This window comes from Heterocephalus glaber, unplaced genomic scaffold (genome assembly GCF_053883595.1).
Source record: "Heterocephalus glaber isolate CG9 unplaced genomic scaffold, H.glaber_assembly_v1.0 deba00001744, whole genome shotgun sequence".
Lineage (NCBI taxonomy): Eukaryota > Metazoa > Chordata > Mammalia > Rodentia > Bathyergidae > Heterocephalus > Heterocephalus glaber.
This window is the reverse complement of record NW_028258450.1, coordinates 5,217,250-5,334,432: the sequence shown is the minus strand read 5'-3', so window position 1 is coordinate 5,334,432 and position 117,183 is coordinate 5,217,250. Positions and strand designations below refer to the sequence as shown.

Genomic DNA, 117,183 nt, shown 5'->3' with positions numbered 1-117,183 from the left:
AAGGCAGGCGGCGGAACCACTGAGCTAAATCTCTGCCCCTAAAAATTTTTTCAGACAGGATCTCACTAAGTTGTTCAAGTGGGACTTGCATTTGCGATCCTCCGACCTCAGCCTCCTTCGGTGCTGGGATTACAGGTGTGCACCACCGCGCCCATCTTTGAGTCTACGTATTTTAAGTGCTGAAGTGACTCTGGTGGACAGCCACATTGGAAGACTCTGGCCCAGAAGTCTGTGTATTAGTTGGGCCTAAAATTTCCAAGTTAGACCAGAAAAGAAAGGGAAGACGCTTTAGTGTCTCTGTGTTTGCTTGTCCCTGTCACTCAGCATCCATTATGTCGGACAGGGCCGATGTGAGGTGGATGCTCTGGTGTTGAAGACTGGCACCATTCTGGGTGGTCAGGGATCACGCCCTGGCAGTTATTTCATATTCTGACATAAATCTCTGCTTGTAAGATAAGAAAGAAACTGAGTCTCCCAGAAACGGAATGATGGCCCCAAGTCAACCACTCATGGGGAGAAAGGGCAAGATTTAAACTCTGGCCCACACTTGTCCAAAAGCCTTGTCAGGAAGTTTTACAGCCCTAGTGTCTGAGACGTGTTCCATGAAGTCTGCTGTCCTTGGTGACCCCAAGATTTCCTCAGGAGTTAGTGGGCCTGGAAGAAGAACGCCATAGTGTCCGTCCCTCAAAGAATTATCCGAGGTGAGACATTAGGAGGCCTCTGAGACACCCCACTGAAGAGTTCCTGACCTGGAACCTCCAGAACAAGGAGATTTGGGCCATAAAGACCACGAACTGCCTAAGTGAGGCTAAAAAAATGGAGAACATCTTGGTCCAGTTGTTTGTCTCTGTTGGGCTTGGCAACCTGTGGCGTCTCCCTTACCTGTGTCACCAGAATGGAGGAGGTAAGGGCAGGGCCTGGGTGCTGGGGGAAGGAGCAGCCTGGACATCAGGTCCTGGGGAGAAGGGGGCTGGGCTGGGCCTGAGGCCTCCAAGAGGCCGGAAGGGAAGGCAGGCCTGGCTGTCTCCTCACGTGGCTTCATCCTGACCTGCATCCTCCTCCTGCTGCTCTTCTGAACTCTGTGTACCTGGAAATGATCTTAGGGCAGCAGCTGCGGCTGCAGGCCGACAACATCCAGGTCTGGAAGCAGCTCTTCCCCTGACTGGGTGGCATGGGCTATGCCAGCTGCTGGTAAAGAGGTGCCCCAGCTCACTCTAGTGGTCTTCAGGCTCTCAGACCCACCGCATCCACCTCCAGGTGGGCATGCTGGTGAGCGCATGTAAAGCGCCTGTGTCTCCTGGAGCCCTCTTCTAGCTGGGCAGCTCTTTTAAGCTACCCCTGCCCTGGGAGCACTGCCCCCTGGTGAAGAACATCTGGGTCACTGGTGAGGAGAGGGGGAGGGGCATCAGGGCACCAAGGGGCCCTTGCCAGGGAGCGAGAGGTGGGCCGAGTGCCTGGGTGCCCCAGATTTCTCGTGCCTCCAGACTGTGCCCCACCAGTATTTCCCGCACCGCACCACATGCCAAGCCTTGGGCCACACTGAGGAAGGGATCACCAGCCTCGGCCGAGCAGCTTCTCAACCTGGGTTGTCCTCTTCTTCAACTTGTTCTTAGAGATTTTGATTTCAGTGCTGGTAAACTGCCCTGCCCTGTGGCTCCCAAGACCTGCAGGCTTCCTGCCCTGACACCATCCACTTCCTTCCTGTCGGCTGCTCTTCCTTCCTGTTGGTGGCTGTTCCTTCCTGCTGGCAGCTCTTCTCCAATACTCACTACTCTCCCACCCACCCAGAGGGCAAGCTTGGGTATGGCCACCAGGGTCTCCAGCAGGGGTCCTGAGGAGGAGGCCACTGCCCGGAAGCTGTGTCTACCACTCTTGTCTCAAAGATCTGTGCTCCATGGACGGCATGAAGGGGCACCTCCTATCCATCCTGCTACCTCTTTACACACCATCCTCAAGCCAACATCACTGCTCATGGAGACCTGGAAGCACTGTAGTAGTCACTTTGCTGTCACTGGGACAAAATAACCAACACCCACAACTTAAAGAAGAAGAGGTTGATTTTGGCTCATGTTTCAAGGGGACTCAGTTCATGGTTAGCTGGCTCCTAGGTAGAAACAGAGTGGTGGAAGGGGCTGGCAGAGGAAAGCTGCTCACCTCATGGCAGCCAGGAAGCAGAGGGAGCAGTGAGGACCTGGGGGCAAAAACACCCCCTCAGGTCACACCCCACAGACCCACCTCCAACAAGACCCCACCTCCTATCCATACATTCAGCTATGACCCCATCAGTGGATGAATCCACTCATGATACAGTGGCCCCTGAGCCAAGCACCTCCCCCACAGGAGACTGGGGAGCCATTTTGGATCTAACCCATGACAGCCGCCTTTCAGATCAGACGCCAGCCTCCCTCTGAGCTCTGCCACCTCGGCCTTCCTGTGCTTTGACAGCCTGTGTGAACCCATAAAGGAGCTGATTGCCACCAATACCTTTCCATTTTCCCATTTAGAGTATTTTGTCAATGCACCTACTTCAACCCACTTTCCTGGCTCCTGAGTCATATTCTCCTTACACTGGAAATTAATTTCAGTGCATTTGTGAGATCATTTTGCTTAACTCTACCTTTATCAATTGGTCCTGGATCCATGCAGAAGTCAGCTTCACCTCACCACCTCTTCACAGCCCCCAAAATAAACCACTCCTGTAAAAAGAGTTTAGTGAAGGCTTAGTGGCACCCCTGGAAAACGGGGATATCTTACCAACTAGGGCAAAACCCTTCAAAATCCGTACTAATTATGTGGATTCTCCATTTCTTTTCCTGTCCCTTCACCTATGGAGATTTTCTAAAAAGTCTTTGCCCCCACAGGTCCTCTTGCCTTTCCCAGTCATGTCCCTAAGCTCACATTTGAGCCGTTAATCCAGGGCCAGAGAAGTAACAGTGTCTGACTTCTCCTAGCTTTAGTCCCCTGCTGACATTGGCCTCTGCCTTCCCTCCTCCCCACCTTTCCTCAGTGCTGGTCTCCATCCTGATCCACCTGTCCAGATACTGATTTCCTGGCTGCCCGTACTCTACATTCTCCTCCTCTTCCTGTTTGTCCGACGACTCTTCCTAAAGGCCCATTTACTAGCCTCAGTTATCTGGTGACTATAGAGGTGAGACCAGGGACTCCAACTCTTCTTCCTCCTTCCACTCCTAAGACTTTCACTGAATCTCCTTGCCCCCCATTTCCCTTCCCTCTGTCCCCAGCCTGCCTCTCTGCCAACTCACTGGCACTCCCACCCCCTGAGCCTTCTCCCAAACGCTTCTTACCCACCCCTGTTCCACAGTTCTCTATGGCGGCAGGCAGAAGGCCGTGTGCTCTATTCCCTGGGCCTAGGCATGGGCACCATCATCACCTTCTCCTACAATAGCGGAGGGGACAACTATGTCAAGATGGCCTCCTCTGTGGCCCTGCTCAACCTAGTGACCTCAGCGCTGACCACATCCATCATCTTTCTAGTGCTGGGGTTCTGGGCCACCACCAGTGACCACAGCTGTGTGAAGAAGTGAGTTTCCCCCTCTGTCCACCTTAGCACTGTGAACTTCAAGCTCAAGAACTCTCCACTGAGAGTAATAATTTCACATTTATTCTCAGAAAAACAACCAGGAAGGGAAAACTGATATCTTCTGCTTCATAGACAAGAAAAATAGCCTCAGAAGGCCAGGGATTTAGCTCAGTGGTTCTGGTGCCGGCCTCGCAAGCGAAAGGTCCCAAGTTCGGTCCCTGGTACCAAAAAAGAAAAAGAAAAATAGCCTCAGAGATCTGACTGTCCCAGGGTTTCCCTAATTGCAGATGGAAATCAATTATTTAACTCACAAAGCAGAGGCCATCACCGCATTCTGAGCCCTGGGCAGTGGTTATTGCCCTAGGATGCATATTTGAATCATGTGAGAAGACTCAGAGAACATTTGTGTCTGAGATATATCCACACCCTGAGATTCTGATTTATTTGGTCTTGGATGTAACCAGGCATTGGGAGGTTTATTTTTTGGTACCGGGGATCGAACTCAGGACCTCACACTTACAAGGCAGGCGGCGGAACCACTGAGCTAAATCCCCAGCCCAGGCATTGGGATTTTTAATAGCTCCAGTTGGAATTTTCCTCCACAGTGGGATTTTTCTTAAGATAAAGGATGCAAAAGTCCATGTTCCCATAGTGGTAGGAATTTTATTTTTTATTTTGGTACTGGGGATCCAACTCAGGACTTTGCACTTTCGAGGCAGGCATGGCACCACTGAGCTAAATCCCTGGCCTTTGTGTTGTTTTTTGAGTCAGGGTCTCGCTATGTAGCCCAGGCTGGCCTCAAACTCACAGCAATCCTCCTGCCTCCTGCCTCAGCCTCCAGAGTGCTGGAATTACAGGCTACCAAACCCAGCAGGAATTTTTTGACAGAGAAAAAAAAAATCATACTTTCCTATAAAGTTAGTCAAGAGGAATGGACACAGAGCTTTAACGAGCCAAATCCTAGGGTGAGGGCCTGACGTGGGTGATGTGGGCTTGCACCGGCCTCCACAGACGCACAGAATTTGCACAGAGGAGAAGAAAGCATCCGAGCAGTATGGGCTGCCAGTAGGTATCAGAATCTTGAGAAGCTCCCCGTGCACAGTGGATTGATGGATCCACCAATTCTCCTCACACTATTCCTAGGAATTGTGCTGAGGAAGTGGCAGGGGCTGCCACAGATACAAGGCTTGAGTTTTCTGTTCCTCAGACCCACGGGTCCCACTGGAGCTGATCACAGGATAAGTCAAAGGTGTCTAAAGCCACATCCAACCAACACAAATAATGACCAATATCCTGGGAGTTAGTGCCTGATGGGAGATGCAGAAATTTGGGAACTTAACTCAGCAGTGCTGTGAGCTCTCTACAATCCCATTTGCAGATAGAGGAAACTGAATTACAAGTGCCACTCAGGTGTAGCTGAACTCTTAGAAAAACCTAATAACTGACCCTCATTCTGGATGACTTTGAGGAAAAAAGGCTTGGATTCATTGAGACTAAACAAAATATGCAAGATATGTGCCTTTCTCCTTTGTTGTTTGACATACAATCTCCACCATAAAATTAAAAATCATGAGATATTAAAAATCCAGGGCCAGGGATTTAACTCAGTGGTTCTGCCACTTGCCTTGTAAGCGCAAAGACCCAAGTTCGATCCCTGGAACAAACAAACAAAAAAATCACACAAAAATCCAGAAAAATATAAACCATGGCCAAGAGAAAAAAAAAAGACCCAGATATTAGAATGAGCAGACAAGAACTTTAAAACCACCATTATGAATATGTTATGGAATTTAGAAGGAAAGATGAATAAAATGTGTGGAAAGATATCGAGACTTCAGGAAAGAACCCTTGGAATTTCTAGAACTATTTGCTGCCTGCTGCGCAAGTGCAAGGGCCCAATTTGATCCCCGGTACCAAAAAAAAAAAGGAATTTCTAGAACTAAAAATGTAAATTAAATGAAAGTTACACTGATTGAATTTGATATGGATTGGAAGCAGTAGAAGAAGGGATCAATAAACTTGAAGACAGTGAGATAGAAGTTATACAACATGAAGCTCACAGAGAGAGAAAAACTGAACATGGCTTCAACAACATATCCATAAGAGCAAAATATATATAATTGAGTTTAAGAAGAAGAGAAGAGGGAATTGGTGCAAAAAATTTAAATATTGGGAAAATATTTTTCAAATTTCATTAAAAACATCAGTCCATAGATACCAGAAGCTCAGAATAGCCCAAGCTGGGTAAATACAAAGACGAGCACAAGTTGGCATATCATAGTCAAATTTCTGAAAGTTAAATATAAATAGAACATTTCTAAAGTAATTAAAATAGTAAAGAGTACATTGCATACAATGATTCTGTGATAAAAATTATGGCTAACTTCTCCTCAGAAACAATGTAAGTCCGAGTAAAATGGAACAAAATATTGTAGAATTCTGAAAGGAAGGCACTGTCAATCAAGTTCCATATTCAGCAAAAATAGCCTTCAGAAGTGAAAGGGAAATAAAAGTATTTTCAGATAAAGATGAGATAATTCATCACAACAAAATCAGTTCCCAGGGATACTAGAAATTCTTGAGGCTGGAGGGAAATACTAAATTAATACTTAATTTAATGCTTATTTAGATGTCATTAAAGTTTACCACTGAAGAAGTCATTTCACATACTTAACTTGTTCTGAACATACTTAAAAGTCTCCCAGTAACTGAATAACCTACATTCTTTAAACTTAAAATTAAATATTCAGTGCCTCAGTCACATTAGCCACATTTCAGTACACATAACCACATCTTGTTCATGGCCACTGTACCAGACAGCATAAGGAATATAGTAATCACAAAAAAATAAAACAAAGAGACACACCTAAAAAGTGAGGAGAGAAGATAAAATGGAGACCAAAAAACATTTGACAGATACCCAAGAAAAGAAAGGAGGGAAAAGGAATAGATGAGACAAAGAAAGCAAACAGGAGGGCAGACAGCCATATCAGTAATTACATTAAATAAATGTCCCCCTTAAAAAGGAGGGAGCAGTTGAAGACTACATAAATTCAAAAAATCACATCTTATTTACAAGAGACTTTCTTTGTCAAGTGACAAATAGGTCTAAAGTCAAAGAATGGAAAAAAACATAACACACAAACAATCATAAGAAAGCTAATGTTGGGCCAGGAATTTAGCTCAGTGGTTCTGCCGCCTGCCCTGAGAATGCAAGGACCCGAGTTTGATCCCCGGTACCAAAAAACAAAAAAACTAAAACAAAATAAATAAATAAAATAAAATTAAATTAAATTTAAAAAAAAGAAAGCTAATGTTGGGGCCAGGGATTTAGCTCAGTGGTTCCAGTGCCTGCCTCACAAGCACAAGGTCCCAAGTTCGATCCCTGGTACCCCCAAAATTAAAATAAATAAATAAATAAATAATAAATAAAAAGAAAGCTAATGTGCCTAGATTAAGGTCAAAGTCAAGTAATAGAACCAGAGATGAAGACAGGCATTTCAAAATGATGAAAAGATCAATTCAGTAGGAAGTCTGAATTATCTAAATGTTTTTGTACCTGATAACAGAGTTTGAAGATCAACAGGAGCTGGGCGTGGTGGCAAACACCTGTAACCCCAGCACTCTAGGAGGCTGGAATGGGAGGATTGAAAGTTTAAACCCAATTTAGTGATTTAAGAAGACTCTGTCTTAAAAATAAAAAGGGGCTGGAGATGTGGCTCAGTGCAAAGCCTCTGGGTTCAATCCCCAGTATCACACACACACACACGCACACACACTTGATGGGGCTATGGATAGTTCAGTGGTAGAGCACACACTTAGCATGCCTGAGGCCCTGGATCCAGTCTCCAGCACAAGAAGAAGGAGGAGGGAAAGAGCAAGAGGAACAGAAAGAAAAAGAAGAAATTTTTCAGAACTGAAGAATCAGATAATTCCATACTCATAGAGACTCCACTAGAGATCTCAAACACTTCCTGCTCAGTAGTGATATGAAAGAAAGAAAATAAAATTTTTTAAAAATCACTATAGCCAAGCACTTGTAATCCAGCACTTGGGAGGCTGAGGCATGAGGACCCTGAGTTCAAGGCCAGCCTGGGCTTCAGAGAGAGTTTCAAGCCAGGCTGGAACGTGTAGCAAGGGCCTGTGTCCAAAACAAGCCACTAGAGATCCTGCCAACTTCAAAAGAATAGTAAGTAGTATGATCAAAGGTATAAAAATAAATCCAACAATTTAAAGGAAATAGACAAACTTCTTGAAAGGTACAAATTATCCAGACCAACACAAGAGGAAATAAAAAATCTAAATAGCATCATTCCTGAGTTTAAAACTTAAATGAATAATTTAAAATCTTTCACAAAGGAAACCCTTGGGCTTCACAACTTCACGGGAATTGGTCCAGGAAGACAGAACCCAATGACTCTTCCAGCTGCTAAAAGAGGGGAAATACTTCTCAGCTGTCTTTTTGAAGCCAGAATAACCCTGATACTCAGGCACCTACAGGGCATTCTAAGAAAAGAAAATTACACAGCAACACACAGATGAAAAACAATTATTAGCAAAGCATGAGCTGTGTACATTATGAGCAGGTGAGTTTGTCCAGAAATTAACCAGTTCATCTAATTTACTGCATTAACACATAAGAACCATTTGACAAAATTTGACCCCTATTTATAAGAATTAAAGGTCTTAACAAACTAGAAATATGTATAACAGAATTCCTCCATTTGCTCAGAATCTTTCTCTTTTTTTGGTACCAGGGATCAAACTTGAGACCCTGTGCCTGCAAGGCAGGAGACAGAACCACTGAGCTAAATCCCTGGCCCCCCTTTTTTTTTTAATCCAGCACAGAGCCTTTATTTTACATATTATTTCCAAAGAGGACATTGTTTAAGTGAGCAGCCAACAGAATTCGTTAAGAGAAAGTGACAGCAAAGGTAACTGGCTCAGGTCCCTCTGTGTACACCATGTACACTGCGTGTCTGAGCACCTCGCGTCTGGCTTAAGTGACGGGAAGGCAGTATAGATTGTGCAAACAAGAAATCTGCTCTGTGATCAGGAATGGCTACTACATGCGTCACACAAAATGCACAACCTGAGATGTTTCAATCTGCAAACGAAGTCTCCTCAAGCAAAGATGCACGAGAACGTTATGAACACATACAGAGCAACTTGGGCGGAGAAGCAAGTAACGCCGTGGGGCAGTGAGGTTGGCACACTGACCAAGAGCCTCGACAGGAGGAGCCGTCCCAGTGGAGAGCAGGCTGTAAGTGTGAGCCGCAGCCGCCTCCAGCCACCTCGAGTGCCTTCCTGCCTTCATTCTAAGTTGAGCAGCTCCACGTCACAGATGAGGGTGGCATTGGGAGGGATGACACCGGGGTGGCCCGGGGCTCCAGAGGCCACATCAGGGGTGCAGGTCAGCTTCGCCCTCTGCCCCAAGCTCATCTGGGCTGCACCCTCTTCAAATCCTTTGATGATTTCCTGTTTGCCAATTCTGAACTTGAAAGGTTTGTTTCTCTCTCTGGAAGAATCGAATTTCTTCCCTTTTTGGAGCATTTCTGTGTAGTGCAGCACGCACATCTGCCCTTCTTGGGGAATGTCCTTCCTCTCCCGGGGAGACGGTCTCCATCTCCACACCCATCGCAGTCCATGGGCCCCGCCTCCGGGGTCCCCCGTGGCTGCCCAACCCGGCTCTGCTCCCTGTTTTTGTTTTTGTTTTTTTTGAGGCAGGGTCTCCCTTTGTAGTTCAGGCTGGCCCTGAACTCACTATGTAGCCCAGGCTGGCCTCGAACTCACAGTGATCCTCCTGCCTCAGCCTCCCAAGTGCTGAGATTACAGGCGTGCACCACCATGCCTGGCTAAAATCTTTCTATCTTGACACTATTGGAAGTGTATCCAGATCACTGGGAAAACTTGGTGATCCTGCTGCCTCAGCCTCCCTAAATGCTGGGATTATAGGCATGTGCCACCATGCCTGGCAAGTTTTCAATTTTGTAAAGCTTGGTGGCAGGCATGGTGGCACACACCTGTAATCCCACCACTCAGGAGGCTGAAGCAGGGAGATCTCCATGAGTCTGAGACCAGCCTGAGCTACATAGTGAGTTCAAGGCTAGCCTGAACGACATAGCATGATCTTGTCTCAAAAATTTTTTTAAATCTAAATTTCAATAGCCATATGCATCTAATGAATGTCCTATTGAACAGTGTGCTGAAAGGTTTGGTTCCTTTTTTTTTTCTTTTGGTACAGAGGACCGAACTCCGGACCTTGCGCTTGCGAGGCAGGTGGCGGCACCACTGAGCTAAATCCTCGGCCCAGCTAAGGTTTGGTTCCTAATGAGAGAGAAGCTGTCCCAGGCCCCGCTAGCTTCTGGTGGTCTCCAGCAATCTGCAACATTCCTTGGCTTTGTACAAGTGTCACCTCACTCTCTGCCCTCATCTTCGCATGACACCCCCCTGAAACGTGCGTGTGTGTCCACACATCCCCTCCTGTGAGGACCCCAGCCGTGCTGGAGGAAGGCCCTCGCGCTCTTCGATGGCCTCATCTGAATTAACTACACATGCAGGGACCCTAGGCCATATTTTCAAGGTACTGGGAGTTAGGACTTCAACACAGAAACTGTGGGGGACATAATTTACCTCAAAACACTGAGAAATACTACCTCCAGAAAACAAAATCTGCCAGCATGGTGGTGCAGGCCTGTAATCCTAGCACTCTGGGAGGCTGAACCAGGGGCATCACAAGTTCAAGACCAGTCGGGCAGTTTAGTGCCTTTGTGAGCCCTGTCTCAAAATAAAAAACTGAAAAAAGAACTGGGGATGTAGCTCAGTACAAAGGCCCTGGATTTAATCCCCAGTGTTTCGAAAAAGAAAAAAAAAAGTAGGAAATATAAAATTCTCTGAGTGTTAGGTGGGCTCTGTTAGGTGGACGTTCCCCGGTCTCCCTTGATGGCCCTCCGGTCACTGTCCAGGTGGCCCTCATTCCTCAGCAGCAACTCACTTTGCCCCTCGCCTCAGTTTCCCTGGTGTGCAGATGGCAGAGAAGCCAGCCTGTTCCCCATCACTCCTCTTTCCCTCTGCTTCCCCTTCAGGGCAGTCTCGAATATGAAAAGGCTGATATCCAATGGGGTGCTGCCTCAGGAGGTCCAGCCCCCCAAAAGCATCCTACACATGCCCCCCAGGACTACCTGGACTGGATCAGCAGCCTCCCCAAGAAACTCCAGGGCGAGGTCATCCACTTTTCCCCTCCCCGCAGCCTCCTGGAGCAGAAGGAAGAGGTGTGTTTGGGGGAGAAGGAGGGTGCTCCCCAGAGGCTCCAGAGAATGATGGGAAATGTGTTTCCCAGCAGCCTCGTGGTCCACCTAAGCATCCCCTCGAGCAGGTAAGAGTCCTAATCATGGCCACTATTTCTATGTGCCAGAGCCTTTGACAAGTTCAACTCCAGGGTCCCTATTTTTTAGCAGAGGAAACTGAGGCCCTAGTAGGTAAACCTCACTCAGCTAACAAGAGCAAGGAGGGAAAATGTTACCATTCCTCCCCACCCCACCCCCCACACAACCTAGTGCCTCTGCCTCTGCCCCAGGCAGGCATTAATAATCAATCACTGCACCATCCCCCAATTCACTCCTCAGAACTCCCTCACCCGCAGTTCATGCAGGGCCCTGGCCTGGCATACGCAGCCTTCTCCCAAGCTGTCTCACTGTTCCCTGATTCGTCCTTCTGGGCCATCAGTTTCTTCCTGGCTATGCTCATCACTGGACTAGGCACCTTGATAAGAATCTTGGAGGATGTTGTCCCTTCCCTCCAAACCTCCATCTCGCTCTTCATCAGCCACCCCAGGCTGGTCCCTGGTATGGTGGATTCCCGCCCCATTAGAAACCCTGCCCTGCTGCCCCTGCACCCTGCTCCCCAGCTTGCCCCACATTTTCAGGATTGCCTTTGACCCCCACCCCGGCCCTCCTCAAAGACCTCAGCGTAGCCACCCTTGCCTCTGCCGTAGTGCCCGTGTGCCTGGGAGGCTTTCTGGGCAGCCTCATCTTCACGTCAGCCTGGCAGCTAGGTCCTCTCTTTGTTCGATGACACTTGGCCCCTCTGACCCTCATCATCATCGTGACATTCCAGAGCGGGGCTCTGCCCTGGACCTATGGAGCCAGCAGGGGATGTCTAAGCCCCAGGGCTGCCCACAGTGGGAAGGGGTCCTTGTGAGCTCAGGTGGTGCAGACCCAGTGAGTGAGGAGAGCCCCCTGGGGGACCCTAAGGGAGGGGCACTAGTGAGAAAACCAAGGGCTGCAAAGCCCACCCTTGCCCGGCCCACACCCCAGAGCTCCCTGACTGCCACTGGCCCAGGTTTGAGCAGGAGATATTTAGCCAACAGGTCGGCTTGCTGCAGCCCTCTTGTACCTTCCTTGTCGTTTCGTGACACTGCCCAGGCTCCTGGCCCTCCTCACTGTGTGCCTCCTGCATCTCCATTTCCGGCCGGCCGCCTACTACTTCCCCTGGAATAGCAGGGTGCTGAGGACCCCAGCCCACTCTGGAGGCTGGATCAGCTCTTCCACTGGACAGGTCTCCGGGTCTGGGCTCCCTCCTGCCTCAGGGACCCTTTACCCAGCTTCCCAGCCCGGGAAGTTCCCATTCCAGCAGCACATGGACTGAAACCCCGAACTCGTCTCTCTGCCCCCAGAGCCAGGATGTCAGGCAGCCAGGTCACCCTGGGCTGGGATGCCTGCCTCCCCATCCTCACCCCTCTGCCAATCCCAGCCTACCCGCTTCACCACTGGTGGCACTTGGAGAAGAGAAGGCCCACAGTGGTCTCCAAGGCCAGAGAGCAGCGTAGGCAGCCCATGAGGAAACTAACCTCAGTTCCCAGCCCAAAGCCAGGAAGACCTGGCTGCAGGGCTCGGCCTGCCCTGGCTCCGGCTGGCGCCTGTCCCTGAGGCGGGATAGCAAGAGCTCTTCCCCGTTCACCCTGCTGCAGATGAGCTACAGGCTCTCCATGAGCATCACCCCTCACAGCAGATGAGCTCCAGCTCTTTATCCGAGGACATCAGTGACAGCCACGAGAAGACAGAAGAAAAGCTGCCCAATAACTCTCGGAGGCAGCCAGCACCACCAGCTGTGTTCCAAGGCAGCAAGTCTGTCTGCTACCCGGCAGCCATGGTGCCCGCCTTGCTCTGCCGGAAGGAGGGGCAGGGTCCTCACCGCCGTGACATCACCGGCACCCCTAACTATCCCCATGGTGTCCCTAACTGCCTCACAGTGACCTAGCTGGAAATAGCACTGTGTAGAATCTTTTCACTTTTCATTTCCCCACCAGGTTCAGCGCTCCTTGACCCTCCTTCCTCCTGCTCCTGCCTTCTCCATCTCACCCCGGCTCTGCCCAGCCTCCTCCTCGCCCCTGCACCAGCAGGCCAAGCCTCCTCCCTGGCCGCCCAGCCTCCCCTCCCAGCCCTGTCCCTTCCCTGCTCCGGGGCCTCCCATGGGCCCCAGGACGGAGCCCAGCCTCTCCACGGTGACCCTGCCAGGTCTGGCCGGCTTCTCCCCACCATACGTGCTGGGTGTGGGACCGCCGGGGTGCGCTTGGGAAGCAAGGCCCTCCCTGGCCACAGCCACTTCCCGCCTTCCTCCATCTGCATCATTCCCAGCCCACCCTTGGATGAAATGTGATCTCTTCCCCCTCTCCCCCCAGAGCCTCCAAATACCATTTTGTTCATTCATTTATATAATGAAGAATGTTTATTTGTTTGTTTATTGATGTGGTTTTTTTTTTAGACAAAGTCTTTCTTTGTTTTTTCTTTTCTATGTAGCCCAGGCTGACCTCAAACTCACAGAGATCCTTCTGCCTCAGCCTCCTGAGTGCTGGAATCACAGGCGTGCACTACCACAGCCAGCAATGTAACTAAGAATATTTATCGAGTGCAAACTCAGAACCAGAAACAAAAGAGGCAAAGCCCCTGGCTCTCACAGAGGAGCTCACTTCCGGCTGTGTGGTCGGGGGTCAGGGAGAGGGAGCTATGGGGAAGCGAAAGGAGGGAGGTGCCTGGCTCCTGGGCCCCTCAGCTCTATGCTCTCCTCTCAGGCCGGATCCTGCTCTCAAAGGCAGAAGGGCCTTCACCCAAGCAATCTCACCCAGCACAGCGCAAACACCGGGAGAATGAGAGTCCCAGAACACTGTTCACCCACCAAAGCCCAGAAACGTGCCGGACTCTGTTGCCTCCTTAACCAGCCCCAGGGCCTCCCAGCCACAGCAAACACTCAAGTTCAGGTACAGTGATGGGGTGGGTGTGGGGCTGGAGAGATGAGAGGAGGATGAGAAACAGGAATGAGAGCTTTTAAAATCCAAATAGGGCTCTTGAGCAAAAAAGGATTGTTTTGCTGCTATTCTGCTTTGAAGTTAACACCCAATCTCTTAAAATTGTTTATTTCAGGGCCGGGGATTTAGCTCAGTGGTTCTGCTGCCGGCTGCGCAAGCGCAAATAGGGAAATCACTCTTTCCCTTCATCCTTTCTTGGTTCTTTTGTGCATGGGCCATCCCAGGGTGCCTAGGACTCAGAAAGGAGACATGTATTGGTCAGTTTTCTCATTGCTGGGAAAAAATACCTATAACTTGCAACTTAAAGAAAGAGATTCATTTTCGCTCACAGTTGCAGAGGATTCAGTCAATAGTTACCTGGCTCAATGCAGAAACATCATGGTGGAAGGGCCTGGTGGAAGGAAAGCTGCTCACCCCATGGGAGCCAAGAAACAGACAGAGAAGAGAGGAGCAAGGGAGGGAGATCTATCCTCTAAAGACACCTCCATTGACACACTCTTCCAACCAGGCCCCACCTCAAACAGCAGTCAACTATGAACTAATCAGTAGACTAATCCACAGATGAGTACAGTGCCCCCATGATCCACCTTCCCAAAGCCCCAACACTGAACACAAGACTTTTGGAAGACAGTTTAGATCTAAACAATAACATTCTGCCCCAACCACCAAAAGGCTCACATCCATCTCATTACACAAAATGGATTTAGTCCATCTCTAAGAGTCAACAAAGTGTTAACAGTTCCATCATTGCTAAAAAGTCCAAGTCCTGCCGGGCATAGTGGCACACACCTGTAATCTCAGCACTTAGGAGGCTGAAGCAGAAGGATCACTACATAGTAAGTTTAACACCAGCCTGGACTACATAACAAGACCTTGTTTCAAAAATAAATAGAAAAAAATAAATAGAAAAAATAAATAAATACTCCAAAGTCTCCTCTGAGACTCAAGGCAAACTCTTTTGCCTGTAAAAATAAAAAACAACTTGCACAACTCCAAGGACAATGATGCAGGGTAAACATTCCCATTCCAAAAGTGAGGAATGGGGGGGTAGAAGGAATAAGACCATAGCAATTTGTTTTTTAAAAACTAGCATACATTAAATCCTGTATAGCTCCATGTCAGTACCCAGGGCAGGTTATGGACAGATGTAAGTTTCAAAGGGCTTGGGTAGCCCCACTCCTATGGCCTTGGTGATTGCAGCCAACATGGTTTCTCTCTTGGCCTGGCCTCATTCACTCCTTGCAGTTTTCCTCAACAGACATTCCACCTCCCTGGCATTTCCAACTTCCTGGCATCTCCACTATACCTTCAGCTTTACTCTCACAGCTTCACACACTGCTCCCTCAGGGAACACTGCCTGGCCTCCCAGGGCTTCTTCTGAAATCTGGGTGTAAGCCTTCATGACCCCAGAACTCTTGCATTTTGCATGGTGATAAAACCAGCATCACATGAACAATGTCAAGTTCTGCCACCAGTGTGAGTAGCAACCAGGGCCCCTTGGGCCATGGCTGTCGTAGCCACTGAGTGTTAGGACGGCTGAGCATGGTAAAAAGAATTCTGGAGAACCAACTTCCTAGGTGGCCCTTCTCAAGAAGGGGGCCCAAAGAGTCTCTTCCCAAATGGAAGGTTTACACATCGGCACCTTCGAGCCTGTGATGGGGGGTGGGGGGTGGCTTGCTGATTCTTGAGATGCCCTTGAGTCATCTTCCTTCTTGTCTCTGTACAAAGTATGTGGTTCCTTTTTTTGCCAGAGCAGAACCCTGGTAGTGGTTCCTTTTTAATGGCAATAATCTCTTCAGTAACCCCACCTCTTTTTTTTTTTTTTGGCACCAGGGATCAAACTCAGGACCTTGTGCTTTCCAGGCAGGTGCCGGAACCACTGAGCTAAATCCCCAGCCCTAGTAACCCCACCTCTTTTGACTCCAACTTTACACATTGGTCCTTCTGGATCAAAATTTAAGTTTTCCAAAATTTTCTGCTCTGCCTTTTGCCTCGAATTATTACTATAAATCTGCTAAAAGAAGCCAACAATGCCCATGCCACAGTCTGAATGTTGAGCTGTCTTGAAATTTTCTTCACCACATTAATTATAGACCTTCTTCTTTGAATGACCTATCTATTTAATGCCTGTTGGAACTTACACTGAGGTGTGCTGTTTGAACTTACAACCCACTGCTCAGACTTATGACCCCCTTTTTTTGTTTTGGTACAATTTTATACATCTTGTTTATAGAGCCTCAATGTCTTTTTTTTTTACAATACACCTTATTTATACAGTACTGTAATTTTTGCTGACTGCACTGTACGGTACCATATTGTAGTTTTATGTTCTGTTGTATATTACAGTATTGCATGTGAGAGTTATGCAACTAAAAGCAAAGTCATCAAGTTGGAGTTTGACCATTTCTTTGTCCTGAATATTGTTAAGTATGTACTATACACAATTCCTCTTTCAGTGACCACTATGGATTGTAGCTAGATGTCCCCCCAAAGCCTCATGAAGTCATAGGTGAACCTTTTTGGAGGTGGCTGGATCTAGAGTGTGTGATGCTGGGACTGATTCATGCTGTGACGCTAGGATTAAGGGAGCCCTACCTGGGTGTGAGTGATACCCAGCCCAAGGGTAGGTAGCCTGGATGGAATATAAGGGACAGAAAGGGGGTGCTGTTGTCACTCCTTGTTGCTTGCTGCTGTTTGCTGCTGTGCTGTCTCCTGCCTGCTTGCCATGCAGTATTTCTCCTCTGTGGTGCCCCTCTGCCATGCCACCCTAACTTGGAGCCAGCCAATTATGAACTGAAACCTCTACAAACTGCGAGCTACAATAAACCTTTCTTGAAAGGCAACATTCAAGGCAGCTGGCAGCCAGGGATTGATGGAGAGTAAGAGAGAATTGGGAGTCACAGACTCCAGTGGCCCTGGGTTCAAGCCACAGTAACACACACACGCACACACATGCACACACACACACGCGCGTGCGCGCACACACACACGCACACACACGTGACTATCAACAGGACTCCAAGCAGCAAGATGAACCCAACCTTGATTACTGATCTCAAACATGACCCCAAGGGGCACATGCAGGAGACCAGCTTGAAACTGTGCTGAGCAGGCTATAAAATATTGAATTGCCAGGGATTCAGCTCAGTGGTGTTGTGCCTGCCTTTCAAGCGCAAGGTCCTGAGTTCGATCTCTGGTATCTATCTATCTATCTATCTAATTATTGAACTGGATTATGAATTAGCTAATGATTAACTTGTGAGTCTGTCCTAGGCCTATGTGACTTGCCCGACAAGCCTCTGGCTGGGATTCGGAAACAGTACTCCCTCTGCCAGTGGTCACAGTTGCAATCTCAATGATATAGTGGAATCTCTGATAGCAAGATGACACTGCAGCTGAGGATTTAGGACTCTTGTGCAGCCGTTCTCCCAGATCAAATGTTTGTTCCTCCCTTTTTACAAGCCTGGCTCTCACCAGCACCTTAGTCCCGCTGTTCCTTACATTTGCCCTTACGCCCCCTGCTAGCTTGTGTAATCAATAAACAAGTCTGGAGCCTCCTGGTCTTCGCTGGATAAGAGCTTAGGCCATCCTGGACCCCTGTTAAAACAATCCTTCCTCTTTGTCTTTGTCTTTCATCCTTCGGCCGCACCCTCAGTCAGGTGGTCAGGCAGCCCCTGTAGCCCCAAACTAGTTGGGAAAATGCCCCAGAAAGAAGCAGTAGATCTTACTTATTTTAGGTGACTAAGATATAATCTAGGGCTGCTCCGTTCTCTGTTATGACTTTCTTGTATTCACTTTTTTTTTTTGGTACCGGGGATCGAACTCGGGACCTTGAACTTTTGAGGCAGGTGCCAGAACCACTGAGCTAAATCCCCGGCCCTGTTATGACTTTCTTAAAGAAGTTTAGGCCTGCTGGTCTTTGATGTCATACAATGATTACAGGCTGACACAAGATGGGCCCAAAAGCCGCCCCCACCCACCGAGGACACACCATGGCTTAACTTTGCCGTGTACATACATATGCCCCAGAAAGACACAGCCACACCAGTTTTGTTGTTGGACTTGACTGGGATCCTCAGCACTTTGTCTTGGTTAAGATGTGTGTAGCATTAGCAAGTGGCTCCAGCTACGACAGGAATCAGACAACTCTATGAAGGACCAGATAATAAGTATTTTGGGTTTTGCAGGACATATGGTCTCTGTTGCATATTCATCATTTTATATATATAAATCTTGAAAAATACGAAGAACTTTCTTAGCTTGTGGGCCACACAAAAACGGGTCACGGTCTAGATTTATCCCACAGGCTGTAGTTTGTTGACGCTTGACCTAGGGCAAGGTCACTCCAGCAAGAAAGTTCTGGCGACTAACCCAGAATGGAGTTTGAACCCTCCACTTGGCCCAGAGAGTCAAGAGGCCAGGCTGTCCATGGGAAAGAAAGGCTCATCACTTCCAGGAACGGTCAGGAGCGGGGTCCTGCGTTTCCAGAATGGGTCTATAAAGCTCCCCCAAGAAACGAAGCCGCTCTACCAACCGTCACATTCGATGACCCAGTGGTCGGTGTGCGGACCAGGAGGGGGGGAGAAAAGTGGTTGTAGACATCCTTCTGAGCTGATTTTTAAAGAAGACTCTTCCAAAAAGTAGCACCAGGTGCCTGTGGGTAGTACGGAAACTGCAGGCCCTACAGAATCCCTTAAAAAGCAACTGCAATCGTCTGCAGAGCTGACGTTGGGCTCGGCTGGCTGCTGCCCCCTAGTGGACAGCGCCCACCTTTACCGTCGCCGGGCCAGCCCAGTGATTTTCGAGCAAACCAAGGGCCCCAGTGGGCCAGCGGCATTGCTTCGGGGACTGCCAGGGGTGGTGTGTGCGCGCGCGCGCGCGCGCGAGTGCGTGTGTGTGATGTGATGTTTTCTCCAAAGGAGTAGCTGCCACCAAGACCAACCAGCTGTGCCCTTGACTGTACCACTTGCATCTAACCATTGCCGACCTGTAGTCATCAAGTGGGAGTTGACCCATCCCACATGCAGGATGTGTGGCCAGGAGTCGAGGCCCCCACCGGGAAGGCGCTTCCGCGAACGGCTTGACTTCCTCACTTTCCCAGAGGGTGCGCTTGGCGGCTGCGTCCGGCAGGTGGTGCTGTGGTACCGGGAAATGGCCTCTGATTCCCCCCCTCAATTTATAGAGACCCTTTCTCAAAATTAACTACTTACGTTAAAAGAGCTGGAGATGGAACTCAGCGCTCCCTGGTTCGCCCTCCACTACAGACAGGAAAAAAGCTATCACCTCTTTTCCTCCTGGGATGCCAGTTGTTTGTGATACCCGACACACGCGAGAGCCCCTCACTAGAAGAATCCCGATACTTACGGAGCACTCGAGGTACAAGCATCCGAGAAACCAGCGTCCATGAACTTTGCATTCAATATCAGATGCACCCCCGTGAGCGGTGGTACACACTGTAATCCCAGCACCTGGGAGGCTGAAGCAGGGGAATCGCTGTCTGGCCTATATAATGAGTCCAAGGCCAGCGTGGACTACGTAGCGAGACCTTGTCCCAAAAAACAAAAACAAAAAACATAAAAGTCAACTATGCAAGAGCAAGGGGTGGGTTATCCTGGGTGGACAGCAAGGGCCGGGGTCTTGACCTTGCTGCCCTTGGCTCCTCCCCTCAGGCCAGGGTCCCCAGTTGCAGCACCTGGACCACCTAGTACCCTGCAGGTACTTAGGGTTAGAGGCTCTCCATGCCCCTCACACCCCAGCCTCCGCCCTCCAGTCCTCCTCACGTGGTCGCCCCTGCACCCAGCTGTGGGTCTGGCCCAAATTAGGGTGTAGCAGGGGTCCAGAGCAACCGCGGTGCCCTCTGCACTCTTTCTAGTCCACCCAAAGCTTCCTCCCCACCCCCTGGATTGAGTCCAGATTCTTTACACTGAGCTATATGCCCTGTCCTTCTTTTAATTTTTAAGACAGGGTCTCACTAAATTGCTAAATTGCTGAGGCTGGGCTCAAACTTGTGATCCTCCTACCTCATCCTTTCAGAGTGCACCATCAGCACCCAAAGCTCTATCTCCATTACCAAGGTCCTCATCGCTGACAGCACTTTTAGAGATTCTTCCCACTTAGGAGCCTTGTGATTGGGTCGCAGGACTTGCAGCCTCTCTCCCCTCCGCCTGCCCAGGGAGGCCCCCTTTGATCTGCTCCTTTTCATCCTACCTCTGGCCACTCAGCCCACCAGCAGATAGGACAGTGGAGATCCCTTTCTCTGGCCCCTCTGCTGGGCCCAGGGAGTCTTCTCATATCCTGAACCATCCTCTGGTTGTCCTTCCTATTCCAGAAAGCCCTGCCTCTGCCAAAGTCACATCCTTTTTGCCAGCACTGCCAGGTCTGCTCTGTGATTTTGCCTCCTTAACAAGTCAGCCCACTGCTGTTTCATAGATGTTGCCAGAAGCCAGGAGACTCCTGGGTTAGAGATAATTGATGTTATTATTCACGGCCCAGCAGGCAGCATGAGGATTGGGAAATTTCCTTCAGTTCCCCTGGATGCTACAGGGCTGTAACTCTGTGGGGCCTGGGGAGAGTGAGGAGCCCCAGGGCAGAGCTTGATTTAAAGGATTCCTGCTAAATAGACTCCACTCAAACTTGGGTGGAGTCTGGCCACTTGCTAGAGTGGTTCAAAACAACAGCCAAGCAAGCGAACCACCTTGGAAAGGCAACTACAACTGCAGTCACCCTTGACTAAGCCCACTGCAGTCCTTCTCCAAGGTCTACCTGCTTACAGAACAGGACATACAGCAGCGTGGAATTAACACACGTGACGACTGTCACACCTGTGTCCTCTCAGTGTACTTTTTGCTGGTGGAGAAAGTTCCAGGGACTTTCTCTTGGTCCTTACTGTCACGGCATCCCTCATCCCAGGGGCAATGAGCAAAATTGGGAATTTCCGCAGGTGGCAAATGTGTCTCACACAATTACAAACTATAAGGAGTGGGGTCTAGATCCATGGAACTCATGGTGATGATGTACTAGGGCCAAAATTTCACTTATTCCTAACCACCACATGATCTCACTTTGGTAAGTCGCAGTAGTAGCATTTGGCCCCATGGATATAGGTTCTAAGTCAGTGTCTAAGCCAGGCACTGCGGTGCACACCTGGAATCCCAGCAACTTGGGAGGCTAAGGCAGGAGGATCACAAGTTGAGTGCCAGCCTGGAAACTTAGCAAGACTTTGTTTCAAATTAAAATTAAAAGGGTGGGGGGCCGGGGATTTAGCTCAGTGGTTTCGCTGCCTGCTGCGCAAGCGCAAGGACCCGAGTTTGATCTCCGGTACCAAAAAAAAAAAAAAAATTAAAAGGGTGGGTCAAAAAAAGGGGTGGGAGATGCAGCTCCATGGTAGAGCACCCCTGGGTACCCCAGTACCAACAAAACAAACAGAGGGTCTAATCCCTGAAAAATCTGAATATCTTCTTTTCCACATTATACAGCTATGAAGGGAAGATTTAAAATAAAGTTTTAGGTGCTGGGTATTTAGCTCAGTGGTTCTGCTGCCTGCCTCACAAGCGCAAGGTCTTAAATTCAATCCCCAGTACCAAAAAATAAAAAATAAAATAGTTTTAGAATTCTTTAGTATTTGTGTGTACGTGGTTTTGTTTTGTTGGTTGTTATGGTTGTTGCTTGTATTGGAGTTTGAACCCAGGGCCTTTATGCTGAGCTACATTCCAGCCCTCTAAAAATTTTTTCTATCTTGAAACAGGGTCTTATTAAGTTGCTAAGTTGCCCAGGCTGGGCTCAAACTTGCCATTCTCCTGCCTCAGCCTCCCAGAGTGCTGAGATTACAATTGTGCCCCACCACGCCCAGCAGTATTTAGTATTTTCACAGACTCTTTTCAATTCAGGGACTTTTGGTCTCCAAATTGGTTTATGTTGTGAAATTTGCACAAGAGACTGTGATTCTTCATTTGGATGACTTGCATCAGATTTCTACCCACAGACTTGAGTTTTTGTGTTCTATAGATATTTCAACAGAGATAAACTAGTACATGGGTCTCACATAAATTAAACATGGCTCAGAAAACTGTGAAGCAAGTGAGAAGGAACACAGAGTTAGCACAGAAACTGTAACTCCATGACACCGGTGCCAACCCAGGTGTAGCATAGTTATCATAACCCAGAGTTTTGGCAAGGCAGCCCTGAGAGCAAAACCTAGCTAGAAAGAGGGTTGGCCAGGATGGTGCTTGTCAGGCAGTCAGACCCAAAAAACTGGCTCTGGAGACACCAACAAATAGAAGATGAGACCTGGAAGTGGCTGCTGCAGTCAGAGGAAGCCTTATACTAGGGTTCCCATCGAGAGATGGGAGCCATAAAAGAGCACATCCCTTTTTTCTCCCTGGAGTGCTGCTTTTAAGGCAGACCAACGAACTCAACTGGCAAAGCAGAGCAGACCCAGCTTTGCACAGCCTGGTTGACCAAGGTGGACTTGGAGTGAGACAGTAGCTTAAACACACCCACAGACTGAGCTCCTGTGACTTTGCAACATTAGACACTGCCAGCTGCTAAGTATATTACAAAGCCAGGCCTGGTGGTGCACACCTGTAATCCCAGCACTCTGGGAGGCTAAGACAGGAAGAGTGCAAGATCAAGCCCACCCTGGGCAACTTATCGACTTATCACGACCTGTTTCAAAATAAAAACATGTAAAAGGGCCAGGGATTTAGCTCAGTGGCACTGCACCTGCCTTACAAGCACAAGATCCTGAGTTTGATTCCCAGTACCGAAAAACAAAACAAAACAAAAATATGTAAAAGGGCTGGAGATGCAGCTCATTATGAATACTCTGGGTTCAATCCCTAGTAACATACACACACGTGCGATTTTTTTTTTATTTATTTAAAAAAAGGGCTAGAGATGTAGCTTGCTGTGAAGGCCCTGGGTTCAATTCCCAGTACTGGGGAAAAAAAAAAAAAAAAAGGAGGGGGAGGAGAGGAAGAAGAAAAAGAAGGATAGTAAGACTATTTTAGCATCTACTTCATATGGTCATCAGAAGGGTTCATTGAGTTCATACTCGTGGAGCACTTAATGCAGTGTCAGACACACACAGCCCTCCATGTGTCTCGAATTCACTGTGATCACCACCATCCTCATTACCATGATTGTTAGTGCTTGGGTTGGTGAGGCTGATTCAGCGTTTCCGGAGGAAGTCTGGGTATCACACAACACTTGGCAATGTTTCAAAGCTACTGTGAACCCAAAGAGGCAGCCAGTTGGAAAGCTTCCAATCTGGAGGATGTTTTGGTTTGGATTTGGGGATGTGTTGGCTGTTGGTGGCTTTCTTGCTATTTAACTAATAATTGCTGTCAGTTCAGCCTTGTCATTACCAGTTTAGTTTGTTATGGGTTATTTAGTTAAATTGCATGTATAATGATGCAACTGCCTCAACTCCATGTGTGCCTGGCCTACAATTTTCCACTAATTAGACTTTTTAAAGACACATATGCATTTATCCACTCAAATCTGCATCATGTTCGCCTATTGCCAAGCAGATGTACCCAGCACCCACCCATCCACTTCCCCCTCTCCAGGAAATAATCTGCCTATTATCAGTGAGTTATTTTTCCCCAGGGAAATAGAGACTAATGGGGCCCAAGATAGGTTCTTGCCTCCTGCAGTGAGGACCATCAGAAGAGCATAGATAAGAGGGGCTGAAGGAGGGACTGAAGCCCAGACATCTGAACCCAAGGCCCCAGAAGCCCCAGTTGAGCTCCAGCCCCTCCCAGAAGAACGGAGACACCAACCAGGTCCCCAGGGATCCAGCGGCCAGACACTACTTATCTCAAAGGCTTTATTTCCCCAGTGTGGGGAAGCTGGGGATAGGGTCAGTGGTCCCCATGGCCCCAAGGACCCGCCTGTGTGCCCCATGGGGCCAGCAGATCGGGTTGCACAGCCTCATCCCCCAGAGCCAGGCTGGTGCTGAGAGGATCTGGGCCTGCAGTGGTTGGCAAGGGCGACACTCCCCAAGGTGTCACCACTGGGGTCCAGGGGCCTGGGGCCCAGGTCAGAGACAAGGCCGTTGGGCACACAGGTGGGGCCACTTGGGCCTTGGTCTAGGAGCAGGATCCTCGGGGCCACTCCTTGAAGACCACCAGCAGCACTCAGTCTGCAGGGAAGAGAGAAGCCGTCTCTGTAGTAGGTGACAGGGAAGAGAAACAACAGGAGACTGGCAACCAGGAAACCCAGAGGAAGCAGCACAGAAGGCACGAATGAGGCGAGAGAGGGACCAGGACAAAGGAAGTGAGCGGAAGTACAGGTGCAGGAAAGCCGCTGACAGGCCCTGTACACTGACCTTTCGACCCAGGCCGGGAAGGGGGCGGTGGTCCGCCCGGTGGCAGCATGGCAGAGCGGCTCAGGGCCTCGGCCACCCAGTCCAGGACACGGCTACAGTGCTGGACCTGGGGAGCAGGAGGAGGGACACGGAAGCAGAAGGGGACCCTGCTGCCTCGGCCCCTGCCACAGCCCCCCAGCCAGGCCCCACGTCCTCACCTCCTGCTCCAGTCCTTTCAGGCGCCTATCATACTCCCGGATCTGTCCCAGCTGCTTCAACACCATATCCACCCTAGGGAAAGGATCTTCAGGTTGGCGGCCACCCCCACCCAAGAAGCCCCGCCCATCACGCTCCGCCTTCCCTCTACGATCTTCGCAAGCCCCGCCCCTACCCCCAGCTGGTCACGGATTCGCCCTTGAACACAAGCCCCGCCCCCTCGGGCCCCTCCCTCACTTCTGAGACGTGCGCTTCAGCCGCTCAGAGTCACTGTCCCGCTTATCCCGCTCGCGGGCCAGCAGGAAGCTCTCCTTGTGCACGGACTCCCATGTCAGTAGCTTCCGCTCGGCTTCCTTGGAGAGGTGGACACCTGGTGGGCGCATCCAATGAGTCAAAGGCCCCTTCCATCTCGGGTGCTCCCCACCCCACGCACAGCTCCCCCAAACCCTCGGAGCGCTCGGCGGACCCCGCCCCTTGGCGGTAGTAGATTACGCCACGCCCCGTATACCACGCCCACTTATCCTAAAGGGTCACCGCCTCCTCCTCCTCCTCCCACTCCAGGGCCTTTCCAGCTGATTTTTCTCCCCAAGCTCCGCCCACTGATGGCCAGGCGTCAGTGCTCACGGAAGTGCTGGAAGGCGGGAAAGGTAGGCTTGTTGGACCAGCTGCATCTGCGAAGGCGCCTGATGAGGAGTCGAACGTGGGAGACCACGATGAGGGGCGGGGCCAGTGCAGGCCGAGAGTGGAATTCCCGGATGAGGCTGTAGCGTTGTGCCTTCCAATAGAGGTCGCTGTTGCCCTGTACTTTGCCAAACGTGTAGCTGCAGAGGTCAGAGGTTAAAGGTCACCCCAGATCAAGGTCAGGTGGGGGGGTCAAGGTTGACATCAGGCAACATATCTTTGAAGTCCAAGCAGCTTTCAGGGCCAACAAAATCAAAATTATTACAGGACATGAATAGAAGTGGGGTTAGAAGAGCCGAAGGGTTAGATGTCAAAGGTCAAATTGGGGACAGTATGGTGGATTAATGTAGAGGTTGGAGGCAGAATTGGAATAGAGCTCAAAAGTCAACCTGAGGGGGCTGGAGATTTAACTCAATCCCACCCCGCCTGCCTTGCAAGCACAAGGTCCTGAGTTCAATTCCCGGTACCGGAAAAAAAAAAAAAAGCCTGAGGGCCGGGGATATGGCTCAGTGTTAGAGCACTTGCCTAGCATAAGTGAGGCCCTAGATTCCTTCCCCACCATCACAAAAATCAGAAATGAAAATGAGGACGTTACTATCCACATCGTAGAAATAAAAAGGATTGTATACTATCAACAAATTAAGGTAACTTAGACAAAATGGATAAATTCCTAGAAACAAATAAATTACACTGACACCAGAGGAAACAGAAAGTAAAAAAGACATTGAATCACCAATCAAAACACCTCCAATAAATAAAAAGCACAGGACCAGATGGCTTCAATAGTGAATTATACCAAACATTTAGAAAATGAAATCCTTTACAAATTCTTCCCAAAAAGTTGAAAAGGACAGAAAATGTCCTAATTTATTCCATGAGACCGGCATTACCATGATACCAAAGTCAAGTAAAGACATCACAAGGAAAGTATAGGCCAATATCCTTTATAAATATACATACAGGGCTGGGGAATTAGCTCAGTGTTTCAACTGCCTGCCTTGCAAGCACAAGGTCCTGAGTTCGATCCCAGGTACCAAAATAAATAAATAAATAAATAAACATACATACAAACAGCCTCAAAAATTACACCAAACCAAGTTCAGCCCCAGATTCAAAGGAGCATGTATCATGACCAAACGGGATTTATACTAGGAAAGTAATGGCAGTTCAGTATATGAAAATCAGTCAATGTCTTGGGCCTGGCGGTGTGTGCTTGTAATCCTAGTGAAATGAAACAAAACAAAAGACAAAGCAGAGACTGACAGTCTCAAAGCTTGACAGAAACTGAAGGTCTCAAGGCTTGCCCCTCCTGCTAGACTCACAAAGGTCACTGTGCTTAAAAGATGAACTGCTGAAACAACACCTGCCTATACTTCCCTACGTCTTTTTTTTTTCTTTTTTTGCAGAACAGGGCATCGAACTCAGAACCTTGCACTTGCCAGGCAAGTGCCGGTGCCACTGAGCTAAACTTCTGGCCTCTTCCCTATGTCTTAAAGATAAACTGTAAAAGCAACATTTGCCTCTACCTCCCTACCCTTTGCCTAATTTCTGCTTTTGTAAAATTCTACTTACTTCCCTCCCCTGCCTAAAGAGCAAGATAAAAATAAAAACAAACTTAAAATTGAGGCTCAGACTCTGGAAGGTGACTTGCACTGGGCCCACTAGCAAATAAACCTGCCTTTCCTTTCAGTTCTCTGAGTGCCGCTCTCTTCCTTGGTTTGCCTGCCCTCTGAGTGCCATAACACTAGCACTCAAGGAAACTGAGGTGGGAAGATCATAAGCTCAAGGCCAGCCTGAACAACTTAGTGACTTAGCAAGATTCTGTTTCCGAAAAAATTTTTTAAAGTGGGCCAGGGATTTAGTTCAGTGGTTCCACCACCTGCCTCCCAAGCACAAGGTCCTGAGTTCGAACCCCAGTACCAAAAAACATTTTTAAAGGTCCTGAGTTCAGGGCCCTCTAAATTAAAATAAAAATTAAAAGGCTCTCTAGTACACACACACACACACACACACACACACACAAAGCAATTAATTTGCAATAGCATTTACAAAAATTAAGCACTAGAAATAAAGTTAATGAAGAAAATGGGAAACTTGCGCATGGAAAATTACAAAACATTGCTGGAATACTCTCTTCAAATTGTATTAATACTAAATACTACCCAAAGCAATCTCCAGATTCAATGCAGTCACTGCAGAAATCTCAACAATCTTTTTTGCAGACATGGAAAATGCAATCCTTAATTATTATGTACTTCCAAGAGGCCCTGCATAGCCCAAATAGTCTCGAAAAATGACAAAGTTGAAGGGCTCACAATTCCCAATTTCCAATATGCTGCAAAGCTACAATAATCAAAACAGCTTGGTACTGGTGTAAGGATAGACATTCAGACTCATGGACTAAAAGCCCAGAAATAAACTCATTGATCTATGAGTGTTATAGGGCAAATTTTATCTCCCTTTAAAAGATATGCTTAACCAAAAAAAAAAAAAAAAAAAAAAAAGATATGCTTAACCGGATGTGGTGGTGAACCCCTGTAATCCCAGCACCCTGGAGGCTGAGGCAGGAGGATGGCCTTGAATTTGAGGCCAGCCAGACTACACAGTGAGTTCAAGGCCAGCCTGAACTACATAATGAGACCCTGTCTCAAAAAACAAAACGAACAGGGGCCAGGGATTTAGCTCAGTGGTTCCGCCACCTGCCTCCCAAGCTCAAGGACCTGAGTTTGATCCCAGTAACAAAAACAAACAAACAAACAAACAAACAAGACATGCTCAGGTCCTAACCCCTACTACCTCTGAATATGACTTTATTTGGAAATAGTCTTTGCAGAGTGATTAAGTTATAAGGAGGTCATTGGGGTGGTTGCTGCTGTCATTATAAAATGGGGAGATTTGAACACAGACTCACACAGAGAGACGAAAGCAGAGATTTCAATGGTGCATCTATAAGCCCAAGATGGCCACCACACCACCCAGAGCCGGGGAGAGGGGCACGAAACAGACTCTCCCGTAAACCCTCAGAAGGAACCAAGTCTGCAAACATCTTGATCTTGGATTTGTATCCAGAATTGTGAGACAGTGCATTCCTGTTATTTAAAGACATGCAGGTTTGGGAACTTTATTACAGCCGCCCTGGAAAACTAAAACAACAGCTGATTGATTTTAACAAGAATGCCAAGTCTGATCAAAGGGAAGGAACAGTTCCTGACACAAGTTAGCCTGGAATGAATGGATTTCCACACACACAAAGAATGAAATTGGGCCCTTACCTCCCATTATACACAAAAACTTAACTAAAACTGGAGCAACAACAACCTCCACACAAAGAACTAAAACCATAGAACTCTTAGGAAAAAAACAAGCAAATCCTCATGACTGGATTTGGCAATAGGTCCTTACATACAACATCAGAACTATAAGCAACCAAAGAAAAAAATAGACAAATTGAGTTTCACCAAAATCAAAAGCTTTTGTGCATCTTAAGACATTATCAAAAAAGGGGAAAGACAAAAGTGGGGGAGAGACAACTTGCTGAGTGGAAGAAAATGTTCACGAATCATAAATAGAAGTTTATAGAATGTATAAAAAAACCTTGGCAATCATAGAAAGACTGACAACCAATTTTAAAATGAGCAAAAGGTGTGGAAATGCTTTTCTCTCCAATAAGCAGAGGGAAAACTGTTCAACACTAACCGTCATTAAGGAAATGCAAACACACACCACAACAAGACACCACTCTACCAGCACCAGGCTGACTATGGTTTTTACAAAAGTTAAACAACAAAGACTGGCACAGACGTGGAGAAACAAGAAATCTCATCAAGCTGGTGGGACTGTAAAGTGACACAACTGCTATGGAAGAGAGCTGTGCGGATTTTCAAAAAGCTAAACATAGAATTACAACATAACCCAGCAATGCCACATCTAGGTACACAGCCCAAAGATATAAAACAGGGACTTGAACTGACATTTGCATGCTGACACTCACTGGAGCACTATTCACAATAGCCAAAAAGGTGGAAATAATCCAAGTTTCCATCTCAGATGAATAAGCAATCAACACACATGTATGACAGTGAAATATTATTCAGCCATGAAAAGACATTAAGTTCTGACACATTGCTATTATATAGCTGTAACCTTGAAAATGCCGTGCTAAGCGAAAGAAGCCAGACACAAAGGACAGGTATTGTATAACCCCACGGACAGGTGTATGAAACATCTAGAACAGGTCAATCCAGAGACAGAAAGCAGATTCAAGGTTACTGAGACCATCGAAGGGAAGCGGGAGTCATTAACATGGAAATGGACTGGGGGGATGGTTGCAGAGTACTATGAATGTAATTAATGTCACCGAATTGTACACTTACAAATGGTAAAAATGGCCAATTTTCTATTATATATTTGACTGCAATTAAACAAATTTTGGACTTGGCTGAGGGAGGTCAGAGTCCAAAGTCCAAGTGAGGAACAGTCTGGGCAGATTCAGGGACAACTCCGTGAGTCTTAGCTTGTTTTTCATGTTGGCTTTGGTTTACGGAGTCAGGGTCTCGCTTTGTAGCTCAGGCAGGCCTCAAACTCGAGACGATCCTCCTGCCTCAGCCTCCCACGTGCTGGGATTACAAGTGCTCACCACCACACAGGTGCATTAGAATGAGTTAGAGACAGAACTGATGAGCCTGGTTCAGCAATCTGGCTGGGGTGCAGGGTCACCTGGTGAGGGGAGGTCAGAGAGCACCAATGCCTCACCTGAACATGGCGATGAGCAAATTGAGCAGCAGGATGTTGGCCACGAGCAGGAAGACAATGAGGAGCAGCACCACCAGCCAGTTGGCGTAAAGCGAGACGCAGGAGCCTGCCTGGGGCCCCGGAGGCTGAGCCCAGGCACCCTCCTCAGACGAGCAGTTCATAGGCGTCATGAGGGCCACTGCGAAAGCAGACACTCAGGGACCTGGCAAAGGGCTGCCAGCGGTGGGGCGGAGACCCACAGAAGGGGAGAGAGGCCCAGAGAGAAAAGCACGGGCACCCAGAGAGAGGCGGGGGCGGAGACCCAGAGGGAGGACGCAGGTCACTGGCCCTACCGTCCATGTCCTCCTGGGGGATCTGCCCAAAGATCTGCAGGTAGGGCCGGTAGAAGACACGACGCAGGATACTGAGGAGGTCACGGTCGCGGGGCCTTAGCAGCCCCTCAGTGGCCACGCCATAGGCGACCAGCCAGACGCCCAGGAAGAAGAGGAAGAAGAAGACATCCTTCATCTGCAGAGGAGGAAGCCGCCGCTGAGCTGGCCCTGCCCCACCCTGACCCCACCCCTCACTCCGGCCCCACCCTCCAAGCCACACCTCCCTCTGGCTCCTCCCCTCCACCCCACCCGTTGCCAGTAAGACCCTCACCATCTTGCTCACGATGACGATCTTGGGCCCCAGCTGCTTGTTCACTGTAAAGATGTGCAGCAACCGCAGCGTGAAGATCATGAAGTCGAGGCACAGCACAGTGTGGCCCAGGTCATAGAGACCCGGGGTCAGCCTAGGGTCAGGGGACACCCAGCAGGCTCATTCAGAGGCCAGGGAGGAGCTGAGGCCTCCATGGGGCAGAACCAAGACCCCTGATTCACACGGGGTTTATTCAGTCACCAGTGCACACTGGGGTGCAGGGCACTGCACCTCTAAATAATGACTAAGTGAAAGGTTAAGGTTAGGTAAAAGCTGTGAGGTCCCTGTATGAATCAAGCTGGGAAAACTGCAGGAAGCAGGCCTGGCGGTCGGTAATGCCAGACCTGCAGAGGCTGAGGCTGGAGGATCAAGAGTTCAAGGCTAGCCTGGGCTGGAACGAGACTCTGTCTCAAAACTGCCGGAATAGCTGTCCAACCATTAAAAGCAAACTATATACAGATTGTGTGAATGATAAGAGTCTAACAGGAAACAGGATGAAGGATAAGACACACAATTCACAGAGGAAATTCAAAGGCCAGTAAACACCAGCAATATCCGCAGGAAAATAACAACTATATTCCTATTTTGTATCACCCTGCACTTAACTTGGGATGGACTGAACCTAGTGTAAAAGGTAAACATTAAAGTCTTCAGAAAAAAACACAGGCTTGCTTTATGAGCTTGGGTTGTATAGGATATCATAGGAAAAAAGTTGATCACCAGGAGTTCAAGGCCAGCCTGGGCTGCATAGTGAGACCCTGCCTCAAAAAACAAAAAACAAAAATCACAAGACATAAAATCATAATTCACAGACATAAAAATACAATAAGAAAAATGTTGATGAATTTGGCTGATTTGAAATATAAAATTCCTGTGCATGACATGGATATGGGACTGAGAAGGGGAAAACAACCTTTCTTTGGCATTTCTGCCCAAAATGCAGAGACTAAATTTGTTCACAAGGGAACATGGGCCAAACCCACATCAAAGGGATCCTGCCCAGCCACCGCTGGGCCCTCAACAGGGCGGACAGAGGTCACAACAGCAAAGGACGAGAAGACCTGACCAGAAAGGCAAATGGGCCCTCGTTGGCTCCAGGGCCATGGGAAGGATGTCAGTGGGACAGCTGGTGGGGTTTGGGTGTGGTTTCTGAGTTTAGATCACATCCTGTGTCGACATTTGGAGAACTCTTCGGGCTGTTTCTGCAACCTTTTTTAAGTCTCAGATTTTTTTCAATATAAAAAAATTAAAGAATAGAAGAATATTTAAGACAGCAGACAAAGTGAAAAGACAAATGGTCAGGCATGGTGGCACACATCTGTAATCCCAGCACTCAAGAGGCTGAGTTAGGAGAATCTCCATGAATTCGAGTCCAGCCTTGGCTTCATAGTGATTTCAAGGCTAGCCTGGAATACATAGCAAGAACTTGTCTCAAAAACAAAAACAAGAACAAAAAAACACAAAGACAAGCTACAAGTTGCATAAGATAGTTAAAAGAACAAAACTAAACAACTAGGATTCAGAATAGGACAGAGGGAAGGAAGGAGGGAGGGTGGGTGATCAATGAACTCCCATATAAAATTGGAAAGGGAGGACAAAATATGAAAATTACTGACATAAGTGTCCCACGTGGCCATTAAGTTTAAAAAAAGATGCCCAACCTACCTAGTGGGGTCACATGAACTAAAACAAGGGGAAGTCATCTTCACCCAAAGTATGGACAAAAATTGTGAAAGTCTGGGCTGGGGATTTAGCTCAGTGGTTCCGCTGCCTGCCTCACAAGCGCAAGGTCCCGAGTTTGATCCCTGGTACCAAAAAAAAAGTGAAAGTCAAATTGAGAGCTAGAAAATGTTATAGATGGACAGTACCAGGCATTACCAAGAGCATCCTCAAGGGGGCACTGTGGTACCCTGGTGGTGGCATTGTGGTACCCTGATGGGGGCCATGTGCATGGGCGAAGCTACATAACAGGAAATCTGGGTCAGTAATGTATATGCCCTTTGATCCACCTACTTTTATCTGGGATGAAAACTTTCATTGTTTTAGAATTGCAGGAATAGAAATAATCTAAATGTCCATCTAGAGAGGACTGGCAAAATAAAGTGGTTCAGCCAGGAATGATGGCACATGCCTGTGATCCCAGCAATAGGGAGGCTGAGGCAGGAGGATCCCTACAAGTTCAAGGCCAGCCTGGACTACACAGCAAGACACTGTCTCAAAATTTATTAATTCATTAACTAATAAAGTGATTCATTCATTCAGTCGGGGAAGTAAGTGGACACTTCTCCCTAAGGCCGAGTGCTTCTTATTTTTCCCATGCGATGATTCTTCTGCCACCTGGAAAGTGGTGGATTTGATAAACTATCCGAAGCAGGCCTGGCATTCCTAGAGCATGACACGAAGAGGCCTTGTTTTTTCACCTCAAAAGACGCTTTATACAAAAAAACAAGGGATGAGCAGAAGCATTAGTGTGCTGCAAGATCCCTTGCCTTGCTTGGTCTGGATTAACAACTCATGTCAGGTGACTTCATATCACTGTGACCCTGCGTGGTGGAAGCGGCCTCCTGCACCCACTGACAGCTTGAGCAGGGTCATTGCTGTCACTCAAGGTTTTTGCTTTTTTTTTTTTTTTCCCTCTGTAGTACTGAAGGTGGAGCCTAGAGCCTCATGCATGCTAGGCAAGCGCTCTACCACTGAAGGGCATCTTCAACCTTTTTGTGTGTGTGTGTGTTTTTTTGGTACCGGGGATCAAACTTGGGTCCTAAATCCCTGGCTTCAACCCTTTTTATTTATATTTTGAGACAAGGTCTCATTAAATTGCCCAGGTTGACCTCCAACTTGGGATCCTCCTGCCTCCGCCTCCTAAGTAATAGGGATTACAGGTGTGCACCATTCCACCTGGCACAGGGAGGAAGGTAAACAGAAAGAAGGAGGGAGGGAGGGAAGGAGGGAGGGAGCGGGAGACTTATTGGCAGAAGAAGAACCAAAGCAGTTACCCTCTGACTGTAACTTCATACTACCTTGAGTAGAAAATGAAAGAAACCTTGTTGAAGAAACAGGATGATTTTTCTCTCCTGAACTTCAGAACTTTTGTCTCACTACCTTATAAAAAGAACTGATTCACTCATTAAATTCTGGCAAAAAGCAATCTGTCGCAACTGATCTTTAGCCAATGATGGCCCTAATCCTGTCCTCTGGAATCCGATGGGACATTTTCAGAGAATAAGATCCATTTGCAAATATTGACAGTGAAAGAACTTCAGGATACATGGTTGAGAAAAAAAAAAGTTGCCAGAAGAATATATATCACATCATTTTTGTACAAATAATGTGCATCTGTCCATAGAAATGAACAGAAAAACAGCAGACAGGGTGTGCCCCAAACTGTCAGTGGAGGAACCTCTGAGAAAGGAAGGGTGTTTTCAACCCCTGAGGAAAACCTTCAGTTTCTGATCTGTCCTTTATTTTTTAAAATCTTGTTCAATAGGGATATATTTCTTTTTTAAATTTTTATTTTTGTTTATTTATTTTTTTGGTAAGAGACTATATTTAAAGGTGGTTTAAGGGGGCCAGGGATTTAGCTTGGTGGTGCCATGCCTTCCTCAAAAGCACAAGGTCCTGAGTTCTATGCCAGTACCAGGGGAAAAAAAAAGACATTTAAGGGCCAAATGTAATCCCAGCACTTGGGAGGCTGAGGCAGGAGGATTGCCATGAGTTCCAGGCTGCCTTGGCTACATAGTGAGAAGCGTGAACTATGTAGACCACCTCAAAAAAAAGAGGAAAGAAAACCCAGAAACAAATAAATAAATAAATCTGCTGGCCTGGTTTAAGCTGCTGGAGGATGAGACAGATGTCACGTGAGGAGTTTACAATTCCATGTGAGAGAAGGGCCAGGACAAGCCATGGTCAGTGCATCATTTGGGGGATCTCGGGAGACAGAAGGAATCCAGAGTCTGGAAGGACAAGGACCCTTTCAAAGGTGGGGACAGCTAGCTGAAGTTAAAGGAAGTGTGGGAGTTGGCCTGGTCATTGCTGGGCGGCAGTGATCCTAGCCACGTCAAGAGGCTGAGGCAGGAGCATCGAAAATTTGAGATCAGGGCCAGGGATTTAGCTCCGTGGTGCTGCTGTCTGCCTCGAAAGTGCAAGGTCCCAAGTTCAATCCCCGGTATAAAAAAAGAAAAAAAAAGAAAAAAGAAAATTTGAGACCAGACTGGGCAGCTTAGCAAGACCTCGGCTCAAAATAAAATTAAAAGGGTCTGGGATGTAGCTCAGTGCTCCTGGGTTCAATCCTCTTTTTGGGGAGGGGGGATACTGAGGGTGGGAGGGGGGTGATAGGTACCAAGACCCAAAGAAACCGTTTGTGCCTGAGGACATTTTGCCTGGTCCTTTCCCTTCCCGGGGGCACCATATGGGTAAGATCTGGAAGCATCATACAGCCCAGTCCTTGCAACAGAAAATATTAGAGAGGAATTCTCCACAATTCATATTTTATAAAAAATAAAAAGAAGCCGGGCATGGTGGTGCAGGGCTGTAATCTCAGCAATCAGGAGGCTGAGACAAGAGGATCACAAATTTGAGCCCAGGTAGGGCAATTTACGGAGACTAACGCAAAATAAAAAATACATAAAGACTGGGGATATAACGCGTGCAAAGGCCCTGGTTTCCCGGCCCAGTACTGGGAAAATAAAAACTGGGGAGACCCCTGAGCCTGGGTCCGGGCCCACTCACCGGCAGCCCACGCCCAACAGGAAGCAGGTGAGGGCCAGCAGGTCGCACTGGTTCCAGGCGTCGGCCACATAGAGCTGCAGGCGGTGGCGCAGCGCGATGTGCCCGGGCCGGGGTCCCCCGCTGACCAGACTCCCCCAGCCTCCGCTCAGGCCCTGGCGAAGCTCCTCACACAGCAGAGTGAAGGCCCAGAAGTACAGCAGCAGCTCCCAGGGCCGCGGTGCCCCTGGCTGGAAGTCGAGGAGCAGCACGCGCGCGAAGAGCAGCAGGAAGAGCAGGTAGCTGACCACGTTGCCCATGAAGGCTGTCACCGGCGACCCCCAGAAGCACGACCAGCGGCCCCGAAGGCCTAGCGGCTGCACCTTCACCAAAGAGTGGCTGGGTCTGTGGGAAGAAGGGGAGAAGAGGAGGCTTCAGCCTGAGCCTCACCTGCACCTGGGGCAACCTCTCCCCACCCCCCTATCCCCACCCCAGGCGTGTGGCGAATGCCCTGATCGGGCACTCAGAGGCTGAGGCAGGAGGATCAGTCGCCACCCCTGCATGGCCAGGGACCCAGTGGGACCTGAACATCTTCTTCTCTTTTCTCCCCCCATCCCCTTACTGAGGGTTGAACTAGGACTTCGTTCACACTGAGCTACATCCCCAGTCCTCTTTTAGTTTGAGACAGGGTCTTGCTAAGTTGCCCGGGTTGGTTTGGACCTTGCAGTCCTCCTGCCTCAGCCTCTACGGATGTATGCACCACCAACCCTGGCTCCCTATGGTCTTGACCCGGTATCTAACCTCTGATCTCTGAAATCTCCTGCATCAAGTTGCTGATTTTCCGCCTCCAGCTTCCCCCGCCCTTTTGAACTCTGATTTCTGACTCTTGTCTAGCTTTTGATTCCAAATCCCTCTTTTTTGCCTTCACAACCTCTGACTTGCGTCATCTGCTGACTCAGACCCCAAAATGACCTGTGACCTCCTCACTTCCATGATCAGGACTCCCAGGTTCCACATCCCTGTCCCCGAAGATTAACCCCTGACCCACAGATTCCAGCTAATCCAGCCCAGGCTGCTCACATACTTCCTTCCCCATATGTAACTGATGATCACAAAACCAAATTTGCCTTCTGAATTCTGGCCTGGGGAATCTGCTCAAATCTCTAACCCTTCTTGCTTGGGTGCTGATCCTCTGTCCTGATTTCTTCCTCTTACCTCTGACCTTAAATCTGAGACATCCAAATGAATGGGAGTACTTACTATTAATCAATTCGAAACCAACAGGAAAGCCGGGTGTGGTGGTGCACCTCTGTAATCCTAGCACTCAGGAGGCTGAGGCAGGAGGATTGCTGCAAATTTGAGGCCAGTTTGGGCTCCATAGTGAGCTCAAGCCCAGCCTGGACTACATACCAAAAGACTGTTTTAAAAACAAAGTAACAGGCCTTATTGCATGAGAGAATTAAATGGTCTGACTTTCAAAATAAAACAGCACAACGGCTCCCCACTGTGAGTATCCCATAACCTTAGCTACTATCGTTATCCTCATGGTCATCGCCATCATAGTGGAGAAAATGGGAAACCACTAGGCCATTCTTGATTTCTGACACTATGGCTTTTACCTAAACTTGCTCTGTGGCCCAAATATTTCTCTTGAGTTTTGTCTTCTATCTTGTTTTTATTTTTTCCAGCACTGGGAATCAAACTCAGAACCTTGCTCTTCCCAGGCAGGTGTGGCACTGCTGAGCTACATCCCGGCCCTTCACTTCTATCTTGAATGCTTGGTTTTTTTGGGGGGGGGAACCGGGGATTGCACTCGGGCCCTTGTGGTTTTGAGGCAGGCAGCAGAACCACTGAGTTAAAGGCCCTGTTTGGTATTTTTTGTATGTACACTGTCTCAAAAAACAACATATGCAAATTTATTAATTTTAAAAAACAATGTATACATATACAGTCATGCGTCACTTACCCAAAGGGACACAGTCTGGGAAATGCATCATGAGGCAATTTCGCCACTGCAAGTGCCACAGAGTGCACTCCCACAAACTAAGGTGGCTGGGTTTTTTTGGTGGTGCTGAGGATGGAACCCAGGACCTCACCCGTGCCAGGAAGGTGCTCTACTACTGAGTTGCACCTCAGCCTGGTTTTTTTGGGGGGAGGGGGGCAAAGGCTGAGATAGGATCTCGCTATGTAATTTAGGCTGGCCTTAAACTCAAAGTGATCCTCCTGCCTCAGCCTCCTGAGTGCTAGAGTAGTAGAGGCAAATCTCAAGCCAGGTTGTGAGCTTGGCCTTGCACCCAGTCCCTCCTGGGACGTGAAGGCCACACATGTACCAAAACTGCCCAGGTCACCCCACTTCACACAGTGCTGGGGGTGTCACTCACCCATTGGGACCCTCTCCCTTAATGTCCCTGTCCGTGTCAACGTCAGGGTTCTTCTGATGCTGCGTGCACTCCTCTTCTGGTTTCCTTGCATGGAGGGGAGCACAGAGTAAGAATCAGACAGTGGTCTCCAGACAGACGAAAAGGTCTTTACCCAGAGACACTGCAGAGAGACAGAAAGGTGGCTCCCAAAGTCACCCCAAAGGGACCTTCTCCTAGGTCCATGGCCAGAAAACCAGAGGGGCTGCCCCTGCAGACACGGCAGGGAGTACCCCAAAAGCTCACCTTCTAGAACGTTCCATCCCGGGGAGGGACGGAGAGGCCCTCTCTCAGGGAAGGGGTGCACCAGGCAGGCCAAGCAAGGAAGGCAGGTGGAAGTGAGCAGGAAGAGCAACTGGGCACCCCTCCTGCCAGTGTCACCCCAGGGGACTGACCTGAAGGTGATGAGGTTGGTGCAGATCAGTGGGGGACAGAAGAAGGCGAGAACCAGGGCCCAGGTGGGTGTGGTGCTGTCCATCTCCCCCCACCACTTCTGTGTCAGCAGCGACTGTGGGGCATGGGGAGCATCAGGAGCCTGAGTCGTCCCCCACCCCAGCCTCCCTCTAAGCCCCTGCTGGAGGCCTGGGCCAGGGCTCTGAGCACAGAGCAAGTGCCAGTGCAGGGGCCATGGCTGTGAGGGCTTGAGGAACCGTGGTCAGAGCAGACAACTTGCCCAGGATTTGGCAGCCAACATTTATGGACATCATGAGCCAGATATTGGGCTGAGCACTTTCCACAGATTAGCTCATTTCACCCTGGCTACACCCCAAGAGGATGGTACTAGTACTTTCTCCTTTTCACAGCCAAGGCAGAGATGTTAAAGAAACGACCCAAGGAAATCAGTAAATGGTAGAGCTGGAATCCGTGAGTTTCTCTACTAGGCAAAGCAAGTGACTCTGGGTAATTACTGAAATCCCAGCCAAATCATCCTAATAGGTGAGGATGGGACTTCTTGTTCGTATAAACAAGACTTCCTGCTGGGTGCACAGAACTTTCTGTGTTGAGGGTGGGAACTTCTGTGATCTGGTCAGATTTAAATGAGGGCTACTGAGGGAGACAGGAGGATCACCATGAGTCCAAGGCCAGCCTGAACTACAGAGACCGTATCTCAAAAAATAAGTGAGGCCTACTGAGAAAGTTTACAAAATGTCCAACTGTCAGGATGGAAGAGAATTTAGGGCATGCAGTACTGCCCATGGAAAAGAATTTCCTATAGGAAGGGTGGGATTTCCTAAACAAAAGTCTATCTATGTCCAAAACACTAGCTAATTATTTGTGAGGTCATTCTAATTGTTGAGAATCAGAACTAGGGACCTCGTAAATGCACAGGACTTCCTGTGGATGAAGCAGGGCTTCCTCTGAGGGGAATGGGAGTTCCTGCAACCATAGATGAGATGGGACTTCCGCTGGGAGGAGAGAGACTTCCAGTGGGTTTGGGAAGGACTTCGGTGCGAGAGGTAGAACTTCCTACTAGAAGTAACAGGAATTCCTGGACCCGGAGAGGAACTCTGTAAGGTAGTGGGCTTTGCTGTGGGAAGACTGGCAGGCGGTGGGGCTTCTTAATGAAAGGAGCCAGACTGTCCCAGGAGGGTGGCCTTCAGGGCAGGGTCCACTCTAGACCAAGGGGGGCCCCCAATGACAGGGGTTCATCCACACAGTCCCCAGAGTCAGACGCTCACCTGGACCCCATCCTGGGCAAAGAAGGCTCGAGCGTCAGCCTGCATGGCAAGCTGGAGACAGGTAGCATCGCCCCAGAGCGGGCAGCGACGGAGAAGTAGTCGGGAGGCCCTTTCCTCGCTGCTTCGGTAGCACTCTCCAAAGAGGTCTGGGGACAAGGCGCTCAGTGACAGAGAGGGAAGGAGCGGGCAGGGGGGACACATCCCGCTCCCACAGCAGCCCAGACCTGGCCCCAGCCTTCTGTCCACGCACCTACACCCATGCTCTCAAACTTGGCGGCCAGCTCTTTCCGCCGGGCCGCCTCCTCCGCCTCAGCTTCCAGGCGGGCCATCACTCGGAGGAGCAAACAGGCCCCAAGAGCAGAGGACACAGCGTTAGAGCCCTGGGGAGACAGAGAGTGGATGGGGTCAGTTTGGGGTGAGGGTCAGAAGTGGGGCAGAAATTAACTGGGGTCATCAGAGCCCAGGGTTAAGTAATCTTCACTGAGACAAACACTCCATGGTTCCACTGAGATGAAGTCTAGATGGGGCCGGGGATTTAGCTCAGTGGTTTCGCCGCCTGCTGTGCAAGCGGAAGGACCGGAGTTCGATTTCCGGTACCAAAAAAAAAAAAAAGAGAGAGAGAGATGAGGTCTAGAGGGCGGTGGTCACATTCAGTAACAGAGGAGGCTGGTGGCTGCCAGGAGCTTGAGTGAATGGGTAGAGAGTTCAGTTTGAAAAGAAGTTCTGGAAGTAAACAATGGCAGTGTTTGCACAACAATGCAAATGCTGCACAAATGTACACTTAAAAACTGCTAAAATGGTCATTTTCTTTTTTTGTGTGGAGACAGGCTCTCACTATATAGTGCAGGTTGGATTTGAACTCTTTTTTTTCTGGTACCAGGGATTGAACTCAGGACCCTGCACTTTCAAGGCAGGTGAGGCACCACTGAGCTAAATCCCTGGCCCTTGGACTTGAATTCTTGATCCTCCTTCCTCAGCCTTCCGAGTGCTGGAATTTCAGGTGTGCACCATTACACCTGGCTTAAAATGGTAAATTTTACATTATGTATATTTTACAATTTTTTGGTTTTGGATTTTTTTTTTGTACCAGGTATCGAACTCGATCCTTGCGCTTGTGCAGCAGGTGACAAAACCACTGAGCTAAATCCCCGGCCCTTTACAATTTTTTGAAAGCAGAAAATTTGTTGACAACATAGAGAAGATGAAACTGCTATATATTGCTGGTGAGAATGTAAAAAAATAGCGATCCTTGTTGGAAAGTGGGGAGGTTCTTCAAACAATTAAACACAAAGTGTCTTAGTTACTTTTCTCCTTGCTGAAACAAAATACCCGACGCCCAGAGTTAAAGGGGAAAAGGTTTATTTAGCTCACAGCTTGTAGAGGCCTCAGTCCACAATCGGCTGGCTCCAAGGCAGGGCAGCATGGCAGAGGGGGATTGCAGAGGAGAAACAGTTCATGGACAGCAGAAGGTAGCAAAGAAAAGCAATTGAGGGGCCTTAGCAGCTTTTTTCTGCCCCTTTTATAGTCTATCTAGGCTACCAGGATTAGGGTGGTACCAAACCAATCAGTGGACTGATTTAGAAATCACTCATACTTAACCCTAGCACCCTTAATCCCAGCATTGCACCATGAGTCACTCACACACTCTAGATTCAGCCACCCATGAAAAAGCCCCACCTATGATGCATCAGGCTTTGAGGGGACAGCTAGACACAAGCCATGACACAAGGTTTCTATACGACCCAGCAATTCCACTTCTAGATAAATGGCTAAAAGAGTTTTGAAACAAAACTTGTACGTGAATATTCACACCGCCCTTATTCACAATAGCCAAAAAGCAGAAGAACTCAAATGAATGGATGGATGGATAAAATGGGATCTGTTCACACAATGGACTATTATTCAGCTATAAAGAGGAACGGAGCACTGCTAGCTGCTATAATAGGGATGAACCTTGAAAACATTATGAAAAGGAAAGAAACCAGTCACAAAAGGCCGTATCATGTATGGTTGCATTTAGATGAAATGTCTGAAATAGGCAATGCATAGAGACAGGAAGCAGATTAGTGGTCACCAGAGGGTAGGGGGGATTGGAATGTGGACTGACTGCTTAGGAAGTAAAAGGTTTCTGTTTCCAGTGGTTTAAAGTTCTGGAAGCAGGCAGTGTGATGATTACACAACACAGTGAGTGTACTAAATGCTTCTCAATTGTATACTTCAAAAAGGGTTGAGTGGTGAAGCCAGGCGTGATAGTGCATGCCTGTAACTCCAGCTATGAGGAAGACTGAGGCAGGATACAAGTTGGAGCCCAGCCTGGGCAATCTAGAAAGATCTTGTCTCAAAATATAAAAAGGCTACAGATGTAGCAAAGAGGCCCTGGGTTCAATTCCCAGTTCAAATAAAAGTGTAAGTGGTGAATCTTATATGAATTTGTATCTCAATTTTTAAAAACCTCCATTAAAACAATTTGAATCTATGACCTGATGTGTTGAAACAGCCCATTGTTTTTGTTTGTTTGTTTTGCTTTGTTTTGTTTTTGAGACAAGGTCTTCCTCTGTAATTCAGGCTGACTTCAAACTCATGGCAATCCTCCTGTCTCAGCCTCCCCAAGAGCTAGGGAAACCAGCCCATTGTTTTCTTTTGTTTTTGGTACCTTGCCCTTGCAAGGCAGGCACGGTGCCACTGAGCTAAATCTCCAGCCCAAAACAGCCCATTGTCAAAAGGACCCTATCAGGATGGTTGTGTTTATTTGTTTGCTGTTTGTTTGAGACAGGGTCTCCCTATGTTGTTCAGGTTGGACTTGAACTTGCTACGTAGCCTAGGATAGCCTTGAACTCACAGCGATCCTTTTGCCTCAGCCTCCCAAGTACTGAGATTACAGGCGGGTTCTATGGAATAAAAGCGACTTCATTTTGGATCCTGTTTGAATCCCATGATTGTTTCTGCTCCTTTCAACTTCTCAGACCCCTCTCCCATGTGCTACACCTGCCCTGGGAGTGGGACTGTGTGGAAATGACTTCCTCTTACCTGCCGGCTCAGGTCCAACCTTCCACCGGAAACCACTGTAAAAGAATGGCTTTATCTGTGTGACCATGGGCAGATGCCCAAGATATAGCACTGTACATTGTTCATGGAAAAATCCGCTTATGAAAAATGCTTGCTATGGGGGAGAGAAAAAGAAGGCGAAGCCGTTGGTGTCCTATAACAAGGACTGAGGACGGAGTGTGGCCTGGGTTATGTCAGAGGTCAGGGCATCGTGCAGAGAGGTCCTTGGTGTCCCTTAGGCCACCCTAAGAAGTAGGATCCGAGGCAGACGTCACCACTCACCATCTCCCAGAAGTACATGGCCATCTGGGCTCTGTTGAGCAGCAGTGCCCAGAGGAAGAAGTCGCTCCAGGGAGCCTGCCCCAAGCTGGCTTCCAGAGCCGGTTCCGAGGCGGCCCAATCAGAGAGCAGAAAAACCTGCAGGCGCGGGAGGTGTGGCTAGGGCTGGCCGCTTCCGGCCAGGGGTCCTTGAGCCCCGCCCCCTCGGATTGCCCCGCCCCTCTGGATTGCCCACGCCCCTCCGCTGTGGTCCCGCCCCCGGTCCCTCCGAGCTCCCTGGCCTTAGCCGCCCGCTTACGGTCTCGCAGCAGCCCTTGCCGGTGTGGGGGTCCCGGGCTTTCACGGCTGGGTACCTCGGCGCGCACGTCTCCCCCAGCAGCGTCCTCAGCACTTGCCCCACCTGAGGCGGCCGGAGCTCCTCAGCGTCCCCTTTGGGCCCCGGGGCTTTGGTGGCCGCCCCGTGGGCCGCCTGGTCCAGAAGCGCGCGGATGAGCGAGTGCGCGGGCGCTGCACCGTAGAGCTGGGTCAGGCGCGCGGGCGTCAGGAAGTGGCCCAGGCTGAGGCCGTGGGAGATGAGCAGGCGCACGAACTCGGGTCGGTCGTTCAGCAGAGCGTCCATGAGCGACGCCTCCAAGTGGAAGGACTGCGGGGAGGAGTGGGGCACGGGATGAGCAGGGACAGAGGCCAGGGAGGCGCCGAGGTAAGGAAGGAGATGGGCCGCTATGAGTGACCGATGGACAGATGGATGAACGGATGGATAGATGGATGGATGGATGGATGGATGGAGAGAGGGAACAAGCTGGGGACAGATGAACAATGGAGATGGATGGACAATTCGGGGAAGGCTGGACAGGTCATAAAGGAAGGCAGGACCGGGTGTCCAAAGGCAGGGAGGGAGGGGAACCACCCTTTGGCCAGAGCCCCAAACCCCAGGCCCTGACCCCTCACCCGCCACTGGATGTCCCCCCGGAAGAGTTCACTCTGAGCGATGTCCACGCGGTTCCAAGCCACAGCCAAACGCAGCTCGTCCAGGTAGGCTGAGGCCTCAGAGCTCCTACAGGCTGCAGGGTGAGAGGGAGCAGGGTGGGGACATATGAGTGGAGCTACATCCTCGCCCTTTTATTTTGAGGCAAGGTCTCCTGCAGTCAGTAGCTGCTCAGCCTGGGCTGCCTCAGCCTCCCAAAGTCCCGGGATTATAGGCGTGTGCAGCCATGGCCAGGTGGAACAGGAGGTCAGTGGACTCAGGGCCAGCTCAGAGCACTGGATCAGAGCCACCAAGCTACCAAAGAGCATCACTTACTCATGTCACATCTCTCTGTTCAGGGAAACACAGGCTGTGATTAACCTGTGGAAAATCAGACACCTGTCTGTGTGTGGTGTCATTTGCCTGTGATCCCAGCACTTGGGAGGCTGAGGCAGGGGGATCACTGTAAATTTGAGGCCAGCCTGGGCTACATAGTGAGCTCAGAGCCAACGTGAGCTGCAAAGTGAGACCTTGTCTCAAAAAAAAAAAAAAAAAAAATCAGACACCTGAAAACCTCATGAAAAGAACGAGGCAACAATAGCAGAAAATGAAGCTGGAAAAAAATCTGAACAAAATAACTGCAGGAAGTTATTGAAAACAGCACCACAGGGCCGGGGATTTAGCTCAGTGGTTTCGCCCCCTGCTGCGCAAGTGCAAGGACCCGAGTTTGATCCCTGGTACCAAAAAAAAAAAAAGAAAGAAAAGAAAACAGCACCACAAACCAAGTGTGGTGGTGACACAGGCCTGCAATCCCTGCACTCTGGAAGGCTGAGGCAGGAGGAACACGAGTTGGAGCCCAGCTGGGTCAATTGAGCCACTTAGTGAGACCCTGTTTCAACATAAGTAAATAAAAAGGGCTGGGGATGTAGCTCAGTGCAAAGGCCCTGGGTTCAATCCCCAGTATGGGGGGAGGGGGGAAAGCAGCAGGGGAGAAGAGGTCTTAAATGCATCCAGATGCACAAGGCCCACAGGGATAAGAAAGGTCCAGGGGGCACATGCTGTTCACAGCTCTTGTCCTCCTTCTGCCTCTTCTGCTCCGTATTCATCTCCCATGCAGAGGCATCCCATGTCATTCTGCAAACTACTGTCACAAACCAGCTGACCAGTGTCATGGAGACAGCAGGCCCAGGAACGCCAGTTGAGTGGCTACAAAGGGGGCCGACCATGGCACCCTGCGGCATCGGTGTTCCCAGCAGCTGCAGGATGCGGTCGCAAACCACGAGGCACCTGCAGCTTGTCCAGCGCCCCCCTGAGGCTGAGGACATGGGGGTCCAGAGGGGCGCAGTGAGGGGTGGAGCCGTGACTTGGCCTTTATTCCTTTTTGTAAAACAGAGATGGATTCAGAGTGGGATTTTCTGAGATTCTATGAATCTCCCCTACTTTTCTCATGGTTTCAAGAGAAGAAAAGGCAATGTTTGGTTTGGAATTGCTTTGGTTTATGGGGGTAATGGGGATTGAACCCAGGGAGTTCTGAGCTGCCTTGACAGCCCTTTTTTGAAATGTTTAAAATACGCTGACACAAGGTCTCACTGGCTCCCAGGCTGGCCTCCAACTTACAGTCCTCCTGCCTCAGCCTCCTCAGTAGCTGGGATAACAGGCGTGCGCCACCTCACCTGGCAAGACAGTGGTGTTTAAGAGCATGCTTTATATTCTGACTTAACCTGGCACCACCGGTCACCAGGGCCTCCCGAGCCCTCTGTGCTCCCCCTGTCCCATACCAAGCTTGGGGGCCATACCCAAACCCCTCTTCCTAGGTCTGCCTAGTGAGCCAGCTGGACCCAGGAACTGTCCCTGTCCCTCCCCTCCCCTCCCCTCCCACAGCCCGTCAGTCCCCAAGCCCTATCTCCAGCCCTTGCCTCTTGAATGCTGTCTCTGTGTCCCCAGTCACAGCTCCAGCTTCAGCCTCCACAGTCCATTCCCATGCTCACGGGCTCCTCTCCCACGCCTGGGGTTCTCACACACAGAACTGACCTTTGCTGCTGTGCTCCCCCCAGGACTCTGTTCTAGGCCCAGCCTGGTATCATGGTCCCTGGTGGCCTTGCTGCCAGATGCTGCAGCCCTCAGGTGACCCTCTAACCCCTCCCAGTCATACAACGCCTCACCCTGTCAGTGGCTGGGTGACCTTGGGCAAGTCACTTGTCCCCTCTGAGCCTTCGTCCCTTCATCTTATAATGGGGGCGCTCCTTGCAGGTGGAGGCAGAGGACGAGGGCTGAGCATACATGCTCACTGCTCCACACAGCGCCTGGTGCACCCCAGAAGCCTAAGGAGTGAACCCCATCCATCCTCTGCTACCTGAAAGGCCATGTGGCCAGCGCCTGAGTCCCCAGAGACTCACAGCCCCACCCCTGAACCACAGCTTACAGAGCTGCTGCGCTTTCTCCTGGGAGCCTGCTGGGTTAACTTCTGAAAAGCAAACCGGATTTGCCCACTGGCTGTCACCCTCCGTTTGAAGATGTGTCCCCAAGGAGACAGAATCACACAAGAGCCCCCCTTCATGGGGTCCCCACTGAGGACCAGGCACTGCCACTGGGGCCCACGATGCTCCTGCTAGGTAAGATCTTCATCTTTCAGAGAGACAAACTGAGGCTCAGAGAGGGAAAGCCTCTTTCTTAAGGTCACACAGCCAGGAAGGAGCCCTGCTGGTGTTCAAATTCAGCATTGATTCCAAAGTCAAAAGCAATCACTGCTTTTTAGCACCCCACAAACATGACGGGTCCAGTTGGGGGGACCGGGGGCTCCTGGTATGGTGTGAATGCCACAGTATCTTAAATTTTATTTAACAATGTGTCGAGGGCTTTGGATGTAGCTCAGTGCTAGAGTGCTTGCCTAGCATGTATGAGGCCGTGGCTTCCATCCCCAGCACAGAGAGAAGGAGAGAGAGAATGACTCTAGCAAGATCTGGCTCCTTGAGATCAGGAAATGGCTGTTTGTTGAATGAATAAGTAAGCCCCATTCTTAGCCTCTGTCAGCCATCCGTGATGGCCCCTGCCTTGGTTTCCATACTCAGGCTAAGATGCCATCTCTAGTGAAATATCAGAGTTCTTCACTGAGCATGCTTTGGTTCCTATCTAGACAAGGTGTGTCCCACCTAAAGGAGGCACGTAGGAAAGGAAGAGTGGGTGGATAGATGGCTAGGTGGGAAAATGGATGGATGCATGGATGGAGAGTAGAAGAGTGAGTGGATAGAATTAATGGATTTGTGGATGAATAGGTAAAGGGATGATGGAAAAGTGAAGGATAAATAGATGAAAAGATTGGTGTACTTATGGGTGGACTGATGGAAAGATGAAAGAATGGATGCATGGATCCAACAGAGAAACACTCCAGAGGGGAAGAACTCAGAGACAAAAGGCACATGGTGCTCAGATGAGCGAGGGCAACACAGCGCCCAGGCCAGGAAAGGGGCCAAGGCTGAACTGGGAGAGAGAGCTCTCGGGAGCCCAACCACTACCTTTCACGAGGGCCTTCAAAACGATGGTCTCGAATTCCTCCGCGCCATCCTCCGATGAATAGACGGTCAGCAGCTCCTTCCGGGTCATGATCCTCTCCACCTGCAGATGTGGAATCCTGCACACCCAGCCCAGCACCTCCGGGGCCACTGCCCCCCAGGCCCCAGCCCCCCACCTCAGGATCAGAGGAGGCCCCAAAGTCATACCTGGGCCTGCAGGACCCCGGGGTCCCCTTTGGGGAAGAAACGCCTGATCCAGTCTTGGGCTTCACCTCGCCTGGTGCCCCCACTCCCTGGGGCCAGAGAGTCTTCCAGGATCTCGGCCAGGCAATCAGCAGCACCCCCAGAGCCGGCCACCAGGAGGCAGGGGAGCTGTGCCTGGGTGGCGTCCTCTACCCGCTAAGGATGCAGGGGACAGCAGGTCAGGGGAGGCAGGATGTTCACCTTCCAGTCCCTCCTCCACTAGGGAAAACTCAGGGCCAGGAGACCTGGCTCCCTCCACCTCCCCTATACCTTCAACATCTTCTCATCCCCACCGATCAGCAGGAGGAGGACGGGGATGTCAATTCCGGTCCCTGAGGGAAGAGAGCGGGAAGATGGTTACCACCCATCAGCCTCTGCGCCTATGGGAGACCACACTTTCAGTAGTCCCGGGAGCAAGAGGCTGGCCTCTTCCCAACCCTGTGCTTTGAGAATCATGGGACCTGTGCGTGCGTACATGCATGTGTGTGTGTGTGTGTGTGTGTGTGTGTGTGTACTACTAAGACTTGAATCCAAGGCTTTTGCCCTGAGCTACATACCCAGCCTTTTTTTTTTTGGTACTGGGGATCGAACTCAGGACTTTCCGCTTGCAAGGCAGGCAGCGGAACCACTGAGCTAAATCCCCGGCCCCCCCCCTTTTCTTTTAAATAATTACCTAGTAGCTAAGTTGCCCAGATTGGACTCAAAATTGCCATCCTGCTGTCTCAGGCTCCCAGAGTGGTTGGATCACAGGCATGCACCACCACACCTGTTTTGTTTTGTTTTGTTGAGACAGGGGCTTGCTATGTAGTACAGTCTGCCCTTGAAAAGTGTGTAGCCTAGGCTGGCCTGTAACTCACTCCAGTCTTCCTGCCTCAGCCTCCTTCGTGCTGAGATTAGAGGTGTGTGCCACCACGCCTGGCCCCAGCTGGGAGTTGTCATTTCTCTGTGCCCTTTGGGAGAAGGCCATACTGTTGAACCTCTCAGAAGAGAAGAGAGCTTGGGACGAGACAGGCCCCTGAGTGATCCAGGCATTTCTTACTTGAGTCAGTCCTTAACACTGATTAACCAATCAGAAGCCAGAGGAGGTAAAAGTTCACATAGGAAAAGAAGGAAATAGGAATACAAAGAACTATCCAAGTGTAATAAAGTTCTTTACCAAGGTCCAACAGCAAAATCCTGTAAGATGGTTTTACGCAACTTCCTTTTTTTTGGTACTGGGGATAGAATTTGGGACCTTGCGCTTGCAAGGCAGGTGGCAGAACCACTGAGCTAAATCTCCAGATGTAAGATGGTTTTATGCTAACTCTGGTCCCATTAAAATAAGACACGACCCAGGGACGTAGCTCAGCTTATTTTTTTTTTTTTATTAATAAAATAAAACACTGGGCTGGGTTAGCACTATTCACACTCCACTTAGCCTAGAGCTGTGACCTAATGTAGTAATGCAAGAAAATAGAATAACTGGAATTAAAACCAGTATTTGGGGGGTGGGAGGGGTACCAGGGATCAAACTCAGGACCTTCCACTTCCGAGGCAGGTGGCAGTACCACTGAGCTAAATCCCCGGCCAAAACCCAGTATTTTTCTAAAAAATTGGAAGAAGCAAAGTATCTATTTTAAGAAAATATGGAATTATATTCCTAGAAAATTAGAAGATTTGACCAAAAAATAAAATTTTTAAATATTTGTAAGAGAATTTGGATTAAGAAAAACACACAAAAATCAAAAATTTGTGTCCAGACTAATAATAATCTTTATCTTGCTGGGTGTAGTGGCGTGTGCCTGTAATCTCAGTACTCAGGAGGCTGAGGCAGGAGGATCACCACAAGTTTGAGGGCAACCTGGGCTACACAGAGAGACCCAGTCTCAAAAATCTAATCATGGGGCCGGGGACTTAGCTGGGTGGTTCCATTGCCTGCCTCGAAAGTGCAAGGTCCTGATACCAAAAAAAAAAAAAATCTAATCATAAGCATAACCTGTATCTTATTTATGTTTTAATAAAAACTATAAGATATCTGGGAATTTTTTCATCCAGGAAGATACAGCATTATTATGAGAAAATTTACAAATCTTAGTTAAGCTGGAAGCCTGAATAAATGGAAAAACTATCATTGATTCACCCATCTTAACACGTAAAGTGAATGTGACTGGGGAAAGAGGAGGGGCTAAGGATGTGTGAAGTGTGTACCCAGTTTTAAACAGAACAGATAATTTTAAAAAGCATAAATGTCAGAGAAGCGCCAGAAAATTTTTGAGACAGGACGGTGAGAAGGAATGTTCCCTCACACATCTTTAAACTGCTCTAATCAAAACATTGTTCTGGCACAAGAATAGATAAATATAGATGTGAGAAAGAGAAGGTTCCAAAACAGATCTCAACATATAAAAGAATTGCGTATTTAACTGTGGCTAAAGGATGGTTTTATTTATTAAACAGTCATGAAGAAAATATGATTCCCCAAGGAAGGAAAGAAATGTGCATTCCTTATTTCAAATATGTAAAAATCGTTTCCAGATGGATTAAAGGTTTAAATACTAAACTGTGAGATATTTTTTTTAAAAGACTCAGGACATTTCTCTTGGGGAGGGCTGTCCCTAAGACAGTATACCCTGACGATGAAGGAGACAGCAAATATCTAACCACATAAAAAAGGGACAGGGCCGAGGATTTAGCTCAGTGGTTCCGGCGCCTGCCTCGCAAACTCAAGGTCCCAAGTTCGATCCCCGGTACCAAAAAATAAGAAAAAACCGACAAAAATGGGACAGAGGGCGGGGACTTAGCTCAGTGGTTTTGCCGCCTGCTGTGCAAGCACAAGGACCCGAGTTTGATCCCTGGTACCAAAAAAAAAAAAGGGACAGAAATTTTATGGCAATAGACACCAATATTAAAAAAAAATTTTTTTTTGAGACAGGATCTTGCTATGTAGCCCAGGCTGGCTTTGGATTCACGGTGATTCTCCTGCCTCAGCCTCCCAAGTACTGGGACAAAAGGTGTGTGGCACCATGCTGGCTAAGGAATATCATCATCGTGTGTGTGTGTGTGTGTGTGTGTGTGTGTGTGTGTGTGTGTGTGTTGCTGGGAACAGAGCCCAGGCCTTCATACATGCAAGGCAAGGGCTCTTTCACTGAGCCACATCTGAGCCCCCCATCAATGATTAAAAGTGGCAGCGAGACAGAGAATTTGGACCTGAAGGTGCTTGTGAGGAAAGCAGCTCATGTATCCACATGGCACCAAAACCAGAAATATCACAGAAATGGGAATGTAATTCCACAGAATCCTACAACACAGAGAAGTGCGTGAAAGGGTACACTCCAAACAGCTGAACACCGATTACCCCAACTGGTGGAAAGTTGGAACCAGGAAAGAAAATAATTGACTTTTTATTCACCTTTTTATGATTTGACTTTTTTCCTGTGAGCACACTCTAAAGCCGGCCTCAGAAGGTTACAAAGCAAGGTACAGTTCAAGGACCTTCATTCCAAATGCCAAAATCCACAATGTTCTCAAATTAGAAATACATGAGTGCTGACATAATGCTCAAAAACTTGGGATTTTGGAGCATTTTGGGTTTCTCTAACTAGAGATGCTGAACTGCATACTATGCCTGAAATCCAGAAATCTCTGATACTGGAACCATTTCTGATCCAAGGATTTCAGACAAAGGCTACTCAACCTGTATTGCTCTTACAATACGACCTTCTCGCGAGACAAAACTATAGTGGTGGAAGCCGGGCATGGAGTCCCACGGCTTTGATCCCAACCCTCCAGAGGCTGAGGCAGGAGGATCCCAGGAAGTTTGAAGCCAGCTTAGGCTACATAATGAGACTTTGTCTCAAAAAATAAAACAAAGCAAGACCAAAAAAAACACTAGGAATGGAGACCAGATAGTGGTTGCCAGGGGATAGAGATACAAAGCCAGTCCTTTGCAGTAACAGAACTGACCTGCATCTTCCTTTGGTCCCAGATACACCAATCTATACGTGTACAAATCTTCACAGACATTCTACCCAAAAAAGCCCCTTTTAATACTATGTAGAGGGCCGGGGATTTAGCTCAGTGGTTTTGCTGCCTGTTGTGCAAGCGCAGGGACTCGAGTTCAATCTCCAGTACCAAAAAAAAAAATACTGTGTAGTGATTTTAAAATTAAAATTGAAGCTGAGCAGAGCTAAACAAAATTCAATTAACTCTGACAGAGTGTGGTGGGGCAAGCCTGTAAGCCCAGCTCCAGAGAGGCTGGGGCAGGAGAAGTCTAAATTGCAGCCCAGCCTGGGGCAATTTAGTGATTTAGTGAAATTCAGTTCAGAGAGCTGGAATATAACCGAGTGCTAAAGCCCTGGCTTCAATCCCCAGTGCCACACACAACATAGACCACTACTTTGTGAATACAGAAAATGTTTACAAAGAAGCTGCTTTTAGTTTTGTTTATTTTTCTCTGCTAAACATTTGTTTCTGTTTTATTGATTTCTGCCCTTCTGTTTATCATTTCCATAGTTCCTCAGATTTGATTTACTATTCTGTTTCTAGGGCTTGTTGCTGTTGTAAAGTTTGGAAGGTTAAATCACTGATGCTCCGGTTTTCTTTTCTGATCTATGCATTTAAATCTATACGCTTCCCCTCACGCATTATACCCTATCTGTATTAGGTTCAAAACATTTCCTAATTTTTGTTTCTTCTTTGGCCAGTGGGCTACTTACAAACTCAGCTCTTGCAATGACGTGAATGAAACTCATGGAATCCACACTAAATATAACAAGCCAGGCCCAAAAGTATACGCTGATTGTCTGTGTGAGGTATAAATGCGTCCAGAACTGCTCCCAGCTGGAGCTCGGGGCTTGGCCCAGGGGAAGCGCACCTACCTGCCAAGTGCAAGGTCCCGGGTTCCACCCCAGCCCCTGCTTGCTGGCAGGATGCATGGGGGGCGGGAGAGATGGTAAAACCCAAATTCTGGGCGCTGGGCTCCCGGGCACTGCACCCCAGGTCTGGGGGGCCTGGGGGCCCCAGAGCCACTCACCGCCCACGCCCGTCTTCTGCTGCGCCACATAGGACTCGAAGCGCAGGCGGAATCGGTCCTCGCCGCCCAGGCGGCCGTGCCTGCCGTCGTCCACCAGGAAGAAGGCCGAGTAGTTGTAGTCCAGGGGGAACTCGACCCCGTCCTCCGGGTCACCGCGCCACCACCGGTACTTCGCAGGGAACGAGCCCTGGGGACAAAGGAGCCAACCGAGTCCTTCAAGGAGGACAGAGGGAGAAGCTTCTCCTCCCTCAGACCCAGAACGGCCCCCGCCCCCTGCCTCCCCGACCTCGGTTCACCTTGGCGTTGGTGAGGGTGTCTCTGTTCCAGACCACACCCCAGGGCGCAACACCCATGGCCACCACCTTGCTGCCCCCGGTGCTAGCCATCTGGTGGTCCCGCACTGCCACACCCACATGCCTGCCGATGCCAGTGTGCAGCCCCCCGGTGACAATCCAGGCCCCTGCACAGAGGGACAGGTAAGGAAAAGCCACATGACAAGTGCAGGCAGCGTTCGAGGAGGCAGTGGGGCCTGGCCACCCGCCCTCGGTCACCTGTGCTCTGGGCTGCCCGCACCAGCCCACGTCGTAGCAGGTCCTGCAGCCAGGTCTGGAGGACGGAGCCCCCCGAACCCCCCAGGACCGACACCACAAGGTTTGGGGCTCGGAAACCCCATGTGCGGGTGACCAGACTATAAATGGTTGCTGGATCCGTGCGGTCAGACAGCCGGAGGAACTGTGGACACACAGGGAGGGGACACGGGGAAGGATGGAGACCAGAGACGTGGGGGACAGGGACAGAGACAGAGGGGCACAAGGACAGAGGCCCAGGGGGAGAGACAGGGGTCCACGTGGGGAGACATGTGCCCAGCCTTGACCCCCCCGCCCCGCCCACACTTGCAGCCTCACATTGCTGGGCCTGCGGCCGGCGCCCAGGAATTCCAGGTCCCCGTAGGCATCGGTGGGCTTCTCCGTGGTGTGCACATCACTATCCCACACAGTCACCACGGCCGCACCAAATGCATCCTCCACGGCCACCGAGGTGTGGGCACTCCAGGGGCGCCCACACTGGCACAAGGTCCCTCTGGGGGTGCAAAAGTGGAACATGAATCCCAGCAGCCCGTAGGAGCGTCTGTGTGGCCTCTGTCCCCAGAGGGAGTCAGAGTCCACACTGACCTGGCACTGACCCTGACACCTGGGAGACTAAGGCAAGGACAGATGCAGCCCCCCTTTCCCACCAGAAGGAAGCACATGTAAGCGGAGGGAGCGCACGGCTCCACCCCACTGTGGCCTGCAGGGTCAGCGGGGGAAAAGCAATGACAGCCCTCGGCCAGGAGGTGATGGTCACAAGGAGGTAAATTCAAAACAGAAAGAAAGAAGAAACATTTTGAGAAAAAAATCCATCAGGGCATAGTGATGCAGTGCATGCCTGTAATCCCAGCACTTCGGAGGCTGAGGCAGGAGGATCACCACAAGCTTGAGGCCAGCCTGGGCTACATAGTGAGTTTCAGGCCAGTCTCAACTACATAGTGAGACCCTGTCTCAAAACATAAATAAATAAGAGAAAAAACGATCCAGAGAATAACTCAGAGTTCATGTGCTGGAGGCTGAGGCAGCTCTGTGACTTTGAGCAAGTGCCTTAGCCTCTCTGATTCTAAATATTCTCCTCCAGGGAAAAGATGATAATAGCGGAGCTTCCTCCAGAGAACTCTGAGGAGCCATGGAAATAACACTGTTTCCTGAACCGAGCAGTGAGTGCCGGTCCCAGTTGGAGACAGGCTGTGTGAACTTCACATGAGCTTTAAATAATTTTGAATAACACAGCGAGAAAGTCATTTCTTTTTCAGTTCTGACTGCAGTCACAGAGCGGGCTCAGCTAGGTGTCTAAGTATCTTTCATACCTAACCCTTTGCTACTTTTTTTTTTTCAGCAGAAAAAAACAAGCCTTAAGCCCAGAAAAATTGGGCTGCCAAAGTGCCCAGCCGGAAGATAAATGCCTTTATTTGCTGTTCATTGTATTTGGCTCTCTGGCTCGTTTCTTGCCTTTGTGACAGATGGAACAGGGTTCCCATTTATGGTCACCGCATATAAATTTTTTTCCCTAAATAAATGCACAACACTCCCTGGCTGCTGTGATTGGCACCAGAGTTTCAAAGAGCAAGGATCAGGCATTTGGGGATGAGGGGCTGGCTTGAAAATATGTCTCAATCTCCTTGATCCCTGATTCCAGAAAGAATTCATGAAGCGAAGGTGACCTGGATTGATGTAAACAGGGTGAGCCCATTTAAGGACCAGTTTTGTGGAAATGATAATACAAGTGGCACAAAGGTTTGCCCAAAGCTGTGGGGTGGGCACAAAGGTTTGCCCAAAGCTCAGCTGGGAGGCTGAGCTAGGAGGATTGCAAGTTCAGGCCCAGCTTGGTCAACTTTGTGACTTAGCAAGACCCTGTCTCAAAATAAAAATGAGCCAGGAGCACACCTGTGGTCTCAGCACTTGAGAGGCTGAGGCAGGAGGACCCCCTCAAGTTCAAGGCCAGCCTGGGCTACATGGAGAGACCTGTCTCCAAAAAGAAAAAGTCAAAGCAGAAATTCAGTTCCTCATAAGTGCTGCTCGTGGCTGCCATATTGGATCTGGGCAGAGAACTCAGCCACCATGGTGGACCGTGCTAGGTAGCAGATTTCCCTTCTGTCCACCTCACCCCTGCCCTCTTTGCTCAGTATGATGCCACGACACAAGGGCCCCTATCCAGGTTTCGCCTGACTGCAACCTAAGGTGGCCTGGTCAGAGCTGAGAGGCTCTGATTCCAGAAAGCCCTTGCCATGGCAGGGTGGGCCCGCCCCTGGCCTCTCCCCTCCCAGCTGCTCTGTCCCAGACTTTTGTATGGCTTTCTCATCCTTGTCACCTCCCCAGAGTGAGGGCCACACCAGCCTCCCTTCCTGAGTCCTGAGCTTGATTCCCGAGGGCCCAGGCAAAGCGGTTACTGGAAAGGAGCACGGGGTAGAAAAGAAGAGGCCATGCCTGTCGGAGGCCACAGGGCTTTCACCACCCATGCGTCTTTCAGAGACAGTTTTGTGTTTGGTGCTGCGGGTGGAACCCGGAGTCTCATGCACACCGACTAAGCTCTCTGCCACTGAGCTACACCCCCAGCCCAGAGACAGATTTTTAAACTCTTTCCTGCAGAGTATAAAGAAAAAACAATGGCCGGGGATTTAGCTCATTGGTTTCAAACCTGTCTCCTAAGCACAAGGGCCTGAGTTCGATCCCTGGTACCGCAAACAAACACAACAACAACACCAAAAAAACAATGGCCAGGCACAGTGACACACACCTGTAATTCTGGTACTCTGGGAGGCTGAGGTGGGAAGACCACAGGTTCAAGCCTAGCTTGGGCAGCTTAATGATTTAGCAAGACTTTTTCTCAAAATAAAAAATAAAAGGGTAGGGAGTGGAGGGGGAGGTTTCAGTGGGAAGGCCCTGGGTTCAATCCTCAGCACCAAGAAAAAAAAAACAAAAGAGAGAGAAAGAAAACAAAAGAAAGGAAAGCAGTGGCCCCAGCCGGATCACTGGTTGCCAGCTCCCTGACTTGGGATTTTACCCGGCGACATCTCACTACCTCCATGGACAGTTACGACTCCTCAGACTCTGCTGGATGGCAGCCTCCCCCTGAACCCCAGCCCAGGCCCCACACATCCAGGCACCCCCAGGCCCCTAATATGCACAGTCCCACACTAACTCAGCAATATTTCCCAAACCTGCCCATCCTCATCCCATTCTGGGTGTGACCTCACTGCATCCGGCCACCACACTGCATATGCAGGGACCATTCTCCCCACATCTGTTGGTCCCCAAACTCCACCCTGTGTGCTCAAGTCTCCTCCCCATCCCTTCCTGCTGGTCCTGAAGTGCTCACCTGGCTCAGGCCTCTTCCTCTCTCTCTCCCTCAGACTCTGGACCACCTCCTTCCTGGCACTTCAAGCTCCTATTCATCCTGCCACAGCCTTCTCTTCAGAGCCCACCCCAGCACTGAAGAACAAGGTCCCAGCCACTCAGTGGCCTCTGAGGTCTCATGACACCTTCCTCTCCAGCCTCCTCTCTCGTGACAACACTCCTTGTCCCTTGAACATTGGTTTCCAAGCCACACCCCATCGCCACCAGGGGTGACTCTGCACATGTGGTCCCTATTCCCAGAGTGACTTTCCATGTGCCTCTGTCCTGCCTGTCTCCACCTATCAGATCCAACTCCTCCTTCACATGTCACCTGGCCCCTCCTCCTCCAGAAACCACTAGTGACACCTGTATCTTCTCCCATTTGAGCTAGACTCATATCACAGGGCCCAGGGGCAAGTCCTTGGGAGCTGTCACCTCCTGACCTTCGCTATCATCCTCTATCGTCTATCTGCTTGGCAACTTCATAACACTTCCTGTTAGCAAGACATTTCTGAGCACCACACCCCATGAATGTGTGCGTGTTTATACATAAGTGTCAAGCTACACTGACCAAGGTAATAGTTCCCTAATGAACTGGGCTGCAGCGGTGCACACCTTTAATCCCAGCTCTGTGAGAGGCTGAAGCAGGAGGATCACAAGTTCAAACCCAGGGCTGGGGATTTAGCTCAGTGTTTTCGACGCCTGCTTCACAAGCACAAGGACCCCAGTTCGATCTCCAGTACCCAAAAAAAAAAAAAAAAAAAAAGACAAGTTCAAGCCCAGCTCAGGCAACTTAGCTACTTGATGAGACTCTGTCTCAAAATTTTAAAAATTAAAAAAGAAAATTATATTTAAAAAATTCTAGGGCCAGGGATTTAGCTCAGTGGTTCCATCGCCTCCCTCGAAAGCACAAGAACCCGAGTTCGATCCCCAGTACCAAAAATAAACAAATAAAATAAATAAAAAATTTAAAAATTCTAAAAGTCCTGCAGATGTAATTGAGTATAAAGGCCCTGGGTTCAATCCCCAATTCCCCAGTAGCCCGCTCTAAAGCTAATACCTTCATAACAAAACACACCAGAAATCGGGGCGTGGAAGTTCCGCATACCTCATGTCTGGAGAACAACTAGAAAGCCCCAAGCTGCTGAGAAAGCATCCCTGGAGCCCTGGGGCCCCTCAGGGAAACACACCCCCTGTGGCACCGCGTCCCCTCGGGCAGTGTCCCTGGCCACCCGACCAAGTCACACACTGGCATAACTGCTGCCTTCCGAGCGGGAATTGCAGATGTTTCCCTGCTTCTTAGGTGCTGGCTCTTGGGCTCCTGTTCCAGAAATATCACCTCAGTAACTTGTTTAATTGTCACAGTAATCTTAGGAGGGATGGCTGACTGCGCTCAGGTGACTAAGGAGGCCCAGAGAAGTGAGCCCAAAGCCACAGAGCTTGAGTCTCCAGTGAAAGTTGAGCGCTGCCAGCAGGCAAATTCTGCTGAAAGCGGAGGGACGGACGAGGGGAGGACAGACGGGTGGATGGAGGGCTGGGCGGAGGCAGGACGGAACAGTCTATGGGGAAAGTCACAAGAGACACAGAGAACGCCACACAAAGCGGGAAGGACGGTGGGCTGGGGCCGCGGGGGTCCCCGAGGCCGGGTGGGGGCGGGGCCCGCGGTGGGCGTGGTCAGCGCCCCTGGGTCCCCGCCGGGTCCCCGCGAAGTCCTCACCCGGGATCCGAGAGGTCAGCTATGAACGTGGTGCAAATCTTCTTCCTGAAGATCTTGGGGATCCAGCTCTGGGGACCGAAAAAGGAGGTGGGATGAGGGACTCAGTACCGTCCCAGGGGACACGGAGCCCCGCCTGGTCCCCGACCCCAGACCGCAGTCCCGGCCCCTAGTCGCCGCCCCCACCCGCGCTGCGTCTGCGCCGTCCGGGCCCAGCGCCTCCTGCCGGCCTCTCCCCGCCCCCAGCCCGCCGTACCTGCTCCTTCTCGGGGGCCACCATGCTGGCACCGGGCTCCCCGCAGGCAGCCCAGCAGCCCCGCCAGCCCCGCCCTGAACCAAACCGGATCCGCCACTTCCCAGGCGGCGGGGCGGGGAGTCCCCGAGACGTCAGCGGGAGGCGGAGAGAGCGCCGCCGGGCTCGGATAAAGTGACAGAGTGGGCGCGGAGGCCGAGGATGGGGTGGGGGCACGGAGGGTGATTCAGGGGGCCAGGGACAGAGACTCAGAAAGGGAGGGGACACATGGACTGAAGAGAGAGATTTGGTGGAGTACAGAATCAGAGGGAAGACAGACCCAGAGAGAGGGGGCAGAAATGGGGCGGGGTGGGGCGGGGCCCACTGAGTGAGGGTAGGAGGGGACACAGATGCTGAAGGGGTGAGGGTCCACTGACTAGAAAGAGACAGAGAGACAAAGCCTGGGGACAGACACTCAGAGAGGGGACACAACCCAGGATGAGAAGGGCACAGAATCCTGTGGAAGGGGGAGAGGGACCCTGAGAAAAGCAAGTGACAAAGGTGGGTGACCCAGAGATCAAGGGCAGTCATGTCGGCTGAGGAGTGGGCGATGTTGAATCAGCCAGGCAGGGCCACGCTTCAGTCACGTGCCCGCTCTCTCATGGGGACAGCTGGGCCTCCGAAACCTGAGCCCCCTGAACCCTGCTCCCAGCTGTATTAATAGCCAGCCTGGCCAGGTCCCTGCCCCCAGACCTGAGTCCCAGGGACAGGAGGTCATGTGGATGTGCCCTGGGGGCAGGGTTCCTTCAGTCCTTCCAGGGCCTCCATGTTGGCAGCTGCTCTCTCACCGAAATGCCCCATCCTGCCTGGAAAGTTCCTATAATGCACCTCTGCCCTGCAATGCAGGGGTCTCTTGCCTATGTCCCCCTTCCACGGGTCCTAGGCTTCCCCAGCTCAACTCAGCTGTCCCTGCAGCTGCCAAACTTGAGTCTCTTGGTAGCCCAAAGTCAAATCCATCTGTGGCCACACCCAGCGGGGGGAGACCCTCATCCACCCCTCCCCAGCAGAGAGGGGAGGGAGGCGGAGGGGCCCAGAATAACTCGGGGCTGAGAGTAAATTTAGCCACACTGAGGGGAGGGGGGAGACCCTATTGGCCAGGGGATGGGGAGGGAGGGCCAGAGAGGGGGTCAGGGGCTCTGAGACAGCCTCAGAGGGGTGTCAGGACCAGTGGAGGGCAGACAGGCAACAACCAAGAGACAAGGTGCAGGCAGATAGCAGGACAGAGCCAGACACATTGGGGACAAGGACCCCAACATTCATCACAGAGCCCCAGAGGCAGCTGGAGCCTGCCCTGGGAGAAGCTCTGGTGCCAAACGTCCCCATGGGCCACCATGGGCCATGGCCACATGCTCTTCTCCTCTGGGCCGCAGTGGCCAGCCTGCTCCTCCCTCCTGCGGTGACCCAGCAGCTAAGAGGGACTGGGCTGGGCCACAGCAACTGGAACAACAATGCAGGTGTCTCTGAGCCCTCAGAGGACATGTCAGCTGAGTTTGGACATGGTATTCATGGCCATGGGGGCCGTCAAGATGAGCAGGAGGACATTTCCATGGAAAATGCACACCATTCCCAGAGACTGCAGCGAGACCACAGAGACAGTGGAGATGAGGACGAAGGCACCTCAAGCGAACATGGCCACCAGCACCAAGGCCACAGGTACCAAAGCCAAGAGGTGGGAAATGACAATGGCTCTGAGGAGGTCTTCACAGAGCACATCAGGCAGGCCCATGGGCACAGAGGCCAGGGCCTTGAAGACACCAGGGAATCGGCAGAGCCTGGGAACCCCTTCCCCAGCCACAGGAACCACAGTCATGAAGACGAGGATGAGGACGACATCATGTCTAGTGAGCATCACCGTCACGTCCCCAGGCACGCACACAGAAGCCACGAAGAGGAAGACGATGGTGAAGGAGAGGAGGAGGAGGAGAGGGAGAAGGAAGTGTCCTCTGAGTATGGACACCACGCCCACAGGCACCGAGGCCACAAAGAAGATGAGGAAACCTCAGATGAACACCACCATCATATTCCTGACCACGGGCATCAGGGCCACAGAGTCAGGGATGAGGAAGATGAGGATGTGTCCCCTGAACATTGGCACCAGCCTCCCAGACATGCCCACCATGGCCTTGGAGATAAGAAGGAGGAGGAGGAAGAAGAGGAGATCACAGTCGAGTTCAGCAGCCATGTTGCAAGCTACCCACCCCAAGGGCACCAGAGCGATGAGGAGGAAGACTCCACAGAGAAGTACAAAACAGAAGTCCCTGGTCATCACCACCACAGAGTCTCTGGGGAGAAAGATGAGGACGTCTCTGCCAAGTTTGGCTCCCAGTCCCCCAGCCACAGGCAACAGGACCACCAGGGTGACAGGACTGCCCATGGTCACCGAGGGTCCATCCTAGAGGATATCAGCCACCAGCCCCCAGAGCACATGAGGGTCAGGGGCAAAAGCCACTTGAGGGAGGACGATTCTGGAGAGGAGGAAGAGAAGAAGGAAGACCACAGCTCCCAAGAGAAGGATGGTGAAGGCTCAGAGCAGGAGGAGGAAGGGGCCCATCACGGCAGCCTGGACCAGGAAGATGAGGAAGATGAAGATGAAGGCCATGGCCTCAGCCTGAGCGAGGAAGAAGAGGAAGAGGAGGAAGAGAGGAAGGATGAGATCGCTGAGTCTCGGGCCCCACTGAGCCAAGATCATAGGGAAGAGGAGGAGGAGGAGGAGGAGGAGGAGGAGGGCGAGGAGGACGAGCTCCCGTTCATCATCATCCCTAACCCCCTGGCCGGGAGAGAAGTGCCTGATGATGGCTCTAGTGAGGAGGAGAGCAGTGAGGACACAGGTAAGTGGCCGGGATGGGTGGGGTGGGGAGGGGCAGAATTAGCCTAGGTCACTGCCACTTCCTGTCCCCACAGGTCCAAAGGATGCCCAGGAGTACGGGAACTACCAACCAGGGTCCCTGTGTGGCTACTGCACCTTCTGCGATGTATGTCTCCAGCTTGGACCTGCCCACCAAGCTGTCCCTGAGGATTTGTCCTGGGGACCCTGGGGTGCCGTGGGAGAGCTCTGAGCAGGGGAGTGATGGGGACAGGTCTGGGTGAATAAGATACTTCTGGAACCAACTGGAGCACCTGGGGGAGTAGAGACAGAGCCCCGGCCTGGGCGAGGAGTCAGGGTCAGGAGAGCCAGGACTATAGACTGCCAGGCAGAGGGGATGGCATGGGTCACTCGGGTCAACCTGAGATGGGCAGCCAGGGACAAGGGTGCAGACATTGCAGGGAAGATACTGAGCTCAGCGTTGGCAGTGAGGGCAGGAGTCTGGGGAAAGGTCAGGGTGGCGTGGAAGACCCCCTTGTCTCGTAGGGGGTTGGGGTTGCCATCTAACCAGCTCCTCCGTCCCCAGCGATGCACTGAATGTGAGAACTGTCACTGTGACGAGGAGAACATGGAAGAACACTGCGACCATTGCCAGGTGGAACTTCTCCCCAGCCTGAAGGCTCCAGCAGGCCTCAGGCTGGCCCGGGACCATCCTAAATCCTAAATCCCGGCCCGACCCCAGTCTAACCCATCCCCTAACCCCTAATGCATCCTTGGCTTCGCACCCCTCACGACTCTGCCCTTCACCGCCACCTGCACCCCAAGCCTGGCTCTCCCCTGACCAGGATCTTTCTCCGTCCCTCCCCTAGCACTGCCAGTTCTGCTACCTCTGCCCGCTGGTCTGCGAAACAGTTTGCACTCCAGGTGAGGGGTTGGGGCCAGGAAAGCCCAAAGGGCGCCCAAGGTGAACCCTGGTGCTGGCGGAACCAAACCCGAGGGCTGGTGCGCAAGGCTGATGGGGCGGGGATACGCGGGGGTGTGGCCAAGGGTGTGAGTCTATGGGTGGGCGGGGCCTGAGGCAAACCCACAGGATGAGTGATGGGTGGGGGGCGGGCCCTGAGGCGATTGGGCGGGACCAAAGCAAGCAGAATTCGAAGGTGCGGGGTTACTAGAGAACAGGACCGGGCTTAGCAAGAAAGGGCGCAGGTTTCAAAAAGTCCTCCTAGCGAGCTCAGTTTACGGCCGGAGCTAGAAACAGTTGGCAGGGCTAGCCCTATCCTCGCACTTATATTTAGTATCCCTTTAATGTCGCTTGTGGAATCCCCCTCAAACCTCCTCTCTCTACACCCCCACAGGAAGCTACGTCGACTATTTCTCCTCTTCCCTATATCAGTAAGTGTGCACGGGATGGGGCACTTCAAGGGCCCTGTTTAGATAAGCGCTGTCCCGAGTTATGGGGAGACCTTGAGGCTCCATATCCTCGTCCGTTAAAGGGACTAGGCAATCATCTCTAGACGTTCTAGGGCCACACTTGGGCTGTGTAACCTCTGCGTCCTCCTCTCCAGAGCCCTGGCAGACATGCTGGAGACCCCAGAACCCTGATCTGGCCCTTGGCTGTGACAGATGTCCTTCCCCCCGCCCTCCGACCCTTTACCACGAGCCATATTTATTTCTCTGAATAAACGTGCTCCCCGAAACCTCACAGTCCTTGCAGGGGCCAATTCTCCAGGTATCAGGGAATGGGGAAGGGGGCGCTGGGGACCTGACTCATACATCCCAGGGAGGAGGGTTGGATTGAGACACAAGGGGCCTGGGCTCCTGTGTCCCGGAGGAGGTGCTTTGCTTTCGTAGGGGCCTAGCCAAAAAATCAGTCGACACGGGAGCTTTTTGAAACAGTTCTCTTTACCCGTGATCACTGAGTGACGCCTGGGGCCAGGAGGCCGACCGAGAGCCGGGGGCGAGGGTTCCCCCACCATCCGCCCTCCTCCTACGCCACGTCGCTCGGTGGCATCGTGGAAAGAGGATTCTCCCATGCAAACCCCGGAGCCGGAGGGGATCCGGGAGCGCGCATCTGCGCCCCCTGCCCCTGGGGCACGGACACGGCCACAGCACGGGGAACGGGGAGGCCCCGGGGACACGAGACACGGGGGAGGGACAGGGGACCCCGCCTGCAAATGACCCCGGGGACTGGCGACCGGATTCGGCGGGGCGGGGCCAAGTGGCACAGGGGGCGAGGCTTGTAGCAGCGAGTCCCCCCTCCCCTCCTTTCCGAGGAAGAAGGAAGACTTGGGCCCCGCAACTGGGCAGGAGAAAGGGGAGGGAACAGCCTTTCCCCGCATGCGGCCCGGGAGGGAAGCCCGCCCCCTTTCCGCGGGTGGAGAGTACCCGTCTCCCGTTGGAAACTGATCAATAAATTACAAAGTAGAGAAAAGGGAGGCGGGAGTTTGGGGCGGGATAGCTACTTCCCTCTCCTGTCCCCCCCTCAGTTCGGTCCACATGGTTTGGTCCAGGCCCAGTCCACTGGGGAGGCGGGGACGCGCGCGGCCCCTGTCTGTACAGATGGTGCAGTCCGCGGCTGGAACTCCTGGCCGGCTCTCTAGGGTAAGCCCAGACTCTGGGCAGCAGGCGCGACGGCGCAGCCACTGGGAGAGTCCTCCATCCGAGTGAGGTCACCTGCAGGGACGCGGGGCAGTGCAGAGCGCAGGGAAGACCCACTGTGCTCCCCTGCGCCCCTAGAGCCCCTAGTACTGTCCTTATGTCCTCACCTGGAGGCCAACACTAGCAGGAGTAGGTCCGGACCGAAACGCCGTCTGCCCGGGAGCTCCCAGAAGTCTGGCCTGGAGGGAAACGAGCAGAGGTTCAGCTGGAGCGCCCGTGCCCTCACCCTAGTTTTCCGTCAGGGTTGCTGTGAGCTCATCCTCAGCCCCAGGACACCCTACCCCCTTGGGCTTCCTCTCCTGATATCTCAACTTCACATCAGGTTTCCTTCCTGGCAGCCTGGGACTTAAACAAGGGGCCCCAGGTGGCTTTGGGTGGATTCATTTGGGGTGTGTGCTTCATCCACCCCAAGGAGAGTCTGGAATATTGGAGCGGTCCGTTTGTCAGGAGAACCTGTAAGGGTAGAGTTGGCCCATTTCCCACTCTGGAGAAGGGGAGGGGCTGCGGCGTTTGAGGCCCCGCCACCAGCCACCCACCTTCAGGCTGCAGCTTTCGGAGAGGGAGCCCTGGTGAGCCCAGGGCTCCTGCTGCAGCCGAACGAAAGTTGGGGGGCAACATCTCAGCCGAGTCGGGGGTTACGCCTCGGAGGTCCTTCTCTCGGAACATCTTCCGCCAGGATGGGGAGCGGCTGAAGGACTTGGCGCTGTCCTGGGTAGAGGAGCAGGCAGAGGGTGAGGGTCCCAAACCACGCTCTGACTCCGCCCCTTCATTTGGACCAGCCCTCTCCGGGGGGGTCCGCACCTCTCCCCCGCACCTCCCTGCCCCGGCCTCCAATCAGCACTGGTCTGCACAGCCAAGCCCCACCCCCACCCCACCCCACCCCACCCGGATTCCGGAAGTGCTGCCAGGAGGGGTGGCTCGAGCTGCTTCTGCGCCCAGCCCACCTCGTCCAGCCGCCTGTCTGTGCCTAAGGAGATGAGGTTGCTGAATTCCTTCTCTAGGAGTTGCCGGGCCTGGAGAAGGAGGCGGGAGAGAAGTTGGTGTGTGCAATCTCCACTGGGAGAGCCCGGCCTACTCCAGGCCCAGGGACCGCTCACCTGCGCGTTCTGCGTGGGGATCTGCAGGAGCAAGGCCAGGTCGGAGTAGTCGAAGGTCTCGTCCAGGGCGAGCAGAGCCCCATGCACCCCGCTTTCCGTGAGATTCGTGGCGAATTCCTTCAGGCCCAGCCCGGACACCCAACCCATGACTCGCTCGTTGGACCACACCATGACGTCTGGGAACGGAAGGGACCCTCAGCAGCGCTCCCCTAGTGCTCAGGTCTTCCTCTTCCCTGGCCTCTCTTTCCCACCCATGCCTCTGCCGTTCCCCTCCACCTGGCCCACCCTCTTCTCCTCACCTCGGATCTGGGTCTGGCTCTCTTCCCTTCTCCGCTCCAGGTCCTTTCGGTCATAGTTCAGCCGTTTTAGGCACATAATCCCATAATGTAGACTCACCCTTCGCAGCAAGGGAACGGGAATCTCAGGGGAGCCTCGCAGCCCCTCCTCTGGCCCCTCTCCATTGGCTGTGCTATTCTGGACAGGTCGGGGAGCTCCAATGATCAGCCACACTGCTTGTAGGCCCTCCCAGGAGGCGGGGGATTTTCAACACACAGTTCCTACCGGCTAACCTGGCCCGGGTGTGGGGTTAACCAGCCAAGCTATCTCTGGATTTGAGCTTTTCCTACGGACCATCTTCTTGGTCCACAGAGCACCGAGCCTGGATTTCCTGACAAAGCCAGGCTGAAGGGCCAAAGATAATCCTAAAGATTTCCCATCACCAGCCCCACGGGCCATAGACTCTCTAGGGGTGGGGCTCCCCGCGTCCCCGCCAGCCAGGCAGCCCCACCTGTGGAAGCTGTCCACCATCTTGAGCTGGCCCCGGAGTTCCTTCTTGTTAAGGTGATCTAACATTCGGGCATCCACCAGCGACTCCATGAAGTAGCTGCGGTACTGGGGCAGCCCCAGGCTGGGCAGCCAGTCGTTTCCCACCCACTCGTGGTTCATGTCTCCATATGCCAGGATCTGGGGCCATGGGGAGGTGGGGAGGTCAGGCTCTCTGGGCCCTTCCCGTGTGTGTAGGAAAGGGGTACAGTCCAGCCCCTAACCCAAGGTTGTTCTTCCCCTACCCCAGAGCAGGACAATGACCAATCTCTGCTTTGGACAATGGGCCAATCCAAAATTATCTCCTACACCGTGACAGAACAGTCTCAGCCTGGTCCAAGGACCCTCAGCGAGCGTCACCATCATGCATGCGCTTGGCAGAACCCGAACCCACACCCAGCTTACTGAAGTCAGTATTTACATTTTCACAAGATCCCCAGAGACCTGAACTATGCATTAAATTTTGAAAAGCACTGGTCTAACTGTGTTCCAACTCAATCTGACATCACTACTCTCCCAAGGTAGGTGAGTGGATTCTCCTAGCATGGCTCCCCCCAACAGAGGAGCATCACTCCCACGGTGTCTTGAAGATACTCATCTAACGCTGCACCTGACCTAGGACCAAGTTCTGGGTCAGCCCAAAGCCCTTCACTCTCGTTAACGTAATCCACACTTCTGCTGGCTGGAAACCAAGACCATGGCCCAACATGGCTCCTCCGTCACAGCAGGGTCATGTCCCTCCCTTCTTGAGAACAAAGGGTAGCTTCCCTCCCCACTTCGAATTCTGCCTGGTCTGCTTCACCACCACCATAACCTGCAACCGCGCAGCATAGCCCTCTTGCCCTTAACCCTAGGGAAAGCAGGCGGCTAGCAATGTCCTCCAGTCACAGAAAAGGAACAGCCCCTGGAGCTCCCACAACCCTGCAAAGGCCTGGCCAGAACAGGGTGGCTTTCACTTGCCCCCCACCATGCTTCAATAAACCAGTCCAGAGCTGAGCTCGGCGCCGCGGCCCCAGCCCCGGCCCGCGGGACGATGGGACGTTCCAGGGAGGGAAAGGGAGGGGCTAAGAGGGGAGGGGCGAGCATGCCGCGTGCACAACCTGTTCATGCGCCCACGCCCCGCCCCGCGCCCCTACCTGCTCCCAGCTGATCTCCTTGGTCTCCTGACCCGTTAGTGGGAAGAGGGGAGAGAAGGGGTGGGTTAAGGGGCAGGCAGAGGAGGACGGAAGGGACGGAGAGACGGACAGCCACAGACTCGTCCCCGCCCCCGCCCCCGCGGAGGGTTAGTGTCATCCCCTAGGCCGCCGGCAGGGGCACTCACGGGCTTCGTTGCGGCCGTCAGGGACTCCATCTCCTCGTGTGTCATCCACACGTTTCCTGTGGGCTGAGGAGCAGGGGACCTTAGGGGACAGAGCGGATCTCGGACGGGGGCAGAGAATGTGGTCGAACACCGAGGCCCCTGGGACAAACGCTTCTGCACATCCTGCTTCCTTGGGGCCCCACAGGAACAGGGAAGAGGATGGATCCCCTACTGAGCACCTTCCTCGACCAGGCTGCGTGGCCTCCTGACATCGCCCAGGATTGAGCAGCAGGTGGCAGGCACAGCAAGGGGTGGGGTTTGCTCACACTGATTGAGTTACTGCTGCCGGCAACCCCACCAGTTAGGAATTCTTACTTGGACCCAAACGTTTGTGTGGGTCCTGGTGTCAGGCATGGTCCGGGGTCTGGGATATGGCAAGGAATTCAACAGGCAGGGAGGGCCCTCATCTCGGGGGAAACATGTTGACCAAGTTATAAATACGGCTGGGTTTGGTGGCACACTCCAGTGATTCCAGCATTTTGGGAGGCTGAGGCAGGAAGATCACAAGTTTGGACGCAGACCAAGCAATTTGGCAATTTGGCAAAAATTGTGTTTTATTTTAGCAAAAATAAAACACAATGTTAAAAGGGCCGGGATGTAGCTCAGTGTGCAGGTCCTGGTTCAATCCCCAGTACCACAAACAAGTAATCCACTCTTAGGTGTGATAAGGGAATGGTGGCTACAAAGGAGAAAGAGACGCCGCTGAAGTCATTTGGGGATCGACCTGTTGTGATGGCCTCAAATGACATCCAAGCACCTCAGACGTTCACTCCAGTGCGGAAACAGCAGGTATGGCAAAGGGTTAACGACTGGCGGGTTAGACTCGGGGCCACTTAACTACCGTACATTTGAAACCTTGCTCAGTAAAAAGTTGCAAGGAAAGGAGAAAATGATTAGAAGGCAGGAGAGGCGATAGGGAGAAATGAGTTGATATTGCTGTGCTAGAGGTGGAACCACAGTTCAGGTGTGGACCCAGGGAAGGTCCCCGGGAAGAGGCAACATCTGTGCTAAGACCGCAAGATGACAAAGGGCCAGTCGTGGGAAAAACCAGCAAAGGGAGTAGCAGGTGTCAGGGAGCAGAGTCGGGGACAGGGGCCTTTGGAGCGGGACCTGGTGCGACACGTGCTGGGCTAGGGTGGGGAGGAGGCCCGGAGATGGAACAATGACAGCCAATGGGAGCAGAGTCCGGAGGCCGAACGGGAGTGAGCAGGCTCAGGATTGGCTATGCCGAGGGCAAGGGGTGGGGCCTGGTGCAGAGAGGGCCGGCATTGGCCTCTGGCCACTCACCGTGCGGGAGGAGGCGGGCGCCGAAGGGGAGGTGAGCGAGACCATCTCCTGGATGGCGAGGCGCAGCTTGAGCCGGTGCAGCGGGTTGCTGATGCCGATCTCGCGCTGGATCTCCGTGTCCGACAAGTTGGCCATGATGGCACCGCTCTTGACGTTGGCCCGGCAGGCGGCCACATACCACGCGGGCATGCCTACCCACAGCTGGAGCAGAGGGGGACCGGGGGCGGGGGCATGGCGGGAGAGGAGACAGAAAGCAGGGATAAGGACAGATGGGAGAGGCGAGTGGGGCGAACCCCGGGGACCGGGGGAGAAGGGACAGATAGGACAAGTGGGGACAGAGAGCCGAGGGAGGGGGTGGGAGATAGGAGGGGAGTCCGGAGACCCCAAGAGTGACAGCGATTCAGTCGGAGCAGGGGAGAAATGCAGAAAACCAGACGGAGAATCCCACAGACAAAGACACGGGAGGACACAAAGAGACATCGGAAAAATGACAGAGCAAGACCAAGGTGGGTAGGACCAAGGGCAGGGGTGGAAGAGGAGAAAGAAGCTGTTTCTACTGACAGGAAGCTCCAGCCTCCACCCTGCCGAGGACCTGGCCTCCTACCAAACCCCACCCTGCCCGGAGCAGGGCAGCTCCGCCCCAGTACCTCCAGCCAGGAGACCACGGTGGGCCCGTCCCAAGCAGCGAAAGGCAGGCCCTGGCGACAGGCCTCTTCCAGGAGCTCGTGCCTGGGGAAGGGGCGACAGGAGCTGTCGGACAGAGCCCCCTTCTTCACACATGCACGCGCACACATACACGCACACGTAGAAGTATGGCTTATGAATGCACACAGCAGGTCACATTTACATGTGGATCATTGTAAATCCAACTCACCCACCCCCACAAACAAAAGATAAACCAGGTGTGGTGGCGGCGCACTTCTGTAATCCCGGCACTCTGGGAGGCTGAGGCAGGAGGACGGCAAGTTCAAACCCAGCCTGGGCAATTTAGTGGCTTAGAGAGACCCTTTCTCAAAATAAAAAATAAAAAGGGGCTAGAGATGGAGCTCAGAGTGAAGGCCCTAGGTTCAATCCTCCGTGTCACAGAGAGAGAGAGAGAGAGAGAGAGAGAGAGAGAGAGAGAGAGAGAGAGAGAGGAGAGAGAGAGAGGAGGACCTCTAAGAGTTTCCCTGTAAGCAAGTTCAGAATCCTGAAAAAGAAAAAAAGAGTTCAAAATCATGGACACCCAGGGCCGGGGATTTAGCTCAGTGGTTTCACCACCTGCTGTGCAATTTCAAGGACCTGAGTTCAATCCCTGGTACCAAAAAAAAGAAAGTTCTTTAAACTCAAAAAACTTTATGGGCTGGGGATTTGGCTCAGTGGTTCAGTCACCTGCCTCACAAGCTCAAGGACCCGAGTTTGATCCCCGGTACCAAAAAAAAAAAAAAAAAAAATCATGGACACCCAGTTCCGGCATCATTTGGTCTTACCTATATCCACCACCATCATCACCCTGCACACACATACATGCATGTGCACACACAGACACACACTCACTTCCGCTTGTTCCTCCGGTCCTTGTCTCCTGGGCCTGTCAGCTTGGCCAGCCCCAGAGGATCGGCAGCCAGTGTCTCCTCCGAGGGGGTTCCAGCTGGGTGCAGGCAGGGGACAAAATTGGGAAAGTCTCAGGGAGGAGCTAGGGGTGGGTGAAAGGGACACCCAGAGGCACAGGCCCTGAGGGAGGTGCGAGCGAGGCCACAGGGAGGGCGAAGTGGAGCCCAAGGGACCAGTGTCACCTCATGGCAAGGGACTGGAGATGCCCCCCAAAGAGGTGGGAGGATCACAATCTCATGCCCAGCCTGGGCAATTTAGCAAGACCCTGCCTCAAAATAAAAAATAAAAACAAAAAGGACTGGGGATGTAGCTCAGCATGAGGGCCCTGGGTTCAACTCTCAGTTGCACACATTTAAGAAAAAGATGAAATCAATTAATTTGCCCACCCAGGCAGGCCCTAGCACACCCTCTTTCTCCTTCCTCCTCTGTCTATCTCCACAGTCCTGCTGGTCCGCATTCTAACCAAATGAGCAAATGAGTGAATATATGAATGAATGTCCAAGACTGAGAAAAGATGGCGGGGGACACAGAGAGCAGGGCCGTGATCAGAGCACTCACCCAGGGAAGAGCTGTCCCGGCCTGGGGGTCCCATCCGCCCCTTCTCTTTCTTGCCAAAGAGGCGGCCTATGGATGACTTGATGCTCTTCTTTTTGGGGGCTTTGTGCAAGGAATCTGGGGTACCCTCACTGGGTGAGCAGGAGAGAGTAAGGGCAGACATCTTCCGAGGTACTCCTGCCCTCCCAAGTCCTTATTCACCCCCCTGCCTCAGCCTTCCAAGCAAGCTCCTCCCCATTCCCAGCCCTTGTCCCTGCTGACCTTCCCCTCGAGGGTCCCCCATCCTCCAAGGACCCTGCCTGCAGTGCTAAGGCCTGGGTCATTCTCTCAAGACGGGCAGAGCGAGGAGTGGGCGGTGGAGTGTCTCCTGGAATGGCTGGGCCCTCCCCTCGTGGAGCACAAACCTCCTCCCTGGGGACGTGATTCTGGGGGGAGAGAGAGGTGCAGTCACTGGATTGATTTGGAGGGGTCAGAATGGGGCTTTCCCTGAACTAGGGTGTCTGAGATGGCTCTGGCTTGGGACACCATATCTGAAAGCAGCCTAGATCAAGCCAGGTGTGGCTCACATCTGTAATCCCAGCACTCAGGAGGCTGAGTCAAGAGGCTTGCCATGAGGTCCAGGCCATCCTGAACCACACTGTGAGCCACATTGTGAGACCCTGGCCCAGGAGACGAAGATAAAGATGAAGGAGAGAGAAGAGGATGGGGAGGAAGAGAAGACAGAAGGGGGCTGTAGAGTCATAGACTGGGGTTCCCCAGCCCATTGACAAGCTCATAGTAGCTTTGCTTTTGGTGTCAGGAGTGGGATATGGTGGGCCTCAAAGCTAATGAGTTACAGATCCTGCAATCAGAAAAGCTGGGTTTAGGCAAATAATAATAAAAATATCTTTGCTTCTCTCTAAGTTCAATTCCAAGGATCTAATTGTAGTTCTCAAGTTCTAATTGTAGTTCTCAACATTTTGTTAAAGAAGAATTTTTTAAAATCCTGTGTAGCTGGATATGATAACACAGTCTTGTAGTCCCAGCTACTTGGGAGGCTGAGGCAAGAGGATTGCTCGAACTCACAAGTTTGAGACTAGCACTAGGCTGGGCAACACAAGACCCACATCTCAAAAAAAATCCTTTGCAGAATCTAGAGGGACGAGACAGGGAAAGTAGACCGGATATGACTGAAATGAAATTGGTGTGTCCAGAATCCAGTGTCTCAGCCTCCCCTTTGTCCTCTGGGTTGGAACTTCCAGGGAAAACTGAGCATGCCTTAGAAACACTGGCATTGGGGGTTGTTGCTGCTGTCTGTTGGGAATCCCTGCTTCCGACCTCTCCCTCTGCCCACCCTAGCTATGGAGACCATAGAGCACTCACGGCCTTGTCGGTGCCCTCTCGGGCAGGGCTGGGTGGTGCCAGACGAGGTGTGGAATGGCCAGAGCTGGGGGGGGAGGGGCTGGCGAGGGTGGAGGTGGTGAGGGAGGGGGGCAGGGAGCAGCTGCTGCGGTAGCGGCCCAGGGAGTCCAGGCCAGAGCTGGACACTCGGCTCTCCAGCTCCTCGGCTCTCTGTTCTGTTGTCTCCTTCTCTTCTTGGATTAACCTGGGGAGGGAAACAGGAGAGACCAGGTAGGAGGGAGCCTGGGATCACAATGGGGGTCAGGGGAACTCTGGCGAAGGTGTGTGAAGTCAGAGGGCTTTGGTGAATTCCCTAGGGCCTCCTGGGTTCAAGGGGAGCCAAGCAGTAATGACGGTCTCAGGAAGTCACAGGAAGGGCCGGCAATTTAGCTCAGTGGTCCTGTGCCTGCCTCGAAAGCACAAGGTCCTGAGTTTAATCCCTGGTACCAGAAAAAAATCCATACATATATATAGGAAGTCACAGAAGTATGAGAGTTTCCAGGGTGATCATGGCCATGACCATAACTACATACATAGTTCTATAAAATCATAAAGATAACCATGGGCAAGAGAGAATATTCCACCAGGGCATGGTGGCGCCCACCTGTAACCCCAGCACTCAGGAGGCTGAGGCAGGATTGCCACAAGTTTGTGGCCAGCCTGGGTTACATACTGAGTTCAAGGCCACCCTGAACCACATGGAGAGACTCTGTCTCAAATAAATAAATTAATTAATTACTTAAAATAGACAGGGAGAGAATGTTCCAAGAAGCTGCAAGAGCAAGGCTATTATAAGATCAGGGTGAGGGCTGGGGATTTAGCTCAGTGGTTTCGCCACCTGCTGCGCAAGTGCAAGGACCCGAGTTCGATCCCAGGTACCAAAAAAAGTCAGGGTGAGACCAGGAACACTGAGGTCAAACTGAAAAGGTCTCGAAGTCATTCAGTACATGAGGGTCGGTAAGTCAGAATTTGAAACGAAGGTGGTGCTCACGTTGGGCCACTTGCTGGAGGCCCATGTATTATACTAAAAGAACTGCCAAATAAGTAATTTCTGGGAAGTTGGGATAGCTATCCAGTGGGGGAGTCTTAAATAAAATGAGGGCTTTTTTCTATCAGGTAGAAAGTATTTGTATATGGAGTTGAGGTTCTTGATTAATGTGTTAGTGTGAGATTCTTGATGCTTCTGCTTGGGGACCTTCTTGTGTTGAGATTCTGGGGTTACTTGGAGATACTGGTTATTTGAAGCCATGAAGTTCATGGTGTACTGAAGATCTTGATGTATTGAGTTGAAAATTGTGTTTGTTTTGTTTTTGTGATACTGGGGATGAACCCAGGGCTTCCCATGTGCCCGGGAAGTACTCCACCACTGAGCTGCACCCAAGCCCAACAACACTGGTATTTTGGAATGCAATCTTTGATGTTCCTGGAAATTGTGAGAACTGGCTGAGACTTCAGAATGTATCGAAGGGGATTCCTGGGCATGGGAGGGAATGCTGCGCTGACAGAATTCCTTGAGGATGGTGGGGAAGACCCGGCTGTGGGGTCAGCAGGGCAGGGCAGGGCAGGGCTGGTCGAGGGCTCACTTGATCTCCTTGTTGATGGCCTCCAGCTGCTCCTGGAGCATGATGGCCAGCGTCTGCACATCAGCCTGCCCACTGGGTGACAGTAGCTCTGCACCAAACATCCCTTCGGCCTCCTCCTCATCTGAACCATCCAGTTCCCCAGGGAATGGGGGTGGCATGGACCCAGCAGGTGTAGATCGTTCCCAGTCCTGTCTGTGTGGGCACAGGTTGCAAGGTGGGTCAGGGCCATGGTGGACACTGGGTCTTCACTCACCAATCCTGATTTTGTTAACTTGCCCTGGTGTGGCCTAGCCGAGCTCACTTGCTTGATAGATCCCTTTCTTAACCACGCCCCAAACTCTCCAAACACACCCACCGCTATGACCCCACCTCTCCCCATTTCCATTTCTTTGGCCTATCCTACTTCCTTCTTTACATGGCCCCACCCACTCCGTGATTCTGCCCCCTCCTCCCCATTACTCTTAGGTGCTCACCGAGTGCCAGACATTTACATGGGGGAGCAGCAGGTGGGCGGAGATGATGGAGTTGCAGGGGAGTAGAGAAGGGAGGAGAGGAGAGCAGTAAGTCCCAGAGACCCTGGCTCTCAACACAGCCTTCTCTCTGAGCCTCCCAGCGTGGCCTCCATGCCCCACCACTGCCCGCCCAAGCATCGCTCAGCCCAGGCCCTAGAGGCGGCTGCTGACCTTGGAGGGCTCATCTTTGACCCCTGACCAGCGGCCCCTCTTGCCTGCCCGGCCACTGCCAGCCCCATATGGGTCCAAGGGGGCACCAGAAGGTAACGTGGGTGCCTGAGAGTAACGGAGCTCCAGGGCACTGCCAGGGAGAGACCTGCGGGTATAGGGAGGGCAGTCAGGGGTCAGGGAAAGGGAACAGAGATCGGGAGTCAGAGATTCAGGCCTAGGGACAAGGGTCATGAATCTAAGGTCAAAAATAAGAGGGATGAGTGGCACTCTCTGGAGGGCAGCGAATAGGGATCAGAAGGGATGAACTTGACCAGAGCTCACAGGGGGCTGCTGTCACCTGGAGTAGGAGGAAGGTGGCCTCCCCCGAAGCTGGTCGATTTCCATCTGCATCCGCTCCATCTCAGCCAAGAGCTGCTCCTGGGGGAGGGGTTGGAAGCGCTTGGTGAGAATCTGTGCTGCCCAGGACGTCACTCCCAGCCTCTCAGCAGCCGCTGCCACCTCCTCATGTCCCAGGTCCCACCTTGTTCAGCAGCAACTCATCCTGCAGCTTCTTCATGTTGGCAATCTCCTCACTCAGCGAGTTCTGCGGGGACAGGGCTGAGGTGAGAGCGAGCCCAGGAGCCCCTGGGGCTGGCAGCGGCCACCAGTGCACAGTGGGATGGGGATACCAGGGGAGGGGTGGGAACATAGGGTGAGTTGCAGAGAATGGAGGATGGGGATCGAAGTCTCGATGTTTTTGAAATCTTCAAGGCCTCAAGGTTTAAGGGTCCATACAGTTTGGGGCTTTGGGAAAAGCCAAGGGCTCGGGGCATGGACCTCCCTAGAAATCAGCTCTTAGATGTTTAGATGATGTGAAAAGAGCGTCTCCCAACGGATCAGACGGGAATGCAGGAAGCCGAGTTGAGGGAGGTCTCAGATAACAGATTAAGGGAGGGCCGGAGATTTAGCTCAGTGGTACGCCGCCTGCGTGGCAAGCGAAAGGGCCTGAGTTCGATCCCCGGTACCCGGTCGAGGGGGCGGGGAGAAAAAAAAACTAATTAAGAGAAAGCCCGGTGGGGCATACCTTCTCCTCCAGCGCCCCCATGCGCTCCTTGAGGTGTAATTGCAGCCGCTCGTTGGACTCGCTCAGCAGCTTGTCAACTGTCTCCGACAGCCGCTTATTGTGGTCGTCGTTCATCTTTTCCCGCTGCCTCGCCTGGGCAAAGAAAAGCAGGGTTTTTAGCTGCACTCGGACTGGTCTAGCCCTGGCCCAGACTTGGCCTCCGAGCCCCGCCCCCTCACCTAAGCCCCACCTCAGCCCCAAAGCACCACCCTCTGCAGTCCTCAGTCCCCTCACCCGCTGCAGCTCCTGGTTCTTCTCCTCCAACTGGGCTTCCAGCTGCCGAAGCCGCTCCTCAAAATTCCCATGACGTTCCTCAGCCTAGCAGACACAACCCAGGGCCTCTGACTTTGCCCCACCAGGCTGCGTGCAAGGCCCCACCCACCGGGCTCCAGGCCCCTCCCCTGCCATCCAGGCTCCGCCCAGTCTACTTTCCATTGAGTCTATTTTCTCAAGACCTGATCCACCCACCTCAGGTTGCAAGCCACTCTTTTTTGTTTTGTTTTGTTTGTTTTTGTTTTGAGGCAGGTTCTCCCTTTGTAGTTCAGGCTGGCCCTGAACTCACTATATAGTCCAGGTTGCCCTCAAACTCATGGGGAGCCTCCTGTCTCAGCCTCCCAAGTGCTGAAATTACAGACGTGCGCCAGTATACCCAGCCTTTTCTTTTTTTCCATACTGAGGATTGAAACCAGAGCCTCTGCACTGAGCCTCATCCCCAGCTCTTTTTAGTTTCTTTCTTTCTTTCTTTCTTTCTTTCTTTCTTTCTTTCTTTCTTTCTTTTTTTCTATTCTGAGACAAGAGCTCAAGAAGTTGTCCAGGCTTGGCTTAAACTTGGAGCCCTCCTGGCTCAGCCTTCCAGAGTGGATGGATTACAGGCACGTGCGACAACACCTGGTTCTAGGGCATTCAGCCTTTTAGTTCAGACTAGAGCATACCGCCCCCCCCCTAAACCCCCAAGCCCTGCCCCACTCCTAGTCCCTCTCCTTTACCAGACCCCAGGCCTCGGGGGTCTCTCACTCCTAGGGATTCAAGGCCCCGCCTTCTCTAGGCCTCACCCCACATGGCCTCCCCTCACCTTGTTGAGCGCGGCCACTCGCTGGGCCAGCTGCGCCTCTATCTCGGGCAGGGTCTCAGCCTTCTGCAGCGTCTGCTGCAGCTTCTGCTTGGCGTCGTCCAGCCACTCGGCCAGCTGCCGACTCTTCTCTTCACTCTGGAGCAGGCAGAGCAGAGGTAGGAAAAGGGCAAAGCCACAGCGGCCGGAGTTGCAACCACATCGCCCCTCATGAGGGTGGGGTAGGCATGCAGGGTAGCACTCACCTGCCGGTACAGCGACTCCTTGCTGGCCAGCTCGTTCTCCAGCTTGTCATTGGCGTCATGCAGAGATGTAGCCTCACGCTGGGCGCTCAGGTAGCGCTTCTCCAGCGTGGTGATCCGCTCCTCCATGTCCTCCCGCTGAGCCAGCGCCTGGGGGGTGGGGGGAGGTTATGGCCACATGGACTACAGCTCCCAGAAGCCCCTGGGGTATCCTAAGCTTAGAACCAGGGGCAAAGTCACCCATGAAGTCCCCTGCCCCCTGGGTGTCAAGGGGATGGTACCTTAAATCCCCTGACACCTGAGAGTTAAAATGGTGTGCCACACCTCCTGTAGCTTCTAGGACACTTCTGAATGAGGCTTTCCCTATAGATGGCCCGAAGGCCCCTGCGACATGAAGTCAAGACACCTTTGTAAAAAAACAAAAACAAAAACAAAAACAAGCCTTGGGTTTTCCAACCACTTTCAGCACAAAACAGGCTTGGAATTACAGAGCATGTGCACTCCTATCTCATGGGGATCAAATCCCCTTCCACCTCTGTGAGATGGCTCTCTGAGAGGAGCCACCAAGGCAGCACAGGTTTAAAACCCAGAAGAAGTGCTCCAGGATCTGGGAAGTGATGGACTCCTATCTGGGAGCCCTCATGGTGGGAACACATTTCCTAATGGAGCCCGTGGCCTAAAGTCCTAGATGGAAGCCTAAGTGGATGAGGAGAAATAAAGTGCTCACTCTACTTTCTTAAGCACCACCTTCAGGAATCCAGGCCCCACACTTCCCCAGAGCATGAGGATTAGGGGTAAGGGGCTTAATAAGGCAGGAAAGGTTCAAGGCCAACAAAAGATTCAATTTAAGCCTGTGGTACATGCCTGTGATCCCAGTACTCTGGGAGGCTGAGGCAAGAGAATCACATGCTGGGGATTTAGCTCACTGGTTCCACTGCCTGCCTCAAAAGCACAAGGTCCTGAGTTCCATCCCCGGTACAAAAACCAAAACCAAAAAAAACCAGAATCACAAGTTCAAGCCCACCCTGGGAAACTTAGACTTTGTTTCAAAATTTTAAAATAAAGAGAGGTGAGGATGTAGCTCTGTGTGAATGCCCTGGCTCAACCTCAGTAACACATGCGTGTGAACACACACACACAGATTCAGTGCTTGGGGCACAAGAGGATGCCCCACAATAACATAATAGCCAGGCAGTCACTGAAGCCTACTCTGTGCACATGTCGGCCTCTTCAAGGGTCCCAGCCCCTTTTCCAAGCTCAGACAAGAGAGTCCACACAGCTTGATGACTGACTGCATCTGGGGAGGAGAAGGCTGGGAGGAGGGAAAGCAAAAGGCTGCACACCGGGGGCTCCAGCCTCACCTCCTTGAGGTCACGCTGGAGCTTGGAGTTGGCCTCCTCGGCCTTGCCCAGCTCACGGTGAGCGGTGCCCAGCTCCTCCTCCAGCTGGCTCATCTGACGGCACAGCACGGCCAGGCGCTCCCGCAGCTGGCACACCTCTGCACGCTGCCGCTCCAGGGCCTCCTCCAGCTCTGCAGTGCGCCGGCTAGAATCTGGACCCAGGCCATTGGCAAGGGTCTGGAGTGAGAGGAAGACACAGAAGTCAGAGCAGGGAGAGGTGATGGGGGTGAGGATCTAAGATCATTACGGATTATGCAGATCAGAGTCCACCGGGTCACAGAAGTTAGGTAGGTGACCCAAATCAGAGGCTGAAAGCCATAAAGGGTGCTAAGAGTTCACACATCCTAGTCAGTGAGGACCAGAACAGACATAAATGACCATCACAAAGTCAAGGGGCTGGGAGGTGTCACAAGGAGAGGACTTTCCCCTCTCACCTGCCCATCTCCATCCTTTCCCGGCTCTTCCAGCCCAGACCTCCGCCTAGACAGCTGCTCTCGAAGGCTCAGAGTCTGGAAAAGGAAACGAGGATCAGAACAGAAGGCTCTGGGAACCCCTGTTTTACTACCTACAAGAAGGTAGAGGTTTCCTGTTTAGTGCTGCCTTTCCCCATTTAGCCATGTTTTCTTTAATCCCAGCCTGAGCCCCAGGCCCAGGCTCTGGCCTTAGTCTCGCTCTCACTGGGAGGTTCTCCCCTAAACCCTGTCCAATACAGTCTTCCCCCAAAACCCCACAGGTTTCTTCCATGGCGAAACCCCATTGGTTGTCTCCCTGATCGGCTCCGCCCATTGGTAGTTCCGCTCCAAGGAGCCTACCTCCTGATTGCTCAGCTCCAGCTCCTCCTCCAGCACCGCGACTCGCTCCAGCGCCATGCGCAGCCGCTCCCGGACCTGGGGATGAGGATGGGGGCAGACAGGAATGAGACGGAGACCAGACCCAATCTGAGACAAGTGACCCTGGCCCCAACCCCCGCCGCCCAGGGACTGGTCCAGTCCAGGGACAAGGGTTCCTCTCTCCAAATGTGTGGCTCCCACCAGATGCCAGGCAGCCTCTCCCACTGGCACCCCACTCTTGAGCACCCCAGTTTACAGTATTTTTCTCTTATCAACCATTCGGGTCGCAGCCCTCGCAGCCTGTCACAGTGGGTCACAGTAAACCTTCCTCCCACTTAGGACATCTCCAGAAAATCTCATCCAGAATCTCCCCCACTCTGGACGACCCCAGTCAACCACAAGTTTCTGTTCATCCTGGCTCTTCTGGTTCTCACACCTTCTCATCCAGGGCCTTGTGGTGCTCGAAGAGAGACTTGAGCGCCTTGAGCACCTCCACCTCGGAGGAGACCCCGCCCGGTGACTGGGCCTGGCGCTTCACCACGGTCATGCGCAGTGACCTCTCGTGCCTGGACACCAGGCACTCTAGATGTTCCAGGAGGAGCTAGAGGAATAGGACACCGAGTCAAGGAAAAGAGGCAACGGGAAAGGGGCAGGATCCCAGGGAGGGATGACAAGTGGGGAGGACACTTGGAGGAAGAGGTGGAGCAAGCACAGGGCGTGGAGAGAGGCAGGTCAGGCAAAAAGGGATAGCGGAGGCAAAATCAAGGTAGGGAGGCACAAGAACAGGAAAAGGTTATGGAAATCAGAAAGGGGACATAGAGGAAGGAGGGGGACCAGAAGAGGTGGTTAGATGGAAAGTGGGAGCCGGGAAGAACAAGATGTGGGGGCGGGGTCAGCCTGCAACACTGGGCCACGCCCCCAGTTAGGCCACGCCCCACACCCCTCACCCGTGTGTTGTTCCGCTCCGCCTTCAGCTCCGCAATCTCTTCCTCCCTCTCCAGCAGCTGCTCCCGACATAAATTCAACTCCTTGGTCAGAGCTGCAAACTCCTGTGGGCAGGATCAGGACAATCGGCTCAATCCTCTCCCTGTATATCCCTTCGTTCAGGGACCTGGGATTCCCGACTAAGCCCCGCCCCTTCTTGCAGCTCAGGCTCCGCCCATCCGAACAAGCCTCTCCCAGACTCCTCCCTTCCAGGGCCCAAGCACCGCCCCTTCCACGCTGCCCTCCCCTCCCAGGCCCCGCCCAGGCCCCGCCCAGACCTGGGGCAGCGCGATGCTGAGCTGGCGCTGCAGCGAGTCCTTTTCGTGGCCCAGCTCGCGCAGCCGCAGCTGCGCCGTCGCCAGCCCGTCCTGCGCCTCGCGCAGCGTCTCGAGCAGGCGCTCGCGCTCCGTGAGCATGGTGACCATGAGGCGCTCCAGCTCGCCACCCGCCTCGTCCGGGCCCAGGGCCGAGCCCCGCCGGCCATCCTCGCTGATGGTGGGCATCACCTCGCACATCATGGCGGCGGTGCCGGCCTGCGGGTGCGGGAAAGGGGCACGGACCAGAAAGCAGCCCCATCAGGGTACAGGCAAACGACCGGAGCACTGCAACTCGGATACTCTCTGGGGGAAACTGAGGTGCGCGGATCCAGGCACTGCACCGCAGAAACTGAGACCCAGCCACTCTGATCATGACAGGGAAACTGAGGCACCGACAACGGCATCCACCAAGACACCTAAGGGTTAGCCAGCAAGTGCTGCCAGTGGAAACAGACCTGTCCATTGTAATCCCAGCACAGAATAAATAGAAGCCTTTGCTGCCAGGAAAACAGCCCTGGCCACGTGGATGAGAGTATTTAGGGAGACTGAGGCCGGCCTCAACAGGCAGACAACAAACCTGGTCCGCTGAGAAACTGACGCAGGGTGACCCAGATGTCGCCCAAGCGAATGTGGAAGAATTGGTCTCTACGTATTCTGACTTCACTGAGAATCCCAAGTACCCACCCCACCCCGCCCAGGTGGCAAAGAAGACTGAGCCAGAACCGCCCCTTCAGAAAGCAACAGGGCTGGGGCCACGGAACGAGGTCAGTAGGACGTGTTTACCTGTATAATAACATTGTAGGAAAGGTCCCCACCTACTATCCAGCCCAAGTTGTCCTGCCTCCTTCAATTTCCCAGATATCTGTACCCTGGCTCCCGGAGAATGCAAAGACCCACGCTCCATTTAAATAAATAAAAATAAAAAGCACGGCAGGGGGCGGGGCTGTGCTAGTTAGCTCCCTCTTCAAGGCCCTGGAGTCCCAGCTCTAGCTCCCGCCGGTCTCAGCTCACAGAAGTCTAGCGCCCCCCTTCCCGCCCCACTCCTTCTCATCCCCCAGGAGTCTCGGCCTCCAGCCCCCTCCTCCCTAGCTCCGGCGGCAGACTACAGCCGCTCCTCTCCCAGACGCTCTCAGCCCCCTTCCTTAGACCCAGAAATCCCAGCCTCAGACCCTAGGGGTCCTAGGAATGCTCAGGTCCTCCTTCAGGATCCCGGAGTTTGGGATGCGCCCCCAGCCCCCATGGGGTTAACCGAGGGTGGGGGGAGGGGGAGGGGCGGGGTTTCTGGGGCGGGGAGGCGGGGCTTGGGTCCCTGGAGCCTGAGACCGGCTAGGAAGGAGCGAGGTCCTCTGAGCCGCTCCCTGGTAATTTCAGGCCCGACAGGTCTGGCTGGCCTGGCCGAAAGCGGGAGGGACTTTCACTCGTTCCTTTCCTTCCTCCCCAGGAGCAGCAGCATAACCGGTTTGAGAGTGGATAATTCTCAGCCCCGCCCAATTTGCAGATTGCACCCCAATCCTGGAACTGGGGCCTTGGACTCCCTGGAGGAGAGGAGGACTCTGAGGAGCTCTGGGACCTGGGAGGGAGGTGGCGCATCTGAGAATCCAGACCCCCGAATCCCAGCAGTGAGAGACGAGATTCAGGAAAACGTTTTTAGAGAGCAGGCCAGTGTAGGCCAAAAAACCAGTATGACATTTCTAACCCATGTTTTCGGGAGGCTGCTCTAGTACCTCAGATTCATTTCGGGGTCAGAACACAGGGCTGGGCATAGATCTAGAGAGCAGATGTCGTGAAGACATGCCTGGATGCAGAAAGAACCTGTGCTTCCACGTTCACCACGTGTGGTGGGGTGAGATCCACACACTAGGCTAAGTAAAGAGTCACAATCTAGAGCCGAGGTTGAGAACTTAGAACCAGCCAAAAGCAGCCCCATAATTTAGAGTGTGTCAGTCATCCCAGAACCCCAAATACAGAGAGGAGCATCATGGTACCAAAAACCGTGGTACCAAGGAACAAACCAAATGCAACACATAGCAAGAATAATAATGTAATCTAGAACTCAGCACGCACTTGGGACCAAGGGATTAACACAGAATATAGCACAGGTCACATGCTTGGTTTGGTCAGAAGACAAACTCAGTGCTAGAGCTTTCCAACTTGGGCCTGGCAGAATGGCTCCTGCAAAGAACGGTGGCAAAAAGAAGGGACATTCTGTCATCAACTAGGTGGTGACCCGAGAATACACCATCAACATTCACAAGTGCATCCATGGAGTGGGCTTCAAGAACCGTGTCCCTAGGGCACTTAAGGAGATTTGTAAATTTGCTATGAAGGAAATGGGGATTCCAGATGTGCACATTGATACCAGGCTCAACAGGGGCTGGGGATTTAGCTTAGCGGTTCTGCACCTGCCTCGCAAGTGCAAAGACCCCAGTTCGATCCCAGGCACCAAAAAAAAAAAAAAAAAAGAATGCCAGGCTCAACAAAGCTGTCTGAACTAAAGGAATAAGGAACGTCCCATATCTTATCTGTATACTATTGTCCAGAAAACGTAATTCACCAAATAAGCTCTATACTTTGCTAACCTACATCCCTGTTATCCCTGTTATAATCTTCAAAAATCTCCAGTGAATGTGGATGAGAACTTTCAAATAAAGTTACAAAACTATAATTTAAAAAAACCCTCAGTGGTAGAGCACTTGCCTAGCATGTGCCTGCCCCTGAGTCCCTGGGGGGGAGGGGTACAAGACAAAGTAACCAAGATTAATTACTGATAGAATCAGAAAACAAAAGATGAGGGTGGGGATTTAGCTCGGTGGCTCCGCGCCTGCCTCCTAATTGCAAGGTCCTGAGTTTGGTCCCTGGTACCAAAAAAAAACCACAAAAGACAAGCTCTGGAACTGGGGTTTAGCTCAGTGGAACAGCACTTGCCTAGCATGTCCAAGGCCATAGGTTCAATCCCTCACACTAAAAAAAAAAAACCCTATTCTAGAGTTCAGAACATCCCCCATAGGGATGAAGAAAAACAGACGGTAACAAGGAGTTTGCCTGGAACTTGGAAGTACAGAAGTAGCTGGAGGAAAGCGCAAAAGGATGGAGATGAGATTAAGCAAAAATTAAGACTTTCCTGAGAGCCAGGCATGGTGGTGCATGCCTCAGGAGGCTGAGGTAGGAGGATCACAGGTTCAAGGCCACCCTGAACTACATAGCAAGACCCTGTCTTTAGAAACCAAAACAAAACAAAAAAATAATTTCCTGAGCTCAAGACTGAACTGGCAAGGGAGAAGTGTGTTCTGGAAATGGGAATATTCTAAGCTGAAGACTCTGCAGGAGGAGAGAGCCTAGAACATGCTTAGGATGCCAAAGTGGCAGATGGAGGAGAAGTCCACAGTGCGCCAGGCAACAAGTTCTACACTAAGGCCGAAGTAGAAAAAACACAGACAAAGGAGGCAGCCACGGATGGGCCTAGAACCTAGAACCTGAGGAAGAAAAATGTAATGTAGAACACCTTGTGGGCAATCTTCTAGATTTAAAATCATGAAATACGATGGAACGTAAAACAAAGAAATTAATTTTAGAATCGATAGCACACATTGGAGAAAGGCTGGAGCATATTATAGAACACAGTCTAGAAGTTAGAATGTTCTTAGGAAGAGAACACAATCTAGGATGCCAAGGATGTGGATACAACTAAAATGGAAATTTGGTGGAGACTAAGAAGTGGTTGCTCGAAATTTAGAAGAGACCTGCAGAGAGGGTGAGATTAGAATTTGGCTTGGGGATATTATCTAGACATTTGAAGAGATAAGTGGAAAAAGACATGGTTAGAATTTAGCAGCTGGTCTAGAACTTCAGTTGTGCCCTGGGTGAAAATAGAACAGAGACATCCCCTGGGATGGTTCTGGACTTAAAGGGAATCTAGAACATGGAGCTATGCGATGGCACCAGTGTAACTAAAAACATGGAAGCCTGTAGGTAGGTAGGTAGGTAGGTTCTAGATCACCCAACAAGGCTAGTAAACCTTAGAATCCATCTGGGGGAGAAGGCGGAGGATGGGCTTGTTGGCCTGGGAGAGTGTACTCAGACAACATCCAGAAGTGGGGTGAAGAGGCAATGTAGTGGTGGAAACATCTCAAGAGTTTGGGTCTTAGGGGAGAGAGGAGAGCGGGTTCCAGAAGCCTAGTGTCTGACTTGCTATGAGGATGAGATGGAGGTTTGTCAAAGCCACAGGATATGTGAATTTGATGAGAGTCATGAGGCCACGAGGATCTAGGTCCCTAAAAGTTAGATCTGAGAAGGTAGATTGGGGGGTGAACAGAGCTGGAGGCCTGGACCCTTGAACCCTTGTGGAGGTGGGAGACAAGAAGTTGGAAGTTTAGAGCCTGAGTCTTTCGGGGGAGGGAGGGCTGGGGCGGGTGACGTGGGTAAAGGCTGAGGGGCAGTACAGAAGCTGGGTCCTGAGCTCCAGGGTCCTGCGGGGATTTGGGAATAGGGACCAGACACTTAGGTCTCCCGGGGGGAGGGTGGACAGAAGCTGAGGAATTGCATTTCAGATCCCTGGAAGGAAGCGAGTCATGGCGCCTGAGTTCCTAAAGGAGCAGATGCTGGGTACCAGGAGGATGAGTAGGTTTGTTTGAGGAGCACGGGGGCTGTTCAACTAGGCACTGGGGGGAAGCTGGAAAGTGGGATTCCTGGGAACTATCAGCCTGGTCCGGCGAATGGGGGAGAGCTGACAGCCTTCCAGAACTGGGTAGGAGCTGGGTGCCAAGGTCCCTGAGGTGGACAGGGCAGGAACATTCAGTAGCACCGTCTCCTTAGAGAGCAGATGGGGTCCCGGAGACCTGGGGTGCCGAGAGTCTGCCCAGCGGGACCCTGCGGCCGGGGTTGGGGAGGGCCCAGGTATCCCCGGGTCGCAGGCGCGGTGGGGGGTGTCCCCCTCGCCGCCCGCGCCCCCTTCCTGGCAGCAGCAACTCAGGGTGGGGGAGCCAGGCTGCCGGGCGGGCTGACCATGGACAGCTCCGGAGCGGGCCTGTGCCCAGAGCGGCCGGCAGCCGGCCTGGCTGAGAGAAGCGGCCGAGGCTAGAGACCCGGACTGGGGCGCCCATGCGGACGATGCCGACGCGCGGGGGAGACTGACAGCCGCGGCTGTCGCCCGGGGTGCTCGGGACTGGGAAGCAGAGGGATCAAGGCTCGAGGGGTCCGCGAGTGGACGGGGAATCCAGCCTCCTGGGCCCCGGAGGAGGCGCAGGGAGGCAGCACGCCCGGGATTCTGGTGTGCTGGGTTCCACTGGGAACTCTGGGCGCCGCAAAGGGGATGCTGAGTCTCCAGGTCGAGCTGTGGAATCCGGGCTCTGGGGTCCCGGGGGACGAGCTCGGGAAACCAGGATCTCCAGGCGGCGGGGGAGGCTCGCCCAGGATCCCCGGGGTGGGCGCTGCCAGGCGGGCTGGGCCGGGCGCTTACCTACCTGGTCCGCGGCGGCTGCGGGCGGAGCTGGGCTGCAGAAGGGACGTGGGGTGGGGTGGGGGGACCGGGCGGGGCCCCTGGCGGCGGCCGGGGCCCGGATCTGGAGCTCTGGAGCCCTGTCTCTGCCGCTTGCGCGGGCTCAGCGTCTCCTACTCCGGTTTGGGCGCTGGGGACCCCCCTCCCCCTCAGCCTCACAGCCCTCTACCCCCTAAAATAGCCCCTTACCCCTATCACCGTTCAGCCTCCCCCCGCGAGGGCACAACCGCCAGATCCAGGGGTGCCCACCAGCGCCCCCCAAATCCCACCTCCCCCCCAAAATTTCCTCTTCCCTCCCCCTCCCCCCCACAGCTCCCAGGCGGTCGTGGCCCCTTTAACAGGAGACTGACAGACGGTGCCGTGTGGCCAATGGGAGGCGGTGTCCGTGCCGGCCGGCGACTAGACCCCGCCTCCGCACGGGTAGGGAGGGGCCGCGCGGGCGGAGAGCGGGAGGCGGGGCTCAAGGTGCATCGGCCAATAGACCCACGGCGTGCGGCGGCTGGGGCGGGGGGCGGAGCCCGGCAGGGGGATGATGTCACCTGGAGCTAGTAGCTCGCAGCGTGGACCGCGACTCGCGACCCCAGTTCCTGGCGGTGGCGCGCGCCGGCCCTCGAGCTGCACGGGACGCGAGGGCTGGGCGGGCAGCGGAATGGGAATAAAGGTTGGGTTTTAAGGGAAGGGCGGCTCCCGGAAAGACATGCTTTGGTTTGAAGGTGGGTAAGTGCCTGATGGGTGAGTGCACCTTGTTCTGCACCCCTGCGCCCGACTCGGTAACTGCACGCGGCACCCCCACCCCCGACTCCCACGTAGACGGTCGTGCGGCCTGCGGGCTCCCCCGGCGGACGAGGCTAATGGTTTGCTCCGCCCCGCCCACACAGAGGCCGCCCACTGGCTGCTGTCACGGCTCAGGACTCCTCGGTCAGACCAAATGCAGAGGAAGGGCCGAGCCCGGCCCTCGGACTCTCGTAAGGGTAGGGGTCGCTGTTTTCAGGGCCCTCGCACCCAGATCCAGACCAGGTCCCGGCCTCCACCCTCAGATTTGCCCCTAAGAAGCCGGCCGCCTCCACCTTCAGACCAGGGGAGAGGAGAGGGTGCTGCCTCTGCTCTCTGACTTTGAAAAAGGCGTCAGGGCTTGGTCGACTTCAGCTCCCCCAAGCCCGCCCGCCCCGCACCTCAAGATGCTCTAACCCCAGGACAGACACACAGACACTCAGCAAGGGTCAAAGATCTTTAAATAGGGAGTCGGTGACAATAAATACTGTACAGGGGAAAGGTGAGGGTCCAGATCTGTGGTTTCAGCCTCGAGACTCCAAAGACCTGCGGGGGGCGTGGTGAAGAGAGGGGAGCAGGCTCAGGGGAGGGGCCGGCACCAGAAAGGCAGGGCTGGGGTTGGGGGGGGGGGCGCTAGGAGGTTCCCAATAAGGGGATGAAGGGACCGATCCCCGGGAGTCTGGCCACAGCGAGAGGGTCAAGAGTCAGAATGCCCAAGGACAGGCAGGAGCCGGGGCTGGGGCGGCAAGAGCCCAGGGATCACCGGTCGGTCTGAGTTGGGCTGAGAAGAGGCAGGTAGCAGAGGCCCAAGGGGTGGGTGACCAGGGGCTCACGAGTAGCTCTGGTGCTGCTGGCGCCGGCGGGCGGAGCGCATCTTCTCAAAGCGGGCCTCCATCTCCTCCAGCACGCGGGGCGTGTACCGAACCACCAGCTTCACAGAGCCCTGGGCCGCCTTCAGCAGCTCCACCGCCTTCTCGTGCTGCTCGCCCTCCACGCTCTGCAGGGCAGGCCGATGCACAGCTGGCTGGGCCCGCCCCGCCAAGAAGCCGGCCGCTAGTGAGCCTGGTACCAGGCCAGGCGGGCCAGGGCCTCAGGTCCTCCTCTTGGGAGTCACTCACTGAGCCAGTCCTTGTCCCCTCCCACCTTGGTTTTCCTTTCATGGGCCACACAGCTCTAGCCCTGGCTCAGGTGGTGTCCTCTCCCCACTTCCTTCCCTCCCAGAGGCCCCCAGAGGGCTCTTTCTACAATCCCAGGCAACACAATCCCTCCCCTGCTCTCAGCCTTCCCATGGCTTGTCAGGCTGGCACTTAAGCCCTGTATGAGTGGCCCCAACCACCTACCAGTCATGCTTCTTTCTACTCTAACCAGTGTTTTAATTACCTGCATGTCCCAGATCTCCATCAGAACTGAGCCCTGTCTCAGAGAAGTGCAGAGATAGCCCCTACCTACAACACCTACAGCCAGGAATACTCTTCACCAGGTTTGCCTGGAGAACTTCTATTCATTCATCCTTCAAGACTCAGCTCGAATGTTTCTTCTGCAAAAACTTTCCTCATCTACACTGGGCTGGAGCCACATCTGGATTCCCACAATGCTTCTAGTTCAGTCAGGCTAGGGAGGGGAGTCCCTGAGTCTCAGGGTGGGCAGCCCCTCACAGTGCAGGGCTGGCCACAGAGCAGTGCTCAGTCGGTGGTGAATGGATGTCACAGTCAGGGTCTGCACTACACACGGTGCCCTCAGCCCTGCCCAGCCCCCCACTCACCACACCGTTGACAGACAGCAGCTGGTCCCCACGCTTGAGGCCTCCGTGACGGTCAGCCACGCCTCCTGGGATGACACGTGAGATGTAGATGGGTGAGTTCTGCTCTTTGCCTCCCATGATGTTGAAGCCCAGGCCCTCATCCGTCTTGGGCAGTTCCACCACCCTGGGATGTGCGTGACCCTCACTAGCTGTGAAGGCAGCCACTGTGGCCTGGGAGAGAGGAAGTGCGCAGAGGTGAGGGGCCTTCCACAGTGGGCATGCAGGAACAGGCACAGGGATGGGCAGGGAGAGCAAGCTGAGCCAGACCGCTTCCCCCAAGTTCAGGGTCACACTGTGCTGACCGTATCCCCTTTTAGTTCACCCGCCTGCTTCTGGTGTGCTATTGTGAAGTCTCCAGGTGGTGCATGTCTTGAACACTCAGCACTTGCCAATCTTGTTTTTTGTTGTTAGGTACTGGGGATTGAACTCAGGGCCTTTGCACCAAGTTATATCCCGAGTCATTTTTCATTTTGGTCTTGCTAAGTTGCCCAGGCTGGGCAACTTGAACTTGGGAGCCCCCTGCCTCGGCCTTTCAGAGTACTGGAATTACAGGGATGCTCCGTCACACCCGTCCCAATCTTTCGTTTTTACAAATGGAAACTAAGCCTGGAGGGCTCTCAGAGCCACCAGGCAGCAAGAAGCAGCATCTAATTGCAGAGTAATAAGAGTTCCCTACAGACAGTCTGCTGTATAGAGGGTTACAGTTATCTTCTAGGCAGCACTGCGTTGTTAGTTTCCATTTGCCTATTATGTGCAGTTATTTAAAAGAAGTTAAAATAAAGACTCAGAGTTTTTACAATTTTGGTAAAAATCACGAAGGAGGGCACAGGACTGCCTGGCCCAGCAGGGTGGGACGCCTACCTTGGCCGTGGCATGAGCCCGGATCTCAGCGCTGCCTGTGATGTCCAACGTGTCATAGAGCTGCTCATACACCTGCGGAGGACGCAGCAGCTTCAAGGAGCCGCCAGCTCCCTCCTCTCTTAGAGACAGTCGCCCCGTGGCCTCCGGAACCCCTCTCCCCCGTCACCGAAGGGTCCGCCCCGCCCCCGCAGACTACAACTCCCACAGAGCCCCGGGCTGGGCTACAGCGCGGCCTCTGCGCAGGCGGCTCGGGCGCTGTCGGGAGGCGTAGTCCGGGCTCACCTCGCGGATGGCGGAGCAGAAGCGGCTCTGCAGAACCCGCTGGAGAGCCTGCAGCTTCTGGGGCGGCAGCTCTCCGCTGCGCTGGAGCCGCTCGAGGAGCTCCACGGCCCGGGACACGTCTGCGAGGCGAGGGCGGAGATGACATCACGGCACAGAGGCCACGGAGAGAGGCAGCGAGAGATGGAGTCAGGGCGGGGGCGACGGAGGTGGGAAGGACTGGGAAGGACGGCAGAAGACAAGCCGCCCGTCCCGCTGCGTCCAGGTGGCCGGGAGGACTGAGCCAGCGCGCTCCCGACCCAGCCCGGGGCCCCACGCAGCGGACCCGCCCCGTCCCGCCCACCCCACCGGTCAGCCCGCCCACTGCGCCGGCCTGGCCGGGCGGGCGGAGTCGCGTGGGGTCGCAGGCGGCGGCTGGGTGCGCGGGGCCCCCGGCGCTTACCCCGCTCCAGCCCCAGCGGCTCGACCAGCGCAGCCATGTCGGCGCCGCCGCAGCCGCCAGCCGCCCGCCTGCCCCGGCGCCGGCGAGGGGGCGGTGCTGCGCGAGGCCCCGCCCCGGGCGGCGAGCGCCCCCTGCGGAGGCCCGGCCAGCTCCGACCGGAGCGTCTTAGCCCGGCAGTCAGCAACTTCTTCTGTCCCACTCCATCCTGTTTACTGCACCTGTTCATCTCCTTTCCGTCCATTCCTCAGGTTTCCACATTCAACAGACCCTGAGCGGGGAGGCCCCGATGGTGAGCAGGGCAGACAAGCCTGCTACCTCAGGGGCTCCTGGTCTAGGGGGTGACAATCAGTGACGCTATGGTTAAGACGAGAGTGAGAGCTGAGCTGAGTTGACAGAAATCCTCCCGGAGGGGCACTGACAAAATCCTGAGAGGTAAGATCCACAGAGTGGGGCCTAGGCGGGAGTGGTGGCGCTTGCCTGTAATCCTTGCTACCTGGGAGGCTGAGGCAAGAAGATCGCCAATTCAAGGCCAGCCTGGGCAATTTAGGAGACCCTGGCTCTAAAATGGAGGGTAACTGCAAAAAGAGCGGAGTGCGGCTAAGATGGAGATGCAGAAGTTGGCAGATCGTCTTGCGTGGCCTTGTAGGTAGGCATCTGCACAGTGAGGATCTGGGACTCCATGCCCACTCCTAGGCGAGGACTGTGATCATCAGTTCGTAGTTTAGGATTGCTGTGGCGACCATGGAGAATCGCTCAGCGAGAAGGCAGTGGCTGGAGGTATAGGCTCTCTCCAAAAGCTCCCCTTGGCTTGCAGGCAGATGGGGCAAGGGACAGGTCTCGGCCAGATGCTCCGCGGGCAGTGGGGGAGAATGCAATGTTGGGGCACTTTGGTGCCTTTGCACCAATATGGGCCTGCTGCAGAAGGGTAGCAGATATTTTGAATGTGTGCCTGTGGCCTGCAGGCAGTTTTGGGAGCTGGGACAACAGGTGGGAAATAAAACCAGAGAAGCGGACAAGGGGAGCAGTAAGAGAACAGGAAACAGGGGCCCTGTTCACCTGAAACTCCCAGCAGGCCCTGGTGGGAGGAGCCCGTGTTTGTAGGAAGAGAAGGGCTCTGGAAAGGCTGAGGAAGCACAGGAAATGTAGGCGAGACTTGTGAAAGTTGGCCGGTTGTGCATGGGCTTCCAGGCAAATTGGATGAGATTGTGGCTTACTCAGCAGTGACAGGACTATGGCAGGCTGGTACCGGGGGTCGATCTCGGGTCCTTGAGCTTGCGCAGCAGCCGGCAAAACCACTGGGCTAAATCCCCGGCCCAATTTTTATGGTGCATGCGGTATGTACTTTGAACTCAGTTCATCAGGCTGGCCTTGAAGTACAGTCCTGCTTCAACCTCACTAGTAGCTGGGCCTTGCAAAGTCATGTATTTATAAAGTTAAAATAAAAAGTAAACAACAGGCTGGGGGATTTAGCTGAGTGGCACGGCACCTGCCTCAAAAGCACAAGGTCTAGGGCCAGGGATTTAGCTCTGTGGTTTCACCGCCTGCTGCGCAAGCACAAGAACCCAAGTTCAATCCCCGGTACCAAAAAAAGCCAAAAAGTGCAAGGTCCTAAGTTCCATCCCAGGTACCAAAAAAAAAGTAAACAACAGGTTAAGAGATAATAAACAACCCACTAGCTCCTGTACCTCTCCTAACTCTACCTCCTTCAACAGGTGGATGTGGTGGCACACAACTGTAATCCCAGCACTTGGGAGGCTGAGGCTGGAAGACTGTAAATTCAAAATCAGTCTGGATTACATAGCAAGACTGTCTCCAAAAAAAAAAGTAACTTACAGATGTTGTCTGTTGCTTTTGTATTTAAATATGTAACATGCTATTTCTTTTTTTTTTTTTTTGGTAAAGGGCATCGAACTTGGGTCCTTGTGCTTACAAAGCAGGCAGCGGAACCACTGAGCTAAATCCCCGCCCCCCCCCCTTTTTTCTGGTCCCAGGGATCAAACTCAGCACCTTGCACTTTTGAGGTAGACACAGGCATCACTGAGCTAAATCCGCAGCCCTCCTGATTTCTTTTTTTTTTTTTTGGTACCGGAGAATAGAATTTGGGACCTTGTGCTTGCGAGGCAGGCACCAGAACCACTGAGCTAAATCCCTGGCCCATGATTTCTTGATTTACATGTTGGTAATATATTACATACTGTTTTCTGTTCTCACCCCCTTTTATGTCCCTGAGAATTCTTAAACTGGAAGCTTTTGGTTTTACAGGTTGTCAGCCTACAACACTGTTACTGCCGTGTAGTCACAAGAGATTACATTGGATTTCAACACCTCCTTGCCTTTTCTGTGGTTTCTATGAACTTTCATTTTAGTTTTGTTGGCCCTGATTCCTAACAGGCTGCACAGACCTGCCCTTTGTTTCCACTGCTCATGAGCACTGCTCTGGGCCAGGCATTTGTTTCCAGCCAGCGGCTCTGAAGCCGTGGCCTCCCCTTGAGTTCAGCTGACATCAACAGAATGAAAAGCTGGTCATCTGAGGGTTGTCACATCCTCCACCTCCACATGCTCCAGTGCCCCTGCAGCTTCTCCTAGAGTAGTCAGTGCAGAGTACCCCAGCAGTAGCCTAATTTTTTCCTACATTCTTTCTTTCCAAGTCTCTGGCATAATACTGATCTTATTGAATCTTTTTATCCTGAAACTTCTTAGAAACTTCAGTCCTCTTGCCTCCATCTAGGCCACCCGCTTTCTAGAAACTGCCATCTTGGGACCTCCCTCCACATCTCTACTGGATGGAATCCTTGTTGTTTTTGGTACCGGGGACTGAACTTGGGTCCTTGCACTTGCACAGCAGGGAGTGAAACCACAGAGCTAAATCCCCAGCCCTGGACTTAATCTTTTTTAAAGCCCTCATTTTAGTGAAGTATGTTGTCAGTTAATTCCTACAATGATTGTCTTATTTTCAATAAAGTCTACCTTTCCTACCTCTTCTAGTGTTTATAATAGTAAGATTTCAGGTTGCCTTGAGCCTACTCAGCTAATAAATCCACAATTATTTTCCAGTTTTAGAATTTCCATGACCTTGAGGATACAGATCTGTTAAAATTCTCCATTTTTCCTTATGACAGTATGAGTTATTTCATTCTCAACTCCAACATCTGCATTACCCTGGGCCTGTTTAACTTCTTGGATTCCTGCAATTTAAGAGCTATTTGTAGCATGCCTGGTACCTTCTGAGTAGATGCTAAGCATTATAAACCGAAAATCATGGAGTCTGAATGTCTTCCGAGGTAGGCAGAGTGCTCTTTTGGCAGGATGACTGCCAGAACCCTGGTGAGGTCTTGCTTTGGGCTTGAGTCTGGTTGATTCCAGCTGTGGCCTGATTCTGATGTGGAATCTCTGCATCTCGAGCAGAGCTGCCCCAAAATGGGGTCTTGACCTTCCAGCCGATCTCCCCCAGGACCCACGGGGGCTGCAATCTGCTTAGCTGTCATTGCCAAGTGAAGCTGCATTTTGCCATAGAAGCGAGGCTGTGCCTTGCAGTAACCAGGGGAGGGGGCAGTGCCTCTGGGCAGGTTGTAACCTCCTGCCTAGTTCAACCTATAGAACCGGGCACTACAGGCGCAGATTCCCCAGTGCTAAACTGCTGAGCATCCTCAAACCAAATGCTAGCATAGATAAGCAGCCCTTTGAGCACTCTCCTCCCACAGGGATCACAGCCCCTCAGGTCTGACCTCCACAGTTGTTCCACAAGTTTTGGTTTGGCCTCTATACAGCTAGTTTGTGCCAGATTAGTCCAGAATGGGTATCATTAACTCATACCATCAGTCTCCTTGAATGTGCCAGTAAGAAGTATTTCTTTCCTGAATCATGTTCCAGGATCAGTATTTTCTTTTTGAAATCTTGGGGTTTCTTGTTGCAGTTTTTTCTCAAATACCTGAGTATTCTTGGTGTGGTTAAAGACAGGCTCTTAAAGAACAGACTAGATTCCCATGTTACAGTCAGATTCAACTGCCAGGCTTCCTCTGGGCCATCAGGTAAGTTGGGATGCACACTGAGACTTCATCAAAAGTAATCTTGAGTCTTTTTGTTGGTACTGGGGATGGAACTCGGGTCCTTGTGCTTGCAAGGCAGGGGGCAGAACCAGAGCTAATCTTCAGCCCATAAAGTAGGTCTTCCTTGTACCTGCCTAGGAGGCGTGTGGCCAGCTTCTGGCACCCTAGGTCTCACAGAAGACTGATGCCCCACCTCCACTCTCCCTCTTGCAGCCTTGACATCTCCAGGCCAAGGGCTTCCTTCTCAGTGCTGACCACATTGAAGTGTTCACTCAGGTCTGGATACTGGCTGAAATCTTGCTGATGGCCTCTCTTCTGCTTCTGCTCAGCATTCCTTGTCAGGAAATAAGAAGTACATACAGCCCATCCTGAACTGCAGGCCTTTCCGAAACTTCCTGTTCTCCTTTTAGCCATATTCCTTGCAGTTTTCATTTCCTCACCCTGCTTCTTGCTTCAGAGACAACAGCTTCCCTTTCACATACTTGATTTTGTTTCTGCTCAGTAATCCACTGCCTTCTTTCCACTCCTAAGACAGTGTCAGAAGAACCCTGAGAAAGGGTGGGCAAGGTGTTCTTCACCCCCTCCACCCACCAAGCAGCACTGATGTCCTAGGGAGCCTCGGCCCACTAAAGGCAAGCTCTAGGTGCACCCAGAAACCACATGCCAAAGCAGAGCAATCACGTGACAACCTGAGACGTTAAAAGCAGTGAGAATGAAAAGGTGCCCACCATCATCAGGAAATTAATTTTATTTTTAAATCCAAGGGGCCAGAACAAAGAAACTCCTACCCTTGGAGGCAAACTGAGGTGGCGAGGAATGCTGGGGAGAGGGTGACAGTGAGGGCTGGTTAGGATCACGTCCAAACAGAGCAGCTGGGAAGACCTCTTCACTCGGGCGCCGCCTCCATGAGATAGCCGTTCTCTGGAGCCATGTACCCGTCACCGCCCTCAGACTCCATGTACATGTCTCGGCTGTCATTGCCTAGACCTTCCAGCCCGTTGTCCTGGCCACCCCCACCCCCACCCCCACCCCGGGCCTCATCCCTGCCCCGCTCCCCACCCCGCTCCCCCCGCTTGTGCTCTCGATCCCGGTCCCGATCCCGGTCCCGGCGTCGCTCCCGCTCACTCCGGTGACTCCGACGTCGTTCCCTGTCACGATCCCGGCCCTTCTCCTCTGGGCCGTCAGGGCCATCAGGACCAAGCTCCCCAGGAGGCCCATCGTCAGGAGGTGCGTCACCAGGCTCAGAGGGCTCAGCCATGTCGCCGGCACCACCACCACCGCCGCTGCCGATGCCACCACCACTGCCGCCACCACCACCACCACCACCACCACCACCACGAAGCTCCTCCTTTCGTTCCCGCTCCCGCCGTGCCCGTTCCCGGCTCCGGCTGCTTCTACGCTTCCGGTCTCGGTCCTTGTCCTTGCTTCGCTCCCTGGACCGACGCCGTTCATCCTTGTCTCGACTCCGTGAGCGCCTCCGCCGGTCCCGAGAGCGGGAGCGTCGTCGTTCCCGCTCCTTGTCTCTCTCTCGGCTCCGCTCTCTACGCTCCCGCTCGCGGTCCCGGTCCCGGTCCCTGTGTGGAAGCGGGGAGGGGCCAGGCCTGGATGAGGTGGGCAGTGGTGTGTGGCAGGGGTCCCCATGCCACCAGCCCAGTCCCAGGAAACTAGTGGCCCAATCTTACCTCTCATCATAGCGGGATGTATCATCACGGCCTGAATGCCGGATGTTCACATCGGCCCCACCTCTTCTGGTACCACCGAGGCCACCTCCTAAGGGCAGGGCAAGTGAACATGTGTCAGTGTGGCCAGGGGCAGGGCACCAAAGGACCAGGAGGAGGGGCCTCAGAGGGCAGGAAAACAAGCACCTCTGGTGGCCAAGAGGCCAACTCTAGTGTCCACCACCTCTGCACTCGTCCCAGGACAGCCATGTCTTACAGCCTGACATGGCCTTCACCAGGTGCTACCTGAAAATACTTCTAGTAAGAACCCATCTGACTCAGCCCGTGGAGCCGTGCCCTCTGCACACCACACAGCCTCACACTCCTCCTCCTGGTCACCCTTGCTAACCAGACACTGGGGCTCCAAGGTGAAAACAGACCCACCTCCAGCCCACGACACTGTTCCCTACCTCAAGCCCAAACTACTCTCCTGAAGTCCCACTGCCTCATCAAAGGTCCGGAAGAGCCTAAAGAAGCACCACACCCAGCTTCCCACCAAGGCCGCCGGCGCTTGCTCCCAGCCACCTCCTGGACTCCCACCACCCTCGAAGTCAGCCATCAGCTCGAATGCCACTTCCTCAGTTGGCCAACCAGCAGCCCTAGCTCCTCAGGGTCCAGCAACATCTCTGCTGAGCTTCAAAGCTGCTATCTATGTGAGGTGATGACGAACTGCATGGACCCGGGGCGGGGGGTGCCAACCTCACCTTTCAGATGGGGACATTCTGTCATTTACCCCTGGCAACTTGGCAAGGGAGTGGGGCCAGGACCACCTCCTGCCTGGCCTCAGAGCCTGTCTCGGCAAGCACTTTCCATTGAGTTGCACACAAGGAACAACTCAATCGGACGCGGTGGTGCACACCTGTGATCCTAGCACTCAGACTGAACGCAAGGCCTTCACACTGATCTCCAGGCCTTTTATTTTTTGTTTTTTTTGGGGGGGTCTCACTAAGTTATTAAATTGCCTGAGCTGGGCTTGATCTTGCTCCCCTCCTGCTTCAGCCTCCCAGAGTGCTATGGTTACAGGCATGCAGCAGCATGTCCAGGTCTTTTTTTCTGAACTTAGGATCCCCCTGCTTTGGCCTCCCAAGTGCTGGGATTGCACACCTGCACCACCATACTTGGTTTCACACACCACACTCAGCTCCAAATGTGTTTCTGAGACTAGCCACCAAACCGACCTTGACTGAGATAGTGAATGACAGGGGCTCCCAATGTCTTACTCTAGACTAGAAACCCCATACACAGCTGGTGACCCAGCGGGTGCTTGCTGAGCCAATGAATGGATGGACAAGTGAGCGAGAGCAAGAGCAAAGGACAAGCAGACCAGCAGGTGCCATCTACAAGCACCACCAAGTCTACTGGCCAAGCTGGGCACCAGAAGCATCGAACTCAGAGAACTCGCAGGTGATTCCCACTGTTCGACACGAAGAAAAGAGGGCTGGGGCTGGGGATTTAGCTCAGTGCTCAATGGTTCCACTGCCTGCCTCGGAAGCACAAGGTCCTGAGTTCGATCCCCAGTACCAAAAAAAAAAAAAGAAGGAAAAAGAGGGCTGAATAAGGACATCCACAAGCCGACCAGTGTTCACCCCTGGCCAGTCACCCTGAGAAGGCGGGCATAGTGATAGAAGATGCACTAGAAATGGAGGGTGGCATGAGGAGCAGACAGAAGGCAGCAAAGGGTATGGAAGAGAGGCCACAGGGTGCAGAACCTGGACACTCAACAGACACAATTCCTCACCCAGCCGCCGAGGCCTCCAGCCCTTCACAGTCCGGCCCCTCTCCACATCCACAAGGACTCTCCTGCCATCAATCTTCTTGCCATCTGCATGTTTGTAAGCGGCTGCAACAGACGTGGGGAGGGAGAGGGGAGAGGAATCCCCAGAGGGTCCTCTAGTCAGGACAGAGCCCCACGCTGCAGCGTCCCCAACCCACAGACCACCATCAGGGCACACGCACACGCACAGCCACCAGACAGCCAGGCACCTGACAGCCAGACTGACCCTCTCCCAACCCGGGGAGGGGCCTGCTCCATCTCAGTGACTGCTTCCTTCTCAGCAGCACCATCAGGACTAGGGGTGACACCCACCCCAAGCACCACTGCACCCCCTAGGTGCCAGGCCCTTTTCATTCCCACCAGATGGAGCAGCCCCCTCCTTCCAGGTGAACAAAGTCGCTGCAAAGAAACTGGAGGTTAACTTAACACTGGACTCTGCTGTGGGGGAGGGGGCTCCCCCACAACCCCAGGCATGCACCCTAAAACATCATGCTGGGGGAGGAGGCCTGACTGGGCCATTCCACACCCCAGTTAACACCAGTTTTCTTTTCTTTTATGGTTTTTTGGGGGAGGAGGTTGAGTGGGTAAACAGACATCAGAACAGAAAATAAACCAGAGGGAAGTGGGAGAAATCTTCAGAAGATGCCGGGGAGCAGAAAGGCGGGTTATGTGCTCCCAGGGGGCCTGGAAGGGCCCCCCAGCAGGGGAAGTGAAAGGAGGCTAGGGAGACGTGCGGTGCTACTGAAAACCCCTGCCTTACCTGATACCACTCACCCTGCTGCCACTCACCCTGCCCCATCTCTCCCCACCAAACCCCAGCTCATTACATGCCGGACACAGCCCCAGCCTGAGTCCATCAGGGAAGGGTGAGAAGCAGAGAAGGGGCCAGGGAGGGTCCCATAGCTGCTCTCAGGCAGGACACAGCACAGGGCAGGCCCAATGCCCAGCCTGTAATCATGGGGGGCTGTCAGGAAGCCCAAAAAGTTCTGACCCCCTCCCCAGCCCTGGTCTAGGGGACTGACCTCAACCAACCACAATAACCCTGCCCCGCCCCATCCCACTCCCCCCCAAATAACAACCAGAGGAAGAGAAAAAGGTGCCATTTACCGATGCCGGCCTTGCGGGTGTCCAAACCGAGCGGGATGGGGGGGGCTCGGCAACTCCTGGGGGCCTGGCGAGGAGGCGGGCTTCCCGGGGGGGGGACACGGGACGCTTACCTGGAGCCCCCAAGCTTACCTGAGTACGCGCACAGACCCCCACACCCCACCACCATGGGGTCAGCTAAAGCTACAGGGAGGGGAACCTGGGGGTCCTGGGAGCCCCAACAGGGAGGAGCCACATCTCCTGCACCACCTGGAGACAGGCTGAGGAAGTAAGTGGTGGACCCCACAGAAACTCATGGAGGCAAGAGTAACATTGCATCTGGGCCTGGAAAGCACGGGCCTATCTTAGTGGAGTTTGCAAAGATGGCTGGGAGCCCTCGGAACACTGTCACCCTCACCAATTCCTAATACAGTCACACTCGCTAGGCACAGGCAGTCCCCTCTCAGTTCTGGGAATTGCTTTCCCACCTCCAACTCCACAGCCCTCCCACCAGCACTGCAGCCCCAAGGCTGAAATACAGGGGACACACACACTCCAAGGTCTAGGGGTGCAGTGTTGCCTGTGCTCTGAGGAGGGGCCACTTGGCCCCTGAACCCAGAGAAGGGTAGTAGGGAAGGAGTGCAAGGACCAGGGTCTAGCCAAGCAAAGAACTCTGCTCGGGTTCAGCGCCCCAAACCCAGGAAAGGCCCAACCCAGGAAGAACAGCAAAGAAAATGTGTCATTGTGTCCATCTAGGCCTCTCTCTCTCTCTTTCCCTCTCTTCCATCTCCAGACAGTGGCAGGTTCTTAATAAAAACCTACTACACCTTCAGCATTGGCAGCTGGCTTCTTCATCCCTCCCACAGCCCAAGCCCCAGTTCCATGCACTCTGGGGGGCTCCTGGCCACCCCTGAAGACGGCTGGCCACCACAGCCAGCCCCCCGAGAGGCCTCAACCATAGTAAGGAAGACAGAAGAGGGTGCAGCACCTTGAAACTAGCCAAAGATTCTCCAGGGCCACCACAGTAACAACCCCACAGAAGGGATGGGGGACAGGAACTGAAGAGCTGAAGGGTTCCACACAGAACCCTGGCCCTCATACCCCACCTTCAGTGCTCCTGCACCTTACTGCTGATGTCAGAAAGCCCAAGAAGCAGGGCTGAGTGGAGTCCATCTGGACAGGCAGCTGCCTTTCCCAGCGAGGTCCACCCTGCCCCTCATGGGATCAGCCAGACCACTGGAGAGTGTATGGATCAGGCAGGAAGGACAACGGACACCCAATTAAGGAAAGGGCTGTGGGTGTGGGGAAGCCGAGGGTGGGAACAGGGATGCCTCACTGCTCCTGAGCTGCCTGGCTAAGCTGGGCTGGTGTGCGGTGCTGAGTGATCTTACCCATGATACAAACCCTTATACCAACCATACACTGAGGTGTTGTAAGGGGAGCGTAAGCATCAGCTGCAAGCCAGCTGCGTGGTGGCTGCAGTGACAATAAGAACAGTCAATTAATATGGCGGCCCCTGGACACGCCGCAGCCCTGCCCGCCCCCACCCACCCATCCCTGCCCCTGTGGGCGCCGCGCAGCCTCAAGGGGGCTCTGGAGCTGTGGGGAGAGCGCCAAACACGCCCGCTGGGCCTGCTGCTGCCCCACAGCCTGGAGGAACAGGGTGGGGGCCAGGGTGGGGAGGTGGAGGGTCGGAGTAGCCCCACCCCAGCTCTACTGGGGGTAAGTGAGGGCAGGTTCAAAGGCCAGTCCCCATGCAGCCTGGCCGACCCCAGCCCCAGGTGGGGGAATAAGGGGGAGAGGCTCCCCGAAAATCCGACCCCTCCCCCCACCTCCAGCTGGCCCCAGCCCCCACCCAGTTTCCTCCTTGCCCCTGAGGTTCAACGTGTGGCACTTACCTCCCCGGGCTCACACACACACACACGTTGTGGGGGATTTGGTTTTTGTTTTTTAAAAAACACATATATAAAAAAAAAAGATATATCAGAAACAGAGGGAGAAGAGACATTGCTAATGTCAGGTGTTGGCAGGGAGGGGGACAGACGATGGAGGAGGGTGGGGCAGCAGAGAAATGAGAGAGGGCAGTGGGAAGGCAGAGGCCAGAGGTACTCACAGTGCATGTCCCGCTCATGCTCGTACTCGATGAAGGCGTAGCCACGGGGCTTTCCCGAGCGCTTGCTGTAGACCATGTGTATCTGCAGAAAGGGGCCAGGTGAGCACACCCCCATGTCCCAGGCCTTCAGACCTGCCCTCTGTGCCTCAAGAACTCCCAGTGACTAATGCTCTATCTCTAATGATGAAAGCAACAGACACAGAACCAGAGGGGCACAGAGGGGCTGCCTAGAGAAAAGGACACAAACTAAATCAGGGATGAAGAGTGAGGCATCTTGCAAGTGCAGGAGGAGTCACTCCAAGGAGCAGGCCACAAGAGTCACTTCAGTGGGGACAGAAGGTAGTCTGATGGTGGGGCTCCTGGAGAGGTGTGGCCGCAAAGATGGACAGGCAACCAGGGCTCCCAGGTGTTCCCAATGAAAGGCTGAGTATGGACTCAGGAACTGAGAAGGATGCTGAGCAAAAAAGGGTCAATGTGGGACAAGACACTTGGAGCTAGGGTTAAAGCGAAGGAGTTCTGAATGCAATGGGCAGGGAGCTCCAGGGCAAAACAAAGGGTGCTGTAGACACACCCCACATGCACAAGGTAGAAAGAAGGCCAGCGAGCCCGAAGCACCACAGGAGGGATCTTACTGCTGGGATGCCAGCAAGGGAAGGACGTTGGGCAGAGGTGCACAAGCGACCTAGGCAACAGAAGGCCAAAGGGCAAAGGACCTGGAGGCCCCAGTTGGAGAATCTGAACCTCTGTCCCATGTGCTAGGGAGCCATGGAAGACCATGATCAGAGGTGACAGGGTCCTCTCTGGATGTCAGACCCCTCTGGGACCATGTGGAGGATGGACTAACACGATGGTCTACACAGGACTCTTGGGATAGAGGGTGAGGATGAACCAGAAAGACATCAGGGAAATGAAGAAATCTGAATCCCCAAAGGTGAGCCACCTGTCCATTCACATCACTACCCTGAGATGTCTGCCCTGAACTCACCCTGTCCTAGGACTTGATTGCTACAACCCTGTGGCCTCTGAAATCCAACTGAGATTCTAAACTGAGTAGAAGTGGGATCATAGAAAACCCGTCAAAGGCCAGAAACACCAGGGAACCCAGTGCTATGAGAGCCAGTGCCAGGGGGACATCAGCAGAGCCCACTCATCTAGCACCAGGCTCAGCAGCTCCACGTGGCCCACTGTGCCTTCCACATTAACAGCCAGATAATATGGAAACTAATGTGCTTGCCAGTGTATCAATAAAAAGGCATTTACAAAAAGTTAAAAGTGTGTAGTTTGCCAACCTGCTCTGTCAACTAAGAGTCATTCCTTACTTCTCGTTTTCCTTCTACTACTGAGGCTGCATGAAAGGACAGAAATCCTGCAATGAGGGTGCTACCCCTACCCTCCCCCTGTACCCCGCCTCCCCGCTCCAATACTCCTACCATGACCCACTTACTCTTTTGATGGGTCCATACACTTCAAACTCTCTCCGAAGCTTGGATTCTGTTGTGTCATAGTTCTACAAGGAGACAGTTCCAAAGTGAAAGGGAGAAGAAAGCTATCTTGAAGCCTTTGAGCAGTCCCCAGATAAGCCTATGGTCCTGTGAGACCCAGGCACTTGGCAGGTGGGGGTTCTGGGACTGGGACTGCAGACTCACCACTCTGGCCACAAAGAGAGTCTTGAAGGCATCGCCCTGAGCATTGGGATCATTGTGTGGATCCCCTGTGTAGGAAGAAGATACTCCATAAGATTTCTGAACCCAGTGGTACCAAGACAGATACAGACACATGGGCAGAGGCCACAGAGACAAAGACAGAATTGTGGGAGGCCCCCACTAGAGGAAAACAGCTGGTGACCTGGCACATCCATCTGGTTTCCCTGAAACAACAGCCTTCACTGAAATGATTTATCACGATTAAGCTGACGGAATGAGCTGACTTCAAGGTGAAAGGATGTGGCAGGCCTGAGTGGCAGCCTGAATGCCTTTTCAGTCCTATGTACTCTATGGGTCCCTCCCCTCCCAAGTGCAGCAAGCCCAACTGGAGAGGCAGCCTCATCAGGAGGGCTGAGCTCCCTCTCTCCCTCCCTGCCTCCCCTCCCTCAAGCAGCACCGCACTGCCACCTATTGGACACAGGCTGTAACTACAATCTAGGGGATCCGGAGATCAAGCAACCCCAGAATGTTGGGGTTACTAGTGTGCCCACCAAAATAAAACAATTTTAGAGATTTGGATGTGTAGCCCAGCATGTGAGAGACCCTGGCTTCAATCCCCAGAACTACCAAGAAAGAAATTCCTGGCAGGTCACGGTAGAGCACTCTGGGAAGCTGAGGCAGGCAAGAGGATCACCAAGTTCAAGCACAGACTGGCCAAAGTTAGCGAGACCCTACCTCAAAAAAATAGTTTAAAAAAATGGGTTGGGAGTATAGTTCAGTGCAAAGACCCAGGTTCAATCCCCAGTACTGAAAAAGACAAAAATAAAGAGACTAGAGCTCCCTAATGTTGCCCACGCTGGGCTCAAACTTGCAATCCTCCTGCTTCAGCCTGAGTTGTTGGGATTACCAGTGACTTTTAAGAATTTCTTAAAAACCAGCAGTCTAAGGTCAAATTTAAGGAAGTAACTACCTGGCAATAACTGATGAAAACTTTCAAACACAAACTATCTTGGGGTGTACAGTATTCCCTATAGCCCCAACTTCCTTGCTATACCACACCCTTTTGTGTTGCCCTTTTCCGCGCCCAGGTCTCTCAAACTGAATTGGCTCACTCTCATTCATCCAACAAGTATTTATTAAGCATCCATTATGTACCTAGTACTTCTGCAGGTGCTGGGGATTTGGCAGTAAACAACAAAGCTCTCTTCCCTCAGGGAGCTCATACACTAATGCAGGGAGTAAACAAGATAAATGAATTCATATAATCACATTAGATGAGTTCATAAAGATGGGGACACAGCAGATTCTAAATGGGAAAAATTAGGCAAGGCCTCATTGAGCTGGGCACATGCGTCTGAAGATGCAAAGGTGTCACAGCAGCAGTAGGCAATGCACCCCCCAGCGTCACACAGTAGTGGTGTCACAGTTACTGTCCAGTGAATGCTGTGTTGGGAGCGGGTGAACTGGGGCCAAAGGACAACTGAGCTTCCTGAAGGGTGGCTACACTGTGCCAAGGAGATAAAAGGAGAAAACTCCCCAAGAACACTCCACTAGGTGCCTGTAATTCTTGCTTACCCAAGGGGTCAAAGAGTGTGAGTAAAGGTAAAGCATGTGCCACAAGTCAACAGTACCCAAATATCTGAAGGAACATATTACCCTAAAGAGGGTGACAAAGAACTCTCGGGGTCCACTGGTCAGTGTGTTGTGTGCATGCACACTGCACCCCAAAGTGCTAGCAATGCTACCTGTAAGAATTCCTTAGAGCTAGGAATGGAGGGTGCACACCTGTAGTCCCAGCACTCAGGAGACTGAGGCAGGGTGATCGCCATGAGTTCAAGGCCAGCCTTAACTACACAGTAAGACCCTGTCTCAAAAAAAAAGGGACAGGGGCTGGGGATTTAGCTCAGTGGTTCTGCTGCCTGCCTCACAAGCACAAGGTCCCAAGTACCAAAAAAAAAAAAAAGGGACAACTTGGGCTGGGGATAGTCATGCCTGTCTATAAATTCCAGCCACCCAGAAGGCTGAGGCAGGACCACCACATGTTCAAGGCCTGCTTGGGCAACTTAAGAGACCTTGTGTCTCAGAGTGAAAAAATTAAAAAGGGCTAGGGATATAGCTCAGTGATAAAACTGCCCCAGCTTCAAGCTCCAGTACAAAACAAGCCTCCATTTTTTTTTTTTTTAATTCTTAAAAATGTGAGTAACAACCCCTACTCCCCTTGGAAGCTGTGAGATATCACTAATGAAGCATATCACGTACTCAGCAACAGAGCGAGGTGCCCTTAAACAGGGCTGTCAATCGTGACAAGGTACAGCAAGCGTCTACAGTTAAGAAGCTCTAGGGACAGAGAACCCCTGCTGTGCTTGATCCATTCTCTCCTACTCCTACCTATTCTGGAGAAGTTGAAACAGCTGTGGAAGTAAGGCTAATGAACTCCCACAAACCAGCATCAATTACAAACATGTGGCCAAACTTTGATTCCCCCTCTACCTTACTCCATTCCCACTGGATTTCTTTAAATCAAACCCCAAATGTATTACTCTGACCTTAACACAGATTCCCAAAGAAATAATAACATAGTGCCATTATTATTAAAATATTAACACTCATTTCTTAAGCTCATCTAAGATCCAGCACTCAAAACTCCTCAATTGAACTGTTCAAAACAGCACTTTTTTTTTTGGTACCGGGGATCGAACTCGGGTCCTTGCGTTTGCGAGGCAGGCGGTGGAACCACTGAGCTAAATCCCCGGCCCTGAAAACAGCATTTTTATAAAAATTCATTTAAATTGGGATCCAGCCAATCCCCGAGTATCATTTATTTGAGGTGCCAGTGTGTCATTTGACCTTTTAATCCTTTTCCTTGTCATTTGTTAAACTGGATCATAAGTTTATCCTGTGCAATCTCCCACATTTTCAATTTGGTGTGATTCTAGTCTGGATAGGTAGGGAAGGGACTGGGCTTTATCGCAAGGGGAAAAGGAAGCTGATAGAGATAGCACAGTACTTGAGAAAGCCCAGCAATGAGGCTGAGGCAGGAGGACAGCCACAAGTTCAAGTCCAGCCTGGACTACACAGTGAGTTTAAGGCCAGACTGAGACCCTGTCTCAAAAAAAACAAAGCAAGCCAGCAGTGAACCTGGGATGGGTACACAGGTAAATCAGGTAGACCACTACTGGATGACCCATAGACATGAGGAGAAAAGCCAGGTTTGTGACATGTACGTAGTATCAGGGACAGGTCTTGGTGACAGGCAGGGGAAAAGTTAAATGAAGGTATTAAAGTGGAGCCAGGGATGTAGCTCAGTGATACAGTGCTTGCCTAACACATGTAAGGCCCTCGGCTCTATGCCCAGCACTACAACAAACTAGGATTAAAGTGACATCAAGGTCATGACTCACATATCTGGACACCCATGTCCTGGAGAAGAAACAACCAAAAGAAACTAGGTTAGTTGGGAGGAGAAATCTCAATGGTGGTTTGAAGATGTCTGAGGCTTCCTAGAAAGGGCATCAAGACATCTGTGGAGAGCATGCTCACATGGCTCCCAGCTCAGGCATTTGCATTAAGCACCCTAAGGAAAACAGCTGCTCCAGAGGAAGGGTGCAGAAGGAAGTGATTCACCACAGCTTCACAGGTATAGGAGCCAAACCAACAACCTCTTACCATCAAGTCTTCACCCTAACCAAGGGCCACAGGAAGTTGGTATCTTGGCCCTCTTGTGAGTTTAACGAATGGTTTTATACCTGGAATCGACTCTATCCCTCCCTACCCAGAAGGAACCAACTCACTGGCTCACTCACACCTCACTGCCTCAGCTTGAGACTGAGATGGATTGTGGCAGGACCTCAAGTGCACTGCAGAAGGGGCCAAAGCACCAGGGGTCTCTCTTCCTGCCTGCCTTTGCTTCATGTTCTCCCACTTAAAAGCTCAGAGCAAATGCAATGCGTGGCGTGTGTGTGTGTGTGTGTGTGTGTGTGTGTGTGGGGGGGGGGGGGATACTAAATGAGTGAACAACCCCACTTTCTCTGAAACAGGCCTTGAAGGAGCAGGGTCCTGGAAACAGAACATAAGAGAGTTTGAGGGAAAAGAGAGATAGATGGAGGAAGGAGAGACTTACACATTTTTAGCTCTGTCTCCACTTCCTGCTGTCGCCTCTCAATCTTTTCTCGTCTCTGTCAGGAAAAAAAGGAGGTAGAAGAGTGAGTGCAGACAGAAGGGCCATGATGGCAGGGAACATCTGGAGAATGAAGCTAAAAAGACTCAGGGTCAGGAGGCAAGCCAACATACCTTCCTCTCCATGCGCTCCTCCCGGGTTTCAGCACGAGTTGGAGGAGGGGCATCTCGAGGGTCCTGGGAATAAGACAGATGACAGGGAAGCACTAGGGGACATCCATCAAGGAAATAAGAATCTCAGTGCCCTCACCAACACACACCCATCTACACAAACACTAACAGTCTCTAGGCTCTAGTGGAGGTAAGAATGGCACAGATTAAAGCATGACCCATGGCCCAGAGCTGCCCACAAACTGCTGCTGGTCTGTGACAAGTACAGAAACCAGAACCATTCAAAAATTTCTACAGCAATTAGACTGACTTATGCCCAATGACCTTAATAAAAATTTGGTCTTGGGGCCGGGGACGTAGCTCAGCAGCATAACACCTGCCTGGCAACTTGGAGGCCCTGAGTTTGATTTCCAGTACCAAAAAAAAAAAAATGGTCTTATTGTGTGGATCTTAAAAAAAGGGGGCGGGGGCTGGGGATTTAGCTCAGTGGTGGTGCCGCCTGCCTCAAAAGTGCAAGGTCCTGAGTTCAATTTCTGGTACCAACAAAACAAAACCCAGGCATGATGGTGCACACCTGTAATCCCAGCACTCAGGAAGCTGAGGCAGGAAAATCACTGAGTTTGGGGCCAACCTGGGCTACATAGTGAGTTCAAGGCCAGCCTGAACTACATATCAAGACCCTGTCTCAAAAAAATAACACCCCAAAAAAAGAAAAATGAAAAGAATTCTACTGTATTTAACAAAAGCATCCATCTACAATGGGTTGCAAATATTTGTCCTTCACCACAGACAATCTGAGAAGCGCTAGCATAAATGACAGAGCTTAATGACACAGTACCAAAGGTCCTCCTCTCTCATATTTAGAGAGTGCAGGGCTTCTCATGGCCTCAGGGATATTTCACAAAGAACAAAGTGCTAGAGGGCATGATGGGAACCCTTTTGTGCAAGTACCATAGGCATTAGCATGACCTGATTGCACAGGGCTCTGAAGCAGACCATTGGACACACTCTGCAGGCTAAGGCAGATCTGAAAGGTCCCACCCACAACACAGTAAATAGTAACTGGCATACGATCTGCATCATCAGAGGTGCCACTGGCCCATACCCATTAAACCCATTTAAGTGTCTAATAAACCTGAGTAAAGAGCCACCTTTTTATTAACTATTAAATTCCACTCTGCTACTCCAATTTCTTCACCTCCAGCTGCCTTCCTCCCTAATGCTATATGGCTCCTTATGACTCCTGGCTGTAGGTTGTTTATTCACATATAACCTGCAGGTAGAGGTGAAATCCCCAAGCTCACAACTCAAGAACAGGATGCATAGGGGCCAGGGATTTAGCTCAGCGGTTTCGCTGCCTGCTGCGCAAGTGCAAGAACCCGAGTTTGATCCCCGGCACCATAAAAAAAGAACAGGATGCATAGCCTTTAGGAATATCATCCCATTAATGATATAAAAATGGAGACAGGGGAGGGGAGAGGGATGGGGAAAAAAGAATCAAGATATATTACATACAAATTCCCTATGATGAATATGATCATTATTTGTATCTAAAATGTACCAATAAAATTAATTTTAAAAAATGGAGTCAGGCATGTGGCACATACCTGTAGTCCCAGCACTCTGAGACAATACTCTGAGACAGGAGTATTACAAGTTTGAGCCCAGCCTGGACAACTTAACAAGACCTTGTCTCAAAATAAAAAATAAAAGGGCTGGGGGTTTAGCTCAGTGGCACCGCACCTGCCTCACAAGCGCAGGGTCCTGAGTTCAATCCAAAAAAAATAAATAAAAACAAAAAGGGCTAGGGATATAACTCAGTGTAGAGGCTCTGGGTTCAATCCTCAGTAACAAGAGGGAAAAAAAGGACATAAGACTTGAAGGTCACAACAGATGCTAAATGGCTTGGGCCAAGGACTACCAGACTGACTCCAAGGTCCCAGTTCTACTTACTGGATTTTCAAACACAAAAAACCCTCAAGAAATGCATTATCAACCTCATTTAAGATAGGAAACTGAGGATCCGAAAAAATAAGTCACCTGTCTAAGTCACACATCTAGAAATGGCCAGAAGATGGACTGACCAATAGTCTCCTGCCTTCCAGAACCAAACCACTCGTTGTCTACTCAGTTAACTCACCTCAAACTCTCGGATGTATGGCGCAATGCCACAGTAAGGTTGATTGTGGTGCTTTTCATGTGGCAGTTTCTCCAGCGGTGGTAGGTATGGGATAGGGTCACGGGGGGCAAAGAGAGCTAGAAGGTTGGGCGGCAGGAACTGGGTCATCTTGCCAAACCTAAGAGCAGAAGCCGGACAACCTTATATTAGAGTAGATCAGTAGAGATGCCTTCCTGTTACGATCTGACTTGCAAAAAAAGGAAAACGAGAGAAAACGAGCTCTGTAATGGTCTACAGTAGGGAGCAAGAGGTAAATCAGAATGAAAAAGCAAGCTCTTGGCGGGAGCAGGAAACAAAGGCTAAAAAAAGGAAACAAAGACTTGAAAGGGGTTATTGAGTAGTAAAATCTCAAGAATCCAGAGCCAGGATACTGGGGCTGAGAGGCTCCCCGAAGGCCTGGGGGGCTCAACCAGCTCCAGGAGAGAAGCCCAGAGCAGACGTGGCTGTGGGTCTCGCACCTTGGAGAACAAATGATAGGCAGGGGTCGAAAGGGCTGGGGGCAGGAAGGGTGCGAGCAGGAGTCAGGAAGAGCGAATCCGCAAGCCAGGGGCTTGTGGGTAATAAACTGAAAATGCGAAAAGGATTCTGGGTAAGAGTCCAGGACGCCACAGAAAGAAAAAAGAGCAACACCGCAAGGGCCTGTGGGTAGCGGCCCGCGGGTGGGGGGAGCAAACGCTGAGGGGTGAGGGCTGGAGCGGCCGGTGGCCCCTGGGCGAGGAGAGCAGAAAGGTGGCTGAGGCGGAGACGCGGGAAGGGGACCTGGCCTCAGGGAAGTCGGCTGGGGCCCATCGCAGGGGCTTGTGGGTAGCGGCCCTGTTCCCCGTAAGGCCACTTGGTCATACCCGCCGCGCGGCGCCCTCCTCGGCCTGGCGTTGGTCCTGGGGCTCGCGGCAGTTGCGGCGGCCCCTCAGCGAGGAGGACTCCTTTTTCGTCTTCCACTCCCGCGGCGTACGCTTTGGTTTTCCTCAGTCAGCTGCCTAGCGCGGGAACCAGGCCACCGCTCACCGACCCGCGCGGCCTCCGATCGCGACGGGAACAGGGGTGGGGCCAAGCCTGAAATCCCTCCGCCGTCCACACTGCGCAGGTGCCTGCCAAGTCAAGCACACCCACACACTGAGACCTAGCTCTGAAGCAAGCACGGCGCATGCGTAAAATCACTACCTCGCTTTCGGATTCCTGAAATTTGCCCTAGCCGTCGAGCGGCGGCATTATGCATGCGCTGCCGCATCAAGTTCTCTGTCTCTTTCTGTCTCTCTCTGTCTCTCTCCCGCTCTCTCCCTCTCTCTCCCTCTCTCCACTTCACTATGCAATCTCCAGCCAGCTACTTGTGTCCTCGAGTCTCCTTCTGTTGCTCCGCCCCGTTTCCCTTACACTTCTCGGGTTATTGCGCATGTTTTTTGTGAGGTGCTGTGTTGTAGCCTTCCGCCACCTGGTAAAGAGTCCCTACGTGAATAATGTGATTGCATTCATGTCTAATATTTTCAATCTATAACTGTTCATCGAACCTCTTGCGTATGCTAGTCTCTGAGCTCTGGGAGCACAGCACTGATAAATCAGTCTTTTCCTTTTTGGGGCTTACATTGTACTAGAGGAGACAATAAAGGCATTTAAATGAATCTATATAGTTTCAAATAGTGGCCAGCACAATGAAGACAAAGCAGAGTTAAGGGGATGGGAAGTGAGAGCGAAGCTATTTTAGAAAAAATTATCCTGGAAGACTCCTCTAAAGAGTTAACATTTGGACGATAGATAAAGGGAAATCCGGGAAGGATTAACAGCAGAGATGGGATCACAGGGCAGAACTCTGCACGTTGCTGGCCAGGAGAGAACTTGCAGCCACGCAGACCTGTGAGAAATTAAGTATTGTAGTTAAGCTCTTTGGATGGACTCTGTTGCCTGTTTAACAACTACAGTTACTGCAGTAATTCGTGTTTCAAGAAACACCCAACAGTAACAAAAGAAGTCTGGGGCTGGGGATTTAGCCCAGTGGTTCCGTCGCCTGCCTCGCAAGCTCAAGGACCTGAGTTCAATTCCCGGTACCAAAAAAAAAAAAAGAACCAAACAAAAAGCAGTCTGTGCGTTGAAACATTTTGACCTATTTGCTGTGTGTGTAAACTATCTTTACTATTTTACAGCCCTTCCAGGAATCTAAAACTATTTCAAAATAAAATTTAATGAAAATAACCAAACTAATTCTCCCTTATTAATGTATTTTTTTCCTATTCCATTAATACTTTCTTTTTGTTTGAGATAGACTCTCGCTATGTAGTTCAGGCTGGCCTTGAACTCATTGTGTAGCCCAGGCTGGTCCCGAACTCATGGTGATCCTCCATGCCCAGCCTATACCATTAATACTTAACATGTATCTCCAACGGATAAGGACATTCTCCTACATAACCACAAAGTTTTCACTGCTAAGAAAATTTATCCATGGGGCCGGGGATTTAGCTCAGTGGTTTAGCCTCCTGTTGCACAAGGGCAAGGATCCGAGTTCTATCCCTGGTACCAAAAAAAAAAAAAGAAAATTTATCCAGCCCATATTTGTATTTTCCCAACTGACCCAAGAATATCTTGTGGTGTTAATCTGAACCAAGATCCAATCAGGGCTGGAGACAGTTGTGTGTGCATCCTGTATTCCAAGCATTCTGGAGGCTGAGGCAGGAGGATTGCTGTGAGTTCAAGGCAAGCCTGGACTACATACTGAGACTCTGTATCCACCCCTGAAAAAAAAAAAAAAAGTTTACACATTGAATTTGGGTGACATGTCTCTTTAGTCTAATATAGAGAGTAGACACACCCTTTTATTTTTTCATGACCTTTTTACTCTCTTGACTTCAGATCAGTTTCCTGGTGAATGTCCCATGTTCTGGATTTGTGTGATTGTTTCTTTATGGTGTTTACTTTGTTCTACTACCCCTGTTTTGCTTATAAAATGTAAGCTGATGAGCACACTGAAGTTAGACATTTTGGACACAAACATATTCCTAGTGATACTTGAGAGCTAATGGTGCACCGTGTCTAGGTGTGCATAATGTCAGAAGGCCTCACCAGTATGGCACTGAGTTTGATCACCTGGTCAAGGAGCTACCTGCCCAATCTCTCCTTGTAAAGGTGTATATTCCCCCAGGAATCTGAGCAGTGAGGCTTTTGAGACTGCCAATATTCTGTCCACCAATCATCTCTCATGTAAGGATTATAGCAGCCACTGTTGAGTATTGCATGGTAGGGGGGCATATTTTATTTGCAATGAAATAGGAAGCAGCTTTGTTAAAGGGCTTAGTCAGGGGAAGGAAATAACCTAATGCTCTTTTTTTTTTTTTTTCTTCCGGTACCAGGGATCAAACTCAAGACCTTTCACTTGCCAGGCAGGTGGCTGCACCACTAAGCTAAATTCCCAGGCCTAATGTTCATTTTTAAAAGATCACTTCAGCACCCAGCTGAAGCCAGTGTGGTGGTTGAGTCCAAGACCAAGTTGTCCAAAAACTCACTGTGAGGGCCTGGGATTTAGCTCAGTGGCACCACCACCCTCACAAGTTCAGGGTCCTGAGTTGGATTCTCAATACAAAAAAAACCACTCACTGTGAAAGAAGCTCGTGAGAAGAGGACTGGACTCAGAAACCAAGGAAGAGGGGCGGGGGATGTAGCTCAGCAACACAGCACCTGCCTTGCAAGTGCAAGGCCCTGAATTCCATTCCTGGTACCAAAAAAAAAAGAAGAAGAAGAAAAAAGAATAATGAAAAAGAAAACCGAGGAGGAGAAGAGGAAGAAAGGAAGATCATTGGGGGAAGAGCATGAGTACTTGGATTTGCTTAAGGAGAAAGAGTTCATGGCAGAAGAGCAGAATTTCTTGTTATGTGAAGATCTCTAGGGAAGAATGTCATTCAAATGATTCAATCCTGAAGTTGAGAAATCAATGCTTCAAGAGAATGCTAAGAACAAAGCCCAAAAGAAAGAGGAAAATGAAACAGAAGAGCTTGATGTGTCAGTTGAAGAAATGGCTACATGATATAAGACCCTGCTGGAGACAATTGGAAAAAAGTTTGTTAAGAAGAGAGATGACCATGTCAATAATTATGAAGGTGAAAAACAAAGCATAAAAACCAATGAAAACAAAAAAGATTTTCTTAAAGCCCTAGGATTAAAATGGATGCCTTAAGCCGGGGATTTAGCTCAGTGGTTTTGCTGCCTGCTGCGAAAGTGCAAGGACCCGAGTTCGATCCCCGGTACAAAAAAAAAAAATGGATGCCTTAAAATACAACTCAGGGGTCCGGGGATTTAGCTCAGTGGTACCACCGCCTGCCTCAAAAGTGCACAGTCCCGAGTTCGATCCCCCCGCACCAAAAAAAAAAAAAAATACAGCTCAGGGACCCTTTGGGAAAGCAGTGTGTTCTGGAACTCATTCTGATAGTGTCTCTCTAGTTGCTGATATGTAATATTTATTTGTAAAGAAATGTATAATTTTGGGCCGAGGATTTAGCTCAGTGGTTCCGGCGCCTGCCCCGCAAGTGCAAGGACCTAGGTTCAATCCCCAGTACCAAGAGAAAAGAAAAGAAAAAAAGTATAATTTTGGGCCAGCCATGGTGGCACATGCCTGTAATCCCAGCACTTGGGAGGCTGAGGCAGGAGGATCACTGTGAATTCCAGCCCAGCCTGGCCTACATAGTGAATTCAAGGCCAGCATAGACTGCATAGTGAGACCCTGTCCCTCCCCCCAAAAAAGTATAATTTTGGAAACAGGCTGTTATTGAAACAGATGTATTATGGATGGTATACAGCCTTTTCCTAGTGATATTCATTGAAAATATAATTTCAGCCCTTGACCTTCAAATATACATAGACACAGGGTTGCTTCCTACAGCTTTTCTTACCCCAGATTTTTAAAAAATATATAGCTCTCCAGCCAATGACCTTGAAGTGACTCCTACAAATTAATGCCAGTGTTTCAGTTACCCTTATATTTATATTTTGCTTTAAATTATTAATCACATCAATCCAATTCATGCATTCATTTTGGAATCAAATATAAGATTTTATTAAACCTTAGCTGGGCCTGGTGGCACATGCCTGTAATCCCAGCACTTAGCAGGCTGAGGGATGAGGATTCATCAAAAAGAAGCATGCCTCAACTCTTACAGATTGACTAAATGCCTTTTGTGTAAAGGAATGTATATGAGTCTTTGGGGGGCCAGGGGTGGAATGTTATAGTTTGGGTCTAGATGACCCAGAAAGTCCCTGTGGTCAAAGGCCTGATCTAGAGTGTGTAAAGCTGGAATTGATTCATGATGCAATGTTAGGCTCAAGGGCACTAGGATTAAGGGTGTGAGTACTACCCACCCTAAATAGTCTGAACAAGATAAAAGGGGCAGAGAGATGCTATTAACTCTCTTGTTACCATTGCTGCCTGTGTGTGCTATGTTGTTTCTGCTCTGCCATCCCTGTTTGTCACCCTGCCTTGGAGTTGGCTGATTATGAAGTTCAATATTTTTTTTTGGTACCGGGGATCAAACTCAGGACCTTGTGCTTACAAGCCAGGTGGCAGCACCACTGAACTAGATTCTCAGCCCAGAGTATTTAATTATTTAAAAAGTTCTGTAAGAAACATATTTTCACATTAAAAAAATAAAAGATTGCTTTAATGCTTTTGTCAGGAAAAATGGCAGATGGATCCAGGCCATAATTTGGGGATAGAGGCCTGGACTGAGATGGAAGCAGTGGGGTAGGAAGGCATGGGCAGATTAGGGGTATATTTGGAAAGCAGGCACACGTATTCAGCTTCTGTAGGAGTGGAACAGTGTGTAGAAAAGAAGGAGGGGCTGGAGAGCAGCTCAGTGGTACAGTGCCTGCCTAGCATGCTTGAGGCCCTGGGTTCCATCCATAGTCCCACAAAAAGAAAAAGCCGGAGAGCTCAAACTAAATCCTAGAGGAGATTACAGATACACCTAACACAATGTGGGCTCCTAAATTGAATTCTGAACCACAATTCTTTTCAGAACATTAGTGACTGGGCTTAGTGACACATGGCCACAACCCCAGCTATTTGGGAGGCAGAACAGGAAGATCACAAGTCACAGCTTGCCTGGGCAATTTAGCAAAATCCTGGCAAAAGAAGGGAGACTGAAGGGCCGGGGATTTAGCTCAGTGGTTCCAGCACCTGCCTTTCAAGTGCAAGGTCTCAAGTTTGATCCTCAGTACCAAAAAAGAGAGAAGGGAGGCTGAGGATGTAGCATGTGCAAGGCCCTGGGTTCAATCCCCAGTACAAAAAAAAGAAAGAAAGAAAAATTAGTGGGAAACTGTTGATATTTAACCAAGGTTTGTAGTTCATTTGGTTAATAGCATTATACCCTTGTCAATTTTCTGGCTTAAATCATTGTACTGTGGTTCAAGTTGGGAGTGGCTGGGTGAAGGACATATGATGGTTCTACATTCTTTTTCTGACTCTTCTGTAAGTCTGAAACTATTTCAAAATAACATATTTAAACTGAGTGTGGTGGTGCACATCTGTAATCCCAGCACTCAGGAGGTTGAGGCAGGAGGATCACCACTAATTCAAGGCCAGTCTAAAACACACAGCAAGACCCTGTCTTCCCCTAATACTGAGGCCCTAATGGAGCCATCGGTTTGGAAGGTGAAGATTTGGAGCAGAGTGGGATTGTGTATTGGAAGGCATTCCAGATGTGGATGTGTCAAATGTGCCCGTGAGGTCCCCAGGTGCAAGGGTGGAGTTGAGCTTTGGAGTATTGAATTACTAGTGGAGGCAGAAGAGTTTGGGGCTGGAAAGGTAAATTTGGGAGTCACTGGGGTCCATATGGTACCTGAAGCCATGGTGCTGAATAAAGTCACCTTAACGACAAGGGAGGGTGAAGAGGCTCTTGGACTGAGTCCCAAGGGTGTCCTACATTTAGGGTTCAGAAAAAGCAGGGGAAACATGCAAAGGATAATGATGGTGAATCACAGGCAGGAGTTAGCAGTCAAGAAAGATGAGAAGCTGAGCATGGTGATGTATGTCTGTAATTCCAGTTATTCAGGAGGCTGAGGCAGGAGGATTGCAAGTTTGAGGCAATTCATGAGACACTGTCTTTTTTTTTTTTTTATGAGACCTTGTCTTAAAATAAAACAGAAGAAAAGGTCTGAGGCTATAGCTTAGTGATGGAGCGCTTGTCTAGTATGTGGGAATCTGTGTTCCATCCCCAGCACTACACACAATCGCACAAAACTGGACAAATGCAAATTGAGGGACAATCTACAGAATAACTCACCAGCACTCTTCAAAAGTGTTCATGTTATGAAAGACAAAAAAACCCAAATGCTAAGAATCAATCACAGAAACTAACTGCAACATGGTATCCTGGGTTCAATTCTGAAGTGAGGAAAGTACATGATTGGAAAAGCAGAAAATTGGAAAGGAATCTGCCATTCAGTGAACAGAACTGCACCGATGCCAACTGCTTGGTTCTCTCGTGTATGCCACAGCAGTGTGTGATGCTAAGATTAGGGAAAACCGGATGAAGGATATTTGAGAATTCTCTGCACTAGTTTCAGACCTTTGTAAGGCCAAAAATAAAAGGAAAATAAAAGATGCTATTATAACACAGGAATAGGGCCAGGGATTTAGCTTAGTGCCACCTCACCTGCCTGGCAAGTGCAAGGTCCTGAGTTCGATTCCTGGTACAAACACACACACACACACACACACACACACACACACACGAATGATACAAAGGAATAGAAGAGCCTGGATTCCAGGCCGGGGATTTAGCTCAGTGGTTTCGCCTTCTGCTGTGCAAGCGAAAGGACTCAAATTCTATCCCGGTACCAAAAAAAAAAAAAAAAAAAAAAAAAGAGCCTGGATTCCTTCTACTGCTATGAAAAAATACCACAAAGGTAGTGGCTAAAAACAAATTTATTAGCATACGGTTCTGAAAGCCAGAAGTCTAAAATGGTGCAGTGGTACACACCTGTGATTCCAGCACTTGGGAGGCTGCGGCAGGAGGAGCGCTGTCAGTCTCAGGCCAGACTGGGCTACATAGTGAGTTCAAGGCTAGACTCAACCGCGTAGCAAGACCGTCTCAAAAAACCATAAATAGGCCGGGGATCTAGCTCAGTGGTGCTGCGCCTGCCTTGTAGGCTTAAGGTCCCGAGTTTGATCCCCGGTACCAAAAAAAAAAAAAAAAAATCAATTAATTAATTAATTATTACAATTAAATAAATGAGTCCCCAGGGCAGATTCCTTCTGGAGACCCCAGGGGAAAATCCGTTCCCTTCTAGAGGCCTCTGCATCCCTTGGCTCCTGGCTCCTTTCTCCATCCTCAAAGCCTGCAATGGCATTCTCCCTCCAACCTCTGCAGCAGTCTTCATATCTCCTATGTATTGGACCCTCCCGTTTTCTTTTACTGGGACAGGGTATCACCATGTAGTTCAGACTAGCCTTGAACTCATTATGTAACCCAGGCTGGCCTCGAACTTGGGGAGATCCTCCTGTCTCTGCCTCCGGAGTGCTGGGATTACAGCCATGAGCCACCTCGCCCGGCCTATTTTCTTCTTATAAGGACCCTTACGTGGGGTGTAATCTAGGCACTCGGGAGGCTGAGGCAGGAGGATCACAAATTTGAACCCAGGATAATGTCTCTAAAACAAGTTTAAAAAGGGGCTAGGATGTAGCTCAGT

At 51.7% G+C, this 117,183-nt stretch overlaps 7 protein-coding genes, 1 long non-coding RNA gene and 2 pseudogenes across 19 annotated transcripts; 5 read left to right on the top strand and 5 right to left on the bottom strand.

The window, feature by feature from the left end:
- Positions 1-332: 332 nt before the first annotated feature.
- On the top strand, positions 333-12,777 carry LOC147821372 (sodium-dependent neutral amino acid transporter SLC6A17-like; annotated as a pseudogene).
- Positions 8,448-9,109, bottom strand: LOC147821373 (peptidyl-prolyl cis-trans isomerase FKBP1B pseudogene; annotated as a pseudogene).
- Positions 12,778-23,659: 10,882 nt separating the features above from the next.
- Trpm4 (transient receptor potential cation channel subfamily M member 4) lies at positions 23,660-58,530 on the bottom strand. Of its 4 annotated transcripts, none has more exons than XM_004866951.3 (25): positions 58,228-58,527; positions 57,975-58,042; positions 53,240-53,414; positions 52,886-53,066; positions 52,631-52,794; positions 52,335-52,521; positions 47,594-47,655; positions 47,288-47,479; positions 47,084-47,183; positions 43,556-43,668; positions 42,906-43,250; positions 42,611-42,745; positions 39,534-39,663; positions 39,284-39,429; positions 38,000-38,112; positions 37,569-37,652; positions 35,212-35,592; positions 30,445-30,577; positions 30,135-30,309; positions 29,803-29,980; positions 24,994-25,190; positions 24,607-24,739; positions 24,372-24,444; positions 24,175-24,280; positions 23,660-24,012 (listed from the first exon to the last, which is right to left on the bottom strand). In XM_004866951.3, the coding sequence occupies exons 1-25, from the start codon at positions 58,249-58,251 to the stop codon at positions 23,984-23,986; spliced, it is 3,624 nt and encodes a 1,207-aa protein (XP_004867008.2). In that variant the 5' UTR covers positions 58,252-58,527; the 3' UTR covers positions 23,660-23,983. The 4 variants fall into 4 exon arrangements, with proteins under 4 accessions (XP_004867008.2, XP_004867009.2, XP_021101421.1 ...); XM_004866952.4 differs by having other exon boundaries at positions 23,660-23,988; positions 58,228-58,524; XM_021245762.2 differs by lacking the exon at positions 52,886-53,066 and having other exon boundaries at positions 58,228-58,525.
- An 865-nt stretch (positions 58,531-59,395) lies between these two features.
- Hrc (histidine rich calcium binding protein) lies at positions 59,396-66,116 on the top strand. Of its 3 annotated transcripts, none has more exons than XR_015447101.1 (7): positions 59,396-61,091; positions 61,165-61,235; positions 61,653-61,721; positions 61,936-61,990; positions 62,422-62,458; positions 62,632-65,041; positions 65,899-66,116. XR_015447101.1 is itself a non-coding variant. In XM_087200444.1 (6 exons), the coding sequence occupies exons 1-6, from the start codon at positions 59,585-59,587 to the stop codon at positions 62,666-62,668; spliced, it is 1,776 nt and encodes a 591-aa protein (XP_087056570.1). In that variant the 5' UTR covers positions 59,396-59,584; the 3' UTR covers positions 62,669-66,116. The 3 variants fall into 3 exon arrangements, 1 of the variants encoding a protein (XP_087056570.1); XR_015447100.1 differs by having other exon boundaries at positions 65,894-66,116; XM_087200444.1 differs by having other exon boundaries at positions 62,632-66,116.
- Ppfia3 (PPFI scaffold protein A3) lies at positions 62,950-85,812 on the bottom strand. Of its 2 annotated transcripts, XM_013066367.3 has the most exons (30): positions 85,488-85,812; positions 79,990-80,244; positions 79,675-79,776; positions 79,164-79,328; positions 78,710-78,784; positions 78,332-78,406; positions 77,859-78,074; positions 76,501-76,647; positions 76,259-76,393; positions 75,421-75,504; positions 75,148-75,279; positions 74,605-74,667; positions 74,422-74,501; positions 74,085-74,229; positions 73,402-73,589; positions 71,801-72,023; positions 70,700-70,863; positions 70,442-70,569; positions 69,827-69,920; positions 68,938-69,019; positions 68,291-68,491; positions 66,965-67,027; positions 66,780-66,806; positions 65,609-65,784; positions 65,121-65,218; positions 64,822-64,997; positions 64,669-64,737; positions 64,261-64,432; positions 63,832-63,903; positions 62,950-63,739 (listed from the first exon to the last, which is right to left on the bottom strand). In XM_013066367.3, the coding sequence occupies exons 2-29, from the start codon at positions 80,227-80,229 to the stop codon at positions 63,845-63,847; spliced, it is 3,579 nt and encodes a 1,192-aa protein (XP_012921821.1). In that variant the 5' UTR covers positions 80,230-80,244; positions 85,488-85,812; the 3' UTR covers positions 62,950-63,739; positions 63,832-63,844. The 2 variants fall into 2 exon arrangements, with proteins under 2 accessions (XP_012921821.1, XP_087056561.1); XM_087200435.1 differs by lacking the exons at positions 66,780-66,806; positions 85,488-85,812 and having other exon boundaries at positions 79,990-80,229.
- Positions 80,655-82,493, top strand: LOC147821371 (uncharacterized). The gene is made up of 2 exons (XR_015447112.1): positions 80,655-80,792; positions 81,470-82,493. It is a non-coding gene; the product is annotated as an uncharacterized LOC147821371 (long non-coding RNA).
- LOC147821370 (uncharacterized) lies at positions 84,597-98,027 on the top strand. The gene is made up of 4 exons (XM_087200591.1): positions 84,597-84,630; positions 84,684-84,772; positions 84,841-85,085; positions 85,822-98,027. Exons 1-4 carry the CDS (start codon positions 84,597-84,599, stop codon positions 86,069-86,071), a joined length of 618 nt encoding a protein of 205 aa, XP_087056717.1. The 3' UTR covers positions 86,072-98,027.
- CUNH19orf73 (chromosome unknown C19orf73 homolog) lies at positions 86,073-98,027 on the top strand. Its single transcript, XM_087200468.1, is given in 3 exon segments — positions 86,073-86,238; positions 86,241-86,351; positions 86,354-98,027. Coding segments are annotated over 3 exon segments (396 nt in total). The 5' UTR covers positions 86,073-86,171; the 3' UTR covers positions 86,572-98,027.
- On the bottom strand, positions 86,738-89,757 carry Lin7b (lin-7 cell polarity scaffold B). Of its 3 annotated transcripts, none has more exons than XR_002389924.2 (6): positions 89,677-89,757; positions 89,238-89,356; positions 88,956-89,027; positions 88,056-88,265; positions 87,127-87,313; positions 86,738-86,839 (listed from the first exon to the last, which is right to left on the bottom strand). XR_002389924.2 is itself a non-coding variant. In XM_004866957.3 (6 exons), exons 1-6 carry the CDS (start codon positions 89,711-89,713, stop codon positions 86,818-86,820), a joined length of 651 nt encoding a protein of 216 aa, XP_004867014.1. In that variant the 5' UTR covers positions 89,714-89,757; the 3' UTR covers positions 86,738-86,817. The 3 variants fall into 3 exon arrangements, 2 of the variants coding, with proteins under 2 accessions (XP_004867014.1, XP_004867015.1); XM_004866957.3 differs by having other exon boundaries at positions 87,127-87,317; XM_004866958.3 differs by having other exon boundaries at positions 87,127-87,290.
- Positions 94,455-109,892, bottom strand: Snrnp70 (small nuclear ribonucleoprotein U1 subunit 70). Of its 4 annotated transcripts, none has more exons than XM_004866960.4 (10): positions 109,362-109,892; positions 108,481-108,637; positions 106,344-106,406; positions 106,174-106,228; positions 102,057-102,121; positions 101,855-101,917; positions 100,411-100,492; positions 97,179-97,280; positions 95,405-95,492; positions 94,455-95,323 (listed from the first exon to the last, which is right to left on the bottom strand). In XM_004866960.4, the coding sequence occupies exons 2-10, from the start codon at positions 108,625-108,627 to the stop codon at positions 94,609-94,611; spliced, it is 1,380 nt and encodes a 459-aa protein (XP_004867017.2). In that variant the 5' UTR covers positions 108,628-108,637; positions 109,362-109,892; the 3' UTR covers positions 94,455-94,608. The 4 variants fall into 4 exon arrangements, with proteins under 4 accessions (XP_004867017.2, XP_012921790.2, XP_021101827.2 ...); XM_013066336.3 differs by having other exon boundaries at positions 94,455-95,296; positions 109,362-109,886; XM_021246168.2 differs by lacking the exon at positions 109,362-109,892 and adding an exon at positions 108,978-109,101.
- Between the last annotated feature and the right edge of the window lie 7,291 nt (positions 109,893-117,183).

Bases quoted from the DNA above. Each gene is read 5' to 3' on its own strand.
- LOC147821370 (XM_087200591.1), top strand. From the start codon at position 84,597: ATGGCGCCTGAGTTCCTAAAGGAGCAGATGCTGG. The intron at 84,631-84,683 runs GTACCAGGAGGA...CTGTTCAACTAG, and splicing joins CCTAAAGGAGCAGATGCTGG to GCACTGGGGGGAAGCTGGAA. The intron at 85,086-85,821 runs AGAGAAGCGGCC...TCTTCCCTCCCC, and splicing joins GCCGGCAGCCGGCCTGGCTG to CTCCCCCCCACAGCTCCCAG.
- Trpm4 (XM_004866951.3), bottom strand. From the start codon at position 58,251: ATGGTGGCCCCCGAGAAGGAGCAG. The intron at 47,184-47,287 runs GTATGACTTTGG...CCACATCTGCAG, and splicing joins CCGGGGTCCTGCAGGCCCAG to GTGGAGAGGATCATGACCCG. The intron at 39,430-39,533 runs GTGCGTGGACAG...CCTTGTCCCCAG, and splicing joins GTTTGAGAGCATGGGTGTAG to ACCTCTTTGGAGAGTGCTAC.
- Lin7b (XM_004866957.3), bottom strand. From the start codon at position 89,713: ATGGCTGCGCTGGTCGAGCCGCTGGGGCTGGAGCGGG. The intron at 87,318-88,055 runs GTGAGTGGGGGG...GGGCGGGCCCAG, and splicing joins TGCTGTCTGTCAACGGTGTG to CCAGCTGTGCATCGGCCTGC. The intron at 86,840-87,126 runs GTGAGCCCCTGG...CGCCCCCCGCAG, and splicing joins CAGCAGCACCAGAGCTACTC to GTCTTTGGAGTCTCGAGGCT.
- Snrnp70 (XM_004866960.4), bottom strand. From the start codon at position 108,627: ATGACCCAGTTCCTGCCGCCCAACCTTCTAGCTCTCTTTGCCCCCCGT. The intron at 106,407-108,480 runs GTGAGTTAACTG...TCTTATTCCCAG, and splicing joins CATACATCCGAGAGTTTGAG to GACCCTCGAGATGCCCCTCC. The intron at 95,493-97,178 runs GTGAGGAATTGT...CCCTGCCCTTAG, and splicing joins CTGGAGGCCTCGGCGGCTGG to GAGGTGGCCTCGGTGGTACC.
- Hrc (XM_087200444.1), top strand. From the start codon at position 59,585: ATGGGCCACCATGGGCCATGGCCACATGCTCTTCTCCTCTGGGCCGCA. The intron at 61,722-61,935 runs GTGGAACTTCTC...TCCCTCCCCTAG, and splicing joins AACACTGCGACCATTGCCAG to CACTGCCAGTTCTGCTACCT. The intron at 61,991-62,421 runs GTGAGGGGTTGG...ACACCCCCACAG, and splicing joins CGAAACAGTTTGCACTCCAG to GAAGCTACGTCGACTATTTC.
- Ppfia3 (XM_013066367.3), bottom strand. From the start codon at position 80,229: ATGATGTGCGAGGTGATGCCCACCATCAGCGAGGATGGCCGGCGGGGC. The intron at 76,648-77,858 runs GTGAGGCTGGAG...CCCACCCCCCAG, and splicing joins TCCAGCGTGACCTCAAGGAG to GCGCTGGCTCAGCGGGAGGA. The intron at 70,864-71,800 runs GTGAGTGCTCTA...CTCTCCCCCCAG, and splicing joins GAGAGGGCACCGACAAGGCC to AATCACGTCCCCAGGGAGGA.